Source organism: Ranitomeya variabilis, chromosome 4 (genome assembly GCF_051348905.1).
Source record: "Ranitomeya variabilis isolate aRanVar5 chromosome 4, aRanVar5.hap1, whole genome shotgun sequence".
Lineage (NCBI taxonomy): Eukaryota > Metazoa > Chordata > Amphibia > Anura > Dendrobatidae > Ranitomeya > Ranitomeya variabilis.
In genome coordinates, this window is record NC_135235.1 from 547770303 (window position 1) to 547914481 (window position 144179).

At 44.5% G+C, this 144179-nt stretch overlaps 1 long non-coding RNA gene across 1 annotated transcript; it reads left to right on the forward strand.

Annotated features, from left to right (window-relative positions):
- Positions 1-36191: 36191 nt before the first annotated feature.
- On the forward strand, positions 36192-113836 carry LOC143765682 (uncharacterized). Its single transcript, XR_013213447.1, has 3 exons — positions 36192-36320; positions 82818-82881; positions 113813-113836. It is a non-coding gene; the product is annotated as an uncharacterized LOC143765682 (long non-coding RNA).
- The last annotated feature ends 30343 nt before the right edge of the window (positions 113837-144179 follow it).

Here is a 144179-nt window from a genome sequence, read left to right on the forward strand (position 1 = left end):
ATTAATGGCCACAGAAATAGAGCAAAAAATGGCTTTTTAAAACATAGTCTCTCAAGACATCTGCTACTTAAACATAATAAAATTTTTAACATAAAAGTAACTCCAATGGAGCAGATACCCTCTGGGGTTGCAAACAGGAATTCTCTTTTAAACAGGAAAGAAACGTTTTGGATATATCGTTTGGGAACATTATTTCCAAATGGATTGAATGATATTATAGAGAGAGTGTAAAGGTTGCTTTTTTTTTTTTCCCCTTTTGGGTTTTTATTTTATTTTATTTTATTTTTTTTCTTCTTCCTCTTTCTTGCATCAATGTTAACAAGGCTGTATCAATTAGTGGGTGTTTTCCTGAACTTGGTCCACACCCCAAATCAAGTTTCTGAGGCTGGGATAAAGGGTTTGATACTATATATAAGTGTAATTGAATTTTATACTAGTAGGATTTGTACTGTGTTTTTATGATACCTGAAGAAGGATATATACTGTATCCGAAACGCGTTGTATCTCTTATATTTTAAGTTATGAAATAAAAAAATATGAAATATCATCTTTGAATGTGAGTCCTGGGAAGCGCTGCCATTCATGGGCTGGATGTGCTTTTCTTGAATTATTAAGTATTTTGTGTGACATATCTCTGTGATTTAATTGCATAAAAATTCAAAGTTGGAAAATTGCGAAATTTTCAAGATTTTCGCCAAATTTACGTTTTTTTCACAAATAAACGCAGGTAATATCAAAGAAATTTTACCACTATCATGAAGTACAATATGTCACGAGAAAACAATGTCAGAATCACCAGGATCCGTTGAAGCGTTCCAGAGTTATAACCTCATAAAGGGACAGTGGTCAGAATTGTAAAAATTGGCCTGGTCATTACTGTGTAAACCACCCTTGGGGGTAAAGGGGTTAAGGTCAAAATAGGCTGGGTCTTGAAGGGGTTAAAGGTGCAGTTAGTAGAAAGGAGAATATCCACTCCTCCACTATGTTGGTTGTCGGGTCGAAGAGTGTGGATGAAGTGGAGGCAGTGGTATAAAATTATGTGACCCACCTACGGTGTCAATATGATCACTGCAGTCCTAGATGAATTCATTGAAATAGGGTTTCTTATGGGAGTTCTGCTTTTCTGGCACCTCAAGGTCTCTGCCATTGTGACATGGCACCTTAAACCAGTCCAGTAAAATGTGAACTCCAATATGGCGCTTCTTTCCTTCTGAGCTTTGCACTGTGCCTCAAAAGTAGTTTTTGACCACATATGGAGTATCAACGTACTCAGGAGAAATTGCACAACAAATTGTGGAGTCCGGAGTCCATTTTCTCATGCTTTCCTTCTGAAAATAAAAAAATGGAGCATTTTTTTGTGAGGAAACGTGATTTTTTTCCATTTTCACTGCTCTACGTTTTAAACTTTTGTGGAGCACCTGGTGGTTCAAGGTGCCCACCATACATCTAGATACATTCCTTGAGGGGTCTAGCTTCCAAAATGGTGTCACTTGTGAGGGTTTTCCACTGTTTAAGAACATCAGGGGCTCTCAAAATGAGACATAACACTGGCAGACCATTCCATCAATGTCTGCGTTCTAAATAGTTACTACTTCTTTTTTGAGCCCTGCCTTGAGCCTAAACAGTATTTTTCCAGCAAATTTTGCATTCAAAAAGTCAAATGGCGCTCCTTCCATTCCATGCCCTGCTGTGCACCCAAACAGTAATTTTCCCCCATATGTTGGGTATCAGCGTATTCGGGAGAAATTGCCCAACAAATTGTATGATACAATATCCTTATGAAAATGCAAAATGTGGGGGTAAAAAACATTTTTGTGGTGAAAAATGCAATTCTTTTATTTTCACGGCTCAAAGTTATAATCTTCTGTGAAGCACCTGGGGGTTCAAGGTGCTCACCACACATCTAGATAAGTTTCCTGAGGGGTCTAGTTTCCAATATGGTGTCACCTGTGGGTGGTTTCCACTGTTTAGGCACATCACGGTCTCTCCAAACACAACAAGTGCTGCCGTATGCCCAAACAGTGGGCACATATACCCCCCATATGGGCTATCAGCATGCTCAGGAGAAAGTGCACAAATTTTGCTGACTATTTTTTCCTGTTACCCTTGCAAAATTAAAAAATTGGGGTCTAAAGTAACATTTTTGTGACAAAAAGTTAAATGTTAATTTTATTCAGTCGCCATGACAGCAGTAACGAGAGAGGGGATCTGCCCTTCAGGGACAGGAAACCTACAGACATAAAAGGGCGGTACCTCTCTCCTGCATCAGTTGGTTTCCTGTCCCTGACAGGGGACCCTGCAGGCATACCTTAAGAAAAGTGAAGATAGAAGACTGTGCCCAGACCTGGCAAACCGGTTCAGGAGGCGGGAGCTCCCCTTCCTCGGTGTTGATCGGAGTCCTGGAAGGGCCACACCACAGAGGGCTGTGGGGGTAGGCAACAGCAGGAAGAAGCAGCCTTCAGAGGGAGTGCTGACTTTGGGTGTCCCATCGCCGCAGGTACAGGTGCGTATAACATGGGAGGCCCTGTTCTCCGGGACTATGCGACGGGGCTAGCGTTCCGGCTGGAACCGGGTGTGTTTCGTGGGTGTAGTGGTGCGGTCGGCATTCCGGGCACGGCGGGGCGCGACGTGAATGACGCACAGGAAGGGACAGGCCTTGGTGAGCGTCTGCTGGCGCGGATCGATGATGCGTGGCACATGCGCAGTTGGGGCCGCAGCGGTAAATATGGCGGCGCCCTGTAGAGTACCACGGGGGAACGCGGGCGCTTGGCGGGCCCTTGGGGCAGACGGAGCTAATGGGTAGATAAAGAGAGTGACACACCAGGCGGGAGATAGTACCGAAGGGGGTGCAGTCTCGTTGGGGAGGGGCCTCCCATATACTACGTACCAGGCAGTTCACTCGGATTGGCCTGCTGACTCCATCCGGAGGAGGTACCTGAGGGGGACCCGGCTATTTAAGAGATCCTTATGGGCTACTACATGCTTCTTATCCATATTGGAAAATGGAGTCTCAGGAGCAAAGAGCACTGCAGCATTCTCCAGAGCAGCAGTGTCAGCCCTTGGAGGAGCCCCAAGTATCGACTATCCAGCGACAGTCCAGTGGCAGTAGTCACCCTAAAAGAGAAAGGACCGGTCAGAAACTTAAGCCTGATAGATCCTCAAGCCGTAAAGATAACGCACCGGCTGTGAAGGACCCCCCGCAATCTACGGTACCACTCAGTTACTATCTAGGGGTAAGTGATCTCCGAGAAAGTTCAATTGGTGATGTCTGTCTCCACTTATGTTCCCTCTCTCCTTGTTTATCAGGGAAAGAAACGGTCCACTAAAACTAAACATAGAGAATGTGCTGAATGTGGAGTTCCTTTACTGGACAACCACATAAAGAAGCTATGCGGACCTTGTATTCAGCGTTTGATAGCGGAGGAGACACCAGACTTTACCAGCCTGAGACAGATGGTCAGGCAGGAGGTCAGAGGTTCGGTCAAATCCCTTTCTCATGATAGAGAGATTAGAGGAAGAGAGTCCAGATGCCCGATTTCAATTGAAGACAGTGACTCAGGGGAGCTAAAATCAGATTCTCCTCATTCTTCATCATCTTCTTCAGAGACAGTCCGGTGATTCATGTTTTTCTTTTGACCGGATAGACCGGCTAGTCAAGGCGGTAAATAATACTATGGGAATTGAAGAAACCCTGTCCGAGAAATCTATGCAGGATGTCATGTTTAAAGGACTAGACCGGAAATCTCGTAGATGTTTTCCTGTGGTTGACAAAGTGAACTCCCTTATTTTACAAGAGTGGAAGAAACCTGAGAGGAAAGGTTCTCTTCCGCCGTCATTTAAAAGAAAATATCCTTTGAGGAGGCGGCATCTTCAGCATGGGATAAAGCCCCAAAACTCAATGCTGCCATAGCCAAAGCGTCCAAAAAATCCTCTCTACCATTTGAGGACTTGGGGACTTTAAAGGACCCGCTGGACAGGAGAGCCGATGTGTTCCTTAAAGGAGCTTGGGAAACATCAGCAGGAGCTCTCGGGCCATCAATTGCAGCTACCTGTACAGCACGTTCTATGATGGTATGGCTAGACAGCATAGAGGATCAATTTAAAAACAAGACTCCGAGAAATTAGATTTTATCCTCTCTTCCTATGATTCAAGGAGCAGCAGCTTACCTTTCGGATGCATCTGCAGATTCTGTGAAGCTGGCAGCCAGATCAGCGGCCCTTTCTAATGCTGCCCGTAGAGCCATTTGGCTAAAATGTTGGCCAGGGGACATGCAGGCCAGATCAAAGCTGTGCAATATTCTGTGTGAGAGGGCGCATTTGTTCGGGTCAGTTCTAGATGAACTATTGGAGAAAGCAGGAGATAGGGAAACGTTTTTTACTTACTTAGGAAGACCCTCCTATAGACGGGGTACTAAAAAGCAGGAAGGTTTCCACGACAAATATTTATGTTAGAGTCTGGAAAAAATTCTTGACTGTTTCAGGATCAGAGATTGGTCAAAAAGTCAGTATTAGGCCTCTTTCACACGTCCAGATAATTCTGGTACCGGAGAAATCGGTACCGGAGTTATCCGTGTCCGTGTGCTCTAGTGGCACATCAGTATGGCACACGTGCGGCATCCGTGTGCCGCCTGAGGACCACACGGACCATGCAGGAGAGACAGCGCTACACTAAGCGCTGTCCCCCCGCATGTGATGCTGAAGGCAGAATTCATCTCTTCTCCCCCAGCGTTCGTTGGAGAGAAGAGATGAAAGATCTTTTTTTTTTTTTTTTTTTTGGTGAAAAATAAAGTTTGCATGTGCCCATGGTACCGCTCATTACAGTCAGTGTATTCCCTGACTGTAATGAGCGGTATCACGTGACCGCTCACACAGGAGAAGCTGCCAGCGCGGAGAGGACAGAGGAGACATCGCGGGAGCTAGGTGAGTATTTCTTCGGCAAGGGGCCAGGCGGCGCACTGGGGGGGAAGGCGGGGGGCACATGCAAACTTTATTTTTCACCCAAAAAAAAAGAAAAAAAAAAGATCTTTCATCTCTTCTCTCCAACGAACGCTGGGGGAGAAGAGATGAATTTTGCCTTCAGCACCACATGCGGGGGGGACAGCGCTTAGTGTAGCGCTGTCTCTCCTGCGGGCGGTACGTGCACACGGAGGAGAGTGCACACTGTTCTCCGTGTGCACGTGTGCAGGACGTATTGCAGTACGTGCTGCGGGAGAAAAACGGACATGTCTCCGTGTTTTGCACACGGACACACGGTCCGTGAAAACACGGAGACATGTGCATAGACCCATTAATTTGAATGGGTCTACGTGTGTCAGTGTCTCCGGTACGTGAGAAAACTGTCACTACACGTACCGGAGACACTGATGTGTGAAAGAGGCCTTACTAAGATTCTGGAGTTCCTGCAGAGAGGTCTAGAAATGGGTCTAGCTACAAGCACCCTTAGAGTCCATGTGTCAGCTTTATACAATTGTGATTTAGCTAGCAATCACTAGATTACTAGATTCATCAAAGCAGTGGCTAGGTCGAGACCCATTGCTAACAAAAAACTAGCCCCATGGGATTTAAACTTGGTACTTACAGCTTTAACTGAAGCCCCCTTTGAACCTATTGAATCTGCTCCTATAAAAGTCCTGTCCTTTAACCCCTTAAGCCCCAAGGGTGGTTTGCACGTTAATGACCGGGCCAATTTTTACAATTCTGACCACTGTCTCTTTATGAGGTTATAACTCTGGAACGCTTCAACGGATCTTGGCGATTCTGACATTGTTTTCTCGTGACATATTGTACTTCATGATAGTGGTAAAATTTCTTCGATATAACTTGTGTTTATTTGTGAAAAAAGGGAAATTTGGCGGAAATTTGGCAATTTTCCAACTTTTAATTTTTATGCCCTTAAATCAGATATGTCACACAAAATACTTAATAAGTAACATTTCCCACATGTCTATTTTACATCAGCACAATTTTGGAACCAATTTTTTTTTGTTAGGGAGTTATAAGGGTTAAAATTTGACCAGCAATTTCTCATTTTTACAACACCAATATTTTTTAGGGACCATATCACATTTGAAGTCATTTTGAGGGGTCTATATGATAGAAACTAACCAAGTGTGACACCATTCTAAAAACTGCACCCCTCAAGGTGCTCAAAACCACATTCAAGAAGTTTATTAACCCTTCAGGTGTTTTACAGGAATTTTTGGAATGTTTAAAAAAAAAAATGAATATTTAACTTTTTTTCACAAAAAATTTACTTCAGCTCCATTTTGTTTTATTTTACCATAGATAACAGGAGAAAATGGACCCCAAAAGTTCCTCATATGTGGGGGTAAACCACTGTTTGGGTGCATGGCAGAGCTCGGAACGGAAGGAGCGCCGTTTGACTTTTCAATGCAAAATTGACTGGAATTGAGATGGGACGCCATGTTGCGTTTGGAGAGCCCCTGATGTGCCTAAACATTGAAACCCCCCACAATTGACACCATTTTGGAAAGTAAACCCCCCTAAGGAACTTTTCTAGATGTTTGGTGAGCACTTTGACCCACCAAGTGTTTCACAGAAGTTTATAATGCAGAGCCGTCAAAATAAAAAATCATATTTTTTCACAAATATGATGTTTTCGCCCCCCATTTTTTATTTTCCCAATGGTAAGAGAAGAAATTGGACCCTAAAAGTTGTTGTGCCATTTGTCCTGAGAACACTGATACCCCATATGTGGGGGTAAATCATTGTTTGGGCGCATGGCAGAGCTCGGAAGGGAAGGAGCGCCATTTGACTTTTCAATGCAAAATTGACTGGAATTGAGATGGGACGCCATGTTGCGTTTGGAGAGCCCCTGATGTGCCTAAACATTGAAACCCCCCACAAGTGACACCATATTAGAAAGTAGACCCCCTAAGGAACTTTTCTAGATGTGTAGTGAGCACTTTGACCCACCAAGTGCTTCACAGAAGTTTATAATGCAGAGCCATCAAAATAAAAAATCATATTTTTTCACAAATATGATCTTTTCACCCCCAATTTTTTATTTTCCCAAGGGTAAGAGAAGAAATTGGACCCCAAAAGTTGTGCCATTTGTCCTGAGTACGCCGATACCCCATATGTGGGGGTAAACCACTGTTTGGGCACATGGTAGAGCTCGGAAGGGAAGGAGCGCCATTTGACTTTTCAATGCAAAATTGACATGTCATGTATGGAGAGCCCCTGATGTGCCTAAACATTGAAACCCCCACAAGTGACACCATTTTTGAAAGTGGACCCCCTAAGGAACGTATCTATGTGTTTTGACAGCTTTGAACCCCCAAGTGTTTCACTACAGTTTATAACACAGAGCCGTGAAAATAAAAATTCTTTTTATTTTTCACAAAAATTATTTTTTTAGCCCCCTGTTTTGTATTTTTCCAAGGGTAACAGGACAAATTGGACCCCAAAAGTTGTTGTCCAATTTGTCCTGAGTACGCTGATACCCCATATGTGGGGGGGAACCACCGTTTGGGCGCATGGCAGAGCTCGGAAGGGAAGGAGTGCCATTTGGAATGCAGACTTAGATGGATTGGTCTGCACGCGTCACGTTGCATTTGCAGAGCCCCTGATGCACCTAAACAGTAGAAATCCCCCACAAGTGACCCCATATTTGAAACTAGACTCCCCAAGGAACTTATCTAGATGTGCTGTGAGAACTTTGAACCCCCAAGTGTTTCACTACAGTTTATAACGCAGTTGTCAAAATAAAAATTAATTTGTTTCCCACAAAAATGTTTTTCTAGCCCCCCAAATTTTTATTTTCCCAAGGGTAATGAGAAATTGGACCCCAAAAGTTGTTGTCCAATTTTTCCTGAATATGCTGATACCCCATATGTTGAGGTAAACCCCTGTTTTGGCGCATGGGAGAGAAGGGAAGGAGCACTGTTTTACTTTTTCAGCGCAGAATTGGCTGGAATGGAGATCGGACACCATGTCGCGTTTGGAGAGCCCTGATGTGCCTAAACAGTGGAAACCCCCAATTCTAACTGAAACCCTATCCCAAACACACCCCTAACCCTAATCCCAACCATAACCCTAACTACACCCCTAACCCTGACACACCCCTAACCCTAATCCCAACTGTAAATGTAATCCAAACCCTAACCCTAACTTTAGCCCCAACCCTAACCCTAACTTTAGCCCCAACCCTAACTAGCCCTAACCTTAACTTTAGACCCCACCCTAACTGTAGCCCCAGCCCTAACTGTAGCCCTAACCCTAACTGTAGCCCTAACTTTAGCCTCACCCCTAACCCCAACGCTAGCCCCAACCCTAGCCACAGCCCTAACCCTAGCCCTAATGGCAAAATGGAAATAAATACATTTTTTTGAATTTTTTTATTTTTCCCTAACTAAGGAGGTGATGAAGGGGGGGGTTGATTTACTTTTATAGCGGGTTTTTTCATGGATTTTTATGATTGGCAGCCGTCACACACTAAAAGACGCTTTTTTTATTGCAAAAAAATATTTTTTGCGTTGAGACCTATAATTTTTCCATATTTTGGTCCACAGAGTCATGTGAGGTCTTGTTTTTTGCGGGACGAGTTGATGTTTTTATTGGTACCATTTTTGGGCATGTGACATTTTTTGATCGCTTTTTATTCCGATTTTTGTGAGGCAGAATGACCAAAAACCAGCTATTCATTAATTTCTTTTGGGGGGGAAGGCGTTTATACCGTTCCACGTTTGGTAAAATGGATAAAGCCGTTTTATTCTCCGGGTCAGTACGATTACAGTGATACCTGATTTACATAATTTTTTTATGTTTTGGCACTTTTATACGATAAAAACTATTTTATAGAAAAAATAATTATTTTTGCATCGCTTTATTCTGAGGACTATAACTTTTTTATTTTATTGCTGATGATGCTGTATTGTAGCTCGTTTTTTGCGCGACAAGATGACGTCTTCAGCGGTACCATGGTTATTTCTATCCGTCTTTTTGATTGCGTGTTATTCCACTTTTTGTTCGGCGGTATGATAATAAAGCGTTTTTTTTTTGGGGGGGGGGGTTTACGGTATTTACTAAAGGGGTTAACTAGTGGGACAGTTTTATAGGTCGGGTCGTTACGGACGCGGCGATACTAAATATGTGTACTTTTATTGATTTTTTTAATAATTTAGATAAAGAAATGTATTTATGATAACAATATATTTTTTTCTTTATTTAGGATTTTTTTTTTTTTTTACACATTTAAAAAATTTTTTTTTTACTTTGTCCCAGGGGGGACATCACTGTATGGTGACAGATCGCTGATCTGACACTTTGCAGAGCACTGTGTCAGATCAGCGATCTGACGTGCCCTGCTCCTGGCTTACCAGCACCTGGTAAGCCATCTCCTGCAGAATCCGGAAGTAGCCCCGCGGCCATTTTGGATCCGGGGCCTGCAGGGAGGAGACACTCGGTACAAGGTGAGCACATCGCCTTGTACCGATCGTCTCAGGGAAGCACGCAGGGAGCCCCCTCCCTGCGCAATGCTTCCCTGTACCGCCGGATCACTGCGATCATGTTTGATCGCAGTGTGCCGGGGGTTAATGTGCCACGGACCGCTCCTGGCACATAGTGCCGGATGTCAGCTGTGATAGTCAGCTGACACCCGGTTGCGATCGGCCGTGCTCCCCCCGTAAGTGCGGCCGATCGCATATGTCGTACTATCCCGTCACTGGGAATTAAGTCCCAGGTCACCTTGACGGGATAGTACGTCATATGGGATTAAGGGGTTCAAACAGCTCTTTTGGTCGCTCTCACATCGGCATGGAGAGTTAGTGATCTACATGCCCTCTCTAGACAACCTCCATACATTCAGTTTAGAGACGATAGGGTAGTATTAAGAACTGATCCTCTTTACCTTCCAAAGGTAGCGTCAAAGTTCCACAGACTACAGGAGATAAATCTCCCCACTTTTTGTCCTAATCCCACAAATCAAAAAGAACTTTAAACTTTCTTTGTTAGATGTAAAAAGATGTCTGCTCAGGTATATTTCATTAACAGACCCTTGGAAAAAAGATAGTTCTTAATTCATCATATCCTTTCAGGGAGTCAGGAAAGGGTTTAGGGTGTCCAAAAACAACTTAGGTAGATGGATTAGAGAAGGGATATCTTTGGCTTATTCAGCAGGTGGCCTAGAAATTCCGGAAGGTATAAGAGCTCATTCCACTCGAGCCATGGCGACATCCTGGGCGGAAAGGTCGGAGGTCTCGATTGAGGACATATGTAAGGCGGCCACATGGTCATCTCCATCTTCTTTCTTTAAGCATTATAGACTAGATCTGGGTGGCTCCTCCGATCTCACGTTTGGTAAAAGGGTGCTGGAAGCAGTAGTCCCTCCCTAAGAAGAAAAGTCCCTCTTTCCTCTGTAATTCTCTCATTGGTGCTGTCATGACGACTGAATAAATACTCAAGCTACTTACCGGTAGCGGTGTTTTTCAGGAGCCCATGACAGCACCCTTATATTCCCTTCCTTTATGCTGGTATGGCTTATCACCACTTGTTTATATAAAATTTTAAGTTTAGTCACATGGTGGAATGTATAAATTATTTATGTGCTACTAACCAAGGAGGTCCTCTCATGCTCTGTAATCCAACTGATGCGGGAGAGAGGTACTACCCTTTTATGTCTGTAGGTTTCCTGTCCCTGAAAGGCGGATTCCCCCTCTCGTTGGTGCTGTCATGGGCTCCTGAAAACACCCCTACCGGTAAGTAGCTTGAGTATTTTTTCTTCCACATTCCAAAATTTTCTGTGAAGCCCCTGAAGGGTTAATAAACTTCTTGAATGTGAATTTGAGCACCTTGAGGGGTGCAGTTTTTAGAACGATGTCACTTTTGGGATTTTCTGGCATATAGCCCCCTAAAAAGCCACATCAAAGGTAATTTGGTACCTAAAAAAAATAGTTTTGTAATTTAGTAAACACACATGATTATTTACTGGATCTGAACTTGGAAACACACTAAAAAGGTATGGACTCCCCACACATCTGTATCAATAAAGTTTTGTCAAATCCAAATGCCTAAAAGTATAAAAAACAAAACAGCTTTGTTTAAAACTTGATATACTAACAAAAGATATTAAAAAAACGCAGCGCCAAAACCACGATAAAAACATGTTTTTTTACCTGTGGATTTTCAGTATATAATGCAATTCTATGTGGAAAAACTACACAAAAAGCTAAATAGAAATGTTGCGGATTTAAACTCACAGCGCAAGTCAGTTTATGTTGAGTAAAAAAGAACAAATCACAGCATGCATGGGATTTCTATAAATCTCATCCACATTGCTGGAACTATAGGATGATGCGATTTTGGTGCAGTGAAAGTACGCGGGGTCAACAAATCACCAAAAACTCTTTGTGGTAACTTAATTTAAGTTAAGTTTTAAGTTAAAAATGGAGTAAACCCAGAGCAACACAATGTCACTTGATACTTGATTAAACTATACAATGAGACATTAAAACGCATTACCTTTTTCTTGTAGAGAAACACCAAACAAGCATCTTTAAATAATTCTTCTTTTACTGTTACAAAGAGAAGATATTAATATTGAGAGATGAGACACTGTTTATAAAAATGCGGGGCAAACACAATCTGAAGTCTTAGAGACAAAAGTGGAAATCTAAATAACTGATTTATACAATAGAAAGGTGAAAAAGGAAAGCATCATATTTCCACGAGGGGGCGCTCCTGCCATATGAAAATCAAATAAAAAATACCCATTTGTAAAGTGAACAAGCTATATAGATACAATCTATGTTCCAAGACCTTTTTAAATCAGGGCTACCATCCAAGAATAATTGAAAATGAGATTGCAAGAGCCATTAGAATATCAAGGAATCATCTCCTATATTACAAAACTAAAGAAGAAAACAATCCACTCTCTATAGTAGGCACCTACAATCCAAATCTGGAGGTACTAAGCGGAGCTCCTCGGATACTACAACCTTTATTACAACAAGATGCCCAATTTCAATCTATAGTTTCAGAATCTCCACTTCAGTGTTTTAGGCAGCCTCCAAATCTAAAGGTACCTTCACACTAAACGATATCGCTAGCGATCCGTGACGTTGCAGCGTCCTGGCTAGCGATATCGTTTAGTTTGACACGCAGCAGCGATCAGGATCCTGCTGTGATATCGCTGGTCGTTGAACAAAGTTCAGAACTTTATTAGGTCGTCAGACCGGCGTGTATCGTCGTGTTTGACACCAAAAGCAACGATACCAGCGATGTTTTACACTGGTAACCAGGGTAAACATCGGGTTACTAAGCGCAGGGCCGCGCTTAGTAACCCGATGTTTACCCTGGTTACCAGTGTAAAATGTAGAAAAAACAAACAGTACATACTCACCTTCGCGTCCCCCGCCGTCCGCTTCCCACACTGACTGAGCGCCGTAAAGTGAAAGTGAAAGTACAGCACAGCGGTGACGTCACCGCTCTGCTGTTAGGGCCGGCGCTCAGTCAGTGCAGGAAGCGGACGCCGGGGGACGCGAATGTAAGTATGTACTGTTTTTTTTTTTTTACATTTTACGCTGGTAAACATCGGGTTAATAAGCGCGGCCCTGCGCTTAGCAACCCGATGTTTACCCTGGTTACCCGGGGGCCTCGGCATCGTTGGTCGCTGGAGAGCGGTCTGTGTGACAGCTCTCCAGCGATCAAACAGCGACGCTGCAGCGATCGGCATCATTGTCGCTATCGCTGCAGTGTCGCTTAATGTGAAGGTACCTTAAGGAGCATCATTGTCAGAAGCTCCCTGTCCTCTCCAACAGCAACATTTCCCTGCAACCAGAAAAAAATGTAAAACCTGTCCATTTATAATGACCGCGGACAAGATAAAGATCCCCAACTCACATCCGGACTACAAGATCCCAGGTACTTTCAGCTGCATCACATCTAATGTGGTGTACGTAATTATAAGCACTGTGAGGCAGTGACTAGTGTCATTTGTGAGTGTCGCTATGTGTCCCCCAGGATGCGCTCAGAAGCGTATTAGATCTGCTGGAGTGCCTTGTGGTCACAGCAGGATGTCTGTGGGTCACAAGGCAGAATAAAAGTACTGTATTGTTAGTACCGAACCGTAAGACGCACTTTTTTCCCAGAAAATGGGGGCACTCTTATGGTGCGAACACAGGCTTACCGGGGGGTTGCGGCAGCGGAATCGGCGGCAGAGGGGTGGCGATGCAGCGGTGGCCGGTGCGGAGTGCACCTGAGCAGGGTCCTTTCCTCAGGATGCAGGCAAGAGAAATGTGTCCACGCCACGGCCCGGTGTCCATGCTGCTGTCCGGTGTCGCACGCCACTATCCACACCGCAGCCCGGTGTCCATGGCAAGCGCATCACCGGTTTCTCTGCGGCCATCTTCCTGAAGCTGTGGGCTGCTGGATTCAGGAAAATGGCCACCGAGATCTCAATCTGCGCATGCGCGACATCCGGCGGCCATTCTCCTGAAACCTCCAGCGGCCCACAGCTTCAGGAAGACAGCAGGGAAACCGGTGATGCGCTCGCCGTGGACACCAAACAACAGCGTGGACACATTTCTGCTGCCGTCATCCTGAGGAAGAGACCCTGCTCCGGTGCTCTGCCTCACTGCCGACACTGGACCCGCTGCATCGCACCTCGGGACTGCAGCATTGCTCCACTTACACCGCTGGCTTCCTGAGGAAGGCACCATGCGTCCTGTGACCCCGCTGTACCACCACAGGCCCTCAGGTAAGATACCTTGAATTCGGACAGTAAGACGGACCCCCATCTCATAAAAATCTTTTTTCTGCTATTTTCCACCCCAAAATTTGGGATGCGTCTTATGGTCCAGTGCATCTTATAGTCCGAAAAATACGGTAAGTATGAACCTGGTCTATGTGACCAAGGAATTGTTCAGGAAACCCAGTATGGGCTTTTATTGTTGAAACGGACTGCAGGAAGGTAGTGGGGCCGGTCCGTTTCCTCCGGGCCAGAGTTTGCAAGTGGCCCACAGCAACAGATTCCAGTTGAAAGGAATAATAATACTTTCACACTTCGTATCTATGAACTGTTCCAATATTTAGTGCCACAACCGTTTTTCCCCTTCCCACATTGATAGCTCTGCTTCACATCACTTGTCTTATTTACTGAATTACTCCTGTGTAAAGGCTGTTTATAAATATGTGATTCTTCAGATTTTGTATTAGTCTATGCCTGATGATGAGACCTGAGTAATCTCAAAAGCTTGCTATTTATTACCATCTTTTCAGTTCGCCATTAAAAGGTATCAACCACCGAAGACTCTAAAATTGTAATATTTTTCTAACTACTAGCTAACATGGTACAAAGATAGATTTTTCCTGCAAGTGAACTAATAATTATTTGAAACCAAGCTGGCATCCCTCCTGTGAATCATGCAATATGCTGAAAAAAGAGCATGGATCGCACCTCCAAAAATCATACATTGATCTAATGCCGCTAGGCAAAAATATATATAACTGAACATGAGGTTTTTAAGTTTAACATTCTGATCAGTCAAGCAAATAAGGCAGCACACTGCAGCGCTGAAACATGCAAACATGAAACACGAAAATTAAACTGCATTACTGCATTAGAAATATGAAAAATGAGAGCGTTTAGCGCATAAAAATGGCCAATTTTATGTGTACCTGGTAGCCACTTTACGGCATCTCTCTTATACCAGGTCCTACGCTTTCCTCGCTGAGAATAAACATCTCCATCTGAATGGGTGCCTATGAAAACCTCTTCTTAGACTAACATTCTCTCTCTGGAGGGGTAATGGACCTGTTGCAATTAAAACACCTGTGGCTAGGAGGCGGAGTGCTCGGTCAGAAGGCTTCTTTCAAATGTAACATTCTGATCAGACTGCATGAAGCCTACTGCCACGTCACGGCGAACCTATCAGGGGGTCCTAACTTTTATTGCATTAAACAAGCGATGTCGGGCGCAAACCACCGCTGCAGCAACAATGCACTAGCAGGGTGGGTGTCCTGGTGCCTTACTGCGCCCATGTAGCAACACTGAGTCCCCATGACCCCAGACTCTCCAGCTCCACAAGCACAAAACCACAGCAACAATCGTCACAACACCAAGAGAAAGGAGCCATGAGACTCCCCTTCCTCAAGCTCTCAGCATCCTGTGCATCATCCCTCCTGTATATCAGGGTGCTTTCACATTGCATTTTGGCACCCATTCAGTGGCATTGTCGAGACTTACATCAGAATCCCCCAAAATGGAATTCAGATCTATGCACTGACAGGGTCATAGACTATAATGGTGCAGACAAAGTAAAAATGTGCTCTGATGTGCATCATTTTGGGGCTTATATACCTACTGGAGGCGAACACCCAGTTGCAGTCTACTACGGCAGTAAATATAAAATCATAAGATCAAATAGAAATATGAGTCACTTATGAATAAAGGACCTCATATAGCTACCAATTCACTGCAACCTCGGCTGTTATCCAGGCATCATGACTCCAAGAATCTGCTTTGGACTACATTCTAATATAGTGGTCCCTAATCTTTCTGACCTTGAGAGACACATTCAGCTCTGCAAGAGGGTTGCAAGCCACATCCAGCTCCTGCTCCCCTCATAGTAGAGGCAACCAAAGCCCCCATTACGGGTATAATGATAACCAAAGCTTTTCCACACAAATCACTTCAAATCAGTATACCAAGATCCAGGGGTTCCCACCCCACCACATTCAGCAGTCACATACATCTTCAAGCACCTCCTCTGACCTGTAGTATCATCCTGTCTCCAGCGTACTATACTTAAATAATCTCTAAACCCCCAAAACCAGTAGATGTGTACCCAAATCTGCTCTTCGATGCAGGGCTACTCACAAAGTTCACCATTTTGAGATGTGCTCTTCATACCAGTTTACTAAATCTGTAACTAATGCACCAAGCTAGCAGACAGTCGTGAGCCATAATTCATGAGACCGCAAGCCACATGTGGCTCCCGAGCTACAGGTTGGGGACCCCTGCTCTAATACCTCCCGATTAACCTATATCAAGGATGGGGTCACAGTGAATTGGAAGTTATATGGGGTCCTTTATTTATAAGTGACATATTTCTGTTTGGTTGTACAATTTTGGATTTATTGGATGCTGGACATATCGGGATTTTTTCCCAAGCTGAAACAGGTACCTTTTATAATCTAAGCACTATTAGCACTTTATCTGGGATGTATATATTATTTGCACTGGAACTATATTATGTTGTATCTCCTTGTGGCCCTTTGTGTGTGCACGTTTATGCACGTGTGGTTCTTGTTCCGCATCTACATTTAATTACGTATGACCTATTCTTTGATAGTCACTCCATATTTATGGATATTGTGTTTTTTCTCTCCCAAATTCATTCAGATTAGGGGTGACTTTGTGAGTACAGGTCTCCCTAGGGTTCTTGAGAGTTAGATGACGGTGAGCGTGGTTGCCAAATCTTGCGTGCTTTATTTAGGGTGCCAACCTCTGAAGTCAGGTAGGGCATTTCGGGAAAGTATCAGTTTCTCCTTTGCTCTGTAACATGACTTACTCAGTCATGTAGTTTGTTTAGTTTAGTAGTTATTATTTATTATTATTATTATTTATTTATATAGCACCATTGATTCCATGGTGCTGTACATGAGAAGGGGTTACATACAAATTACAGATATCACTTACAGTAAACAAACTAACAATTACAGACTGATACAGAGGGGCGAGGACCCTGCCCTTGCGGGCTTACATTCTACAGGATTATGGGGAAGGAGACAGTAGGTAGGGGGTTGCAGGAGCCCCGGTGTTGGTGAGGCAGTAGCTTCGGTGGTGATGAGGAGGCAGCGGGGTCAGTGCAGGCTGTAGGCTTTCCTGAAGAGATGAGTTTTCAGTTTCCGTCTGAAGGATCCGACTGTGGTTGATAGTCGGACGTGTTGGGGCAGAGAGTTCCAGAGAATGGGGGATATTCTGGAGAAGTCTTGGAGGCGATTGGATGAGGAGCGAATAAGTGTGGAGGGGAGAAGGAGGTCTTGGGAGGACTGGAGATTACGTGAGGGAAGATATCGGGAGATTAGTTCAGAGATATATGGAGGAGACAGGTTATGGATGGCTTTGTAGGTCAGTATTAGTAATTTGAACTGGATACGCTGAGGGAATGGTAGCCAGTGAAGAGCTTTGCAGAGGGGGGAAGCAGAGGAGTAGCGAGGAGAGAGATGGATTAGTCGGGCAGCAGAGTTAAGGATGGACTGGAGAGGGGCAAGGGTGTTAGGGAGGCCACAGAAAAGGATGTTGCAGTAGTCAAGGCGGGAGATGATGAGGGCATGCTCAAGCATTTTAGTAGATTGAGGGTTGAGGAAAGGACGGATTCTGGAGATATTTTTGAGCTGGAGGCGACAGGAGGTGGAAAGAGCTTGGATGTGCGGTTTGAAGGACAGGGCAGAGTCGAAGGTTACTCCGAGGCAGCGGACTTCGGGTACGGGGGAAAGCATGATGTCATTGATTGCGATAGATAGGTCAGGTAGGGAAGATTTGTGGGATGGAGGAAAGATGATGAGTAGGGTTGAGCGAAACGGGTCGTTCATTTTCATAAGTCGCCGACTTTTGGCAAAGTCGGCGTCTCATGAAACCCGACCCGATCCCTGTGCGAGGAGGAGGAGGAGGAGGAGGATTTCATTGGGTTTTAAGACAGTCGGGTTTCACAAAACCTGACTCGACCCTAAAAAACTAAAGGTCGCTCAACCCTAATGATGAGTTCAGATTTGTCCACATTGAGTTTGAGGAAGCGAGAGGAGAAGAAGGAGGATATGGCTGATAATCACTCTGGGATTCTGGACAGCAGAGCGGTGACATCTGGGCCAGAGAGGTAGATCTGAGTGTCATCAGCATACAGGTGGTACTGGAATAGTTGATAACCAAATCCACTTAGGCCAACATTATTCCTATATTCCAGGAAGTAGTGTGATATTTTGTTTTAATTGTGATAAATAAAAGTTATCTTTTATTAGGGGCAACTATTTGTATAATTAGATTCTGGTTATATTTCTCACCTCATTTTTATACATTTGTTAATCTATCCATCCCTCCCAGTCAGTTCATACCCATTATCAAGAAAACTAAGGAAAAGCACACAAACATCTAAAGGCTGGAGAAGGGTTTCAGTTCAAGCAAAAACTGTGATTTTTCAGACCTGACCACCTTCTTCTATGACTTGATGGATCAGTTCTGATGATTATGTGTCCATTGTTTGTACTCTTCTGTGGACTGAGCTCAGCAAGGCACCGTGACCAGTCTGTGACTCTGTGACTACATCCCCACTTACCCAGCAAGCTCTAAAGTCTATAATAAGTCTATAATAACCAGCATTATACCTTTTCAGCAATTGCTGATACACTATCCAACCTGGCAGTCTAAGCTTTACTCCTTACATGTATCAATGAGACTTGGGCAGCTGTACAGGTCTGATCATCGGATCATTGGTTGTCCTTCAGTTGTCACCCCATTTACTTGTACTGTGCTGCAATGTAGCAGCAACTAGTAGCAAACTTTGATGGTGCAATAAATGTTGCGGTCTTGGTCACTGTTTAGCACTTTCTCCTGTTACCCTAGTGAAAATAAAAATATTGGAACTAAAAACTTAAAGTACATTTTTGTGGATAAAATGTGATTTTGTATTTTCACAGCTCAAACTTCTGAGAAGCACCTTGGGGTTCAAAGTGCTCACCACACATCTAGTTACATTCCTTAAGGGGTCTAGTTTTCAAAATAGGGTCACTTGTGGGGGATTTTCACTGTTGAGGCACATCATGGGCTCTCCAAACGCAACATGGCGTCTGCTCTCAATTCCAGCCATTTTTGTGTTCAAAAAGTCAAGTCCTTCCCTTCTGAGCCCTGTCATGCGCCCAAACAGTAGAGTTCCCCCACATATTTTATTGGCATACTCAGGAGAAATTGTACAACAAATTTGATGGTCCACTTTCTCCCGTTACCCTTTTGAAAATAACAAATTTGGAGCTAAAATAAAATTTTGGTGAAAAAAAAGTTAAATGTTAATTTTTTCATTCCACATTGCTGTAGTTCCTGTGGAGAACCTAAAGGGTTAATACATTTCTTGAATGTGGTTTTGAGTACTTTGATGGTTGTAGTTTTTAGAATGGTGTCACTTTTGAGTAATTTCTGTCATATAGGCCTCCCAAAGTCACTTCAAATGTAATATGGTCCCTAAAGAAATGGTTTTTGTAAATTTTGTTGGAAAAATAAGAAATCGCTGGTCAACTTTTAACCCTTCTAACTTCCTAACAAAAACAAATATGTTTAAAAAATTATGCAGATGTAAAGTAGACATGTGGGAAATGTTATTTCTTAACTATTTTGCATAACATAACTCTTTAATTTAAGGGCATAAAAATAAAAGTTTGAAAAATTCAAAAGTTTTACGTCAAATTTCCAATATTTTCACAGATAAAAGCAAGTCACATAGAAGAAATTTTACCACTACCCTGAAGTACAGTATGTCATGAAAAAATAATCTCAGAATCAGTGGGATCAGTGGAAGCATTCCAGAATAAATTACATGGGGCCCATTCTGTATGGAGCATGATATGGGACCCATTATTCTGTATGGAGCATGATATGGGACCCATTATTGTGTATGGAGCGCAACAACAATTAGACATGCCTGTAAAATACTGGGAGAGTATAGTCTGGTCAGATGAGGCCAAAATTTAACTCTTTGGATGCCATAATAAACACCATGTTTGGAGACCAAAAGGCACTGCATATCACCTCGAAAACAACGTACCAACAGTGAAGTTTGGAGGTGGGAACATCATGGTGAGGCTGTTTTTCTGCCTATGGCACTGGCAAACTTCATATAATTGAAGGATGATTGGACAAATGTACCAAGACATTCTTGATAAAAATCTGCTGTCATCTATCAGGATGATGAAGAAGAAACGATGCTGGACATTTCAGCAAGACAATGATACCAAACACACATCCAAGGAAACTCTCAATTGGTTTCAGAGAAAGAAAATAAAGCTACTAGAATGGCATTGCCAATCACCTGACATGAATCCAATACAAACTTTATGGAAGGAACTAAAGCTCAGATTTCACAGCTCTGTTGTTGGGTGTCCCGGGACCACGGGCTCCTTCTTTGTCCCTACCGCTAGGGGTGCCCTAGCTCGCCCTGTTCCCTGGATTACTTCTGCCTTAGTTCCTGAACCCGACCTCAGTCTGTACCCTTCCCCCACCCAGGGAAGAGGTGAGTAGTAGTGTACCGTAATACACCAACCAGATTTACAAGGTAATACAAACAGGGATAAAGGAAAATACCAATCATACAACTATAATCACACAAACAACAGAGGTAAACACTGCAGACTGGAGGATGGTGTAAAACCAAAGTAGGAGAAGAAGGGGGAGTAGAACACACCCAAAACCTAGCAACAATCTCAGATAAATCCACCAAACGTCTACTCAAACAAAAATCATAAACCACTATCTCCTAACCATGCAGCTAACTCTGCCAATGAGTGCTTGCCAGGGCTCCAAATATATAGGAGTGGGGAGTGGCCAACAGTGAGAAGCTGAGAGCTTAATGCAGGAAAGCTTCCAAGAGCTCTCAACTAAGGCTGGTTTCAGACTTGCGTCAGCAGAGCTGCGGATGAAAGCCTTCTGCCCACTGCCGCACCTCTTCCTTCAGCTCTGCCTATGTCTGTATGCGTCCTGCGTACCCTATCTTTAACATTGGGTACGCAGGCCATGCAGATGTATGGGGATGCCTCCTCGTGCGTCATTTTGATGCTGCAATGAGCTGCGTTGAACGCAACATGTTACATTTTGTTGCGGTCGGCGCAGCGTCAAAACGATGCATGCGGAGGCATCCGCATACATCCGCATGGCCTGCGTACCCAATGTTAAAGATAGGATACGCAGGACGCATGCAGATGTAGGCGGAGCTGAAGGAAGAGGTGCGACAGTGGGCAGGGCTTAACGGAGGAAGAAGGCTGCCATCTCCAGCTCTGCCAATAGCTAGTGTGAAACTAGCCTAACCAGATTAACCCCTGCACTACTAAAAGAAACCTGAACCATTAAATATGAAGGTGAAGTGCCTTTAAACAGTGCAGGAGTAGGAGAAATCAGACGCTGTGCTCTTCTGGCTCCTCTCTGTCACGCTAAACCTGTGACATTAGAGTTCACAGAAGGAACCCATGGGACTTTTAGGATTTGAAGAGTTTGAGTGGAAGAACAGGCCAAAATGACACCTAAGCAATCCATGCAACTATTTTATCCATACAACAGGCATCATGAAGCTGTCATCACCAACAAAGGCTTGTATATGAAGTATTAAATAAGTCTCAGTAAGCATGTTCAATACTTTTTCCCTGTGTCATTTCTCGGTATTCCACCTAACATAATTTATGGACATCTATGGTTTGATTTCTTTGCCTATTTGGATTGGATGGGTTGTTACCGACATCCGGTGAAAATTTAATGTCAATAGCAATAGCACTAGGTGAGTATTTTATATTCACCTGTCCACGTTCCACCCGCCGGGCGCCGTTCTGTCTTCCCGTCCTCTGGCTCTGACTGTTCAGGTCAGAGGGCGCGATGACGTACTAGTGTGCGCGCCGCCCTCTGCCTGATCAGTCAGTGCGGAGAGACGCCGGGACGGGACGCTGAGGAGCTGCAAGCAAGAGAGGTGAGTATGTGTGTTTTTTTATTTTTTTTATTGCAGCAGCAGCAATGGCACAGATTTATATGGCACATCTATGGGGCAACGGTGCAGAGCATATAAGGCACAGAATTATATGGCACATCTATGGGGCAACGGTGCAGAGCATATAAAGCACAGAATTATATGGCACATCTATGGGGCAACGGTGCAGAGCATATATGGCACAGAATTATATGGCACATCTATGGGGCAACAATGAACAGTGCAGAGCATATATGGCACTGCTTTATAAGGAGCATTTATGGGGCCATAATGAATAGTGCAGAGCATATAAGGCACAGCTTTATAAGGAGCATCTATGGGGCAACAATGAACAGTGCAGAGCATATATAGCACTGCTTTATAAGGAGCATTTATGGGGCCATAATGAACGGTGCAGAGCATTCTATGTGGCACAGCTTTATAAGGAGCATCTATGGGGCAATAATGAACAGTGCAGAGCATATATGGCACAGTTTTATAAGGAGCATCTATGGGGCAATAATGAACAGTGCAGAGCATATATGGCACAGTTTTATAAGGAGCATCTATGGGGCAATAATGAACGGTGCAGAGCATTCTATATGGCACAGCTATATATGGAGCATCTATGGGGCAATAATCAACGGTATGGAGCATTATATATGGCACAGCTTTATATGGAACCTCCTTTGGGGCAATAATGAACGGTATGGAGCATCTATTTTTATTTTTGAAATTCACCGGTAGCTGCTGTATTTTCCACCCTAGGCTTATACTCGAGTCAATAAGTTTTCCCAGTTTTTTGTGGCAAAATTAGGGGGGTCGGCTTATACTCGAGTATATACGGTAACTGTTCGAATCACCCCCTATTTCCAATTAAAATAAATAATAATAAAAATCACAAAGAATGTGGTATTTCCATGACTGAAAAACTCTGATCTATCAAAGCATAAAATTTATTAACCTGTAGTACAATGAGAAAAAATTCTTAGTATACTGAAAAAAAATTCTAAACGTCAGAACTGTGGATTTTCATCTACCACAACACCACAAAAAATGCAATGAAAGGCAATCAAAACATTGTATCTGTAGGCAAACTGGAATCAATAAAAACAGGCGCATAATATTAGCCCTCACTCAGCCCCATCGACCAAAAATTTTAAGGGTATGTGCACACGTTCAGGTTTTTTCGCATTTTTTTCGCAATAAAAACGCTATAAAAACTCATTAAAAACACATACATTATGCATCCTATCATTTAGAATGCATTCTGCATGTTTTGTGCACATGGTTCGTTTTTTTCCGTGAAAAAAACGCATTGCGGTAAAAAAAAGCAGCATGTTCATTATTTTTGTGGATTTTCCGAGTTTTCCCGCAATTCTATGCATTTGGAAAAAAAACGCACAAAAACGCATGAAAAAACGCGAAAAAAACGCATGCGGATTTCTGGCAGAAATGTCCGGGTTTTATCAGGAAAATTTCTGCTAGAAATCCTGACGTGTGCACATAGCCTAAATGTTAGAGGTCTCGGAAAGTTGCAAAACACTTTTTTTGATACATTTTTTTAATGAAATTATACTGACCTAGAGAATAATGTCGTAAGGTACAGTATAAAGAACGCTGTACAAACAAAACTCAAAAAACAATGACAAAATTGCCCTTTTTCTCTTTTTCCCATTTTCTACTGTATCACATGATAAAAAGAAAGTGTACTTTAAAATTACAAATCATCCTGCAAAAAACGCCTTCATACTGATATGCAGATGGAAAAGTACAAAAAGTTAAGGCTTTTGGTAGTAGAGAAGAAAAAAACAAAACTGCAAAAATGGAAAATCACCCAGTCAGAAGGCGTTATTGCTTGAAATCATTGTCTTCTTCTGTTATTCATGGTTACCTCCAAGGAAACACATGCAGTCATCACTTCTTTGCATCAAAAGGGCTTTACAGGCAAGAATATCACTGCTTGTAAAATTGCCCCTAAATCAACCATCTATCTTAAAGTCAAGAACATGAAATAGAGATGTTCAGTAAGGCCGGGGTCACACTTGCGAACACAATGCGAGAAACTCACGCGAGTCTCTCGCATCAATTCTTGGCACTGCCACCGACACGCGGGACCGGAGCGTTCAGCTGCATAGAAATACATGCAGCCGCAAACTCCGGTCCCGAGTGTCGGCAATTGATGCGAGAGACTCGCATTGCACTTGCAAGTGTGACACTGCCCTTACTGTGAGGATGGCTTTAGGGCACCCAAGAAAGTCGAGCAAAGTGAGAAGACCATCTGCTAAAGAGGATACTTCTACGGTAAAGCTTCAACACCAGTGCAGAACATGCTCATGAATGACAACAGACAAGTGTCAGTGCATCTTCATGCACAGTGAGACGCATGCTTTTAGAGACTGACCTGGTGTCAAGAAGGGCAGCAGGAAGAATGATTGTCCAGAGAAGAAAATGTGAGCACTGCCATGAGTCCTGTGCCATGCCAACTGTAAAGCATTGTGAGACTACTCATCTGAGGGCCTCCTTTCGATCCAAGGGAGTGGGCTCACTACAGTTAGTGGTCTAACTATCTTCCAAGAGAAGTGTCTACTAATGTTCCAGGAGCAATTTGGTGATGAACAATGCTTTTCCCAGCATGATGGAGCACAATGTCACAAGACAAAAGTCATAACTAAGGGGCTCCGGAAATAAAACATTGAAATTTTGGGTCTATGTGTGGTTAATCCTCAAAAAGTAAGTGGACAAACAAAAACACAGAAATTGTGATAAACTCAAAGCACTGGTTAGGGAAAAATGGGTTGTCATCATGAATTCAGCTGCCAGGGCAAAGGGCAGAAGTCTTTATATAAGGGACAACAATGAAAATAGTGAGTCTTTGCATAAATGTGATGTAATCGTCAGTAAAAGTATGAAATGCTTTTAATTGTACTTCAGTAACTATAGAAATCTCTGGCTAAAAAAATCTAAAAACAATGAAGCAATAAACTTTGAAAATAAAAAACTGCTCAAAACTTTTGGCCATGACTGTACAGTAAATTAACCCCTTTCCGACCTTAGACATATCCATACGTACAAAAAAAAAATGGTCTTTCAAATTTTGTTGGAAAGGGCCGCGCTTAGTAACTCGATGTTTACCGTGGTTACCAGCGTAAAAGTAAAAAAAAAAAAAAACGTACATACTCACATTTCGGTGTCCTTCAGGTCCCTTGCCGTCTGCTTCCCGCTCTGACTGTCTGCCGGCCGGAAAGTGAGAGCACAGCACAGCAGTGACGTCACCGCTGCTCTCTGCTCTCACTGTACGGCGGCACTCAGTCAGAGCGCGAAGCAGACGGCAAGGGACCTGAAGGACACCAAAATGTGAGTATGTACGTTTTTTTTTTTTACTTTTACGCTGGTAACCATGGTAAACATCGGGTTACTAAGCGCGGCCCTGCGCTTAGTAACCCGATGTTTACCCTGGTTACCCGGGACCTTGGCATCGTTGGTCGCTGGAGAGCGGTCTGTGTGACAGCTCCCCAGCGACCACACAATGACTTTCCAACGATCACGGCCAGGTCGTATCGCTGGTCGTGATCGTTGGTAAATCGTTATGTGAGACGGTACCCTTAGGGTTGGAATTAGGGCTAGGGTTGGAAATAGGGTTAAGATTAGGCTTGTGGTTAGGGTTAAGGATAGGGTTAGGGTTGTGTTGGGGTTACAGTTGTGGGTAGGGTTGGGATTAGGGTTAGGATTAGGGTTGGATTTAGGGTTACGGGTGTGTTGGGGTTAGGGTTGTGGTTAGGGGTGTGTTGGGGTTAGGGTTGTGATTAGGGTTATGGCTACAGTTGGGATTAGGGTTAGGGGTGTGTTGGGGTTAGTGTTGAAGTTAGAATTGAGGGGTTTCCACTGTTTAGGCACATCAGGGGTCTCCAAACACAACATGGCGCCACCAATGATTCCAGCCAATCTTGCGTTCAAAAAGTCAAATGGTGCGCCCTCCCTTCCAAGCCCCGACGTGCGCCCAAACAGTGGTTTACCCCCACATATGGGATACCAGTGTACTCAGGACAAACTGGGCAACAACTATTGGGGTCCAATTTCTCCTGTTACCCTTGCAAAAATAAAAAAATACTTGCTAAAACATAATTTTGAGGAAAGAACAATTATTTTTTATTTTCACGGCTCTACGTTATAAAACTTATGTGAAACACTTGGGGGTTGAAAGTGTTCACCACACATCTAGATAAGATCCTTTTGGGGTCTAGTTTCCAAAATGGGGTCACTTGTGGGGTGTTTCTACTGTTTAGGCACATCAGGGGCTCTGCAAATGCAACGTGACGCCCGCAGACCATTCCATCAAAGTCTGCATTTCAAATGTCACTACTTCCCTTCCGAGCCCTGACGTGCGCCCAAACAGTGGTTTACCCCCACATATGGGGTACCAGCGTACTCACAACAAACTGGGCAACAAATATTGGGGTCCAATTTCTCCTGTTACCCTTGTGAAAATAAACAATTGCTTGCTAAAACATCTTTTTTGAGGAAAGAAAAATGATTTTTTATTTTCACGGCTCTGCGTTGTAAACTTCTGTGAAGCACTTGGGGGTTGAACGTGCTCACCACACATCTAGATAAGTTCCTTGGGGGGTCTAGTTTCCAAAATGGGGTCACTTGTGGGGGGTTTCTACTGTTTAGGCACATCAGGGGCTCTGCAAACATAACATGATTCCCGCAGACCATTCCATCAAAGTCTGCATTCCAAATCGTCACTACTTCCCTTCCGAGCCCCGCCATGTGCCCAAACAGTGGTTTACCCCCACATATGGGGTATCAGCGTACTCAGGAGAAACTGGACAACAACTTTTGGGGTCAAATTTTTCCTGTTACCCTTGGGAAAATTAAAAAATTCTGGGCTAAAAAAATATGTTTGAGGAAAGAAAACACATTTTTTATTTTCACGTCTCTGCGTTATAAACTTCTGTGAAGCACTTGGGGGTTCAAAGTGCTCACCACACATCTAGAAAAGTTCCCTTGGGGGTCTAGTTTCCAAAGTGGGGTCAATTGTGGGGAGTTCCTACTGTTTAGGCACATCAGGGGCTCTGCAAACGCAACGTGACGCCCGCAGAGCATTCCATTAAAGTCTGCATTTCAAAACGTCACTACTTCCCTTCCGCTCCCCGACGTGTGCCAAAACAGTGGTTTACCCCCACATATGGGGTATCAGCGTACTCAGGAGAAACTGCACAACAACTTTTGGGGTCCAATTTCTCCTGTTACCCTTGGGAAAATAAAAAATTGTGGGTTAAAAAATCATTTTTGAGGAAAGAAAAATAATTTTATATTTTCATGGCTCTGCGTTATAAACTTCTGTGAAGCACTTGAGGGTTCAAAGTGCTCACCACACATCTAGATTAGTTCCTTGGGAGGTCTAGTTTCCAAAATGGGGTCACTTGTGGGGGAGCTCCAATGTTTAGGCACACAGGGGCTCTCCAAACGCGACATGGTGTCCGCTAATGATTGGAGCTAATTTTCCATTCAAAAAGCCAAATGGCGTGCCTTCCCTTCCGAGCCCTGCCGTGCGCCCAAACAGTGGTTTACCCCCACATATGGGGTATCATCGTACTCAGGACAAACTGGACAACAACATTTGGGGTCCAATTTCTCCTATTATCCTTGGGAAAATAAAAAACTCCGGGCTAAAAATCATTTTTGAGGAAAGAAAAATATTTTTTTATTTTCATGGCTCTGCGTTATAAACTTCTGTGAAGCACCTGGGGGTTTTAAGTGCTCACTATACATCTAGATTAGTTCCTTGGGGGGTCTAGTTTCCAAAATGGGGTCACTTGTAGGGGAGCTCTAATGTTTAGGCACACAGGGGCTCTCCGAACGCAACATGGTGTCCACTAACGATTGGAGCTTATTTTCCATTGAAAAAGTCAAATGGCGCACCTTCCCTTCCAAGCCTTGCCGTGCACCCAAACAGTGGTATACCCCCACATATGAGGTATCGGCGTACTCAAGAGAAATTGCCCAACAAATTTTAGGATCCATTTTATCCTGTTGCCCATGTGAAAATGAAAAAATTGAGGCTAAAAAAATTTTTTTGTGAAAAAAAAGTACTTTTTCATTTTTTACGGATCAATTTGTGAAGCACCTGAGAGTTTAAAGTGCTCACTATGCATCTAGATAAGTTCCTTGGGGGGTCTAGTTTCCAAAATGGGGTCACATGTGGGGGAGCTTCAATGTTTAGGCACACAGGGTCTCTCCAAACGCGACATGGTGTCCGCTAACGATGGAGATAATTTTTCATTCAAAAAGTCAAATGGCGCGCCTTCCCTTCCGAGCCTTGCCGTGCACCCAAACAGTGGTTTACCCCCACATATGAGGTATCGGCGTACTCAGGAGAAATTGCCCAACAAATTTTAGGATCCATTTTATCCTGTTGCCCATGTGAAAATGAAAAAATTGAGGCAAAAAAATTTTTTTGTGAAAAAAAAGTACTTTTTCATTTTTACGGATCAATTTGTGAAGCACCTGGGGGATTAAAGTGCTCACTATGCATCTAGATAAGTTCCTTGGGGCGTCTAGTTTCCAAAATGGGGTCACTTGTGGGGGAGCTCCAATGTTTAGGCACACGGGGGCTCTCCAAACGCGACATGGTGTCCGCTAAAGATTGGAGCCAATTTTTCATTGAAAAAGTCAAATGGCGCTCCTTCGCTTCCGAGCCCTGCCGTGCCCACAAACAGTGGTTTACCCCCACATATGAGGTATCAACGTACTCAGGACAAATTGGACAACAACTTTTGTGGTCCAGTTTCTCCTTTTACCCTTGGGAAAATAAAAAAATTGTTGCTAAAAGATCATTTTTGTGACTAAAAAGTTAAATGTTCAATTTTTCCTTCCATGTTGCTTCTGCTGTTGTGAAACACCTGAAGGGTTAATAAACTTCTTGAATGTGGTTTTGAGCACCTTGAGGGGTGCAGTTTTTAGAATGGTGTCACTTTTGGGTATTTTCAGCCATATAGAACCCTCAAACTGACTTCAAATGTGAGGTGGTCCCTAAAAAAAATGGTTTTGTAAATTTTGTTGTAAAAATGAGAAATCACTGGTCAAATTTTAACCCTTATAACTTCCTAGCAAAAAAAAAATTTCTTTCCAAAATTGTGCTGATGTAAAGTAGACATGTGGGAAATGTTATTTATTAACTATTTTGTGTCACATAACTCTCTGGTTTAACAGAATAAAAATTCAAAATGTGAAAATTGCGAAATTTTCAAAATTTTCGCCAAATTTCCGTTTTTTTCACGAATAAACTCAGAAATTATCGACCTAAATTTACCACTAACATGAAGCCCAATATGTCACGAAAAAACAATCTCAGAACCGCAAGGATCCGTTGAAGCGTTCCTGAGTTATTACCTCATAAAGGGACACTGGTCAGAATTGCAAAAAATGGCAAGGTCATTAAGGCCAAAATAGGCTGGGTCATGAAGGGGTTAAGGGCATATGAATTCAAAGTTTTAAAATTGCTAAATTTTCACCAAATTTCCTTTTTTTCACAAATAAATGCAACTCGTATCGAAGAAATGTTACCACTATCATGAAGTACAATACTTCACGAAAAGACAATCTCAGAATCAGTGGGATCCGTTGAAGCATTCCAGTGTTATTACCTGATAAAGTGACACTGGTCAAAATTGTAAAATTGGCCTGGTCATTAACATGCAAATCACCTTGGGGGTTAAAGAAATTAACCCCTTCAAGCCCTTCTTTTTCGTTTTGGCGTTTCTGTTTTTCGCTCCCCTTCTTCCCAGAGCCATAACTTTTTTATTTTTTGTCAATATGGCCATGTGAGGGCTTGTTTTTTGCGGGACGAGTTGTACTTTTGAACAACACCATTAGTTTTACCATTTTGTGTACTGGAAAACGGGAAAAAAATTAGAAGTGCGTAGAAGAAGTAGTTTTACCATGTTCATGAAATACTAAAACTAACCTGCCATTATGATTCTCCAGGTCATTACGATTTTGTCGATATCAAACATGTATAGGATATTTTTAATTTAAGTGTTTAAAAAAAAACAACAACGTTTTCTTAACAAAAAAAGCGTCATTTTCCAAGACCAGTAGTGTCTCCATTTTTTGATGATCTGAGGCTAGATGAGGCTTATTTTTATGTGCCTAGCTGATGTTTTTATTGATACCATTTTGGCGCAGATACGATCTTTTGATTGCCCGTTAATGCATTTTAATGCAATGTTGCATCGACCAAAAAAACGTAATTCTGGCGTTTTCACTTTTCTTTCCGCTACACCATTTACTGATCGGATTAATCCTTTTTATAGCTTGATAGACCGGGTGATTCTGAAAGCGGCGATACCAAATATGCGTATTGTCTTTTTAAAAAAAAAAAACTTAATTGTTTTATTTTGATTGGGGTGAATGGAGGGGTGACTTGAACTTTAATATTTTTTTAATATTTTTAAGCATTTTTTTTTCCTTTTCACTTGCTTCAATAGTCTCCATGGTAGACTAGAAGCTGCGATCATCTGATTGTCTCTGCCGTACACAGGCGATGATCAGCTTGCCTGTGTGTAGCAGAAATGCTCACTTGCTATAAGCGCCGACCGCTGGGCAGCGCTCATAGCAATCCGGCAATGACAACCCATCAGCGACCAGTGGTCATGTGACAAGGGCGCCGATAGGCAGGATTAGTGACATGCTTACGGCGCGATCACATTAAATACTGCTGTCAGAGATTGACAGCTGCATTTAACAGGTTAACAGCCATGGGTGGATCGCGATTCCACCTGCGACTGTTAGATGCACATGTCAGCTGTACAAAACAGCTGATATGTGCTGGGAAAGATGTGGGCTCAGCGCCAGAGCCCACATCAAAGGGAGAGACATGACATGCGCAGTACATATACAGCGCATGTCGTGAAGGGGTTAAAGAGGTTGTCACACGAACAAAGTTAATTATTAGATCTTAGAATAATAATAAGTTCCACAATTGGATGTTTTAAAAATGTTTTTCCTGTGCTGAGATAATTTTATAAATATGTCCCTGGCGTGTACTGTGTAATGGCTGTGTCTGACAGTGCAGGAGCATGGTCTGATCATTCCACATCTACTGACCAGGTGAGGAAGCCAAAAAATATACAGACAGGACAACATGGTATCACAGTAACAGCTGATTCTTCCTGTGAGGTAAAACATTTCCCTGCCTGCTTTTAAGCAATGTTTTACCTCAAAGAAACAATCGGCTGTGATCCCCTGCTGTCCTGTCTTTATACTGTTTTGCGCCCAGGAGCTGTGGTATGATCAGACCACGGCTCTGTACAGTCAGACACAGCCATTACACAATACATAACAGGGGCACATTTATAAGATTATCTAAGATTATTTAACACATCCAATTGTGGAACTTATTATTACTCCAAGATCTATTGATCAAAATGAACCTTGTTAGTGGGAAAACCCTTTTGAATAGTATGCAGACGCATACAGTGACCAAACTGGCCTCTATCTAGTGAATGAGGGCTTATGGCACCATTAAAGTATAAACCAGGAGCTTTTCCCTATGTACACCTTTGGCTAGATGCAGAAATGTATCAGACATGCTGCGAACATATAAAGGCTTGTGTAACATATGAGCAATTATCATATGTATAACTGTCTAATTAGCTTGAGAAAGGTCCACATCCTGGACTGAAACGTTGCACATGGGCCAATACACCACTTTTATTTTTTTCTATTGGAGTGCTGCCTTCATTTTTTTGGATAATAACTGTCTAGTTAGCAATGCCTAACCAACAACTGGTTGTCACATCATCAGGGAGACCCCTTTCATAGTCTATAAACTTAATTTTGAGCAATAAAATGCAGGATATCTCCTCCAGAGTGAGAGACAATCTTTATAGTCAATCTTCATTCTGGCCACAGTACCCCTCTATTAACTCAGAATTCCCTAATAACATATATTAAATCGGACTGAAGTGACCAGGCTCAGAGAAGTTCCATTCCGGTCCAAATCATTGTCCCAAATAAGGATTATTAGGGGATTTTTTTAATTCTGCACTTTTAAGCAAAATCTTTTTAAGCTTAGAAACACATGAGATATAAGATTGCTCTTTTGACGTCTAGTTTAATAACTAATCCAGTAACACCAATGTATCCTATAGAAATACTTCAAAGTGTTTCTTATTTTTCTCGAATACTACTTGCTGATAAAGGCTTTTTTTTACAATGAGGGCACCTTAGCTAATCCCCCTCATCCCCTCTATTCTGCCCCCCTGACAGATGTCTAGGGGATCTAAGCAGGGAGGAACAATCACATGCCTTTCAAGTCTAAGTGTCCCCATCTCTTGCTGACAGAGGCCGTGGCAGAGTCGAAATGATTCCCTGCGCTGGCAGCTGAGATCAGCATGCTGTGCCCGGCTCTGGTAAAAGAGCCTCATTAACTTGCAATTACCGATTCACTATACGTAATAGGGGGCCCAGTACTCCCCCTGCCAAGCAATTCTAAAAAATAAAAACCAGGTCGCATGCCCTCATCTTTCAGAAAAAAAAACCCTTCCCCCTTTTTCTACCCTGGAGGATTTGGGATTAACCTCTTAGCAACTTGAGAATAATATAATTATTGTTGCACGAGTTTTCGTGGGGACATTTGAAGGGGAACAGAGATGGGAAAAGTTATAGAGGGAAGTTTTATGGACTTAGGACACATTTTTAATTTATAGTTACTTTATATAAGGAGATCATAATTCAAATTTTATAGAATTGGGCGTCTGCTACCTATGAAGTGGGCAAATTATTGCCTTAACACCTTGTATTAATTAGTACTTTTTATGCATATTTTATTATGTAGGGCTAGAGGATAACATGTGTTCACCATCATATAACATCAAGTCATGCCTGTAGCTAAAGCATTCATTTTCCTCTTCCCATTTACTATATAGGATTGTAGCCTGCAACTCAACACAGTAAAAGTGTATTTAGATTTGCTCCATAGATCTAATGTACACATAACCATACACTGTTTCTTACATTTCGGCCAAGATACAGTTATTCTGTCTGTTCCGTCCTTGTCACATTAATTTTATTATCATTATTGCATCCAGACAGATTATCGTGCACCAGATTAAGTTGTAGTGTGTAGTGACGAGCGAATATACTCGTTACTCGAGATTTCCTGAGCACGCTCCAAGTATTTTTTAGTACTCGGATATTTAGTTTTCATCGCCGCAGCTGAATGATTTACATCTGTTAGCCAGCATAAGTACATGTGGGGGTTCCCTGGTTGCTAGGGAATCCCCACATGTAATCAAGCTGTCTAAGAGATGTAAATCAAACAGCTGAAGTGAGGAAAACTAAATCTCCGAGCACTAAAAAATACTCGGACACCCGAGCGTGCTCGGGAAATCTCGAGTAACGAGTATTTTCGCTTATCACTAGTAGTGTGCCATCACAGGGGCTTTGCACTTTGATTCACCATGAAAAAACAACTTGCAAAAAAAGTCCAGAGAATCCCAAAATGAAGTGCTTTATTTAGAACACTTGTACTCTACTTGCATGTCATCAACATACCTTCCAACCACCATGGACACATTTCGACAGACACAAATTTGGAGACCTGTCTGTGGAAGTCAGGGACATGTACCAACTTGACTCGCATTGGTGTAGTCAGGATACAGTTGAATACAAGAGTGGAGCAGGGAACCATCAGATTATGGTATCACCTCTACTCTGGAACCCTCTACCACAACACATCAGACTCTCGCCTACCATCGAAATCTTCAAAAAGAACCTGAAGACCCACCTCTTCCGACAAGCCTACAGCCTGCAGTAACCACCGATCGACCAAACCGCTGCATGACCAGCTCTATCCTCACCTACTGTATTCTCACCCATCCCTTGTAGATTGTGAGCCTCCGCGGGCAGGGTCCTCTCTCCTCCTGTACCATTTATGACTTGTATTGTTTAAGATTATTGTACTTGTTTTTATTATGTATACCCCTCCTCACATGTAAAGCGCCATGGAATAAATGGCGCTATAACAATAAATAATAATAATAATTATTACTCCACCATTCTGTCTGGATAGAAACTGAAGGACCTGCCAGGACACGTGACTGGGATCTAAGACGAACTCTGCAGAGATGCATGAAATGTTTCTGTGGGGGAATCAAACTAAATGAGGAACTCTGGGGGCAATATACTGTGTGGCAGGGATTGTGGGAGACATCATACTGTGTGTGTGTGTGACACTGTGGGGGATATCATGCTTTGTGTAGGGTACTGTGGTGGCATCATGCTGTGTGTGGGGGTTAGCATACTGAGGGTGGGTGAATGTGGGGGCATCAAGCTGAGGGGGGTTGTACTGTGGGAGACATAACGTGTGTGGGGAATTCTTGAGGCATCATTATGTGGTGGGGTGTGGGGAAATCATACTTTGTGTGTGAGTAGCTGTGGGGTATAATACTGTGTGTTTGGAGCTGTGAGGACATCATACTATGTGGAAGGCTGAGGGGACATCATACTGTGTGCGGAAGTCCCTGGGGCCTCATGTTGTGTGGGGGAATGTGAAAGGTGCCACACTATATGTTGAGGTCTCTGTGGGGGCATGGCTTTGCAGAGATCTGGTGGGGATATGAAACCGTGTGGAGGGCTGTGGCAAGATCATACTGGGTTATGTGGGGGCATCATGCTGTGGAGGATTGTAGCATGGGAAATATACTGTGTGTGGGGAACACTGGAGGTATACTGTATGAGTAGCTGTGGGGGCATAGTATTGTGCATGGGGACATACTATATGAGGAAGACAATATGGGCCTAATACTGTGTGGGGGAATGTTATGTGAGAGGTACCATATTGTGTGTGTGTTGGCAGGTGGATACTATGAGGGGGAATCATACTTTGGGGAGAGTTGGGAGATACTGGGACCATCATATTGGGTGGGGGACATTATAATGTGTGGGGCATCATAAAGTGTGTGGGGGAATGTACTATGGGGACATAGTATACCAAGTGTGGAGAAATCTACCGTGGGAGCATCATACTGTGTGTGGGCAATCTACTTTTAGGGCGTGGTGAAATGTATTATGGGGACATCACACAGTGTGTGTGGGAATCAACTGTGGGGGCATCATAATATGTGTGAGGAACTGTACTGTGGGCGCATCATACTGTGTTTGGGGGCACTATGTGGAAATACTAGCTGGCTTCAACAGAAGCAATATTTCTGTGTGGGCACATATAAAGGACGAGGCGAGGTTAGTAAACTGTTTTAGTGCATGTGTCCTTTTTTGTTATCTTTCAAAGTCTGAAGATATGGTTCACAATACTGCAGATTCTAAAAAGGAAACTAGTTCAGATGTAAAATAAAAAAGCTGGAGAATCTTTTCAGCTTCAACTGACGTCTGTGGGGACAACATGATCATCTAGTCTACAAAGAAATGGTAGTTTTAAAGGGAACCTGTCAGGTCTCTGAAGCTTTAGAAACTGTCCCAGTACCATTTAGAATGTGAATCTAGCTTCTCTGATACCCTAGCTGGTATAACTGAAAAAGTAAACTTTTAATGTCGTCCTCAGTATATGAAAATATAACTAATGGGGAGAGGAAGGAGAGACACGCAGCAGGAACTAAACGTGAGCAAGCCCTACGTGGGATTATGTGTATGCTAGTATCCTGACATTAAGGCTATGTGCACACGTTGCAGAATGGAAGCAGAATTTTCCTCATCAAAACCGGATTCCCTTGCGAGGAAATCCGCTTGCGTTTTTCTACCATTTTTTTTCCGCATATTTGTCGCGTTTTTCTTGCGTTTTTTTCCATGCGTCCCAATACAATTATATAGTGGCAAAATCACCGCGATTCTGCAAAATTAATGAACATGCGTTTTTTCCGTAATGTGTTTCCGCTGTGGAAAAAAAGCAGCATGGGCGCAACAATGCATAATTCCATTAAAAATAATGTGATGCGTTTTGTAAGCGTTTCCACAGCGGGAAAACGCGGGAAAAAAACGCTTACAAAATGCAACATGGGCACATTGCCTTATGCTATACGCCACCTCTCAGCTTCATCTGCCCCTGAATTTATATGGTTCTGTGACCACTTGCTGCCTATTTTCTTGATCATTTGGTGTGGTGTCCTCTGTAAACACTGCTGCCACACACCTGCTTCTCAGCCACAGCTGAATGTACAGACCCCTCAGATCCCCTACTCTGATTACCCGGCCATCCTAACACTATCAAATCTGTAATGACTGGTTGTGTGGGTTATTTCTTGTATTTCTCTGTATTTGTTTATGAGCTTTCTTTTTGTAAAAGTCTTTTCTTATTTTCCACAGGCAAAGCGAAGAATGGTTTTCTCTCAGTTAGTTTGCTCTTTTCATCCCCATTTTTAATCACATCCCTCCTCTTCTCATTCCCCAGACTTTAATCCATCTCTCTCAGTGGGAAGAATTAGCACAGCCATTCTCTGAACTTCCTTAGCATGCTGAACTGCGCAGTGTTCAATGGCTGAGCTTGGCAGGGGTCTTGTCCGACATGCAGACCAACCCTTCTCCCCTGCCGAGAAGGTCAAGGTGCATTGAGAAGCAGAACTCGCCCTCTTGGAGGAATACACCACTTCACATTGCATAGAAGTCCTTCTGTTTCTTCATAAGGTCATTATGCATCCTTTTATGGCTCTGGAGACTATTTCTTTGTGATAAATATAAAAGTGTATTGTATATTACAGGTGGAGGTAGGCACAGGGATGATACAAATGTTTTCAATCAGTTATTATTCCTTTATGGATCATTGAGGAAGCATGGGTCCTTATAGTCAAATATTCCTATACAGAAAATGTAAAATAATTGTATAAAATCTTATCAGAACTAAAAGCAGAGTCCACCGAAATCAAATCACTTGTCTACTAAACTAGTTTCACGTTTGTAGCCAAATTTATACATATTGTCACTAAACTCTACGCTAATATTACAGTGTATTTGTCATGGGGCCTAAATGGGTTCCCAGAGATGCTGACCCTGAACCTTTGGAAATGTGGTGGGGACAGAGTACACAAAATAGGGAAATACCATATAAACAAAGGAAAAGGAAGAGCGGTTAGCGCTCACCTGGAGGGGTTGTGTGAGGACACAACGCCTAAAAGAGTCTTCAAATCTGCTTCAGCAGCAGCAACGTGGCTGGAGGAGAATCTTCTTCCAGATACCAATTAACAAAAATTGGGGATATCACGATAGGTGGGCTGCACTTGCAGGAATGAGGAGGTCTTGGTAGTAGAAATAAGTTTTTTTATTAACACCAACATGTTTGAGTGACTTTCTCGAGGTAAAGAAACAAAATGTCAACTGAACTTTTTGGAAACTGTAAAGGACCTTAGTGTTTAGTCATGTTACAATCGGGTCACTTCATCTGCTGTGATTTCAGAAAATTGTTACAAACAAATCATGTTATGTAAAACATCATGGGGATCATACAAATTCAATTGTTAAACTGAAAACTAAGTTGGCAAACTAGCAAAAAAAAGGTAAACTAGCATCTAGCTGTCGTGTTGTGTTACTTTCCACAAAGACGAACTGCAAAGCAAAAACTGCATAGACTGTGGTTTTACCACGTATTACTGAATTTTTGCTGTATTAATGGGCAACAACTGTGGTTGCATTGAATATGTGGCAGTTTGCAGCAAAACCGCATGCACTTTTGTCACATGGTTCTTAAACCTCTGGCAAGGACCTGTGCACAAACACAACCTCTGAATATGTCCTAAATATGCAGACCCCGATGATCAAGTGAGAATGAAGGTCAAATTACAGCATATGGTGACGTTTGTTTCACCAGGAACGATCGTTAGGGTAAATATGAGTTTGTCATTGATCAGTCTTGTTTTACTGTGTCATGTCCAAATACAGAGGCTGCACTTGTCTGAGAAGAAGAACCGTTTGCCATCAATCCAGAGTAAATTGAAATTATAGCTCTTGATCGGGGTGTGACATTTTAGCATGTGATTTGTTAACCGCAGTAGCGTGGCTTTTATAGTAAGGACCAAGATTTGCTCTGCATATTATGAGGCTGAGCTCATTTATTCACAATATGCAGGATCACTGGAAGTATTTATCATCACCCTTACACCGCCAGACTATCACACATTTTCCATTATTTAGTTATTTCCTTCTTTTAGTAGGTTTATAACTATCACATAGGCAATGTAATAAAGCCACCTAAGGACCACAAGAATTACCTCCCCAGGAATAATTAAATAAAACTGTCACGGGGTTACAGCGACAGTGTGGAGGCAGAAGACCGCAGCGTCTGATTGCTCATACTCCGGCGCTGAGAAGAAGCACTTCTCCTTAATTTTAAATGTGTTTATTTCTTCTGGCAGAACAGGGGTTTATTGTCCTTGTTGGAAATCCCTGTGTTCAAAGCTGAGCTTGGTTAGCCACTTCATTCCCCTTTATATTCTGGGCTCTGCTACAAATCCTCATCAGAGCTAGCGTTTGCTGTATGGCTAACGTGGGAGAGGAGCACATATGAGAAGGAGAGTTGTAGGAGTTATTAGTGACTGTTGCTTGGTTTGTATGCATGGTAATTCCTTATCCTACTCTGTTTTTGTTTACTCCCTTACCTTCAAACCCCCATATAATCCTCTGTTACATGTGAGTGAATACTTTGTATGCCTGGAGTCTTCTGTTAACCCTTGTTTGTTGCCTTTTATGTCGGGTTGGTGTACTATGGTGCACAGAAGATCCCCCTCTTCCCTGGGTGGGGAAAGAGAACAGATGGAGGGCCAACTCAGGAGGTAAGGCAAGGGTGGAGGCACCGGCATCTTCACCATCTGAAGTATCCCGGGGATCAGGGCGAGCTAGGGCAACCCCTAGTGTTAGGGACAGGGAAGGAGCCCCTGGCACTGGGTCACCCGACAGCTGTGTCATGACAAAAACGATAATTATTAAAATCATTATTTTCAAATGACAGTAAAATTCATTTAGTGCTATATTAAAGCGGACATCTCTTTATACAAAAAAAGGTAAAGGTGGCTGCATGGATCCCATAGACATGAGTACTGCCCTGGGGGACTTTGTATGACTATGTTTAGCTGTCTGTCTGCAGCTTTCCCCAGTAACAGTGGCGTAACTAGAGTCTGATATATACGTCCCTTATCCTGGCATATATATATATGCCCTCCATCCTGGTATATATGCCCTTATCCTGGTATATATGTCCCTCATCCTGATATATATGTCCCTTATCCTGGGCCCCATTCTGATATATATGTAGAATCATAGAATGGTAGAGTTGGAAGGGACCTCCTGGGTCATCTGGTCCAACCCCCTGTTCAAAGCAGGATTCACTAAATCATCCCAGACAGATGTCTGTCCAGCCTCTGTTTGAAGACTTCCATGGAAGGAGAACTCACCGCCTCTCCTGGCAGCCTGCTCCACTCATTGATCACCCTAACTGTCAAGCCCCGGAAAAGATGGCGACGAAACGTACGTCGGGGTGAGAGGATGCCGAGCGAGCACACAGCACCTTTCATATAGGTAATTATTACATTTTGAATGGATTCATGGGACTAGTGACCAAATTATTGTGGGCAAGGTGGACATTACTATTAGCCTTATTATTAGCCTTATGTTAAGATCGGCTCATATGACGGTAGGAGATCTGTTGCATATATCGTTGCATTGCTTTATAACAGGGAGTCATTCTAAATGAGCCATTACTTAATGAATATCAACACTATTTGATTTCTTTTTGTTTAAATATATCTAGTGCCGGCTTCCATTAAATAGTGATAGGGAGAGTATATGCTGTTTTGATAGTACTTTGTATTTTGGCATTTATTATATAACGGTTGGGAACTTACAAGGTGCATTATATAGGCACAGTAATATATATCTTTTGAGCACTATTACTGTTAGTGTAGAATTTCCCGTGTATTAATAACGTCAGTGGTTCATTGGTGTATTTACTTGTTCAGTGTCCTTTTGATAGTATTATTGCTTTTTAATTGTTTTTTAATGTATTATTGAATAAAAGCTACATTTTATTTTAATATGGGATCTCTTCTTATTACCATAAATATAATGTAAAATGGAAGTTGGGTGATATTGTATGCAGAAGTGCCTTCTGTATTATTTTGGACATTTTGGTTGATATCTGATATTTATGTAGAATCATAGAATGGTGGAGTTGGAAGGGACCTCCTGGGTCATCTGGTCCAACCCCCTGTTCAAAGCAGGATTCACTAAATCATCCCAGACAGATGTCTGTCCAGCCTCTGTTTGAAGACTTCCATGGAAGGAGAACTCACCACTAGGGTTGAGCGACTTTTATTTTTATAGGATCGGGTCGGGTTTCGTGAAACCCGACTTTCTCAAAAGTCGGGTCGAGCGAAATCGGCCGATCCTATAAAAAAGTCGGGGTCGGGGTCGGCCGAAACACGAAACCCAATGCAGTGCAATGGGATACTATGGTTCCCAGGGTCTGAAGAAGAGGAAACTCTCCTTCAGGCCCTGGGATCCATATTAATGTGTAAAATAAAGAATTAAAATAAAAAATATTGATATACTCACCCGTCCGGAGGCCCCTGGACATCACCGCTGGTAACCGGCAGCCTTCTTTGCTTAAAATGAGCGCGTTCAGGGCCTTCCATGACGTCACGGCTTCTGATTGGTCGCGTGCCGCTCATGTGACCGCCACGCGACCAATCACAAGCCGTGACGTAATTCTCAGGTCCTAAATTCCTCATTCTAGGAATTTAGGACCTGAGAATTACGTCACGGCTTGTGATTGGTCGCGTGGCGGTCACATGGGCGGCCGCGACCAATCACAAGCCGTGACATCATCTAAGGCCCTGAACGCGCTCATTCTTAGGAAGGAAGGCTGCCGGAAAGAAGCCGAGGGTGAGTATATTCCTATTAGGTATATACTCACCCTCGGACGCGCCCTGCTTCTTTCCGGCAGCCTTCCTTCTTAAGAATGAGCGCGTGAAGGGCCTTAGATGACGTCACGGCTTGTGATTGGTCGCGGCCGCCCATGTGACCGCTCACGCGACCAATCACAAGCCGTGACGTAATTCTCAGGTCCTAAATTCCTAGAATGAGGAATTTAGGACCTGAGAATTATGTCACGGCTTGTGATTGGTCGCGTGGCGGTCACATGAGCGGCACGCGACCAATCAGAAGCCGTGACGTCATGGAAGGCCGTAAACGTGCTCATTTTAAGCAAAGAAGGCTGCCGGTTACCAGCGGCGATGTCCAGGGGCCTCCGGAGAGGTGAGTATATCAATATTTTTTATTTTAATTATTTATTTTACACTTAAATGTGGATTCCGATACCGATTTCTGATATCGCAAACATATCGGAACTCGGTATCGGAATTCCGATACCAGATTCAGAAGATCGCCGACCTCATGGCCGAACCCACACAGGGGTCGGGTTTCATGAAACCCGACTTTGCCAAAAGTCGGCGACTTCTGAAAATGGCCGACCCGTTTCGCTCAACCCTACTCACCACCTTTCGTGGCAGCCTGCTCCACTCATTAATTACCCGGTCAAAAACGTTTTTTCTAATATCTAATCTGTATCTCCTCCCATTCAGTTTCATCCCATTGCTTCTAGTCTTTCCATGTGCAAATGAGAATAAAGATGATGCTTCTACAATGTGACAGCCCTTGAGATATTTGTAGACAGCTATTAAGTCTCCTCTCAGTCTTCTTTTTTGCAAGCTAAACATTCCCAAATCCTGGAAACGTTCCTCATATGACATGGTTTGCAGACCGGTCACCATTCTGGTCGCTCTTCTCTGAACTTGCTCCAGTTTGTTGATGTCTTTTTTAAAATGTGGTGCCCAAAACTGGACACAGTATTCCAGGTGAGGTCTGACCAAAGAGGAGTAGAGGGCAATAATGACTTTGTGTGATCTAGACTTTATGCTTCTGTTAATATATCCCAGAATTGCATTTGCCTTTTTTGCTGCTGCATCATACTCATTCTGGTATATATGTTCCTTATCCTTGGCCCCATCCTGATATATATCCCTCATCCTGATATACCGTATTTTTCGGATTATAAGACACACTTTTTTCCCCAAATTTGGGGGAAAATGGGGGTGCGTCTTATAATGCGGATATACCTTACCGGCCGCGGTGGAGCAGGGTCCTAGGGTCGCTGCTGGAGGAGGCAAGAGTGGAGCATTGCTGCAGGCCGCAGGCTGAGATGAGGGGGTGTTCAGATGTGAGGTGCACCGCTGCGGGTGTATGGTGCTGCGGGGGCTCTGCCGATCTCTGCCGAGATCTTGGTGCTGAGATCTCCATCTGCGCATGAGCGGCCCCCGACAGCCATTTTCCCGGGGTCCACCGCATAGTAAACCATGTAAGTGGCTCTGGGCCATAATATTGTATGGGTTGCTGTGGGGATCATCATAGTATATATCAGACCTGGGCAAAGTCCAGCCTGCGGGCCACAACCAGCGCTCTCGCTGTCTCAGTCCGGCCCGTTGACCGAGACAGTCGTGGGGCTGGAAACCAGAGGTCCACGGGCTGCACAGTGCCTGCACGCTTGCTGTCTCCATCTGCACTGCGCTGCCAACTCCATTGGTGGAGGAGGTGCCTCGGCCACTTCCTCCACCAATCAGTGTGTGAAACAGCTAGCGCAATGACGTCATTTCATCGTGTCAGCTGTGTACTTTGGAGTCAGCGCACCGGAGGCAGGGAGACAAGCAGAGCACTGGGGAACGGGAAGGAGGTATGTGCTGTTCTCTTTTTTTTTCATGTGTATGGGATGTTTGGGTGGGCATGGGGAGGCTATGTGGAGTGTCATGGTGCTGCACATGGGGGGGTGACATGGTGCTGCACATGGGGGGTGACATGGTGCTGCACATGGGGGGTGACATGGTGTTACACATGGGGAGGTGACATGGTGCTGCACATGGGGGGTGACATGGTGCTGCACATGGGGGTGACATGGTGCTGCACATGGGGGGTTGACATGGTGCTGCACATGGGGGTTGACATGGTGCTGCACATGGGAGGTCACATGGTGCTGCACATGGGGGTTGACATGGTAGTGCACATGGGGGTGACATGGTGCTGCACATGGAGGGTGACATGGTGCTGCACATGGAGGGGTGACATGGTGCTGCACATGGGGGTGACATGCTGCACATGGTGCTGCATATGGGAGTGACATGCTGCACATGGGTAGGCTATGGGGGCGACATGCAGTGTATATAGGGAGGCTCTGTGGAGCTAATGCAGTGTATATATGGAGGCTGTGTGGGGCTCATGCAGTGTATATATGGAGGCTGTGTGGGGCTCATGCAGTATATATAGGGAGGCTGTGTGGGGCTCAAGCAGTATATGGGGAGGCTGTGTGGGGCTCATGCAGTGTGTATAGGGAGGCTGTGTTGGGCTCATGCTGTATGTGGGGAGGCTGTGTGAGGCTCATGAAGTGTATACAGGGAGGTTCTGTGGGGTTCATGCAGTGTGTATAGGGAGGCTGTGTGGGGCTCATGCAGTGTATATAGGGAAGCTGTGTGGGGCTCATGCAGTGTGTATAGGGAGGCTGTGTGGGGCTCATGCAGTGTGTATAGGGAGGCTGTGTGGAGCTCATGTCATATATGGGGAGGCTGTGTGGAGCTCAAGCAGTGTATACAGGGAGGCTGTGTGCGGCTCATGCAGTGTATATAGGGAGGCTGTGTGGGGCTCATGCAGTGTATATAGGGAGACTGTGGGGCTCATGCAGTGTATATAGGGAGGCTGTGTGGGGCTCATGCAGTATATTGGGAGGCTGTGTGGGGCTCATGCAGTGTGTATAGGAAGGCTGTGTGAGGCTCATGCAGTGTATACAGGGAGGTTGTGTGGGGTTCATGCAGTGTGTATAGGGAGGCTGTGTGGGGTTCATGCAGTGTGTATAGGGAGGCTGTGTGGGGCTTATGCAGTGTATATAGGGAAGCTGTGTGGGGTTCATGCAGTGTGTATAGGGAGGCTGTGTGGGGTTCATGCAGTGTATATAGGGAGGCTGTGTGGGGCTCATGCAGTGTATATAGGGAAGCTGTGTGGGGCTCATGCAGTGTATATAGGGAAGCTGTGTGGGGCTCATGCAGTGTGTATAGGGAGGCTGTGTGGGGCTCATGCAGTGTATATAGGGAAGCTGTGTGGGGCTCATGCAGTGTATATAGGGAAGCTGTGTGGGGCTCATGCAGTGTGTATAGGGAGGCTGTGTGGAGCTCATGTCATATATGGGGAGGCTGTGTGGGGCTCAAGCAGTGTATACAGGGAGGCTGTGTGCGGCTCATGCAGTGTATATAGGGAGGCTGTGTGGGGCTCATGCAGTGTATATAGGGAGACTGTGGGGCTCATGTAGTGTATGTAGGGAGGCTGTGTGGGGCTCATGCAGTATATTGGGAGGCTGTGTGGGGCTCATGCAGTGTGTATAGGAAGGCTGTGTGGGGCTCATGCCATATATGGGGAGGCTGTGTGGGGCTCATGCCGCATATGGGGGAGGCTGTGTGGGGCTCATGCAGCATATAAGTTATGTTAGGGCCTCATACGATATATAGAAGGGGCTGTACTCGAGTTCAAACGATATATAGGGGGATGTCGGCATACTTAATTCTGCTAAATATTAAGTGATACAATTAATATTAATAAAATTATCAATAATATAATTATAATATATCGATATTAATATTGAGCAAAAATAATTTTGGCCTGTTAGTTTAGCCCTCCACTACAGTCACGGTCTCTCTTGTGGCCCCTCGGGAAAATTAATCGCCCAACCCTGTATATATGATGACTGTTTTGGACATAATACTATTTATGGCTTTGTGGACATCATACTTTATATGGGGGCTGTGGTGGTGACCATACTATATATTGGGGGGATGTTGTGGATATCATACTGTATGAGAGGCTGTGGAGACCATCATACTGTGCAGGGGGGCAGTGTGAAGAGTGGTTACAATTTGAAGAGGGCAGCGTAGTGGGCAATATTATTATTATTTATTTATATAGCACCATTGATTCCATGGTGCTGTACATGAGAAGGGGTTACATACAAATTACAGATGTCAATTACAGTAAGCAAACTAACAATGACAGACTGATACAGAGGAGAGAGGACCCTGCCCTTGCGGGCTTACATTCTACAGTAGGTTGAGGGTTGCAGCAGCTCCGGTGTTGGTGAGGCAGTAGCTCCGGTAGTGATGAGAAGGCAGCGGGGTCAGTGCAGGCTGTAGGCTTTCCTGAAGAGGTGGGTTTTCAGGTTCCGTCTGAAGGATCCGAATTTGATCGATAGTCGGACGTGTTGGGGCAAAGAATTCCAGAAGATGGGGGATTTTTGGGAGAAGTCTTGGAGGCGGTTGGGTGAGGAGGGAATAAGTGTGGAGGAGAGAAGGAGGTCTTGGGAGGACCGGAGATTGCGTGAGGGAAGATATCGGGAGATTAGTTCAGAGATATATGGAGAAGACAGGTTGTGGATGACTTTGTAGGTCAGTATTAGTAATTTGAACTGGATACGCTGAGGGAATGGGAGCTAGTGAAGAGATTTGCAGAGGGGGGAAGCGGCGTAGTAGCGAGGAGAGAGATTAATTAGTTAGGCAGCAGAGTTAAGGATGGACTGGAGAGGTGCAAGGGTGTAAGCAGGGAGGCCGCAGAAAAGGATGTTGTAGTCGAGGCGGGAGATGATGAGGGCATGCACAAGCATTTTAGTAGATTGACGGTTGAGGAAAGGACGGATTCTGGAGATATTTTTGAGCTGGAGGCGACAGGAGGTGGAAAGAGATTGGATTTGCAGTTTGAAGGACAGGGCAGAGTCAAGGGTTACTCCGAGGCAGCGGACTTCTGGTACGGGAGAGACCATGATGTCGTTAACTGCGATAGACAGGTCAGGTAAGGAAGATCTATGAGATGGAGGAAAGATGATGAGTTCAGATTTATCCACATTGAGTTTGAGGAAGCGAGAGGAGAAGCAGGAGGCTGGCTGGTAGATACTCCGGGATTCTGGACAGCAGAGAGGTGACATCTGGGTCAGAGAGGTAAATCTGAGTGTCATCAGCATAAAGGTGGTACTGGAATCCATGGGACTTTATGAGCTGTCCCAGGCCAAGTGTATAGATTGAGAAAAGTAAAGGTCCTAGAACAGAGCCTTGGGGGACTCCAACAGAGAGAGAGTGGGATGAGGAGGTAATGTGGGAGTGGGCGACAATGAATGTGCGGTTGTTAAGGTATGAGGAGATCCAGGATAGGGCGAGGTCTTTAATGTCAAAGGAGGAGAGGATCTGTAGTAGGAGGCAGAGTGCATAGTGTGAAAAGGGGAACAGAATGAATATAGAGTGGGGACAGCATGAAATGGAGGCACAATATGCAGAGGGGTTTGCATGGCGGGGGACAGTGTGGAGATATAGAAAGGGTATTGGAAAATTAGGCCATGGTATAGGCCGTGGTTGATAAAGGCGGATAGTGTGACACTTACAGTGCCTTGCGAAAGTATTCAGCTCCCTGGAACTTTTCAACCTTTTCCCACATATCATGCTTCAAACATAATTTCACAATTGTAAAGTTGAACGAAATTTATTGGTTATTTAAAATTTTTTGGGAAATTCAAAAACTGAAAAGTGGGGCGTGCAATATTATTCGGCCCCTTTACTTTCAGTGCAGCAAACTCAGTTCAGAAGTTTTGTGGATCTCTGAATGATCTAATGTTGTCCTAAATGCCTAATGATGCTAAATATAATCCACCTGTGTGTAATCAAGTCTCCGTATAAATGCACCTGCTCTGTGATAGTCTCAGGGTTTTGTTTGAAGCACAGAGAGCATCATGAAGACCAAGGAACACAACAGGCAGGTCCGTGATACTGTTGTGGAGAAGTTTAAAGCCGGATTTGGATAAAAAATTGATTTCCAAAACATTTTTTACATCCCAAGGAGCACTGTGCAAGCGATCATATTGAAATGGAAGGAGTATCATACCACTGCAAATCTACCAAGACCGGGCTGTCCCTCTAAACTTTTATCTCACACAAGAAGACTGATCAGAGATGCAGCCAAGAGGCCCATGATCACTCTGGATGACCTGCAGAGATCTACAGCTGATGTGGGACAGTCTGTCCATAGTACAACAATCAGTCGACACTTCCTTTATGGAAGAGTGGCAAGAAGAAAGCCATTTCTCAAAGATATCCATAAAAAGTGTAGTTTGCAACAAGCCACCTGGGAGACGCACCAAACATGTGGAAGAAGGTGCTCTGGTCAGATGAAACCAAAATCGAACTTTTTGGCAACAATGCCAAACAATATGTTTAGCGTAAAGGCAACATAGCTCATCACCCTGAACACACCATCCCCACTGTCAAACATAGTGGTGGCAGCATCATGGTTTCAGCAGGGACAGGGAAGATGGTTAAAATTGATGGGAAGATGGATGGAGCCAAATACAGGACCATTCTTGAAGAAAACCTGTTGGAGTCTGCAAAAGACCTGAGACTGGGATGGAGATTTGTCTACCAACAAGACAATGATCCCAAACCTAAAGCAAAACCTACAATGGAATGGTTTACAAATAAACATATCCAGGTGTTAGAATGGCCAAGTCAAAGGCCAGACCTCAATCCAATCGAGAATCTGTGGAAAGAGCTGAAAACTGCTGTTCACACACGTTCTCCATCAAACCTCACCTCACTGAGCTCGAGCTGTTTGCCAAGGAAGAATGGACAAGAATTTCAGTCTCTCGGTGTACAAAACTGATAGAGACATACCCCAAGCGACTTTCAGCTGTAATCACAGCAAAAGGTTGCGCAACAAGGTATTAAGTTAAAGAGGCCGAATAATATTGCACGCCCCAATTTTCAGTTTTTGATTTTCCACAAAAATTTAAAATAACCAATAAATTTAGTTAAACTTCACAATTGTGTTCCACTTGTTGTTGATTCTTCACCAAAAATTTACATTTGGTATCTCTATGTTTGAAGCATGATATGTGGGAAAAGGTTGAAAAGTTCCAGGGAGCCAAGTACTTTGCCCCAAAAGATGCTCCATATTAAAATATGCCCCATATAATGCTGTACATACATGGCCCCATAAGATGCTCCATACAGATATTTGCCCCATATAATGCTGTACTTGGCCCCATACAGTTATTTGCCCCATATAATGCTGTACTTGGCCCCATACAGATATTTGCCCCATATAATGCTGCACATGGCCCCATACAGATATTTGCCCCATATAATGCTGCACGTGGCCCCATACAGATATTTGCCCCATATAATGCTGCACATGGCCCCATAGAGATATTTGCCTCATATAATGCTGCACATGGCCCCAATAGATGCTCCATACAGACATTTGCCCCATATGCTGTTGCTGCGATTAAAAAATATGGACCCGGCTCCACTCCCATAGGGGTGGAGCCGCATATTCATTACTGTAATGAGCGGTACCATGTGACCGCTCAATAGAGGAAGAAGCTGCTGATGCCGGAGAACCAGGGATCACGCCAGGAGCAGGTGAGTATAACGCAGTGCGCGATATTCACCTGTTTCCCGTTCCAGCGACGGCCGATGCAGCGTCCTCCGCGTCCTCTGCAATGACGCTCAGGTCAGAGGGCACGGTGACGCGATTAGTGTGTCCGCCACCCTCTGCCTGAACGTCAGTGCAGAGGACGGGGAAGACAGCGGCGGCCGTCGGTGGAATGCAGACCGGTGAATATAGCAAGTGCCGGGGTCCTGAGGTGAATATGTCATTTTTTAATTTTTTTTTTTTTTTAATCGCAGCAACAGCAAATGGGGCAAATGTCTGTATGGAGCATCTATTGGGGCCATGTGCAGCGTTATATGAGGCAAATATCTGTATGGGGCCATGTGCAGCATTATATGGGGCAAATATCTATATGGGGCCATGTGCAGCATTATATGGGCAAATATCTGTATGGGGCCATGTGCAGCATTATATGGGGCAAATATCTGTATGGGGCCAAGTACAGCATTATATGGGGCAAATATCTGTATGGGGCCAAGTATAGCATTATATGGGGAAAATATCTGTATGGAGCATCTTATGGGGCCATGTATGTACAGCATTATATGGGGCATATTTTAATATGGAACATCTTTTGGGGCCCATCATAAACTGTAAGGAGCATTATATGGGGCTCCTGATTCAATATGGATATTCAAAAACACTTAACCTACTGATGTCTCAATTAATTTTACTTTTATTGGTATCTATTTTTATTTTTTGAAATTTACCAGTAGCTGCTGCATTTTCCACCCTAGGCTTATACTCGAGTCATTAAGTTTTCCCAGTTTTTTTGTGGCAAAATTAGGGGTCTCGGCTTATACTCGGGTTGGCTTATACTCGAGTATATACAGTAATCCGAACCAGTTTTGTACAAGCTGTATTTGTTGCATGACAGACGCAAAAAAAATCAGACATATCCATTTATTTATAATAAGGGTCTGATTATTTTCCATTAGGGTATTTGCCAAATGCTGGACACCTTAAATGAAACCAAAAGGCCCCAATTATAGTTTTGCTTTATTAGTTTCCATAACTATCCTTGGGTTCTACATTAAACATATAGGACGTCAGGGATGAATATCGCTATTTTTTCCCCTGTATTGCGTAAATGGTCAGCAAAAAATTATTGATTCTGTATCTAACTTTGAAATTACACTCCCTGTTAAGTCATACCCCTAAAGTACACCACTTTTTTACTTTTGATAACATTTTTTTGTGAAAAAGGTAACAATTCTAGTAGAAGTGGTCATCAGAGTTTGCTACTTTACCCATCGGAGGGGAAGAGCGGATGTGCATTAAGGAGTCCTGTTACCCTACTCTCCGAGCCATTCCGTGAGGGGGGCCATTGGCTTCATCTGCCTAGGGCACCAAAATACTTTGTCCTGTCCCTGGCTGACAGTGGATTGCAGCGCATGGACCTGACGGGTTTGTGCACCGCAATATTCTTCTGCTCAATCTGTGTACAAGGATGCACATCCAGTTGAAGTATTTGCTGGCGTCAGCGACCTCTGCGACCGTGGTAGTTACGCCCCTGCCCAGTAACATCTGCTGACGTCACATGGTTTCAGTAATTCCAGTTGCTGTACCTTTGACCCGAATAACTTAGTTTTGAGAAGATGAAACCTAGTTGGGACAACCCCTTTAATTAACATTAACCTGATAAATTTGAAAGTGTGAGTCACAGAATAAGAAACAAATACTTTGAAATGTAATTCTTACATTAAATTCTAGTAGACAGATAATTGAAAATCCATTACCTGGAATAGCCCTATGTTATTACAGATTCATAATGAGCTTTTTTTTCCTAGACTCATTCTGACATGGATTTTCAAAGTAACTTCACCAGCCTCATCAGGACTAGGAGATCTTTAATATGATATATATAGTCTGTATTGTGAAATCTGGTGACACATCTGCTTTACGTTTTAATTAGTGCAAGCATGTTCTTCATGGGAGAAATATGGGCCTGTCACACACTGCTAAAATTCTTTTCTTTTTCAGAAAACTTGCGATATTTTATTTTTAACCCTTTTTTTCAAATGGACGTACACACTGAGGTTTGTAAGTGTGCTAGCCGCTCTACACATGATAGCTACCAGAGCTATAACGCAGCTCCTATGGCTGCTATTTAAAAGGCGGTGTAAATTTATTTATTTTACTCACTTATACACTTATATAGCACTATTAATTCCACGGCGCTTTACAGACATTATAATCACTGTCCCCATTGGGGCTCACAATCTAAGTTCCCTATCAGTATGTCTGAAGTGTGAGAGGAAACCGGAGAAACTCACATAAACACGGGAAGAACATACAATCTCCCCGAGAACCTGGGACCCCAGAGCTGCAAAGCAACAGTGCTAACCAATGATGCTGACAGCAACATTTAAATGCAACAATGTGATCAAAGGGTGTGGATGGTTTACTATGGCAGCCTGGGACTTGCTGAAAGCCCCCATTACTGGTACCTTGGTACTCGGGCCATGGGCTGGGCTTCAAAGGAGATCATCAACTACACTATATACTGTTGTGTTGCAGTAATATAACAAGCAATCAAAAGATTACCAGTTCAAGTCCCCTACAAGGATAAAAAAAAAAGTTAAAAAAAATATACGGTATATAAAATTTTGACCCCGTCTATCCCCGTTTAAAAATAAAGACAAAAAATATATAGAAAAAGACATATCTAGTAGTGTGTGTGCCGTGAAAGTCCAATCTATCAAAATATAAAAGTAATTCACACGTACAACATATTTAGTTAAGAATAAAATTTGAAAAAAAGCCAGAATTGTAGTTTTCTGGTCATTGCTCTTAAAAAATGCAATTAAGAAAGATTACATAATCATATATATCCCAAAATGGTATCAATAAAAAATGTTAGCTCACCATGCAAAAAAGAAGCTTTAAATCAACTTAGCTGAAGAATAAAAAAGGTAATAAATTTCAGAAAATGTCAACAAAAAACTATTTTTTATTTCAAAGTTCTGCATTTTTTAAGCATCTACAGCTAGGTTCCCACAATGATCTTTTGGTGAGTTTTTGATGATGCGTATTTTTTTCCAAAAATATGCAGTGTAAAAACTCACCAAAAACTCATTGTGGGAAAATATCCTTAAACTATAAAAAAAAAAAAAAACTGCACGTTTGGTATCACGTGATAATACTGACCTGAAGAACCATATCGCCATGTAACTTTACCATATAATGAGAGGACTTTCATTGTTTTTTCCATCAATTCATCAGAACTGTCTTTTTTTCACATTTTTAAGCAAATTACGGTACATGGTAAAATCAATGATATCATTGAAAACTACAACTCACTGGTAAAAAAAAACAACAATCCTTCATATGGCTATATTGATGGAAATATAAAAAAAAGTTGGAGTTCTTGGAAGATGAGGAGGAACAAATAAAAGCCCAATAACTAAAAAAATAATCACTTGGTCCTTAAGGGGATAAAGATTAAAACTATGACTCCGATTTATCAAAAGTGGTCTTGATGAGGGGACGTGTTGTAGTGAGAGGTTCCTAATTCATTAAAAGACACACACCTCTTAATGAATCAGGAGCGTCTGAGGAGTGGCATACGCCGATCCGCAAATCTTACTCTAGTCCCTGAATGGAGTAAGATTTCTAGCGAAGACAACGCCGCATCATTTCATGATTAGACAAGTTGTGGCATCATACTTCTACCATGCCCCTGTCTTGCCCCAGTTCCACAAAAATTGTGCACAAATTTTGGGATTTTTTAAAGCAATTTACACTCAATTTAAGAATTCTGGCACAATGGCTTTGATGAATCGGGCCTATATTTGCAATGGTTCATTCGGGCCCAGCATCAGCCTCTCCTCCTCTGTAAATATACTCACAGGCATCATTGGTTATTTTCCTGTCTGTACTGACCAGGAGTGCACTAGTGAAGAACTTTAATGTATAATTGTAATTAAAATGTCAGCTTTTATGTGTTATATTACTTGTAAAGCCATGTTAACGTACTTCAGCACAGCATTAGCAGCATCACCAGAAGAGGAAAATAGAGAGCGATAAATACTTAGAATGGGCAGGTGCAGACGATCGTTTTTCCCTCCATCCAAGAAAAACAACCCAATTACGCTAATCTGACCAGATCACTGGTATTGGTCCAGTTTTTTACACAGATCCATAGATATGAATGGACGACTGACATCCGATTCTTGGTGGCAAATCGTGCATTCTGATAATTTTTTCTTTTGGACCACTTGGTCTGAGGAAAAAAATCGGACATGTTCACAGAGCCATAGATTAACCTGGGTACGAGTACTATCTGTCAATACCACAAATAGCTCTTGTCCAATTAAAACGATCGCCTGCTTGAGCCCAAACTGTCAGCAATTTGTAGCCTCCTTCACAGAAAGTGCATATTTCTCAGTGCCTAATTCACACCAACTAATACAAAGCAGAGCTTCACTTCCATCCCAGCGTGTTACAAGAAAAAGACATTGTGATTCAAAGTCTTGATAGATGTGTGGCAATGTAGTGCAATGTCCTAAAGACAGCATGAGAGAGACTATCGCCCTGACATTTGGATGACTGCCTGTAAGCCTGGAAACAGCTGCATGCCTCCACTTGATAAATGCGGCTAGGGATGATCAGAGCATCCCCTTCTCCCTATGGGGGTCAAAAGAGGTCAAAATACATCAGTGACTATAACCTTTGCTTTTAACTGTGTCACAGCTATACGAGACAGGGACAGCATGAATTTAATAACACACAGCAGGGGCCAATTCATCATCAGCAGTGCAAGGGACAGACATGTGATGGGACAGCCTAACCCTATCCAGCCAAGGGACAACCAAAAGTTAATTACTTTCCCAGAATGTCTCCCTATCTGTTTCCGACATAATTACAAGACAAATAAATGTTTTCTGAAAGTAGTGTCTGTTTTTATCATTACGGCCACTGTCATTTAAGCAGCTGATTTGGCTTTGTTACATCCTTTCAATTTGTTTTCAGGGTGTCCATCCAAACCCCAGTCTGTGAAGATCAACCTACCCCTAGATTTGCCAACAATATCATAAGTATAATCTATATATATATATATATAATATATATATAAATAAAAATGTAAATGTCCGTTTGTTCAAAATCTTAAATCTCTGAAAGTTCTTCACGGATTGCTTGAAATTTTGACACAACGTCAAACCCTGAAGGGGTTGAATTGAATTTTCATAGATTTCGACTTTTTGACTATTTTCATTTCGATTTAATTATTTCGTGTGACATTGCGGTGAAATTGAGCTGTAGAATTGCGACATAGTGTTCATTTCGTGAATATACTGTAGTTTATTTTTTCATTTTCTTTTTTCATTTTTTTTTATAACTTTCTTCTTTTTCTGTGCAATCGATCTGCTTTAGTTCATACAAATAATGCCTCGCACAAGAGCAAACTTAGGTTGTCGTATTCACAGAGCAGAAGCAGTGCGACAAGTAATTGCAAAGCAACCTGAGAAAGAACAGGCATCAGCGAAAGAGCGAAACAGACAAAGAATGGCTCAAATACGTACCGAGGAAGCAGCAGAGCAACGTGCAGCCAGACTTTAGCATGCATGGTTGCAAGCACGGTGATCGTGTTATACAGATCTGCTTAATTTTCAACAGAATGAATGTGACAGGCTAAGAAAGGCTGAAAGACGACAGCGAGAAACAGAAGATAAGGGTCAATCATGACTCCATGCTCAGCAATCACGCAATTCCAATCGCCTTGCATTCCGGTACAACCCAGCTGATGATTATAGTTGGAGCCGGCATATTCTCATCGGCACTATGACTGAAGTGTGTCCTTATTGCAAGGCTCTGAAACTTAATGAAGAAACGAAAGAAATGTGTTGCGCCACCGGAAAAATTAAACTGCCTCAAGTTGGAGAACCGCCAGAGCCAGAATCACGATTGGCTGAGTGAACTAACTATTCTTGCGGCCAATAACAAAGACGTCTACGAACTTTAGGCTAGTTTCACACATCAGGTTTTTGCCGTCAGGCACAATCCGGTGAGTTTTAAAAAAAAAGGATAAATTTTTGTTTTCCACTGGATCCGTTTTTTTCTCAGAGTTGTATTAACGCTGGATTGCGCCTGATGGCCACATGTTTCATCCGTTTTTTTGCCGGATCCGTCTAAAATTAATTTTCCAGCTGCAGGAGAAAACGTTCATATGAACGTTTTTCCTGTCCTGCGAAAAAACGGCTAGCAACGGTTCCAGCGATAAACGGATGAAACCGACATGTGAAATGATGAATCCGGCTTACGAATCCGGTTTTCCATGCACTCTCCACACAATCATGCACAATTTCCATTCTGGGGTCTCTCTCTCGGGTTCATTAATTAAAAAAAAAAATGGACCCAGCAAAAAAAACGGATCAGTTGCATCAGTTTTTCACAATTTGCAACGGATCCGTTGTTTTTTTTTACAAATTTGCCGAATCCTGCCTGATGGCAAAAAACTGATGTGTGAAAGTAGCCTAACAATATTATTCAGTCTAACATTCAGAGCGAGGCAGTCACATACAAGTCCATCGACACTGTTGTGGAAGCGGATGAAGCAGTTAATTATCCAACAGAATTGTTGAATTCTCTCAATCTGCCAGGGATGCCACCGCTCGTACTGGAACTGGAATCGAAAATCGGAGTGCCAATTATCATGTTGCGAAATATCAACCAGCCAAAGCTTTGCAATGGCACACGTATTGAAGTAAAAAAAATGAATGAGCAGCGTTTTAGAAGCAACAATCTTGACAGGACCTTACAAAGGTGAAGATGTCCTTATTCATCGCATTCCTATGATTCCAACGGATATGCCATTTCAATTCAAGAGATTGCAATTCCCAATTCGATTGGCGTTTACAATCACCATCAACAAAGCTCACAGATTGCTTCTTCTTTCTTACATGGACAATTATACGTTGCGTGTTCTAGAGTCGGCAAACCAGACTATATATCTACAAAGACAATGGAACAACAAAAACAACAAACAATATTGTATACCCACAAGCAGAGGCGTAGCTAGGGTTTCAACTTAGGGGGGGCGAAACATCTGAGTGGGCCCCTAACCAGCTAACCCTGATTACAGCTACGGTTGCGCACTCTAGTTGTGAATATAGGGGAACCTCAGAATATGACCCTACTGTTATTGAAAATAAATCTATATACAAAAACGAACATTGACTTTACCGCCATATTGTGATCATATGCAACTTTGATGGTCACAATACTCTGAGTGCCCCTATAACAATAATGCTTAAGTGCCCACTTTACATTTAATAATGTCCCCTAAGTTCCCCCACGTACTGCTCCATTATACACAGTATGGTGAGCTTAAAGCTTCCCTATACACAGTCTAAGCCCCCACAGCTCCCTTATACACAGTATGATGATTCTATAACTCCCCTATACACCGTATGATGTTCCCACTGCTCCCCTATAGATAATATGAGCCCAATGCTCCCCTATACACAGTATAATGCTGACAGAGCTCCATTATAGAAAGTATAATGCTCCCCTATATACAGTGTAATGGGCCAACAGCTCCCATATGCACAATATGCCTTCACAGTTTCCTATACACAGTATGATGGGCCGGCAGCTCCCGTCAAACAGTATGATGTCCCCCACAGTTCCCCTGTACACAGTATGATGGGCTCACAGCTTCCTTATACACAGTATGATGGGCCCCCAGCTCCCGTATACACAGTATGATGGGCCCACAGCTCCTTTATACACAGTATGATGGGCCCGCAGCTTCCTTATACACAGTATGATGAGCACGCAGCTTCCGTATACACAGTATGATGGGCTTGTAGCTCCCTTATACACAGTATGATGGGCCCGCAGCTCCCGTATACACAGTATGATGGACTCACAGCTTCCTTATACACAGTATGTTGGACTCACAGCTCCCTGTTATGATTTGGATGCCCCGGTCATTTACTCATCCTCTGGCGTATTCACTATTTTGTGGCACTGCTGCAGGGGACAGGGATTATCAGCACCGCTCCAGCAATGAGATAAAAACTAATGCTGGAGTGGTGCTGTAAATGTGATGCAGCTCTTGGTTACTGTATGCGGCTCCTTATACTAATACTCATAAAAGACCCAGGTGGTACGTATCAAAAGCCCCCGACTCCCCCATCTCCAGCCTCCCCAGACAGCAAATATTACATGTGATGGAGCGCATATAATATCATAACAAAACATTATAATATTCAGCCCCCAGTGACCTGTCTCCCCTCCCCCACTTCAGCCCCAATGCCCCCATCATCTCACATCCACCCCCTCAGTGCCCTGTCCCACCTCACCACCTTCTGCCCCCACAATACCCCCATCGTCTCATATTTACCCCCCAGTGTCCTGTCTCCTCCCCCACAATACCACCATGGTCTCACATTCACCCCCCAGTACCCTGTCCCCCTTCACCCACTTTCAGCGCCCACATCACCCCCCAGTACCCTGTCCCCCCTCACCCACTTTCAGCGCCCACAATACCCCAACGGTCTCACAGTGACATACCTGAATTTAATAACCCTAATAAGTTCCATCCCCGCTTACTGATAAAGTTTGCACTGCAGGCAGGACCAGGAAGTGTCTAGGTGAAATGCAAGGTGGGCACTAGGACCCAGCATGCCTGAGCCAATCCCAGCGTGCACAGAGTGAAGAAAACTGCAGCCGGGGAAAAGCTTCATCATCAGGTCAGACGGGCGAAACCATTCACTGCAGGAGGGAGACTCTGCAGCCGCTACTGTGCTAGCAGCGTGCAGCTTGTCAGATCTCAGATGGGAGCAGACATTACACTGCTCTGCTCCTATGCTGTGTTCTGCCTCGTCACAGAAGTGGCCCTGCCCTGGCTCCCAGTGGGCCCCTTCATGTGACAGGGCCCGGGGCGATGGCTCCCTCTGCCCCCCCAGTAGCTACGCTACTGCCCACAAGCATTGTAAAGTTAACCCCTTCATGACCCAGCCTATTTTGGCCTTAATGACCTGTCCGTTTTTTGCAATTCTGACCAGTGTCCCTTTATGAGGTAATAACTCAGGAACGCTTCAACGGATCCTAGCGGTTCTGAGATTGTTTTTCGTGACATATTGGGCTTCACGTTAGTGGTAAATTTAGGTCGATAATTTTTGAGTTTATTTGTGAAAAAAATGGAAATTTGGCAAAAAAAATTTAAATTTCGCAATTTTCAAATTTTGAATTTTTATTCTGTTAAATGAGAATTATGTGACACAAAATAGTTAATAAATAACATTACCCACATGTCTACTTTACATCAGCACAATTTTGGAAACAAAATTTTTTTTTGCTAGGAAGTTATAAGGGTTAAAATTTGACCAGCGATTTCTCATTTTCACAACAAAATTTACAAAACCATTTTTTTTAGGGACCACCTCACATTTGAAGTCAGGTTGAGGGGTCTATATAGCTGAAAATACCCAAAAGTGACACCATTCTAAAAACTGCACCCCTCAAGGTGCTCAAAACTACATTCAAGAAGTTTATTAACCATACAGGTGCTTCACAGCAGCAGAAGCAACATGGAAGGAAACAATGAACATTTAACTTTTTAGTCACAAAAATGATCTTTTAGCAACAATTTTTTTATTTTCCCAAGGGTAAGAGGAGAAATTGGACCCCAACAGTTGTTGCCCAGTTTGTCCTGAGTATGCTGGTACCCCATATGTGGGGGTAAACCACTGTTTGGGCGCACGTCGGGGCTCGGAAGCAAGGGAGCACCATTTGACTTTTTGAACGCAAGATTGGCTGGAATCAATGGTGGCGCCATGTTGCATTTGGAGACCCCTGATGTGCCTAACCCTAATCCCAACTCTAGCCAAAACCCTAATAACAACCCTAACCCCAACACACCCCTAACCACAACCTTAACCCCAACACACCCCTAACCCTAATCCCAACCCTAACCCAACCCTAACCACAACCCTAACCCCAACACAGCCCTAACCCTAATCCCAACCCTAACCCAACCCTAACCACAACCCTAACCCCAACACACCCCTAACCAAAACCCTAACCACAAGTCTAATCTTAACCCTATTTCCAACCCTAGCCCAAATTCCAACCCTAACTCTAATTCCAACCCTAACCCTAAGGCTATGTGCCCACGTGGCGGATTCATTGAGATTTTTCCGCATCATTTTTGAAAAATCCGCAGGGAAAAGGCACTGCGTTTTACCTGCGGATTTACCGCGGATTTCCAGTGTTTTTTGTGCGGATTTCACCTGCGGATTCCTATTGAGGAACAGGTGTAAAACGCTGCGGAATCCGCACAAAGAATTGACATGCTGCGGAAAATACAACACAGTGTTTCCGCCCAGTACTTTTCCACACCATGGGCACAGCAGATTTGGTTTTCCATAGGTTTACATGGTACTGTAAACCTGATGGAAAACTGCTACGAATCCGCAGTGGCCAATCCGCTGTGGATCCGCAGCCAAATCCGCACCATGTGCAAATAGCCTAATTCTAAGGGTATGTGCACACGCTGCGGAAAACGCTGCGGATCCGCAGCGTTTCCGCAACTGCAGGTCCGCAGCAGTTTCCCATGAGTTTACAGTTCAATGTAAACCTATGGGAAACAAAAAACGCTGTGCACATGCTGTGGAAAAAACTGCGCAGAAATGCAGCGGTTTACATTCCACAGCATGTCACTTCTTTCTGCGGATTCCGCAGCGGTTTTACAGCTGCTCCTATAGAAAACCGCAGTTGTAAAACCGCAGTGAAATCCGCAGAAAAACCGCGGTAAATCCGCAATAAATCTGCAGCGGTTTTGCACTGCGGAAAAATCCGCAGAGGACCAGAATACGTGTGCACATAGCCTTACCCTAACCTTAATTTTAACCCTAACCCTAGCCCTAACCCTAATTCTAATCCTAACCCTAGTGGAAAAATAAAAGCAAATATATTTTCTTTATTTTATTATTGTCCCTACCTATGGGGGTGATAAAGGGGGGTTCATTTACTATTTTTTTTATTTTGATCACTGTGATAGGTTTTATCACAGTGATCAAAATGTACATGGAACGAATCTGCCGGCCATTTTGGAAGATGGCGGTGCCCATGGAACAGACGGACGGACACCAGGAGGATCGGTAAGTATGAGGGGGGATCGGAGCACAGGGTGGGATCGGAGCACAGGGGGGAGTGGACAAGAGGATGGGGGAGCGGACCACAGAACGGAGGACTGGGGAGATCGGTGGCGGTGGGCAGATTAGGTTTTCCAGCCATCGCCGATGATATTGCAGCATCGGCCATGGCTGGATTGTAATATTTCACCACTTTTCATAGGTGAAATATTACAAATTGCTCTGATTGGCTGTTGCACTTTTAATAGCCAATCAGAGCTATCGTAGCCACGTGGGGGCAAAGCCACCCCCCCTGGGCTGAAGTACCACTCCTCCTGTCCCTGCTGATCGGGTGAAATTGGAGTTAACCCTTTCACCCGATCTGCAGGGACGCGATCCCTCCATGACGCCACATAGGCGTCACAGGTCGGATTGGCACCGACTTTCATGACGCCTACGTGGCGTCACAGGTCGGGAAGGGGTTAAACATATTAGAAATGTGCATTTTCTCTCTTTTTTTCCATTTAACCAGACTGAGCCACAGCAACAAGTGGCCAGCTAGTAAATAAATAAGCCTACAGCCATGTTCACATGTTGCAGAAAATTTCCACTGCCAATTTGATCACAAATCAACATATAGAATTTGTGTGTTACTTGCTGATTTCACTATACTAAATTACAAAGCAATGAAAAGAGTGAAATCCACAATGAAAATCCAAACAAGAATGAGCATCCTGCAGATTTCAATTCTGCATCAAGCTATAATTTTGATTAGATTTTATTTCTGCATCATGTGAATGGGCTTTTGAAAGCCCCATTTGCTTGCATTGTATTTGCACAAATCCTGAACATATGAAATGTGCTTAATAGGTCTTTACTTACACAAAGTAAAGAGAAAAAGTAAGTAACTAAGGCCAGATTCACATTAGCGCTTGGAGGCTTTGCGGAGGGCTGCGTACGTCCTCTACTAAGTTCCGCCTACTTCCGCATACTTCTGTATGCGTCCTGTGTACCTATCTTTAAGATTGGGTGCTCAGGACATGCGGATGTATGCGGATGCGTCGTTTTGATGCGCCCGCCGTCCACACAAAATGCAACTAATGTGAACTTAGCCTAAGTGAACTATATGATTTTTTGTATCAGGACATAAAAAAACAATATCTGGTCTTTAGAAGGTGTTAAAATTAGGTAAATACAACTTCAGATGAACAGATGAAACTACGCTAACATGAAGAAACAGTGTGTGAAAAATGAAGTACACCCTTGCTGTTTCCATAGGAATTAAAGAGAACCGGTCACCAGAAAAAAAAACTATTAACCTGCAGATATGGGGTTATTCTGCAGGTTAATAGCGTTATTAACCTCCCCGTTGCTGGCACTCAACTTCCCGTCACGGGGGCAATGCTGGAAAGGCCCAGTCACTGCTCTGAATATACAGAGCAGCGGCGGTAAGTGCACCCCGGCACTGACTGACACTGGCTCTGCATTGGGGCTGGCTGTCAGTCAGGGCAGGGGCACAGTTACAGCCGCCGCTCTACATTGAACCAGCGCTGGCGGCGCCCCTGTAACTGAAACCCAAACGCTACCGGGAGAATAAAGTCCGGCATTTTGTTAAGTTTGGGCTCTGAGCAGGATAATAACGCTATTAACATGGAGATTAACCCCATATCTGCAGGTTAATAGCGTTTTTTCTGGTAATAGGTTCTCTTTAAGATGGCACATAGCATGCTGGTGCTGTTAATAAAGTGCCCTTGATTAATTTATGAACTAATGCAATCACCTCTATAAAAGCAGAAGTTTTGGCTGTTTGCTGGTATGGAGTATTCAGGCGTATGTTAACATGATAGAACGGAGGAGAGACATCAGCAACTGTTACTGTCTATCAATCTTATGGCTTATAAGGCCATTTCCAAACAATTTGGAGTCCATCATTCAATAACTAGAAAGATTAATCACACTTGGGAAACAAGGTTAAACTGTACAATGCTCAGATAAATTTCTTCCTCATGGGCTTTCCACCATTCTTTCTAATAAATAAAGAAATATATATGTAGAGAGAGAGAGACACAGACAGACAGACAAACAGCATGAAAATAAGCAAGTCTGCAATTGACTTTGCTTTGTCTATCAGCTATCAGTCTTGTGCTATGAGACCTTTTATCTTATATAGTGCACAGCTTGTTGCTATGGAGATCAACAACCAAAGCATAGCAGATATGCATAGTAGTTACATTCCCGACTGAAGAGTTAACTCATGAGATCCCAGCCACCTATTCATTTCTGTAGAGCAGTTACCTGCTCACCTCCCTGTCAATTCCTTACAAGTTATCAGTCCTGCAGATTCACAATCCCCTTGTTTCCGCTATGTGCAGCTTCCAGAGCAGTTTTCCTAATTATGTTACAGTATCAGAAACTCAGCAGTAGCACAAAACTACTGAACCAGAACTGTCACTCAAGGAGGCGTGCCAGCCCCCACTGAGAAAAAAAGGAAGTAAAGGGCTGTACAGCAGTGTGCTGCTAAACACACAAGTTGAGAGTAACCATTTAAATGTTCATGTTATTTAGAAAAAGACTGAACAAATATGGTTTAATTGGAACAGTTGAAAATAGCCACCTGGCTAAAGTTTGCAAAGCTGCATCTGAAAAAAAAAACAAAACTGTTGCAACATTGTACTTTGGACAGATAAGACAAAAGTGGAGATATTTGGTCATAATGCCCTGCATTACATTTGGAAAAAACAAACTCAGCATATCAGCATAGAAACCTCATACCAACCATAAAACATAGCATTGGAGGGGTGATAATTTTAACTTATTTTGCCATCAGAGGACTTGTGCACCTTGCAGTCATTGAGCCGGCCATGAACTTCTTTGTATACCAATGTATTCTGGAGTAAAAAAATATGGCCAGCTATCCAAAATCTAAAGGGAAACCCGAAACTGGATCATGCAACAGGACAATAATTCAAAGCACCAGCAAATTAAAGTAAATATTAAAGTAATGTCATGGTCTAGTCAAAGTCCAAATCTCAGTTAAACTGCAATGCTTATCAGAACTGTGCATAAACAAATGCCCACAAACCCCAATGATCTTAAAGGGGGTGGTCTGAAATATATGTGTATTTAATGTTATAATCTAATCTCTTTTTTAACAGACTTTTAATTAAAAGGCCCTATCATTTCCTCAATATCTAACTGCTTTATTTTTTTTTTGTACCTTTTTCCTGTTGGATGACGCTTCGTTTTATAAACCCCAAATGCATGCTTGGATACTAAAACGAGCCGTCATCAGGGAGCAGATGCTGGGGTCACTGCCGCATCCCCTGCCCCCACCCTGAAACGATCAATGTTATGAAGAATGGCCTTAAAGCAACGCTAGTAAGGATGGCCAAAATTCCTCCAGATCTATGAGAGACTGACACAGTCATCCAGAAAATTATGATATAAAGTCATTGCTGCCAATGGAGGTTCTTCAAGCTACTGCTTCATATGGTGTACTTATTTTTTTCAAACAATGCTTAATTTTGGCCTAGCTTGTGTTAAATAAATAATAACGGTGTAGCTTGTCATATTCTGTCGTTCATCAGAAGTTGTATTTAACTAATTTGATATCTTTCTAAGGACTTTTTTTTAACTATGTCCTGATAAGTAAAACAATAGAATTCAAAGAGGGTGTCCTTAGTTTTTCTCATGACTCTACATTCACCAACACTAATTCTCATTTAAAGGTTTATTACTGTAGAAATCTATGATCAGACAATAGTCCACTACTCAGACAACCCATTCTCAATCCGTATGTTTGACCCCAGTAAAATAATAACATCTATACTCATCTCTCATTCTGGTGCTGATCCATCGGCCATGTCCCTGGCTAGCTTAGGGATCATGTGACATTGTTACATCACATGATCCGTGCAGCCAATCAGCAGCCGCTTCACTCTTCTCACCTTTGGACGTATCACACACATCTGAAAGATGTGATAGAGCAATATCTCTCACTTCCTCTGGATGCAAGCGATTTGTCCAAAAGGAAAGGAGAGTGAAGTGGCAGCTGATTGGCTGCAGGGATCATGTGACGTAACAATGTCACACGATCCCCGAGAGAGCCAGGGACATCACCACTGGAATGGCGCTGGCATAGGAGGTGAGCATAGGTGTTATTATTTTACTGGGGGCAAACATACGGATTGAGAATGGGTTGTCTGAGTAGTGGACTACCACTTTAAGTCAGGCTAAGCGGCATTACCAGACACAGTCCATCAACAGGAGTGGCGCTATTTCTAAAAAAATAAATAAATAAGACAACCCATGTAACATGATAGAGAGGAGGTATATCCCTAAAGACTTTTAGTCTGGACAGACATAGGGACAGTAAAAACAACTTTACAGGATAATGATCTACCATCCAACTTTCCATATAAGCTTCCCAGAGTGTCATGTGCTTGGGAGATATTAGTCTTAATTCCAATCGAATCTGAATTGTTAGGATATACGTAGTTTGTCTTTTGATTATTGATGACCAATGTAGATTCCGCGCTCTACCCACAGTGATGCCCCTTTAGAGACCAGTGTGTTTCCAGTCCTGAAGCTGATGGCATGGCCTTGCATCGGGTCCTTGTAAAGGTCTGTAAATAAGATCCTATGTTTGTATTTCAGATGCTTGTAATTCCAAACTCAGCAGGCTGAGCCTCCCCTGAGAGAGGAGGTAAATGTAGACAGAGGGGGAGGAAGGAAAACACAGAAAAAGAGGCTGATAAACAGGAGGGAAAGGATTGCAAGACAGAAAAGGGATCCTAGGCCTTATTCAATATGAGGAGTAAAGTTTTGGCAGTTTCCTCATTCCTGTCAATGCAACCGGAAAAAAAGAGACAAATCGTTCTTTCTTTTCACATAATAAGTCTCTGTGTGAGAAGAAGAGAGCAAAGACAGAGTGACAGGTGACATTAGAATCAGTCTGTGTGATTGCAAGTAGAGGGCATAATATCTATAAAGCACATTCACTGTCTTCAGTCGCATACTTCTACTGCTCACAAATGTCTTGGAAGAATGTACTGAACCTACGGCTTAGTGCCTACATATGTGGCCACAACCCAAAATCATTTCATAGATCCAACTATAATTTGAGGGTAGGGAAATAATCGTTTGATTAGAAAGTGGACAAAGATCACATTTGGTCACTAATCACTGCAGAGTCTATGTGTAACGTGCGAGCACAAGACTTTTTGCAAGCATCTCTAATGTCAAACAAAAATATTGAGTCGTAAAAGTGATTCACCATTTTATGAAAAGCATTAAATGGAATTTGTCAGCAGTTTTTGCTATTTATTCTGAGAACAGCATAATGTAGGGCATGAGATCCTGATTCCAGGTATGTACAGTGGGAACAGAAAGTATTCAGACCCCTTTAAATTTTTCAGTCTGTGTTTCATTGCAGCCATTTGGTAAATTCAAAAAAGTTCATTTTTTTTCTCATTAATATACACTCTGCACCCCATCTTGACTGAGTAAAAAAAAACTGAAATGTAGAAATTTTTGCAAATTTATTAAAAAAGAAAAACTGAAATATCACATAGTCATAAGTATTCAGACCCTTTGCTCAGTATTGAGTAGAAGCACCCTTTTGAGCTAGTACAGCCTTGAGTCTTCTTGGGAATGCTGCAACAAGTTTTTCACACCTGGATTTGGGGATTCCTCCTTCTTCTTCCTTGCAGATCCTCTACAGTTCCGCCAGGTTGGATGGTGAACGTTGGTGGACAGCCATTTTCAGGTCTCTCCAGAGATGTTCAATTGGGTTTAGGTCAGCGCTCTGGCTGGGCCAGTCAAGAATGGTCACAGAGTTGTTCTGAAGCCACTCCTATGTTATTTTAGCTGAGAGCTTAGGAAGGTGAACCTTTGACCAAGTCTGAGGTCCAGAGCACTCTGGAAGAGGTTTTCATCAAGGATTTCTTTGTACTTGGCCGCATTCAGGTTTTCTTAAATGACAACCAGTCGTCCTGTCCCTGCAGCTGAAAAACACCCCCATAGCATGATGCTGCCACCACCATGTTTCACTGTTGGGATTGTATTGGGCAGGTGATGAGCAGTGCCTGGTTTTCTCCACACATACCGCTTAGAATTATCACCAAAAAGGTCTATCTCTGTCTCATCAGACCAGACAATCTTATTTCTCATAGTCTGGGAGTCCTTCATGTGTTTTTAGCAAACTCTATGCGGGCATTCATATGTCTTGCACTGAGGAGAGGCTTCCGTCGGGCGACTCTGCCATAAAGGCACGACTGGTGGAGGGCTGCAGTGATAGTTGACTTTGTAGAACTTTCTCCCATCTCCCTACTGCATCTCTGGAGCTCAGCCACAGTGATCTTGGGGTTCTTCTTTACCTCTCTCACCAAGGCTCTTCTTCCACGATTGCTCAGTTTGGCTGGATGGTCAGGTCTAGGAAGACTTCTGGTGGTCCCAAACGTCTTCCTTTTAAGGATTATGGAGGCCACTGTGCTCTTAGGAACCTTGAGTACTACAGAAATTATTTTATAACCTTGGCCAGATCTGTGCCTTGCCACAATTCTGTCTCTGAGCTCCTTGGCCAGTTCCTTTGACCTCATGATTCTCATTTGGTCTGACATGCACTGTGAGCTGTGAGGTCTTCTATAGACAGGTGTGTGCCTTTCCAAATCAAGTCCTATCAGTTTAATTAAACACAGCTGGACTCCAATGAAGAAGTAGAACCATCTCAAGGAGGCTCACAAGGAAATGGACAGCATGTGACTTAAATATGAGTGTCTGAGCAAAGGGTCTGAACACTTATGACCATGTGATATTTCAGTTTTTCTTTTTTTAATAAATTTGCAAAAATTTCTACATTTCTGGGGGGTTTTTCAGTCAAGATGAGATGCAGAGTGTACATTAATGAGAAAACTTTTTTTTAATTTACCAAAGGACTGCAGTGAAACAAAGAGTGAAAAATTTAAGGGGGTCTGAATACTTTCCGTACCCACTGTATCACTTAGTGCTGCTAGTGCCGCTAGTGCTTTTCCGGCACCTGCGCACTGCAGTACTATACTGTGCCCTCAACAGGGCAGAGAAGTACTCCTGCGCAGGAGTGCCGATGCCAGGGAACGATGAAGAAGCAGGAGGGCGTCGTCGCAAGAATGTGGGAGGTGCCGGACCCAGACCTGCAACACCCATCAGACCGGACCGCCCCCCCCCGGGTGAGTATAATATAACTTATTTTTCTTCACTCGCAGGTCGGACCGTGGGTTTATCTACAGCATTATAGAATGCTGTACATAAGCCCTAAATGGCGGTGGCCTCATCTTATAGCCGCAAAATTTGCTGACAGGTTCCCTTTTAAGTTATGAGCACTGATGCTCTATATTAAACACGTCAATCTTGTGACAGTTACCTTTTAATCTGAGTAGTAAACCTTAAACAAACGTTGTACATTACTTCTACCACTAGAGTCTATAGTATCCATTAAAGACAGTCCTTCATCTCTTAGTAAGCACTGGTTTCTCCCATAAAATCATTCTAAACAATGTCACACCAATAACTCGCATGCTTTCTTAGCGCCGTCCTACACTCTGCGTTCACCGCTCTGCTCCACCCAGTGTCAGAACCATCACACTGAACTATTTCTTGCAGCACTCCAGCACTGCTGTATTCATCTGTTGCTGGAGAGTCTTCATCTGGTTATAGGGAGGCGCTGCAGGAATTTAACCTGCTGTGTCCTGCAGAGTTTTGCTTCTCTGGCCAGCAGGGGATATATTAGGAATCTCTTCCCTCCACACCTTGCCTGAACTTAGGTTCTGTTGCAGTCAGATTCCTGTCTAGGTCCGTTATTGCTTTAACTGTCCTGTTACAGACCCGGCTTCTTTTCCCGGTTTGTCTGATTTCTCCGCTCCTGACTCCGGCTTCGTATTTGGAACCCATACTGCCTGCCACAACCACTGTCTGACCATGTTTTTGTCTTTGTCCTCTGTGGCTCACATTTCTGCTATGACCTGCAGGTCAGTTCCTGTAGTACTGTAGGTTCAGACACTGCCCTGGAGTGGCACCTGGTGACTAGCCTAACAGCGCAAGCCTATTGTCACCATCAGGGGCTCTAGTGATGGCCAGGTAGTCACTTAGTCACGCCCCTCCTGGGTAAGCCTGGCTAGTGGTGCACAGTTGGTTCCATAACCACCGCCGTCACATACAATAGTAATATTATATGGAAAGAAAAAGGTTATCCAGTGCACATTGGCCTCCTCACTGCTGTCAGTAAGGCTAGTCATACAGATTAGAGAGCTGTCAGCTGAACTTTCAATAGGTGACAGCTATATCCCTGACAACCCCCCCATACACATGCATGTTCAGCTCAACAGTGAGTGCATGAGTTCTCTGCAGCAATAAGAAAATAAAGTAGTGGGTTTGACTGATATGCACATAATATGCAGTGGGGGTAATAAGTATTTGATCCCATGCTGATTTTGTAAGTTTGTCCACTGACAAAGACATGAACAGTCTATAATTTTAAAGGTAGGTTAATTTTAAAATTGAGAGATAGAATATCAAAACTAAAATCCAGAAAATCACATTGTATAAATTATATAAATGTATTTGCATTTTGCAGTGAGAAATAAGTATTTGATCCCCTACCAACCATTAAGAGTACTGGCTCCTACAGATTCATTACCTGCATTAAAGACAGCTGTCTTACATAGTCACCTTTATAGGCTAAGTGTAAACAGGCTACTAAGCATTTTGCTGGTTGGCGGTCGTTTAACGCTGTGCTCGAATCATGCAGTGTAATTGGACCTTAACCCCTTAATCCCATATGACGTACTATCCCGTCGAGGTGGGGTGGGCCTTAATTCCCACCGACGGGATAGTACGTCATAGTGATTGGCCGCGCTCACGGGGGGAGCGCGGCCGATCGCGGCCGGGTGTCAGCTGCCTATCGCGGCTGACATCCGGCACTATGTGCCAGGAGCGGTCACGGACTGCCCCCGGCACATTAACCCCCGGCACACTGCGATCAAACATGATTGCAGTGTTCTGGCGGTATAGGGAAGCATCGCGCAGGGAGGGGGCTCCCTGCGTGCTTCCCTTAGACGATCGGTACAAGGCGATGTACTCACCTTGTACCGAGCGTCTCCTCCCTGCAGTCCCCGGATCCAAAATGGCCGAGGGGCTGCATCCGGGTCCTGCAGGGACTACTTCTGGGTGCCGTGCAGGCGCTGGTAAGCCTGCACGGCCGTATGTCAGATCGCCGATCTGACAGAGTGCTGTGCAAACTGTCAGATCAGCGATCTGTGATGTCCCCCCCGGGACAAAGTAAAAAAGTAAAAAAAAAAAAATTCCACATGTGTAAAAAAAAAAATAATAATTCCTAAATAAAAAAGAAAAAAAAAATTATTATTCCCATAAATACATTTCTTTATCTAAAAAAACCCCCAAAAAACAATAAAAGTACACATATTTAGTATCGCCGCGTCCGTAACGACCCAACCTATAAAACTGTCCCACTAGATAACCCCTTCAGTGAACACCGTAAGAAAAAAAAAAACGAGCCAAAAAACAACGCTTTATTATCATACCGCCGAACAAAAAGTGGAATAACACGCGATCAAAAAGACGGATAAAAATAACCATGGAACCGCTGAAAACATCTTGTCCCGCAAAAAACGAGCCACCATATAGCATCATAACCAAAAAAATAAAAAAGTTATAGTCCTCAGAATAAAGCGATGCCAAAATAATTTTTTTTTCTATAAAATAGCTTTTATCGTATAAAAGCGCCAAAACATAAAAAAATGATATAAATGAGATATCGCTGTAATCGTACTGACCCGACGAATAAAACTGCTTTATCAATTTTACCAAACGTGGAACGGTATAAACGCCTCCCCCAAAAGAAATTCATGAATAGCTAGTTTTTGGTCATTCTGCCTCACAAAAATCGGAATAAAAAGTGATAAAAAACTGTCACGTGTCCGAAAATGTTACCAATAAAAACGTCAACTCGTCCCGCAAAAAACAAGACCTCACGTGACTCTGTGGACCAAAATATGGAAAAATTATAGGTCTCAAAATGTGGAGAAGCAAAAACTTTTTTGCTATAAAAAGCGTCTTTTAGTGTGTGACAGCTGCCAATCATAAAAATCCGATATAAAAAACGCTATAAAAGTAAATCAAACCCCCCTTCATCACCCCCTTAGTTAGGGAAAAATAATAAAATTTAAAAAATGTATTTATTTCCATTTTCCCATTAGGGCTAGGGTTAGGGTTAGGGCTAGGGTTAGGGCTAGGGTTAGGGCTAGGGTTAGGGTTGGGGCTAGGGTTGGAGCTTAAGTTAGGGTTGGGTCTAAAGTTAGGGATAGGGTTGGGGCTAAAGTTAGGGTTAGGGTTGGGGCTAAAGTTAGGGTTTGGATTACATTTAGATTAGGGGTGGGATTAGAATTAGGGGTGTGTCAGGGTTAGAGGTGTGGTTAGGGTTACAGTTGGGATTAGGGTTAGGGGTGTGTTTGGATTAGGGTTTCAGGTAGAATTGGGGAGTTTCCACTGTTCAGGCACATCAGGGGCTCTCCAAACGCGACATGGCGTCCGATCTCAATTCCAGCCAATTCTGCATTGAAAAAGTAAAACAGTGCTCCTTCACTTCCGAGCTCTCCCATGCGCCCAAACAGGGGTTTACCCCAACATATGGGGTATCAGCGTACTCGGGACAAATTGGGCAACAACTTTTGGGGTCCAAGTTCTCTTGTTATCCTTGGGAAAATAAAAATTTGGGGGGCTAAAAATCATTTTTTGTGGGAAAAAAAAGGATTTTTTATTTTCACGGCTCTGCGTTATAAACTGTAGTGAAACACTTGGGGGTTCAAAGTTCTCACAACATATCTAGATAAGTTCCTTGGGAGGTCTAATTTCCAATATAAGGTCACTTGTGGGGGGTTTGTACTGTTTGGGTACATCAGGGGCTCTGCAAATGCAACGTGACGCCTGCAGACCAATCCATCTAAGTCTGCATTCCAAATGGCGCTCCTTCCCTTCCGAGCTCTGCCATGCGCCCAAACAGTGGTTCCCCCCCACATATGGGGTATCAGCGTACTCAGGACAAATTGGACAACAACTTTTGGGGTCCAATTTATCCTGTTACCCTTGTGAAAATACAAAACTGGGGGCTAAAAAAATCATTTTTGTGAAAAAAAAAATAATTTTTATTTTCACGGCTCTGCGTTATAAACTGTAGTGAAACACTTGGGGGTTCAAAGTTCTCACAACATATCTAGATAAGTTCCTTGGGAGGTCTAGTTTCCAATATGGGGTCACTTGTGGGGGGGGGTTGTACTGTTTGGGTACATCAGGGGCTCTCCAAACACAACATGGCGTCCCATCTCAATTCCAGTCAATTTTGCATTGAAAAGTCAAATGGCGCTCCTTTCCTTCCGAGCTCTGCCATGCACCCAAACAGTGGTTTACCCCTACATATGGGGTATCAGCGTACTCAGGACAAATTGTACAACAACTTTTGGGGTCCATTTTCTCCTGTTACCCTTGGTAAAATAAAACAAATTGGAGCTGAAGTAAATTTTGTGTGAAAAAAAGTTAAATGTTCATTTTTATTTAAACATTCCAAAAATTCCTGTGAAACACCTGAAGGGTTAATAATCTTCTTGAATGTGGTTTTGAGCAGCTTGAGGGGTGCAGTTTTTTAGAATGGTGTCACCCTTGGGTATTTTCTATCATATAGACCCCTCAAAATGACTTCAAATGAGATGTGGTCCCTAAAAAAAAATGGTGTTGTAAAAATGAGACATTTCTGGTCAACTTTTAACCCTTATAACTCCCTAACAAAAAAAAATTTTGGCTCCAAAATTGTGCTGATGTAAAGTAGACATGTGGGAAATGTTACTTATTAAGTATTTCTCTGTGATTTAAGGTCATAAAAATTCAAAGTTGAAAAATTGCGAAATTTTCAAAATTTTCGCCAAATTTCCGTTTTTTTCACAAATAAACGCAAGTTATATCGAATAAATTTTACCACTAACATGAAGCACAATATCTCACGAGAAAACATTGTCAGAATCGCCAAGATCCGTTAAAGCGTTCCAGAGTTATAACCTCATAAAGAGACAGTGGTCAGAATTGTAAAAATTGGCCCGGTCATTAATGTGCAAACCACCCTCGGGGCTTAAGGGGTTAAAGTTGGCAATACACATTAGATAACTGTTGGCTGAATGATCACCCAGCCAAGAGCTATCTGTACCAACTCGGCAATTAACAACAATAGTGTTACTGGTTTCTCTATACTGAGAGTGGAGTAAGTCTGTGTCAGAATCATAAGGCAGCGGCTTATCTTACCGCACAACAAAGGATAGGGCAATTACGGGAGACCATCTTACTCAAGATATGGTGAATTGATCGTGCCAACATCAATAGGGGCCTTTCCCGCCCACATACTGTATGTTATCAGTATAAGTGTACTGTCCATAAATATCGTCTGTAATAGCTGTACCTCTTTAGACAGGTGTTGGTTAGGGTTGAGCGAAACGGGTCGGCCATTTTCAGAAGTCGCCGACTTTTGGCAAAGTCGGGTTTCATGAAACCCGACCCGACCCCTGTGTGGGGTCGGCCATGAGGTCGGCGATCTTCTGAATCTGGTACCGGAATTCCGATACCGAGTTCCGATATGTTTGGGATATCGGGAATCGGTATCGGAATCCATATTTAAGTGTTAAATAAAGAATCAAAATAAAAAATATTGATATACTCACCCTCGGACGCGCCCTGGTACTAACCGGCAGGCTTCCTTCCTAAGAATGAGCGCATGAATGACCTGCGGTGACGTCGCGGCTTGTGATTGGTCGCGAGAGGTCACATGGACAAGCCGCGACGTCATCTAAGGTCCTTCACGCGCTCATTCTTAGGAAGGAAGGCTGCCGGAAAGAAGCAGGGTGCGTCCGAGGGTGAGTATATACCTAATAGGAATATTAATATTGATCCCAGGGCCTGAAGGAGAGTTTCCTCTCCTTCAGACCCTGGGAACCATAGTATCCCATTGCACTGCATTGGGTTTCGTGTTTCGGCTGACCCCGACCCCGACTTTTTTATAGGATCGGCCGATTTCACTCGACCCGACTTTTGAGAAAGTCGGGTTTCGTGAAACCCGACCCGATCCTATAAAAATAAAAGTCGCTCAACCCTAGTGGTGGTATCATAATTTTACAGAAATTATCATTTACCATGGCCAACAGGCGACAACCGCTGGCTGAAAAGGTGGTTGCTCGTTAAATTTTACAATTGTTGATTCTAAAGAGACAAGTTGAGCCTCACTCTCCATCCATCATCCAGGCTCTAAACGAGGTCGTTCTTGAAGAATGGAAAAAGACAGATGTTGCAATATTATTATTATTATTATACCGCCATTTATTCCATGGCGCTTGACATGTGAAAATGAGTATACATTGAAAAAAACAAGTACAGTAATCTTGAACAAAAGAAGTTGCAGCGCCCCAGGGTCCTGGTCTTTGCAGTAATGTCATTTTCCTCTAGAGGGGAGTAATGTTATGTTTGGAGGCAATGAAAGACAACTGAATCCAGGTATCACAAACATACAACACATTTCGCACTCCAGGCCACCAGGGGGAGCTATGCTCCTATTTATTAGGGCACTTCTCACACTTAGGTAAAAACTGGTTGCCTGGATAGGAAGTTAGACAGCTGCTGCCTGAGCTTCGCTCAGGTAGTTAGTCCCTGACAGGGGTGGGATCCTGTCAGAGGCCGAGACAGAAGGACACGGAGCTGCGCCTGCCCTGAGTGCGGCAGCTTCTAGACAGAGACATTGAAGGAGAATTGTATTGTAGAGAGGGTGAAGAAGTCGTAGCAAAGGAGTGGATATCAGAGGAGTTCTGCCCTGCACAGGCTGCCTCCTTCTGAGGCGCAAGATCCCGGTAGCCGGACACCGAGGGAGCAACAGTCCTTTATGCCTTACTCCAGAGACCGGCAGAACAGCTAATTTCAAGTTACCTGCCCGCCCTATACCCAGGAGGCAAGGTGGCACCCACGAGAGGCTGGGGCATGATAGAGTCCCTGTAAAAAGCCTCAAGACACCGGTCATACGGGTTTGTCGTATCCATCCGGGGGACAGAGAGAGAGACATTACATCTGTAACATCTTCAACAGTTGTGAGGACCTTATGAGAAGCTTAGCAGTAAGGTACTACAACACACGGCGCTAGAGGAAGGCTACTGATTTCTACCTGGATAAGGGGACTCTGGATTTGGCTCCAAACCGGCCGGACTCTGCCTGCCCTGTGGTCTGTGCTCTGGACTGTGGATGCTGAAGCCTTCAGTAAAAAGGTAAAGAGACTGCAACCTTGTGTCCTCGTTCTTCACTGCGCCTCTCACCATCCACCATCTACACACTGGGAAGCCCTGGGGACACACTTCACCTGTTGGAAGGTATACCATCTAGCTGCCATAACATCACCCCAGCAGACCCCTTAAAGCAGCGTCGGTCACCCTGACCGAATACCACATGTGGCGTCACGAACATTTCCCCTTTAAAGACCTTTCCCCTTAATACGGACCTCCCGAGGGCCACGGCCCGGGACAGCCACCGTGACAACCCCCTTGAGAACCGAAGGACCCGGTACCGAGTACCCCGCTGCCCTTGAGGGGGATCCAAAGTCACCTACCAGTACAGGAGGAGAGAGGACCCTGCCCCTGAGGGCTCACAATATGTCGTCATCTTCTATGAATAGAAGACTTGTTGCTATCCATAAAAATCATGAAGGTCATACATTTTGATGTCTGGTGTATTCCTTATTGCATCAAATAATTTGATTAATACTAAAAATTTTGTAATGAAAGTTATACTATTTTTTATTAAATTTACCATGCTTTGCGCCATCGTATTTCACGGAATTTTACATATCATAATCACTGTCCCCTTTGGGGCTCACAATCTAAATTTCCTATCCTTATCTTTCTTTCATGTTATAGGTAAAAAAAATGTTCTATGACACTCAGTCTTGACAAAACTTTGGAAGATGATCTTGTTTTCAGTGAGATATTGAGTAACATTTTACTTTTCAAAAGAGGTGCACTGATTTATGGTACTTATATTACACAGGAAAATTAGTTGACATTAGTTTGATGAAAAAAAAGTGTAAAATACACACAAACAATATGTGTTTGCAGACCTCAATATAGAGAAGACAGAGCAGGTCCCAGACCTGAATGTTCAGACACCTACTACAGGATATTTGCTCAATTTGTTTATTTTTTATTTTGTCTGTTAAATGTCCATAGTGTGAACATGCACCTACACATTGCACTTATACCAACATATGTTCTGTGTAATTTCTTTGTTTCTGCTTTAGTTTTTTTGTACTTTGTAGAAACAGGGGTGAGGCTTCACCATTTTGGGCTGGGCATTTTGTCTATATAACTTTCCACAGGTAGGTGTCTGAACAGTTGGATATTGGTCCTGCTCTTCCCCATCTATATTAGTTCTGCTGACACATATGAAGGTGTTCTAGAAGAGTTAGGGTTCATCACTATTGGGAACACATTGTTGTGGTGGGATGGCTTTTTTTGATCAAAATAGTGTCAACTAAGTACCCTATGTTAGTTAAGTGTACTATTAATATTTATTTATTTATTTACTTACTACAGGGTATGTGCTATTTTTTTTTTTTTAATCTTAGTTTTTATATATTACACACAGAGTCGGACTGGGATGCCAAGGGCCCACCAGTAACATCAACTCCAGGGCCCCACTTTTCAGCAAATATGACTTTATCCTCATTCACAAATTTCTATAGCAATAAAATGGGTTGATTGTTGAATAAGATGTTTCTTTTGTCTGTACATAGTAAATCAAGTGTATTGTGCCAAATACTGCTCATATAAGAGGGTGGTGACCAGTCCTGCAAAAGGGACCTGTGTGCAGGTTGTGAGATGGAGTAGCGGACAGGAGGCAGAGCAAGGGTTAAAGGTAATTTTACTAAAACAGGGGTATACTCCACACAGGGCGGGGGAAAGTAGAGGCAGGGTTATGCAGGTGATAAGAGCACAGCAGGTGTGCTGAGGGAGGTAATGAGGGCAAAAGGTATAACAACTGTTCATTAAGGTTAAACTTATCAGTCTGACGGCTTCCTGACTGCAGAGTCTTAAGGTACCTTCACACGAAGCGACGCTGCAGCGATAGCGACAACGATGCCGATCACTGCAGCGTCGCTGTTTGATCGCTGGAGAGCTGTCACACAGACAGCTCTCCAGCGACCAACGATGCCGAGGTCCCCGGGTAACCAGGGTAAACATCGGGTTGCTAAGCGCAGGGCCGCGCTTAGTAACCCGATGTTTACCCTGGTTACCAGCGTAAAAGTAAAAAAAACAAACAGCACATACTTACATGCGTCCCCCAGCGTCTGCTTCCTGACACTGACTGAGCTCCGGCCCTAACAGCACAGCGGTGACGTCACCGCTCTGCTTTCACTTTCACTTTAGGGCCGGCGCTCAGTAAGTGTCAGGAAGCAGACGCTGGGGGACGCGCAGGTGAGTATGTACTGTTTGTTTTTTTTACTTTTACGCTGGTAGCCAGGGTAAACATCGGGTTACTAAGCGCGGCCCTGCGCTTGGTAACCCGATGTTTACCCTGGTTACCAGTGTAAAACATCGCTGGTATCGTTGCTTTTGCTTTCAAACACAACGATACACAGCGATCGGACGACCAAATAAAGTTCTGGACTTTATTCAGCGACCAGCGACATCACAGCAGGATTCTGATCGCTGCTGCGTGTCAAACGAAACGATATCGCTAGCCAGGACGCTGCAACGTCACGGATCGCTAGCGATGTCGTTTCGTGTGAAGGTACCTTTAGGTTCTAACAATGGTGGTGCAGACGCGGTCAGCACGTGATGAATCCAGTGTCGTCCTGCATTAAAGATCCGGTTCCTGGCAGTGACGATGAGTCCTTGATGTCTTACACTGGGTCCTGGGTCCAGGATTTGGGTTGCAGAGTGAAGAGCAATCTCGACACTGCTGGGACTTGACAAGGCTTGGCAGAAGTAGGCGGGTGAGAGACGGAACAGTTCTCGGTAAGTCACCCGGTGTATCTTAGGCAGCATGCGCGCATTATTTACTGACCTGTTGCGTTGGGTACCTTGAGCAGTGGGAGTAAGCGGGCAAAATACAGTTCTCTGGTCACAGTCTTTCTAAGTGGCAGCAGGGACGATATAGCGCGGACCTGTGCTGTCACGGTGCTCAGAGGACGGAGCACCAAACTTCCCCTGCTGCACAATGCGTGCTCCCACCAAGTCTGATCTCCTTTTCGCACGCTTTGCTCTTTTTATCCTCGCTACGCCCCCCTGCTGTCAAGTGCAAAGGGCGGTTCAGGTCTCTAAATTTTCCCCCAGACAACAAAGGTGACAGTCCCGACAGTTCTGGAACCGGCGCAAGAAAGGTACTCACGGTCCGGTCCCTCTTCTTACAGGTCCACCAGAGGATTCTCCTGTGGGCCAGTCTCAGCCTTATTACACAAACAGGGTAAAGAGCAGTGTGTATGTATATGTGTATATATTATAATGGATGTACTGCATAGTTCAAGTATATCAAGAGTTATAGAGTAGGTGTCTGTACATATAGAGTATGTGTGTGTATATACAGTGCCTAAAAGTAGTATTCAACCCCCTGCAGATTTTGCAGGTTTAATAAGATACAAATAAGTTAGAGCCTTCAAACTTCAAACAAGAGCAGGATTTATTCACAGATGCATAAATCTTACAAACCAAAAAGTTTTGTTGCTCAGTTAAATTTTTATAAATTTTAAACATAAAAGTGTGGGTCAATAATTATTCAACCCCTAGGTTTAATATTTTGTGGAATAACCTTTGTTTGCAATTACAGCTAATAATCGTCTTTTATAAGACCTGATCAGGCCGGCACAGGTCTCTGGAGTTATCTTGGCCCACTCCTCCATGCAGATCTTCTCCAAGTTATCTAGGTTCTTTGGGTGTCTCATGTGGACTTTAATCTTGAGCTCCTTCCACAAGTTTTCAATTGGGTTAAGGTCAGGAGACTGACTAGGCCACTGCAACACCTTGATTTTTTGCCTCTTGAACCAGGCCTTGGTTTTCTTGGCTGTGTGCTTTGGGTCGTTGTCTTGTTGGAAGATGAAATGACGACCCATCTTAAGATCCTTGATGGAGGAGCGGAGGTTCTTGGCCAAAATCGCCAGGCCCCTTAGCTGAGAAACAGCCCCACAGCATGATGCTGCCACCACCATGCTTGACTGTAGGTGGTGGCAGCAGTATGCAGTGCCATCCAGTCTCCAAACGTCACGTGTGTGGTTGGCACCAAAGATCTCAATCTTGGTCTCATCAGACCAGAGAACCTTGAACCAGTCAGTCTCAGAGTCCTCCAAGTGATCATGAGCAAACTGTAGACGAGCCTTGACATGACGCTTTGAAAGTAAAGGTACCTTACGGGCTCGTCTGGAACGGAGACCATTGCGGTGGAGTACGTTACTTATGGTATTGACTGAAACCAATGTCCCCACTGCCATGAGATCTTCCCGGAGCTCCTTCCTTGTTGTCCTTGGGTTAGCCTTGACTCTTCGGACAAGCCTGGCCTCGGCACGGGAGGAAACTTTCAAAGGCTGTCAAGGCCGTGGAAGGCTAACAGTAGTTCCATAAGCCTTCCACTTCCGGATGATGCTCCCAACAGTGGAGACAGGTAGGCCCAACTCCTTGGAAAGGGTTTTGTACCCCTTGCCAGCCTTGTGACCCTCCACGATCTTGTCTCTGATGGCCTTGGAATGCTCCTTTGTCTTCCCCATGTTGACCATGTATGAGTGCTGTTCACAAGTTTGGGGAGGGTCTTAAATAGTCAGAAAAGGCTGGAAAAAGAGATAATTAATCCAAACATGTGAAGCTCATTGTTCTTTGTGCCTGAACTACTTCTTAATACTTTAGGGGAACCAAACAGAATTCTGGTGGGTTGAGGGGTTGAATAATAAATGACCCTCTGAAAAGACTTTTCACAATTTAAAAAAAAAAATAAACAAAGAAATAACATTCTTTTTTGCTGCAGTGCATTTCACACTTCCAGGCTGATCTACAGTCCAAATGTCACAATGCCAAGTTAATTCCAAATGTGTAAACCTGCTAAATCTGCAGGGGGTTGAATACTACTTGTAGGCACTGTATATATATATATATATATATATATATATATATATATATATATATATATATATATATATATATATATATACAGTGACAGGGTCACTGGCACTTTATGTGAGGGGACATATTTGTCAGGGAGATTGCTTTCCTCCGTTATCTAGAAGCCCATAAGTTTCTTTTCAGCATGCTATGTACTGAAGGAGTTAAGCAGACATGTTATGGGTGGGTTTTTAGGTGAGTAGGTAAGAGATGGGCGGGACACCTACTCACCATATGTCCACCTCAAGGGTGTGGCTGGGGAAATAAAAGTCCAGACAGGTTTTTTTTCTCTGTCTGTGTTGTAATATGCAGAGGAAGCCTCCAGGCTGACGCTCCTGTGAGAGCTGCCATATATGTTGTCCCAGAAGTACTGGGCAGGACTTTGTATGAACTGTTTACTTTCTTTTGAGCCAGGAAGGTCTTTTTCTGTTACCATTTTGGGTTTATGATGCAATAAACCACCCAGAAACCTTAACCCCACGTGTGCCTGTGTCTACCATGAGGAGTAGCTGAGCTGACCTTCCACAATATATATATATATATATATATATATATATATATATATATATATATATATATATAGTTAGGTCCATATATATTAGGTCTGAGACAACATTTTTCTAATTTTGTTTATAGACATTACCACAATGAATTTTAAACAAAACAATTCAGATGCAGTTGAAGTTCAGACTTTCAGCTTTCATTTGAGGGTATCCACATTAAAATTGGATGAAGGGTTTAGGAGTTTCAGCTCCTTAACATGTGCCACCCTGTTTTTAAAGGGACCAAAAGTAATTGGACAATTGACTCCAAGGCTATTTCATTGACAGGTGTGGGCAATCCCTTCATTATGTCATTCTCAATTAAGCAAATAAAAGGCCTGGAGTTGATTTGAGGTGTGGTGCTTACATTTTGGAAGGTTTTGCTCTCTATGCAGGTGAAACAAGCCATCCTTAAGCTGCGAAAACAGAAAAAAACCATCCAAGAAATTGCTACAATATTAGGAGTGGCAAAATCTACAGTTTGGTACATCCTGAGAAAGAAAGCACTGGTGAACTCATCAATGTAAAAAGATCTGGGCGCCCACGGAAGACAACAGTGGTGGATGATCGCAGAATAATCTCCATGGTGAAGAGAAACCCCTTCACAACAGCCAACCAAGTGAACAACACTCTCCAGGAGGTAGGCGTATCAATACCCAAATCTACCATAAAGAGAAGACTGCATGAAAGTAAATACAGAGGGTTCACTGCATGGTGCAAGCCACTCATAAGCATCAAGAATAAAAAGGCTAGACTGGACTTTGCTAAAAAACATCTAAAAAAGCCAGCACAGTTCTGGAATAACATTCTTTGGACAGATGAAACCAAGATCAACCTCTACCAGAATGATGGAAAGAGAAAAGTATGGTGAAGGCGTGGTACAGCTCATGATCCAAAGCATACCACATCATCTGTAAAACATGGCGGAGGCAGTGTGATGGCTTGGGCATGCATGGCTGCCAGTGGCACTGGGTCACTAGTGTTTATTGATGATGTGACACAGGACAGAAGCAGCCGAATGAATTCTGAGGTATTCAGAGCCGCCATACTGTGTGCTCAGATCCAGCCAAATGCAGCCAAACTGATTGGTCGTCGTTTCATACTACAGATGGACAATGACCCAAAACATAAAGCCAAAGCAACCCAGGAGTTTATTAAAGCAAAGAAGTGGAATATTCTTGAATGGCCAAGTCAGTCACCTGATCTCAACTCAATTGTGCAGCATTTCACTTGTTAAAGACTAAACTTCAGACAGAAAGGCCCACAAACAAACAGAAACTGAAAACCACCCAGTGAAGGTCTGGCAGAGCATCAAAAAGGAGGAAACACAGCGTCTGGTGATGTCCATGAGTTCAAGACTTCAGGCAGTCATTGCCAACAAAGGGTTTTCAACCAAGTACTAAAAATGAACATTTCATTTAAAATTATTGCATCTGTCCAATTACTTTTGGTCCCTTTAAAAACAGGGTGGCACATGTTAAGGAGCTGAAACTCCTAAACCCTTCATCCAATTTTAATGTGGATACCCTCAAATGAAAGCTGAAAGTCTGAACTTCAACTGCATCTGAATTGTTTTGCTTAAAATTCATTGTGGCAATGTCTATAACCAAAATTAGAAAAATGTTGTCTCTGTCCAAATATATATGGACCTAACTGTATTTATATACACATTGTGCTGTATACATGCACATAAAAGGGAGAGCTCTGCAGGGAGAAGTGTACAGGGAGGCGGGAGAGCTGTGTCTGCAGCTGTATGCACAGAAGCAGTGGGTGAGCTCTGCTGAATAGAGCATGAAAGTCACATGATTGTTCTGTCATGTCAAATTCCAAAGCCAGGCAGAAATTGATGGGATATCACAGGAAATCCGATGGTTCTCAGACAGAGATCATGTGACCTAGAGAACAGTTCAGGTTACAGAGGGATTTGGGAAAGCAAAATATTTACAAAAGAGCTTATCCATGGCAGTTCACATGAAAATGACTTATAAATTAGTGGTCAACCCCTTCAAATAAGGACTAAAAGAAAGAATAATGCACTAACCATACTGGGCCAATCGCTTTGGAGGGTAGATGGCAACGTAGATACTTTGATAGAGACATGAAAACCTGTGTGCCCTGATATAGGAAGTGTTAGCTGCTCTGTCCTAAAACTGTCATATTAAAATGTTAACAGCAAAAATAGAAAGTTTTTTTATGTAGCAGGGCTGATCATCCTGGCATCTTTAATAACAAAATAGGCCACTCACATTTCCAAAGCTTGAGGATGTATACCTGCTCTACCGGCTTTGTACATCAGGATGAAAGAAACACAAGTATAAAGTATAAAGTAATGGCAAATAGAAAACGGTCCGGACTGGTAACTGTAAAAGAAGCATTATGTAAATGTAAAGACTGAACGTGGTGCAGTATGGGAAGAACCCCGCCAGCAGTCAGGCTTAGTGCCCCATGGGAGCATGCATACTTAGCTGACAGGTGAATGTCTCTAACCCCCTACCTTCTGGAGCAGTAAATCAGGCTGCAGGCCTGCATCCCGGCCCCAAAACTCACTTTGATTTCTGGAGCTAATGCACACCTTCCCCCCCTCTCCTTCCACCCAACCCTATGGTTTCAATTACCTCCTGAAGTCACGGGGCCTCACTGCAGAAAGCGCCCTCATTCTTACCTCAGCCTCAGAGACAAGCTAGGGTTACAGGAAGGAGGGAGAGGAGACAGAGGGGGCAGGGAGGTAGAGCACAGGCAAAGCATGAAAAAACAGAAATGGAAAACAAAAACTTGTTGGGGGGTGGTATAAGTTGAACAAAAAAGTGCATAAAGTCGCATTTACAGTCGGCAGTGCCATGTTCTTCAATCATCGCGCTTTTCTAAGGCATATCATATCACTTCTCTTATGTGCAGCTGTTCTGTATGAAGAAGGAATGGCTGGCAAGATGTCTGTCACCGACAAACAGCCAGGCTGAGGACTATCAGCGAGTATCTTGCTGTTCAGCGTTGCAACCCAGCCAAGCTGTATTTAGCAGACGTCATGGAAGCTGATGTTGGCCACACACAGGCACATCCGCTTGTTTCATCTGTTTACAAATTACCAAATATTTGGCCACCCATGTGATGAGCCAAACTGCTCCAGACTTATCATTTGATGGCTTGGCCCCATGCCTACTTTAAAGGCTTTTCTGGCAAAACACTTTCTGATTGAACAGTGGCTGACTGCCTGTGTATTTCAATCAAAATTCAATCAGTAAAACAGTCGTGTTTAGGCTAAGCGCCCAAATCTCAATGTGTGGGGGGAAACAGCTCCTGGCCTATAAATGAACAATTTCCTAGGCCCCCATTCACCAAACATTTGCCAAGAGTGTCCCTTTGGCCGACGTGGGTCAGCAAACCATTTATTCCCACAATGTAGTAAATCTCAGCAACCTGTTAGTTCCTATAAAGAACATATACAGCATCATGTAGTAAACTAACCTATTGTTGCCACTGTCAGACTATACCTCATGAACGTCTACAGCCCGACAACAGTAGTAAGCACTGTGTGCATTTAGCTTTATAAGCAGCACAATGATGACTAAATAATCAGGAAATTACATCTTTGTACCATGCTAGCCAGTAGATAGAAAAATAGTCAAAATGAAGTGTCCTCAGTGAAAGATAACTTTTAAAGATGCACTCCTCCCATCAAAGTTTGTATCCCCTTAATTTATTGCAGTCATCATATTATATAGCACTGAGTACTTACAATTGCTCATTTTGCCTTTCTACCCAGCTAATTCTTCTCTTTTCCACTAGGTATGTGACATCACCTGATTAATACCTGACTGGCTGAATCATTCTAAGCCCTATGCAGAATCAGGTGGGTCTCTTTTCCCTGCATGAATCATCATCAGAACTACAATTCTACATCACTGCAAAGTCCAAAATGGATTTAGCATCCATCTCTCAATCTGAGGAACCTATGCAAATTGAGGGTACTCAGTCCTGTCTCCAAAAAAGAGTCCCGAACAATAGATACTGCAACATTTAATCCAGAGAAGGGAAATTGCGCAAATTTTTTTTAACAATACTTTTTATTAAGTTTTAACACCTACAATTTTACAATAAAATTATATACACTAAATTTACAAACTCTCAGATTTAGTTTCCTTCCTTTATTCCATTTTCAAAATGAAAGGATCACAAACAGAGTAATTGAAAAAAAAAAAAAAAAAAAAATGAACAATATACTCTATAATTCCCCAACTACCCTCCCTCTACCCAGATATGCAGGACATACTATTCATATTTCCAGTGTTCACTTTTATCCTCTTGACCAAAGTAACCCCTCGGATGTTGCACTTCCTTATTTAATCTCTATACAATGTTCTGTTAGTCTGTATCTCTCCCCTCTTTCCCCCCCACATTCGGATCAATTATTTTGCACTTTCCCAATGTTTTACCCAAGTCTTCCAGTAAATACCAACTGGCCTGGTCAAATGGCTTCATGATTTTATGTAGTTTCTCCTTTGTATAATAAATGAGTAAAAGGCCTTTCCATTTTATCATAGGTGCAAATTTTTAATGAAACCCAATTGCAAAACTGATTTTTAGCCATAAATATATGTATTTAGCAAATTAGAAATACTCGAAGAGGTGTCCGTCGAGATTTATGAATATTGACACCAACCAAAAATTTTGGGAGACTAGATTATTAGTTCAATAACATTTGAAATGCTCAGTAAAATTTCTTGGAACATAACACTTTTTAAACAGGAGTATTAGTGTGGGTTAATTTTTGTTAGATCCAGTGAAATTGCTAAAAGTACAATCCCATTTTCCAGAATGGAGATAGGAGCAGTATTATTAGACAGGAAGAGTGTCAGCTCTCACATTCTTGGTATCAGGTCTGAATTTAATCATAGAAAACAACCTAAAGACAAATATGGACCACCCAGCTTGTCTAGGGTTTAGCCATTTAGCAGCAGACTCATTTTTTTGTGGTCAGTGATTATTGGGATCTTATCTTTCACACTTTACAATAAAATTACCAATTCACAAATACCAACTTTCATAATTTGTTTCTGGAGGTCAAAATGTATATTAAAAGTAAACACACGGAGGAAGACTGATGAGGGCCGAGGTTCCCTCTATAAAAGTACAGCATTAGCAATGGTTTCTGAAGCCTCAACCCCGACTTTAAAGGGATGTTCCAGATCTAGCTGAGAAAAAAATGCTTAGGAAATAAAGCTCTCTGACTTGGGCTTTCAATGGACAACAGAAGCACTCTTTATGGCAAGATCAGTCAAGGGCCTAGCAATTGTGGAACCATTTTTAAATAACTTTAAATTTACGATTATAATTGACAAAACCAAGAAAGCGCTGCAGGGCCTTCAATTACCTTATTATTGTAACCCAAACTTTATAGGAGAGGTTATATGGAGTAATAGGAGGAGATATAGGGAGGTTATATGCAGTAATAGGAGGAGATATAGGGAGGTTATATGGAGTAATAGGAGGAGATATAGGGGTTATATGGACTAATAGGAGATATAGGGAAGTTATATGGAGTAATAGGAGGAGATATAGGGAGGTTATATGGAGTAATAGGAGGAGATATAGGGAGGTTATATGGAGTAATAGGAAGAGATATAGGGGAGGTTATATGGAGTAATAGGAGGAGATATAGGGAGGTTATATGGAGTAATAGGATGAGATATAGGGAGGTTATATGGAGTAATAGGAGGAGATATAGGGAGGTTATATGGAGTAATAGGATGAGATATAGGGAGGTTATATGGAGTAATAGGAGGAGATATAGGGAGGTTATATGGAATAATAGGAGGAGATATAGGGAGTTATATGGAGTAATAGGAGGAGATATAGGGAGGTTATATGGAGTAATAGGATGAGATATAGGGGGTTATATGGAGTAATAGGAGGAGATATAGGGGTTATATGGAGCAATAGGAGGATATATAGGGAGGTTATATGGAGTAATAGGAGGAGATATAGGGAGGTTCTATGGAGTAATAGGAGGAGATATAGGGAGTTATATGGAGTAATAGGATGAGATATAGGGAGGTTATATGGAGTAATAGGAGGAGATATAGGGAGGTTATATGGAGTAATAGGAGGAGATATAGGGAGGTTATATGGAATAATAGGAGGAGATATAGGGAGTTATATGGAGTAATAGGAGGAGATATAGGGAGGTTATATGGAGTAATAGGAGGAGCTATAGGAAGGTTATATGGAGTAATAGGAGGAGATATAGGGAAGTTATATGGAGTAATAGGAGGAGATATAGGAGGGTTATATGGAATAATAGGAGGAGATATAGGGAGTTATATGGAGTAATAGGAGGAGATATAGGGAGGTTATATGGAGTAATAGGAGGAGATATAGGGAGGTTATATGGAATAATAGGAGGAGATATAGGGAGTTATATGGAGTAATAGGAGGAGATATAGGGAGGTTATATGGAGTAATAGGAGGAGATATAGGGAGGTTATATGGAGTAATAGGAGGAGATATAGGGAGGTTATATGGAGTAATAGGAGGAGATATAGGGAGGTTATATGGAGTAATAGGAGGAGATATAGGGAGGTTATATGGAGTAATAGGAGGAGATATAGGAAGGTTATATGGAGTAATAGGAGGAGATATGGGGAGGTTATATGGAGTAATAGGAGGAGATATAGGGAGGTTATATGGGGTAATAGGAGGAGATATAGGGAGGTTATATGGAGTAATAGGAGGAGATATAGGGAGGTTATATGGAGTAATAGGAGGAGATATGGGGGGGTTATATGGAGTAATAGGAGGAGATATAGGAAGGTTATATGGGGTAATAGGAGAGGATATAGGGAGGTTATATGGAGTAATAGGAGGAGATATAGGGAGGTTATATGGAGTAATAGGAGGAGATATAGGGAGGTTATATGGGGTAATAGGAGGAGATATAGGGAGGTTATATGGAGTAATAGGAGGAGATATAGGGAGGTTATATGGAGTAATAGGAGGAGATATAGGGAGGTTATATGGAGTAATAGTAGGAGATATAGGGGGGTTATATGGAGTAATAGGAGGAGATATAGGGAGGTTATATGGAGTAATAGGAGGAGATATAGGGAGGTTATATGGAGTAATAGTAGGAGATATAGGGGGGTTATATGGAATAATAGGAGGAGATATAGGGAGGTTATATGGAGTAATAGGAGGAGATATAGGGAGGTTATATGGAGTAATAGTAGGAGATATAGGGGAGGTTATATGGAGTAATAGGAGGAGATATAGGAAGGTTATATGGAGTAATAGGAGGAGATATAGGAGGTTATATGGAGTAATAGGAGGAGATATGGGGGGGTTATATGGAGTAATAGGAGGAGATATAGGAAGGTTATATGGAGTAATAGGAGGAGATATAGGGAGGTTATATGGAGTAATAGGAGGAGATATAGGGAGGTTATATGGAGTAATAGGAGGGGATATAGGGAGGTTATATGGAGTAATAGGAGGAGATATAGGGAGGTTATATGGAGTAATAGGAGGAGATATGGGGGGGTTATATGGAGTAATAGGAGGAGATATGGGGAGGTTATATGGAGTAATAGGAGGAGATATAGGGGGTTATATGGAGTAATAGGAGGAGATATAGGGAGGTTATATGGAGTAATAGGAGGAGATATGGGGAGGTTATATGGAGTAATAGAAGGAGATATAGGGGGTTATATGGAGTAATAGGAGGAGATATGGGGAGGTTATATGGAGTAATAGGAGGAGATATAGGGAGGTTATATGGAGTAATAGGAGGAGATATGGGGAGGTTATATGGAGTAATAGGAGGAGATATAGGGGGTTATATGGAGTAATAGGAGGAGATATAGGGAGGTTATATGGAGTAATAGGAGGAGATATGGGGAGGTTATATGGAGTAATAGAAGGAGATATAGGGGGTTATATGGAGTAATAGGAGGAGATATGGGGAGGTTATATGGAGTAATAGGAGGAGATATAGGGAGATTATATGGAGTAATAGGAGGAGATATAGGGAGGTTATATGGAGTAATGGAGTAATAGGAGGAGATATAGGAGGGTTATATGGAGTAATAGGAGGAGATATGGGGAGGTTATATGGAGTAATAGGAGGAGATATAGGGAGGTTATATGGAGTAATAGGAGGAGATATAGAGAGGTTATATGGAGTAATAGGAGGAGATATAGGGATGTTATATGGAGTAATAGGAGGAGATATGGGGAGGTTATATGGAGTAATAGGAGGAGATATAGGGAGGTTATATGGAGTAATAGGAGGAGATATAGAGAGGTTATATGGAGTAATAGGAGGAGATATAGGGAGGTTATATGGAGTAATAGGAGGAGATATAGGGAGGTTATATGGAGTAATGGAGTAATAGGAGGAGATATAGGGGGGTTATATGGAGTAATAGGAGGAGATATAGGGAGGTTATATGGAGTAATAGGGGGAGATATAGAGAGGTTATATGGAGTAATAGAAGGAGATATAGAGAGGTTATATGGAGTAATAGAAGGAGATATAGGGAGGTTATATGGAGTAATAGGAGGAGATATAGGGAGGTTATATGGAGTAATGGAGTAATAGGAGGAGATATAGGGGGGTTATATGGACTAATAGGGGGAGATATAGAGAGGTTATATGGAGTAATAGGAGGAGATATAGGGAGGTTATATGGAGTAATAGGGGGAGATATAGAGAGGTTATATGGAGTAATAGGAGGAGATATGGGGAGGTTATATGGAGTAATAGGAGGAGATATGGGGAGTTATATGGAGTAATAGGAGGAGATATAGGGAGGTTATATGGAGTAATAGGAGGAGATATAGGGGGTTATATGGAGTAATAGGAGGAGATATAGGGAGGTTATATGGAGTAATAGGAGGAGATATAGGGGGGTTATATGGGGTAATAGGAGGAGATATAGGGAGGTTATATGGAGTAATAGGAGGAGATATAGGGAGGTTATATGGGGTAATAGGAGGAGATATAGGGAGGTTATATGGAGTAATAGGAGGAGATATAGGGGGGGTTATATGGGGTAATAGGAGGAGATATAGGGGAGATTATATGGAGTAATAGGAGGAGATATAGGGAGGTTATATGGAGTAATAGGAGGAGATATAGGGAGGTTATATGGAGTAATAGGAGGAGATATAGGGAGGTTATATGGAGTAATAGGAGGAGATATGGGGAGGTTATATGGAGTAATAGGAGGAGATATGGGGAGGTTATATGGAGTAATAGGAGGAGATATAGGGGGTTATATGGAGTAATAGGAGGAGATATAGGGAGGTTATATGGAGTAATAGGAGGAGATATAAGGAGGTTATATGGAGTAATAGGAGGAGATATGGGCAGGTTATATGGAGTAATAGGAGGAGATATAGGGAGGTTCTATGGAGTAATAGGAGGAGATATAGGGAGGTTATATGGAGTAATAGAAGGAGATATAGAGAGGTTATATGGAGTAATAGAAGGAGATATAGGGAGGTTATATGGAGTAATAGGAGGAGATATAGGGAGGTAATATGGAGTAATGGAGTAATAGGAGGAGATATAGGGGGGTTATATGGAGTAATAGGGGGAGATATAGAGAGGTTATATGGAGTAATAGAAGGAGATATAGGGGAGGTTATATGGAGTAATAGGAGGAGATATAGGGAGGTTATATGGAGTAATAGGAGGAGATATAGAGAGGTTATATGGAGTAATAGGAGGAGATATAGGGAGGTTATATGGAGTAATAGGAGGAGATATAGGGAGGTTATATGGAGTAATGCAGTAATAGGAGGAGATATAGGGGGGTTATATGGAGTAATAGGAGGAGATATAGGGAGGTTATATGGAGTAATAGGGGGAGATATAGAGAGGTTATATGGAGTAATAGGAGGAGATATGGGGAGGTTATATGGAGTAATAGGAGGAGATATGGGGAGTTATATGGAGTAATAGGAGGAGATATAGGGGGTTATATGGAGTAATAGGAGGAGATATAGGGAGGTTATATGGAGTAATAGGAGGAGATATAAGGAGGTTATATGGAGTAATAGGAGGAGATATGGGGAGGTTATATGGAGTAATAGGAGGAGATATAGGGGGTTATATGGAGTAATAGGAGGAGATATAGGGAGGTTATATGGAGTAATAGGAGGAGATATAGAGGAGGTTATATGGGGTAATAGGAGAGGATATAGGGAGGTTATATGGAGTAATAGGAGGAGATATAGGGAGGTTATATGGAGTAATAGGAGGAGATATAGGGGGGTTATATGGGGTAATAGGAGGAGATATAGGGAGGTTATATGGAGTAATAGGAGGAGATATAGGGAGGTTATATGGGGTAATAGGAGGAGATATAGGGGGGGTTATATGGGGTAATAGGAGGAGATATAGGGGAGATTATATGGAGTAATAGGAGGAGATATAGGGAGGTTATATGGAGTAATAGGAGGAGATATAGGGAGGTTATATGGAGTAATAGGAGGAGATATGGGGAGGTTATATGGAGTAATAGGAGGAGATATGGGGAGGTTATATGGAGTAATAGGAGGAGATATAGGGGGTTATATGGAGTAATAGGAGGAGATATAGGGAGGTTATATGGAGTAATAGGAGGAGATATAAGGAGGTTATATGGAGTAATAGGAGGAGATATGGGGAGGTTATATGGAGTAATAGGAGGAGATATAGGGAGGTTCTATGGAGTAATAGGAGGAGATATAGGGAGGTTATATGGAGTAATAGGAGGAGATATAGGGAGTTATATGGAGTAATAGGAGGAGATATAGGGAGGTTATATGGAGTAATAGGAGGAGATATAGGGAGTTATATGGAGTAATAGGAGGAGATATAGGGAGGTTATATGGAGTAATAGGAGTCTGTTTGTCTGTCTGTTAATAGGTGTCTGTCTGCTGTATTCTGCCACCTATGATCCTGCAACCTCCCCTTTAATGGTACAAACCTCTCTGCTGTCTGCTGTATTCTGCCACCTATGATCCTGCAACCTCCCCTTTAATGGTACAAACCTCTCTGCTGTCTGCTGTATTCTGCCACCTATGATCCTGCAACCTCCCCTTTAATGGTACAAACCTCTCTGCTGTCTGCTGTATTCTGCCACCTATGATCCTGCAACCTCCCCTTTAATGATCCTCCTTACCTGACCTATCTATCGCAATCAATGACATCACGCTTTCCCCCGTACCGGAAGTCCGCTGCCTCGGAGTAACCTTCGACTCTGCCCTGTCCTTCAAACCGCACATCCAAGCTCTTTCCACCTCCTGTCGCCTCCAGCTCAAAAATATCTCCAGAATCCGTCCTTTCCTCAACCTTCAATCTACTAAAATGCTTGTTCATGCCCTCATCTCCCGCCTTGACTACTGCAACATCCTTTTCTGCGGCCTCCCTGCTAACATCCTTGCACCTCTCCAGTCCTTCCTTAACTCTGCTGCCCGACTAATCCATCTCTCTCCTCGCTACTCCCCCGCTTCCCCCCTCTGCAAATCTCTTCACTGGCTCCCATTCCCTCAGCGTATCCAGTTCAAATTACTAATACTAACTGTAAGGTTTCTCTTACTGAGAGTGTTGGGGGACACTCACTTGGCCGCGATATTCAAGCACACGGGCACGGGTTTATAAAACAAAGCAGCCCATGCGGTTTATTAAGCCTCATAAACCAGGTTACGCACAGTTCATAACATGAAACACAACAGGCACCAACTGGTGATATTTACTTGCAGCTTCTAACACTTCAGTGTACGGCTTTGCCTCACGGACACTAACACGCTGGTCCTCCCTTAACCAGTTCCCAAGGGAGACCACATAGTTCATAGAACTTCACAAGCACTACCGGCCTGTACGATACCTGACGGGAGCTCCGGCTCCACCTGCTGACTCCTCGCCAGTCCACACCTCCGGGTAAGCTGCCTTACAGGGATCACCAACTTGCCTGGCCGGCACGCACTAGTCAGTCCAGACCTCACCGAAGGACTCCAGCTTCCCCAGACTCCGTTATCACTCTTCTGGGTAAGCTGCCTAACAGGGATCCCCAACTTGCCTGTCCGGCATACAGTAGTCAGTCCAGACCTCACCGAAGGACTCCAGCTTCCCCAGTTCCACTGTGCACTGCTCCGGGATCCGGTCCTCCTACTAGGACCTCCCACGCCAGCAGGTGCTTTCCAGGAAGCCTCCTCTCAGGCTTCCAACACAGGAACACACCGAGCCCTCAGGAACTCCCTCAGGGGTTTTGCACTTGGACCCTTCAGGTCCAAACACTGGAACCACACAAGAACATGTGACCCACACTCTGGTCACGTTATGTACCTGTAACCACACCCACAGTAATGGATCACATGGGCTGGTCACGTGATCCTGACATCACTGCAGGTCAATTCTCACGGCCTCAATACAACTCCGTGCACATCCCGGGGAGACCATGCAGCGCCCCCTACCTGTTACAGGGGTTACTGCATCACATATATCACATATCCTCCCCCTCTGTTCACACCTGTAGGGTTGAACACCTGTCATACACGTGGGATCACGGGATATGTCATGCACGTTGCCTTGCCCTACCTGTCGAGAGAACCGTCTCAGTCGGTTTTGAGCATCACACAGACCCATCCAGTTGTTGAGTTTACCCCGCCCCCAGCGGTCAACATGTAGGCCTTGAGGTTTGGCCCTTACGTTACAGTCTGTCCGTGACACCAAACCTTTAGTCAAGTTTGTCTTTTTACTCGACCTTCCTCTCCAGGGTCGCCACCCACGGTTGGTACGGACATTAGTCCCACTTACAGTCGAGACTAGCAACTGATCAGAGTCTGACCCTCCATCACTACGTCTACTACTGTACATGTCCTTTTTGTTTCCTTTTCGTTGGGAAGAAGGCGGCTGCCACCTTGTGTTCTGCAGCTGTTTATTGACCTGCCGTCTGTACAGTCTCAGCTGCTCTATTTCTCTCACGTAGGCCACGCGATACTTCAGGAGCATCCGGATATTCGCTAGACTCTCCTTGGACCCGACAACCAGGAATGACACCATTCCATCTTCACCCACCTGGGCCTTGTCTTCAGCCGGAATCCTCAGTCTCTTCACACCGGACACATCCACCATCTCCTGCATCGCTTTTCCAAATCGGCCAGTGAGCTTCGCTACCAGAGCTCTGGGCACTTGGACTGTGTCCTCCATCAAACCCAGACGACTTTGAGCTTTCCTGGCTTGCTCCAAACAACGAGTGGCCTCACCATTCCCCAACAGGACTCTCTGTTTCGTGCAGAGGCACCGTAGGTGCATGTCCCTCAGGACAGCCACCCTCTTCACTGTGACTTCCTTAGTAGACAGTACCACCAACTGTTTCGTCTCCAGTGCCCACTACACGCTTCCACTGCCTTTTTAAAGGCCTCATGCACACCCTCGCGGGTACATGCATCTTGCGCCTCTACGGGTACATCTATCACGCACTTGAAGAGCGGAGTCTCACTTCCTTCAAGAACAGATGGCTCCTGCCTTGCCATGGACCTTTCCATCAAGACACCTGTCACAACCGGGTGACCATCTTGTTCTGCTTTTAGCGCCAACTCCTCTTCAGCTTTACTCTCATTACCACTCTGGTACTGGCACGAGAAGTCTGCGACCACCACCTCTTTTCCTTGTAGAGGGCCTTTTAGTGCTTCTCTAAGCACTACAATGTCTTCCTTTAGGGTCTGATACACACTTTGCCACCTGAACAGGTGGCCTCTGAGCTCCGAGACTTCCTTCTCCAGCTCATCCACTCTGCGCTCAGCCGCTTGTCTTAGGACCCTTTCTCGTTCGACATGGTTGTTCACCGTCTCTATAACCAATTCCATCTCGCTTCTCCCATCCTCCGGACTGGTGAAACATCCATCACTTGAGGAGGTATTCACTTCCGGCACCATCTCCTTGGTGGCCTCTGTTTTGCCACCGATCGTCACCACAGGTCCTGGACCCCGTCCTCCACCCGTCAGCACAGGTCCTGGACCCCGTCCTCCACCTGTCACCATAGGTCCTGGACCCCGTCCTCCACCCGTCAGCACAGGTCCTGGACCCCGTCCTCCACCTGTCACCATAGGTCCTGGACCCCGTCCTCCACCTGTCACCATAGGTCCTGGACCCCGTCCTCCACCCGTCACCACAGGTCCTGGACCCCGTCCTCCACCCATTACCACAGGTCCTGGACCCCGTCCTCCACCCGTTACCACAGGTCCTGGACCCCGTCCTCCACCCGTTACCACAGGTCCTGGACCCCGTCCTCCACCTGTCACCAGGGCATATGCGTCTGTTACTGGCCATGACTTGTCACAGTCACCCCCTGAATCTGTGTCACACCCCACAGTCTGATGACCCTGCAAGTCACTCTCTGTCTGGGTGTCAGCTCCACGTGTTTTATCCAGCAGACCACTATCAGTCGTATTGTGGCACACTTTAGGTGACGTCAGATCAGTTAGTTGGACAGTCGCACCTTTCCCTCTGGTCAGGCCTGCCTTCTCCACATTACTAACTGACATCCACATGATATCCACAAACACTTCAGCCTTTTCCCACAGTGCTACCAAATCTTGTCCTATTACCATAGGATACGGCAAGATCGGGTCTACAACCACCTCATGGTATGTGGAAACCTCCGCTGCGACAATGTAGATAGTGGCTACCTGGAGATATTCAGTGTCGCCAGGTGACACAGAATCTCCCAGACGGGTTCTCAGCACAGACGCTTCTCTCCCCGGGTCTATCAACCCTTGCACACACTTTCCATCCAGCCAAAAAGGACACAGTCGTGACACCTCACTGATTGCCGCCCCTTTTTTGGCTCCGCCCCCTTTCTGGGCAAGTGCTCCGCTTTTTGATACCACCCCGGTTCGAGATTCAGCCCCCCTTCAGGATTCCACCCCTTTTTGGGCCATTACCCCTATTCGGGTTACCGCCCTTTTTGGGTCTCCGCCCCCTTTTGGGCAACCATCCCCGTTTGGGCCACCGCTCACTATTAGGGATACTCCCCTCCCTGGGATACACCCCGTGGACTCCCCCACGGCACTCAGGCCCCAGTTCACACAGTACACCCCAATGTCTCTGGGCTTGTACTGACCCTTTAAGAGTCTGCACAAAAAGAGAATTTTTTTTTTTTTTCTCTCTATGTCACTTTCACCAGCTCCTGCTGGTACCGCCACAGCTCCCGCTGCAGTCACACACAACCGGCACCTCCATGTGCTGCCAACCACAAGTCACAGTAGCTCCGCCTGCTGTGGAACCTCTCGCTGCAACCACGGCTACTCTCCACACGGCTCTGCACGGGTCCACCGCTGCCGCTTGTCACCTTCGTGACCCCGCCGAGTCACAGCAGACGCTTGTCACTTTCGTAACCCCACCGAGTTACCGCTAGACGCTTGTCACCTTCGTGGCTCTGCCACAGCAATTAACTCCACGTGTGCTAGCGGGATTGTTGCCAAAATTCTCCACCAATTGTAAGGTTTCTCTTACTGAGAGTGTTGGGGGACACTCACTTGGCCGCGATATTCAAGCACACGGGCACGGGTTTATAAAACAAAGCAGTCCATGCGGTTTATTAAGCCTCATAAACCAGGTTACGCACAGTTCATAACATGAAACACAACAGGCACCAACTGGTGATATTTACTTGCAGCTTCTAACACTTCAGTGTACGGCTTTGCCTCACGGACACTAACACGCTGGTCCTCCCTTAACCAGTTCCCAAGGGAGACCACATAGTTCATAGAACACAAGCACTACCGGCCTGTACGATACCTGACGGGAGCTCCGGCTCCACCTGCTGACTCCTCGCCAGTCCACACCTCCGGGTAAGCTGCCTTACAGGGATCACCAACTTGCCTGGCCGGCACGCACTAGTCAGTCCAGACCTCACCGAAGGACTCCAGCTTCCCCAGACTCCGTTATCACTCTTCTGGGTAAGCTGCCTAACAGGGATCCCCAACTTGCCTGTCCGGCATACAGTAGTCAGTCCAGACCTCACCGAAGGACTCCAGCTTCCCCAGTTCCACTGTGCACTGCTCCGGGATCCGGTCCTCCTACTAGGACCTCCCACGCCAGCAGGTGCTTTCCAGGAAGCCTCCTCTCAGGCTTCCAACACAGGAACACACCGAGCCCTCAGGAACTCCCTCAGGGGTTTTGCACTTGGACCCTTCAGGTCCAAACACTGGAACCACACAAGAACATGTGACCCACACTCTGGTCACGTTATGTACCTGTAACCACACCCACAGTAATGGATCACATGGGCTGGTCACGTGATCCTGACATCACTGCAGGTCAATTCTCACGGCCTCAATACAACTCCGTGCACATCCCGGGGAGACCATGCAGCGCCCCCTACCTGTTACAGGGGTTACTGCATCACTTATATCACATAACCTACAAAGCCATCCAAAACCTGTCTCCTCCATATATCTCTGAACTAATCTCCCGATATCTTCCCTCACGTAATCTCCGGTCCTCCCAAGACCTCCTTCTCTCCTCCACACTTATTCGCTCCTCATCCAATCGCCTCCAAGACTTCTCCCGAATATCCCCCATCCTCTGGAACTCTCTGCCCCAACACGTCCGACTATCAACCACAGTCGGATCCTTCAGATGGAACCTGAAAACTCATCTTTTCAGGAAAGCCTAACAGCTTGCACTGACCCCGCTGCCTCCTCACCACTACTGAAGCTACCGCCCCACCAACATCGGAGCTCCTGCAACCCCCTACCTACTGTCTCCTTCCCCATAATCCTGTAGAATGTAAGCCTGTAAGGGCAGGGTCCTCGCCCCTCTGTATCAGTCTGTCATTGTAAGTCTGTCTACTGTGATATCTGTAACTTGTATGTAACCCCTTCTCATGTACAGCACCATGGAATCAATGGTGCTTTATAAATAAATAATAATAATAATAATAATAATATGGAGTAATAGGAGGAGATATAGGGGAGGTTATATAGAGTAATAGGAGGAGATATAGGAGAGGTTATATGGAGTAATAGGAGGAGATATAGGGGGTTATATGGAGTAATTGGAGGAGATATAGGAAGGTTATATGGAGTAATAGGAGGAGATATAGGGAGGTTATATGGAGTAATAGGAGGAGATATAGGGAGGTTATATGGAGTAATAGGAGGAGTTATAGGAAGGTTATATGGAGTAATAGAAGGAAATATAGGGGAGGATATATGGGGTATCAGGAGTGTTATATTATGCATTCAGATGACAGTTACAGTGTAATATGAAAAGTTAAAGATCATGCATTAAAAGTTAATGCACTGCAGATATAGCTGAACTGTAGACAAAAAGTACAGGGGACTTGATTTTCATGTGATAACACTTTGTAGTGCAGTACAACAGGTCTATAAAGCATTAAAGGGGTTGTCCGGGACTAATTAATTTATTTTTATACCATGGCCCTAAGAACTAACAAGCAGGTAATTACTAACAACCTTGTTCTGCTGAGCACAGATGTGTCCAATACTGCCGGCAATTCTGTGGCTGTTAAGTTTCGCTGACATCACTTTGACAGAGCAGCTGCTTTTCTTCCACTCTACTCTGTTGATGGGGTGTGATTGCTGATGTCATGCTGATTGACAGCCAACTCCCAGCTGCCTAACAATGGGGAGCCAGCTGTCAATCAGCATGATGCCGGCAGTCACACCCAGTTGACACAGCAGCCCAGAAGACGAAGAGCTTCTCTGTTGACATGAAGCAGCAGAATCGGAGGTAGAAGTGGTCCAAGACTGTTCTGAGCCGGCGCTGGGTAGAACAGACAGGTAGTTTTTAGACCCTTAGTAAAAAAATAAATTAGTTCCAGAAAACCCCTTTAAACAAAGGAAACAATGTAGAATTAATATGCGTACAGCAGAAATAAAAGGCAGAGATTTATCTCATAAGCGATCTCTTCTCTCCCTATCAGCCCCTCAGGCACCAGTTCCTCAACATCCTAAAAAGGAGGAGGAGGATATGAGGAAATCTTTCTACACTGCCTAAGGGTCTGCAAATCAGAAACAGGACGCTAGCAGCCTATATATAAACACCAGCCACGTCTCACCCCATACATCACCCCTAGCAGCCTGGAGGATAGAAAAAGGTGACAGACTACTTAAAAAAGTCCAGACAAACACTGTAAACCTAAAACCGCACTGTTTGTTTGAAAATCTATTTGTTTTAATGTTTGTCTTAAACTGCGGTAAATATAAAATATGCATTTAGAAGCCACCCTGCATCTAGCAGATAAATCTGTCATACTAGCCCTGGTAAACATGGAATAGCTGGCTATAAACCTAAATAAACACTAAAGACAAAATGCTAAATACAATAGAAGAAATATTCCAGTCATTTATTTGCCAATCTCTGCTTTTCTTCTAATCATATTATGTTCATATTGCAATGGAAACTTGGACGTTATATGTATATATATGTAAATCTTTAGGTGTCCCAGGAGCCCGGCCCGGCCTTGTCTCTCTCATTAGCCTGTACTGTAGTTGGTTGGACCTGCAGAGTATGGCTGACATTTATTCAGCAAATCTTGGAGGATTAAAAAGGATAGGCCTGTTGAATTTCAGCATGCCCAATCCTCTGTTCTCAAGGGTGATAAGCCACCAAGGTGTCCCTTCTTGGGATCAGAGGGGTCCTAACCGTCAGACTCCTAGTGATTGTTAATTTCTTCCCTATTCATAACTACAAAACTTGGCACAATCCCTTTAAGTGGAGGTCAGGAGCTTGTTCTGTTGAAGATATTGAAGGTGTATGACTACATTCACTCCTATGGGAACTGGCAATATTCTGTTCTTACGCTTTCATTTTTTCCCTCCCCTCTTCCAAGAGCTATATCTTTTTTCTTTTTTTGTCGACACGGCTGCATGAGGGCCCTGTTTTGCTGTGTGGTGATATCAAGAGGCCCCGAAGAAGACAAATGCAGTACATTTTGCTGCAAATATATCTGACAAAAAGGAAGAACAGAAACTGTCCAATGACTAGACCAACAAATAGTCTTTTTCAAGGACATCTGCATTGAGAAGAGCCAGGAATAAGGGAGGTAATGCCTGACATACGGCTCCTTTATGCCCGACGTACGGCTCTCTACCAGTGCACTGCTTCCCTTATACCCGGCATATGGCTCTCTACCAGCACACTACGTCCCCTGTACCCGGCATACAGCTCTCTACCAGCATACTACCTCACTTATGCTCGGCACACAGCTCTCTACCAGCACACTACCTCTCCTAGGCCCAGCATACAGCTCTTTACCAGCACACTACCTCTCTTCTGCTCAGCATACAGCTCTCTACCAGCACACTACCTCTCCTAGGCCCAGCATACAGCTCTTTACCAGCACACTACCTCCCTTCTGCTCAGCATACAGCTCTCTACCAGCGCACTACCTCTCCTAGGCCCAGCATACAGCTCTCTACCAGCACACTACCTCCCTTATGCTCAGCATACAGCTCTCTACCAGAACACTACCTCCCTTATGCCTGGCATACAGCTCTCTACCAGAACACTACCTCCCTTATGCCCGGCATATGGCTCTCTTCCAGAACACTACCTCCCTTATGCTCAGCATACAGCTCTCTTCCAGAACACTACCTCCCTTATGCTCAGCATACAGCTCTCTTCCAGAACACTACCTCCCTTATGCCTGGCATACAGCTCTCTACCAGAACACTACCTCCCTTATGCCCGGCATATGGCTCTCTTCCAGAACACTACCTTCCTTATGCCTGGCATATGGCTCTCTTCCAGAACACTACCTTCCTTATGCCCGGCATATGGCTCTCTTCCAGAACACTACCTCCCTTATGCCCAGCATATGGCTCTCTACCAGATCACTACCTCCCTTATGGCCGGCATACGGCTCTCTACCAGCACACTACCTCCCTTATACCCGGCACACAGCACTCTACCAGCACACTACCTCCCTTATGGCTGGCATACGGCTCTCTACCGGCACACTACCTCCCCTATACCCGGCACACAGCACTCTACCAGCACACTACCTCCCTTATGCTCGGCATACAGCACTCTACCAGCACACTACCTCCCTTATGGCTGGCATACGGCTCTCTACCGGCACACTACCTCCCCTATACCCGGCACACAGCACTCTACCAGCACACTACCTCCCTTATGCTCGGCATACAGCTCTCTACCAGCACAATATCTCCCTTATGTCCGGCATACTGCTCTCTACCAGCACAATAGCTCCCTTATGATCGGCATACAGCTCTCTACCAGAACACTACCTCCCTTATGACCGGCATACGGCTCTCTACCAGCACACTACCTACCCTTTACCCCGCATACAGCACTTTACCAGCACACTACCTCCCTTGTACCCGGCACACAGCACTCTACCAGCACACTACCTCCCTTATGCTCAGCATACAGCACACTACCAGCACATTACCTCCCTTATGCTCGGCATACAGCTCTCTACCAGAACACTACCTCTCTTATGGCCATCATACGGCTCTCTACCAACACACTACCTCCCCTATACCTGGCATACAGCACTCTACCAGCACACTACCTCCCTTATGGTCGGCATACAGCTCTGTACCAACACAATACCTCCCTTATGCCTAACATACGGCTCTCTACCAGCACACTAGCTCCCCTATACCCGACATACAGCACTCTTCCAGCACATTACCTCCCTTATGCTCGGCATACAGCTCACTACCAGCACACTACCTCCCTTATGCTCGGTATACAGCTCTCTACCAGCACACTACCTTCCTTATACCCGGCATATGGCTCTCTACCAGCACACTACCTCTCTTATGCCTGACATACAGTTCTCTACCAGCACATTACCTCCATTATGCCCGGCACATGGCTCTCTAGCAGCGCACTACCTCCCTTATGCCCAGTACACAGCTCTCTACTAGCACATTACCTCACTTTTGCCCAACATACGACTCTATACCAGCTTACTGCCTCCCTTATGGCCTGCATATGGCTCTCTATCAGTGCACGGCCTCCCTTATAACCGGCATACAGCTCTCTACCAGGGTACTACCTCCTGTATGCTTGACATACCACTATCTACCAGCGCACTACCTTCATTATGCCCAGTAGACAGCTCTCTACTAGCACAGTACGTCACTTATACCCGGCATACGGCTCTCCACCAGCGTACTGCCTCCCTTTTATCCAGCATACGGCTCTATACCAGTGCACTGCCTCCTTTATGCCCAGCATACAGCTCTCTACCAGCACACTACCTCCCTTATACCCAGCATATGGCTCTTTACCAGCGCATTACCTCCCTTATGTCCAGTATACAGCTTTCTACTAACACAATACCTCCGTTATTCTCAACATACGGCTCTCTACCAGCATACCGCCTCCTTTATGCCCGACATACGGCTCTCTACCAGTGCACTGCTTCCCTTAAACCCAGCATACGGCTCTCTACCAGTGCACTGCCTCTCTTATGCCCGACATGCAGCTCTCTACCAACGCACTACTTTGCTTATACCCGGCATATGGCGCTCTACCAGATCACTACGTCCCCTATGCCCAGCAAGTGGCTCTTTAAGAGAGCACTACCTCCCTTATGCCCGGCATAGGCAATCTACCTGCTCATTACCTCTATTATGCCCAGTATATGTGGTGCACTGAGGGTCCAGTCGCCACAGAGGTACTGCATCTCAGCCAGAGGTGTAGTACCCCAACTCTTTGGTAAGGAGGGGACGCTGTACAGAACCCTAACACTTGCACCCATCACTAGACCTCTCCAGGCCAGGGAGGGATTAGGTAGAAGGTGTGGGTGGAGAAAGTTGAGAAAACCATTGTAACTGCATGTTACCGTTAGTGAGAAGGACACCCCTGTGTGGGATCTCACAACCTGTTGCACTTAAAGGGAAATGTTAGTTAAAGTAAATGTTATGTTTTGCACTTTTGGTATGTTTGGCACTATTAAATATTTTAACTGTAATGTTAAAGAAAATGGTACCTCCCAAAAAGGGAAGAAAAGTTCATGTTTTACCGGTTTACCTGTTGAAATGCGTTGCACAAAATTTTGTATGTGTTCACCTGTTTTTGCTTTGTTCCAGCCTGGGGACGTGCTGTGTTTAATGGGGGGCGGGGAAGGTATGTGGCACCCTGAGGGTCCACTCGCCACAGAGGTACTGCATCTCAGCCAAGGGTGTGGTGCCCTAACTCTCTGGTAAGGAGGGGACGCTGTACAACACTTGCACCCATCACTAGACCTCGCCAGGCCAGGGAGGGATTAGGTAGAAGGTGTGGGTGGAGAAAGGGGAGGAGAGAGTAAGTAAGTTGATGACTTGATGAGGAGAAGTGGAGCAGAGCAGACGTGTGGGTCTGAAGCTCCTGACAGTCTGAACAGAGAGAGAACAGAAAGGAGCTCCCAGAGGGAACAAAGGGTTCCTAGGGGCACGGAAAGTGTGGAAACCACCCATGGGGCCCGCATCCACGCTGACCATCGCCAGGTGGAGGGACCAGGTCACAGTAGGGGAACCATGTAAGAAATAACCTGACCTTCATCAGTTGCATACAGTGATTGCTGGTGGCGTGAATGCTTGTGTCACACAAGCTGTGGACTCCGCGTCAGGCAGCGCCACAGCAGGGCTGCGCCCATGTCATATTATATCGAACAGTGCCTTTCCATTTAGGGCTACCTATACCACAAACTACTGTTAGTGACAACATTTACGCAACCAGCAATCACTGTATGCAACTGATGAAGGTCAGACATTTATGACCGAAACGTTTTGCTATTGCTGTCACTGTATTCCCGCTTGGAACTATTAAAAAGCATCTTTATGCAAGTTGAGTGCCAGGTTATTTCTTATATGTATCACTATGGTTTTGGAACCTACCTGGGCACCATCCATTTGAGCAGTGCACACGGCTTTTGTTTATACAGTAGGGGAACCGGCCCCTGATCTAGTGGAGGAAATACAAGTCCCAGCTAGGAACCCGAAGGCTGTCGTGACTGCAAATGCAACAGCCACATGCACATCTATTTCGCTGAAAAGTAGACACAGAGGGTCAAGGGGACCGTGAAGACGTCGCCCAACAGGACCCGTGACTACCGGCTTGGGACACTGGGTGTGAAACGCAGGGCAGGAGAGGTGAGAGCCAGCGCAGTAAGACGGCCAGGAAAAGCACATACTTAGGGGGTTCTGAACAAGTGCCCCAATCTACTGGAGAATTTGCTGGACCACTGACATGGAGGACACAGCACCTCGGCTGGGGAATAACATCCGAACTGTGAGTAAAAGGTGAAAACTGCACCCTGCTGCGTCCTCTCAATCCTTTCCTGCATCACTCACCCTGCCCCACTACCCTCCATCAATAACTTTACCATACACTTCTTTAACTGCCCTGGGAACTAAGCTCTACCTGTGGAGAGCTGTAATAACTCTGCCGCATCACCATCAGCCTAGCGGTCCTTTTCAGCAGTGTCAGCCATCCCTGGCCGAGTACCACAGGTGGCGTTACGAACAATATCCCCTATCCTATATAAACTTTATTCCCAAACATCAGTGCATCACTTTTATTGCGCGCCCAGGACCACAGACCGCGTCACTGCTGCCGTGAGCACCCCTTTAAGAACCGTCCGACCCGGTTCCGAGTACCCCACAGCCCTAGCGGGTGTCGTGTATACAGCTCTCTACTAGCACAATACCTCACTTATGCCAGGCATACGGCTCTCAACCAGCATACTACCTCCCATATGCCAGGCATACGGCTCTCTACTAGTGTACTATCTCCCTTATGCTTGGCATACAGCTCTCTACCAGGGCACTACATTATGTATGGCTCTTCTCAATACTAATGTCCTTGAAAAAGACCATTTGTTGTTAGTATCGTTGGATAGTTTCTATTCTTCCTTTTTTGATGGATCAAAATAAATAGATATTTGTTAGTTAATAGAAATCCTAAGAACAGATTGGAGCACACTGCTAGCTTCTGATCTGGCCAGCTTCAGTACAACTCTCTGCTTTTAGCATCAGAAAGAGCACAATTTAGGTCAGCACCACAAACGGTCACTCAAGCAGGAGTGCCCCGCTCACCAGCCAGCAGGAAGGTAGGAGACATAGGAGCAGTGTCATCCTGCAGAAATATATGAGACGACCAGTCTAAGGGATAATGTACATAGCAAAATCCTGTAATATAGATCAGTAGCTACTCTATCCGCAGTGGTATGGTGCCTTTTTGTGAAAAACCGTATTCTCCCTAAAGGGAATGCTGCTAGAAAAGAATACCTCTGTAATACGGCATGTGTTGCAACATGCAACAATTCATTTCCTCATGGTATCATATTAATCGGATAGGAAAAAAAATACACCAAAACTGTACTATATTGATCTGGCCTTTGTCTGAGCCTATAATATGTAATTGTATGTTTAATTTGTGATACAAATTTCATGTCTGTTGTACATATTATTAAAGGACAAAGTGATATCACTTCTTCACATTTTGTACTTTAACCACTTCCTGATATGGGATATATTGGTATTTGCTGAAGTATTCCCAAATATGGATTCATCAGTACATCTAGGTGATTGTGCGAGCACAGGGGCTTGTGCCCAGCATGACCACAGTTGGAGCTCAGCCTAACTGACAGCCGAGCTCCTGCAGCAACAGCCAGGGCCGGTGCCAACGTTTAATAGCAACCGGCGCTAGTAGAAGGTTGTGAAAGGGGGTGTCGTTCTTTCTTACCAAATCACCCCCAACACGCGATCGTGGAGGGCCAATGGTTGTTATGGCAACTGGATCTTGGGTATGCTAGGTTGGGTGGCATATTAGGATATGCGTATTTCTGCATCTCTTGGCAGGAAAAAATGCAGACGTGTTTTACATGTTTTTATTGCAGATTTTCCCTCACTCATTAGTGTGGGTAAAATGTGCAGCAAAAAAGCTGAAAAAATTGACATGCTTCAGACTTAAATCTGCTGCAAATCTGGAAGGAAAAAGTAAGCAAGATGTGCAAAAGATTTCTAGAATCTTATTCACTTTGCTGGGACTAGGAAATCCTTCAGGTTTTGCTACAAAACTTTGCAGAAAAAAAACAATAAAACAAAAACTGAGATAAAAACACAATGTGTGCATAGACGCTTAGGCCCTGCCATAAGCAGCTTCTAATAAGCCTACTATCAGTGTAACATCGACAGGTCTGCAATACATTAGTATACTCCACAGAGGAACTAAGTAAACAATTAAAATAGTTAAAGGGAACTTGTCAGGTGAAAAAAAGCTATTAACCTACAGATATTGGGTTAATCTGCAGGTAAATATGGGCTCTGAACCATCACAGCTCAGAGCCCCGCTGCCGGGAGATTAACTTTATTCCCTCTGATTGCATTCAGTCACCACTCTGTGCATAGAGAGTACGACTGTAACCGCACCTTCTTTAGGAATAAACATAAAAATACACAAAACTAAGAGCGCAAAATTCCTTAAAAAATGTTCAGGTAAAAAAATACACATTTTTTATGTAAACAAAAAAGTAAACAGATTTGGTATCGTCGTATTATTTAACCGCCAGAATGAATGCTCTTCCCTCAAAAAACACGACAAAAGTGCTGTTTGTTCATCATTCTGATGCACAAAAAAGTGAAATTAAATGCGACCAAAAGGTTAAAAAAAATAATGAAAAATTATTTGTGAATTGCAATTTTTTTGCTCTTTATGCTTCTCAAAAACTTTAAAAACATACTGTGTATCCAAAAATGGTACGAATAAAGACTTCAACTCCTCTCACACAAAAAAAGCCCTCACATGACTCTTTTAGCAAAAAAATAGAAAAGTTACATACAGTATCTTAGTTTGATTTTAGTGTGTAAAAGTAGAAAAACACAATCAGAAGCTGTCTTATCAATTATAAAACACAGTGAACGGCATAAATAAATAGAAGCAATTATTGAACTGCTGTTGATTTGTTAATTCTGCCTCCTAAAAGTGGCTCATTCATAATTCAGTTTTTTTATGGACAAGAAAAATGATCCTGGCTTCATCAGTGATTTAGTTTAGTTTCATCAGAGTTTAATAATCTGATTTTGTTCCGAGTTTTATCATTGGTTCTGGATGACAAAAAAAGTTTCTTTATCTTCTATTTAGGAATCAGCGAAAAACGGGTGCTGTCAAATGTTAACTATCCATAGCCCTGCAGTACCGATTTTGAATTGACACATGGATCAATATCAGACATGTCTCCAAGATTTTGAGAAAACATGTAAACAGCCACATAGACTATAAGGGTATGTTCACACGATCCTTTTTTCACTGCGGATTTTTCAGGTCCTTTTTTGGAAAAATCCGCAGTGAAATCCGCGGTGCTTTTCCCTGCGGGTTTTGATCCTTTTTCTACTGCGGATTCCACTGCGGGTTTCCAACTGCAGTTTCCTATTGGTGCTGCTGGAAACCCGCAGCGGAATCCGCAGAAATAATTGACATGGTACTTCTTTTTTCTGCAGGCAAATCCGCAGCGGATTTGCCTGGGGAAAAAAGGATCGTTGGCACAGCCGGTTTTGTTTTCCATTGGGTTACATTGTACTGTAACCTACATGGAAAAAAGCTGCGGATCCGCAGTGCAAATCCGCTGCGGATCCGCAGCAAAACCCGCAGCGTGTGAACATACCCTAACAGGTACGAGTTCTATCCGTGAAAAACATTGATAGAACTCATATGTGAAAAACTACCCAAGTCCAAATGTCCCCTCCCTGCTGAGTCTTACAGTGTACCTAAACTGCAGTTGGCGTCCACATGTTTGGCATTGCTCTAGCAAGGAAACCCCCTAAACAAACTTATGGAGTGCATGTCTAAAGAAGTGAAAGTTGGGCACAATGTATTTGGCATTACCTTGGAACATTTGCAACACCAACTGCGTACTTATTTCTAAAAAAAAAAGACCCCTGGAGTAAAAATCGTCATTTTACCTGTAGATGTATTCACCAAGAGGAGTACCGTATTTTGCGGACTATAAGATGAGTCCAGGGAGTAAAATAGAAAATTTTTTTTAATTAGATGGTGGTGTGTCTTATTGTCCGATTTTACAGTAGCTTACCAGGGAGGTTGAGCAGGGTCACAGGAGGCAGGGTCGCTGCTGCTGGAATCTGGCAGCGGTGGCAGAAATGGGGCGATGCTGCGGGCCCTGGGCTAGGAGGAGAGGGAGTTTGGCGTTGCAAGGCTGTGATGGCCTTCAGGCTTTCACAAAATGTCAGCGGAGTTCCCGCACTTTCCATTGTTTTCACTGCGGTGGATTTCAGGAAAATGGCTGCCGGAAGCCAAGACCTCAATCTGCGCATGCGCTGCATCTGGCGACTATTTTCCCAAAGTCCACTGCAGTGAAAACAATGGGACAATTTTGTGAAAGCCTGGGACCCACCGCAGCCTCGCACCGCCTGACACCTTCTCCTCCCAGCCCAGGTTCCGTAGCATCGCTACACACCTGCCGCCTCCACTTGCCGGAGAAATCTGCTAATGTGACAGGACACCCACATACCATTACAAAATGTAATTATTCATTTTAATTCCTTTCACTTTGCGTTCATTCCTGTAAAGCACCTGAATGGTTATCAAACCTTCTGAATGTGGCTTTGAATACCTGAAGGGGTGATGTTTTTAAAATGGGGTCTTTCTGACATATAGGTCCCTAAAAGACACTTCAAAAGTGAAGTGGTCCTTAAAAAAAAACAGGTTATATAAATTTCAGTGCAAAAAAATGAAAAATTACTGAAAAAGCTTCACATTTGTAACACCCTAATAAAAAAAGCCATTTAAAGATGATGCAGATATAGACATATGGTAAATATTATTTATTCACTATTTTGTGTGTCATGTCTGTTTTTAAAGGGGTTGCCCACCACTAGACAACCCCACTTTAATCATTAAGAACCCAATTGAAATAAAATGCAGATGCAGCGCCATTCCAGCGATGTTGATGCTGCTGTTCCCAGTGAGTGATGTAACACTGTTGTGTCACATGTTGGCTGCAGTCAATCAGCAGTTGGTCATCAGCTGCAGCTTTACTGTTCCATCAGAGCGGACGTCCGCCTTGAATGAGTATTGATTACCTGCAGCCAACACGTGACACAGCAATGTCACCGTCACTCTACGGGAACAGCGGCATCAACATCGTAGGAGCGATGCTGCCTTTAAGGGCATAAAAATTAATAGATCAAAAATTGCAAGTGCTTCTACATGTTCATCAAATTTCGATATTTTTTTTATATAAATAAACGCAAATCATGCGTTTGTTCCTAAATTAAGCACAAACAAAGTCACTAAAAAAGAATTTCAGAATCACTTGGAGCAGAAGCACAAAGAGAAGAGACAGGTATTAAATTTAAATGCAGACTTGGCAGGAGGGTGAAAAGTGTCTTCGGGGGAAGGGGTTAATCTAAAGCATATACCGTAAGTATGTCAAAGAAGTCCCATATACATTTCTATATGCGCTAGCAAATGTATATACAGTATATATATATGAACATGCACACACTAATAATGCACTGATATAGATACCAGACACCCATATGGTAAAATATTTATAGAGCTAATGAGGGCAGATAAGGTCACTGATAAATGACACAGTTTGAGGGGGTAGTGGTGTACTTCTTTACAGCAGTACTATTAGCCAATGTTTTATGTATTAATATTGTTGTTGCTATGTTGCTGTTAGAATAGCTACAGTAAAATTATTAAGGAAAGGTTCAGTTGTAACAAGTTATCACCTATCCTATCCACAAAATAGGTGATGACTTTCAGATCGGTGGGGATCCAACTCCTGGGACCCCAACTGATAGCCAGAAAAGGACACTTTTATGCCTGTTGGAGCAGCATTATGAATGCTTATGTGCAGCTCCATTTGTTCCTTAAGGAATGGCCGGAGAAAGCCGTATACAGCGTCACGGAAGTTCCATAGAGAATAAATGGTGTAGTGGTCGAGCTTAGGCTCCGCTGCTTTTTTCTAATGAGGATAAAAGTGCCCCATTCAGATGATCGTTGATGATCCCAGAGGTTGGATCCCCCCCACCAATCTAAAAGTTGTCACCTAGTGGTCATAAATTGTTCCACCTATACAAACCATTTAAAGGGGTTGTCCACTACCTGAATAACCCCTTTTTTAAATGAATTAGTTCCTCTTGTAAGAAAAAAAAGCAGATATCTACCTCCCGCAACAGCGCTAATTCCATCAATGTCTGGCGCTGTGTCTGCCTGGGTTGGCATGCATGTGAGCCATGCAGCCAAGCTGTAGCTGCTATTGGGCTGCTGCACTCTTACTTCCAAATGTTGGACAGGTGAAAAAAGTGAGAGCACAGCAGCGGCTGATTGGCTGCAGGGCTCATGTGCCTTAACAAAGCCATGCAAACCCAGGTGCCGACATTGGTGGAACACGGCGGTTGTGAGAGGTGAGCATCTGTTATTTTTATTTTTACTACTTAATTTAAAATTTATGGTTTGTCCAGATATAAGTTTGGAGAATTTCTTGATACATACTTTTGGGAACTCACACTGCATAAGCAGCATCTATCAACCATAGGCTCATATGTTTAATAAACAACAAAAACGATACTTACGGTACACCATAACCACTTTTGTATTTTGCTTCATTACACAATACCCTACACTTTTCCCTACCTAGATAATACCTAAATATGTTTTTATTACTGTACTTTCTGTGACGTTTCGTTTGAAAGGAGTCTCAAATGTGATGTCACCGGAGGCTAGGGCTGCACTCACTCCTCGTAGCATCCATCGCATCTCCTATTACGGGATGCTATCAGGGAGCATTTCTGCAGTTACTGGTTTTCTGCATTGCTACCCCCCTGAAGATGTTCTGGATCCTGGGTAATGGACACTGTGGTAGATGTGACTGTAGCACCAGCTCTCTGTATCTTTCTCTGCCGATGTAGCTTCTGTGAAAGTGGGTGTAGATAGAAGCTTTGATTGACATCAGGCCCACCCGACAGCTTCTAGCACCACACTCAAATGAATCGTCATCAGAGAACAGCACTGGGGTCACTCAATGCTTCTATCACTGCCTCCTGCTGATTTGTGCTAGAAAGATTGAGTGATACCAGCACTGCTCAATGGTGACGATTCATTTGAAGCTGCTAGAAACTGTGGGGCAGCGCTGTTATCACACACACACTGCTTCTATCCCCATCCCATTTCGAAGTCTTTCACAGTTAGAAGCTATTGCAGCAGAGGATAGAGAGCCAGCGCTGCACTCACCTCTCCCACAGCATCCATCGTCCAGTATCCAGGACATCTTCAAAGGGGGCAGCAATGCAAGAAGCTATTAATAATCAAAATTGAACAAGAAAAAAAACATACTAAGAAAATTAAAAAAAAATAAACAACTTTGTTAGAGTCCCCAAACACTTATTTATACAAACCTATCAATGACTCAAAGAATTAGAATATATATATAAAAAAAAAAAAAATCTGAAACACAAATATTTAAAAGTTTAATAAGGACATCTAATTGTAACACAAATATAAGAAGAAAAAAAAACCTATTTAAAACACCCCATAAAGCCAAAAGAAAAAGGTAGTTTGGTCATTGGTAAATTAAACTATGGCAAGACAATATAAAATAACAAATATAATAAATTAATCAAAAACAAAAGGGTACAGTGCCTGCAAAAACATTAAATCAAATAATAATCAGAGGATCAAGGACATAATTCTGAAAATATATAACACTAGATGGTGGCCCGATTCTAACGCATCGGGTATTCTAGAATATGCATGTCCACGTAGTATATTGCGCCCAGTCACGTAGTATATTGCCCAGCCACGTAGTATATTGCCCAGTCACGTAGTATATTGCCCAGCCACGTAGTATATTGCCCAGCCACGTAGTATATTGCCCAGCCACGTAGTATATTGCCCAGCCATGTAGTATATTGCCCAGTCACGTAGTATATTGCCCAGTCACGTAGTATATTGCCCAGCCACGTAGTATATTGCCCAGCCACGTAGTATATTGCACAGCGACAGAGTATACATCACAGAGTCACGTAGTATACAGACTAAAAATAAACATATACTCACCTTCCAAAGACCTGTTGAAGTCCTGGCCCTGTGTGCGGTGCACGCGGCAGCTTCCGGTCCCAGGGTTGGTATGAGCGCAGAACCTGTGATGACGTCACGGTCACATGACCGTGACGTCATGGCAGGTCCTTCTCGCATACCATCCTTGGCACCGGAACCTGCCGCTTGCATGGAGCGGTCACCGGAGCGTCGCGAGGAGCGGGAAAGTGAGTATATAATGATTTTTTATTTTTTTATTATTTTTAAGATTAGATTTTTTTACTATTGATGCTGCATAGGCAAAAATTTGGTCACACAGGGTTAATAGCAGCGTTAATGGAGTGCGTTACACTGCATTTGGTTTTCCATAGATTTACATGGTAATGTACACCGCATGGAACACTGCTGTGGATCCGCAGACAAATCCGCAAAGTGTGCACATACTCTTAAAGTGTAACTGTGCAGGACCACCCATACCCACCAGCACATGCCAGTGCAGCGCCCCAGAGTCCTGGTCGTTGCAGTACTGTGGCTCCGCCGCTAAGGGGGGCTATGGTACGTCTGATGGCACTGAAGGAGTTCATCTGACCAGGTATCACATACACCAATACATTTCACAGTCTGGCCTCCAGGGGGAGCTAAGGGTACTATTCATTAGGCCACTCCTCACAGTCTGGTAAAACTGGGGGTTAGGCAGGAAGTTAGGGAGAACGCTGACTGGGTTGGAACCAGGCAACACCTTGTGGCAGAGGGTGTTGTAGGGGAAGATTCGGTAGGGTCCCTGTCAGGGGTGGGATCCTGACAGAGGCCTGGCAATCAGAAAGAAAGCTACGGGACCGCGCCTGCACTTCATAGCGGCGGTGCCCTAAGAAAGGACAAGAAGCGAGATTTATTGTGCTGAGTGAGAAACGAGATCAACGCAACAGGGAGAAATACCAGTAGGAGTCATGCTGTTAGACCGAGGCAACATCCTACTGAGGCGTAAATAACCGGTGGCCGGAACGCCGAGGAAGTACAGAGCTCTAAGCATTACTTCAAACCAACGGCAGGGCAGAGAGCTATAGGCTGGCTGCCCCACCTACATCACCTACGCAGACATAGGGGGCAACTTTTGGAGAGGGGCGACTCTAGGGTCCCGGAAGAGCTCCGAGCCTTCCCGTCATACGGGTGCGTCCTACCATAAGATCTGGGGGACGGGGAGAAGAAGAACATCAGAATCGAGTTGTGAGGGAACACGAGAAACAGACACAACAGTTGTGGGGACTATCCCCTAAGCACAGCAGGGGAGGACCACAACACATAAGCGCTAGAAGGAAGGCACAGATTTCCACCGCGAAGGGAACTCTGGAGGTGCCATCGGACCGGCCGGACTTGCGCAGCCCGGCTAACTGTATTCCGGACTGAGGACCCAGAAGCCTTCAGTAAAGAGGTAAAGAGACTGCAACCTTGTGTCCTCGTTATTAACTGCGACCGGCACTACACCGCACCACTACCATCATCTACACCCTATTATTTGGGCGCCCCTCAGCAGGGTCACGGACCGGGTCTAGCCACCATGACAACCCCAGAGCAGAGACTCAGAGGCCCGGTACCGGGTACCCCTCGGCCCTGCGGCAGTGGGGGCACTGCAAACTTGGCGTCACGAACAGGATCTACTTAAGCCTGAAGAATCAGGTCATGTGTGCCTTGGAATTGCGATTTATTGTGTTTGGACTGTGACTTATTGCAAAGACTGTGTATCGCCACTTGCAGCCAGAAGTTCCCGCCAAAACCGCCGCCATTACAGCGCTAAGGAGAGCGCAGGAGAAGAAGAAGGGCGTGGAGTGGGCGTAGACAAGCTGGAGAGCGCGAAAGACAATGACCGCCCAGTCTAAATATTTCTGCCCCTTGAGGACGTGTCCGTCAGCAGCCGAGATCTGCCTACTGATCCTCAATGGGGGGCGGAGACAACGAAAGCGAAACCGCCCACGAAGGAGAGAGCGGGAAAAGGACGAGGAAGAAGAAGTCAGCGACATGGGAGACGCCATGGCCAGCCGCCCAGAGCCGGAGCGTGGGGTCGGAGCAGAGGACTCCCCCAGCTACCCAGAGAGATGCCGCGGCCAGGCATCACCTGTTGGCTCTGACTTCCTGCAGGCCGGAGTGGACAAGCTCAGCGACCAACTCCTGCGGACGCAGCTGAGCACTGAGGCCGGGTGGAAGAAGACCATCATCGGGAGCCTCGCCAGACGTCTGTCGGCAGCCTCGTCTGGTCCGGAGCAAGAAGGAAGTTACAGCGCTCCAAAGCCAGAAAGCAAGGCCCTGCCGGAAAGCGAGATGCTGCAAGCGGAGATGACAACGCCGCAGCGCAAGGCCCTGCAACTAGCGTTCCAGATCCCAGCAGAGACGGAGCAGATCGGCACCGGAGGGACCGCATCTAAAGCAGGTATGAAGGACGACCCTGCCCTGACGACCGACACCACTCCAGTGACTGCTAGTGCCACAACTGCTGACTCCATTCCAGTGACTGATCTTGCAGCAGCCGCTACCTCTGCTGCAGCAAATGCCCATACTCAAGTTGCGCAGACCTCCATCGCTGCGCATGATTTAACCATACATGAAAGACGGATTAACGGCGTTTGTCCAGCACTGGGTGTAACCCTGGACGTCACTTTCCCCAGGCCAAGAAGGGTTAAGTGCCAGGTGCAGCCCTGGAAGCCGTCCAACTAAACCTCGGAAACCTGAACATGTACATAGGTAATTGTTTTCACTGTTTTGCTGCTAAAACCCGTCCAGGGTTAACTCTTAAAGGGATCCCTTTGTTGACCCGGGATCCCTATTGCCTTTTGTTTGTTTTCTATTTTGCTCCATTATCAAAGAACTGCCGAATCATGGACGGTGAATGATTCAAAAACTGATCTTGTAAATAGTTTGCACCTTCTTAAAGGTGCTCTCTACTGGTTTTGTAAGCGAAAGGACTCTTTGCGAAGATACGGTTCTTGGAACTTGCACTGGAGTCCTTGCTGCATACGGACTTGCGGCTTGAGAAGTTGTACTACCTCGTAGAGACTTGGTCCCCTCTTAAAGGGGATGTTCATATCTTGCACTTATGTACAGTGTTGCCTTAAGATGGTTGAATGACAATAATGTCTTGAAAAGAAAGTATTGATGATGTTGATATGTGAAAGTTAAATGTAACTAACTAGTTGATTGTAAGAAATGTTCAATAATGTTAATAGAAGAATGAGGACAGGAAGTGAACCCGTAGGGGTTAGTAGTGAGTCCTCCTAGGAGCCATATAGAGATGGCTCAGTGATCTTAAACTGAAAGAAAAATGATATGTTCTATACTGTGTATAGTGGTGGAAGGACAGTAGGCTCGGGCGGAAAGGAGCGGTCTTGTAACAGAAAGGAGAGGCAGTAGGTCTGGAGCAGTTAGGACAGGCGGTCCTGCAGACTTAAAGTAGGAGAACGCATAAAAGTTAATTAGCCTTATATGTGATATAAGAAGGTCTTTAGTGGATTTAGCGAGTACGTCCTTAAAGGCAATGTTAAATTATTGTTCAAAGATTTTGCACTTACTAGAATACCCGGTTGGGTATGAAAAGTTATTTATAGTAAAGTTATTTAAAAGTGTTTAACCATGTTTGTAACGTTCAAGTGTCCTCACCTCCCATGAAGGGAAGCTCTGTTACAAAGTTGACTTGTACTTGCATTTTCAAAATTGTATGTCTTTTTGCTGACATGTATTGTTGTTTTCTTCCCAGTCCAGGAGTACTGGATTTAACCGGAGGGGAGTGCAGCGCCCCAGAGTCCTGGTCGTTGCAGTACTGTGGCTCCGCCGCTAAGGGGGGCTATGGTACGTCTGATGGCACTGAAGGAGTTCATCTGACCAGGTATCACATACACCAATATATTTCACAGTCTGGCCTCCAGGGGGAGCTAAGGGTACTATTCATTAGGCCACTCCTCACAGTCTGGTAAAACTGGGGGTTAGGCAGGAAGTTAGGGAGAACGCTGACTGGGTTGGAACCAGGCAACACCTTGTGGCAGAGGGTGTTGTAGGGGAAGATTCGGTAGGGTCCCTGTCAGGGGTGGGATCCTGACAGAGGCCTGGCAATCAGAAAGAAAGCTACGGGACCGCGCCTGCACTTCATAGCGGCGGTGCCCTAAGAAAGGACAAGAAGCGAGATTTATTGTGCTGAGTGAGAAACGAGATCAACGCAACAGGGAGAAATACCAGTAGGAGTCATGCTGTTAGACCGAGGCAACATCCTACTGAGGCGTAAATAACCGGTGGCCGGAACGCCGAGGAAGTACAGAGCTCTAAGCATTACTTCAAACCAACGGCAGGGCAGAGAGCTATAGGCTGGCTGCCTCACCTACATCACCTACGCAGACATAGGGGGCAACTTTTGGAGAGGGGCGACTCTAGGGTCCCGGAAGAGCTCCGAGCCTTCCCGTCATACGGGTGCATCCTACCATAAGATCTGGGGGACGGGGAGAAGAAGAACATCAGAATCGAGTCGTGAGGGAACACGATAAACAGACACAACAGTTGTGGGGACTATCCCGTAAGCACAGCAGGGGAGTGTTATGATCCTAGTGGCAAGGATCGCAAGTAGGACTAGCTAAGTAACTAAACCGACTACAAACTCTGGGGAAGTGGTAACTGAATTGACCGCAACCTGATCCTATCCGCAAACAACTATAGGCAGCTGTGGAACGTTACCTGAAAATCCTAGACGTCTTTTCACGGCCTGAGAAACCGACTATTCCTAGAGGGAACAAAAGTCCTCACTTGCCTCAGTGAAATGACCCCAAAGATATAGAATAGCCCCCCACAAATATTAACGGTGAGTTAAGGGGAAAGCACAAACGCAGAGATGAAATTAGATTTAGCAAATGAGGCCCGCTAACACTAGAAAGCAGAAAATAGAAAGGGAACTGTGCGGTCAATTAAAAACCCTATTCAAAATATCCACGCAGAGATCGCTCGAGCCCCCGCACCAACTAACGGTGCGGGGGAAGCAACTCTGTACCCCAGAGCAAACCAGCAGAAGAAATCACATATTAGCAAGCTGGACTAAACTCATCATACACAGAAATCACATTGCAGACTGATGAGCAAAAAATAATTAAACAGAACTTAGCTTCTCCTGAAGAGACTGAAACCGAAGATAATCAGGAGTAATCAGAATAGCACTGAGCACATTGACAGCCGGCAACAAGTGGAAGTGAAACAGAGCTAAATAGGAAACTCCCAAGTGAATAACGAGGCAGCTGATCAGCCACAGACCCGCAGGATAACAAACAAAGCCACCAGGGGGAGCCCAAAACAAAAGTCACACAATACCACCTGTGACCACAAGAGGGAGCCTGAAAACAGAGTTCACAACAGTACCCCCCCCCTTGAGGAGGGGTCACCGAACCCTCATCAAAACCCCCAGGGCGATCAGGGTGAGCCACATGGAAGGCACGAACCAAATCGGCCGCATGAACATCAGAGGCGACAACCCAGGAATTATCCTCCTGACCATAGCCCTTCCATTTAACCAAATACTGAAGCCTCCGTCTAGAAATACGAGAATCCAAGATCTTCACCACGTATTCCAATTCTCCCTCAACCAGCACAGGGGCAGGAGGCTCAACCGGAGGACCCACAGGCACCACATACCTCCGCAACAACGACCGATGAAACACATTATGAATAGCAAACGATGCTGGGAGGTCCAAAGGAAATGACACAGGGTTAAGGACTTCCAAAATCTTATAAGGACCGATAAACCGAGGCTTGAACTTAGGAGAGGAGACCTTCATAGGAACAAAGCGAGAAGACAACCACACCAAGTCCCCAACGCGAAGTCGGGGACCCACACAGCAACGGCGGTTGGCAAAGCGCTGAGCCTTCTCTTGTGACAGCTTCAAATTGTCCACAACATGATTCCAAATCTGATGCAACCTATCCACCACAACATCCACTCCAGGACAGTCAGAAGGCTCCACCTGACCCGAGGAAAAACGAGGATGAAACCCCGAATTACAAAAAAAAGGAGAAACCAAAGTAGCAGAACTAGCCCGATTATTAAGGGCAAACTCGGCCAATGGCAAAAAAGTCACCCAGTCGTCCTGATCAGCAGAAACAAAACATCTCAAATAGGTTTCCAAGGTCTGATTAGTTCGTTCGGTTTGGCCATTCGTCTGAGGATGGAAGGCCGACGAAAAAGACAAATCAATGCCCATCTTAGCGCAAAAGGTCCGCCAAAATCTAGACACAAACTGGGATCCTCTGTCGGAAACAATATTTTCAGGGATCCCATGCAAACGAACCACATTTTGAAAAAACAGCGGAACCAACTCGGAGGAGGAAGGCAACTTAGGCAAGGGCACCAAATGGACCATCTTAGAAAAACGATCACACACCACCCAGATGACAGACATTCTCTGAGAGACAGGGAGATCCGAAATAAAATCTATGGAAATGTGCGTCCAAGGCCTCTTCGGGACAGGCAAAGGTAACAGCAAACCACTGGCATGAGAACAGCAAGGCTTAGCCCGAGCACAAATTCCACAAGACTGCACAAAGGAACGCACATCCCGCGACAAGGAAGGCCACCAAAAGGACCTGGCCACCAAATCTCTGGTACCAAATATTCCAGGATGGCCCGCCAACACCGAAGAATGAACCTCGGAAATAACTCTGCTGGTCCATCTATCCGGGACAAACAGTCTCTCCGGTGGACAACGGTCAGGTCTATCCGCCTGAAACTCCTGCAGCACTCGTCGCAAATCTGGGGAGATGGCAGACAAAATCACCCCTTCTCTGAGAATACCAGCTGGCTCTGAATCTCCAGGAGAGTCAGGCACAAAACTCCTAGAAAGAGCATCAGCCTTTACATTCTTCGACCCAGGCAGGTACAAGACCACGAAATCAAAACGAGAGAAAAACAACGACCAACGAGCCTGTCTAGGATTCAGCCGCTTGGCCGACTCGAGATAAATGAGATTCTTGTGATCAGTCAAGACCACCACACGATGCTTAGCTCCCTCGAGCCAATGTCGCCACTCCTCAAATGCCCACTTCATAGCCAACAACTCCCGATTACCGACATCATAATTCCGCTCGGCAGGCGAAAACTTTCTTGAAAAGAAAGCACATGGCTTCATCACAGAGCCATCGGCGCTTCTCTGCGACAAAACAGCCCCCGCTCCAATCTCGGAAGCATCAACCTCGACCTGAAAAGGAAGAGAGACATCTGGCTGACATAAGACCGGAGCCGAAGAAAACCGGCGCTTCAGCTCCCGAAAGGCCTCCACAGCCGCAGGAGACCAGTTAGTAACATCAGAACCTTTCTTGGTCAAATCCGTCAAAGGCTTAACAACACCAGAAAAATTAGCGATGAAGCGACGGTAAAAATTAGCAAAACCCAAGAACTTCTGAAGACTCTTAACAGATGTAGGCTGCGTCCAGTCATGAATAGCCTGAACCTTGACTGGGTCCATCTCAATAGTAGAAGGAGACAAAATGAAACCCAAAAAAGAAACCTTCTGGACTCCAAAAAGACATTTTGAGCCCTTCACAAATAAAGCATTGGCACGCAGGACCTGAAACACCATGCTGACCTGCTTAACATGGGACTCCCAATCATCAGAAAAAACAGAATATCATCCAGATACACAATCATAAATTTATCCAGATATTCACGGAAGATGTCGTGCATAAAAGACTGAAAGACAGAAGGAGCGTTAGAAAGTCCAAAAGGCATCACCAAGTACTCAAAATGGCCTTCGGGCGTATTAAATACAGTTTTCCATTCATCACCCTGCTTAATACGCACAAGGTTATACGCACCACGAAGATCTATCTTGGTGAACCAACTAGACCCCTTAATGCGAGCAAACAGATCAGATAACAATGGCAAAGGATACTGAAATTTGACCGTGATTTTATTTAGAAGGCGATAATCAATACAAGGTCTCAGAGAACCATCCTTCTTAGCCACAAAAAAGAACCCCGCACCAAGAGGGGAGGAGGAGGGGCGAATAAGTCCTTTCTCCAAAGACTCCTTTATATAACTCCGCATGGCAGCATGCTCCGGCACTGACAAATTGAAAAGTCGTCCCTTAGGAAACTTACTACCAGGAATCAAATTTATAGCACAATCACAATCCCTATGAGGAGGTAGAGAACTGAGTTTGGGCTCATCAAATACATCCTGGTAGTCTGACAAAAACGCAGGGACTTCAGAAGGAGTGGATGAAGCAATTGACACCACAGGAGCGTCGCCATGAATTCCCTGACAACCCCAACTTGACACAGACATTGCTTTCCAATCCAGGACTGGATTATGAGTCTGCAACCATGGCAGACCCAACACGACAACATCATGCAAATTATGCAGCACAAGAAAGCGAATCACCTCCTGATGAACAGGAGTCATGCACATGGTCACTTGTGTCCAGTACTGAGGTTTATTCGTAGCCAATGGCGTAGCATCAATTCCCCTTAGTGGAATAGGGAATTTTAAAGGCTCCATAACAAAACCACAGCGCCTGGCAAATGACAAGTCCATCAGACTCAGGGCAGCACCTGAATCTACAAAAGCCATAACTGGGTAAGATGACAAGGAACAAATCAGGGTAACAGACAAAATGAACTTAGGCTGTAAAGTACCAATGGTGACAGATTTATCAACCTTTTTTTTGCGCTTGGAGCATGCTGAGATAACATGAGCTGAGTCACCACAGTAAAAGCACAACCCATTTTGCCGTCTATAATTTTGCCGTTCACTTCTGGTCAGAATTCTATCACATTGCATAGACTCAGGTGTCTGTTCAGAAGACACCGCCAAATAGTGCGCAGGTTTGCGCTCCCGCAAACGCCGATCAATCTGAATGGCCAGAGTCATTGACTCATTCAGACCTGCAGGCGTAGGGAACCCCACCATGACATTCTTAATGGCCTCAGAAAGACCTTTTCTGAAATTTGCAGCCAGGGCACACTCATTCCACTGAGTAAGCACCGACAATTTCCGAAATTTCTGGCAGTACACCTCTGCTTCATCTTGCCCCTGAGAGAGGGCCAACAATGCTTTTTCAGCCTGGTTCTCAAGATTAGGTTCCTCATAGAGCAATCCAAGGGCCAGAAAAAACGCATCAACACTGAGCAATGCCGGATCCCCTGGCGCAAATGCGAAGGCCCAATCTTGAGGGTCACCACGCAAGAAAGAAATTATAATTTTAACTTGCTGAACGGAATCACCAGAGGAACGAGGTTTCAAAGAAAGAAACAATTTACAATTGTTCTTAAAATTCAGGAACCTAGATCTATCTCCAGAAAACAACTCCGGAATAGGTATTCTAGGCTCTGACATACGACTGTGAACAACAAAATCCTGAATACTTTGTACCCTTGCAGCAAGATGATCCACACTGGAGGCCAAACTCTGAATATCCATATCAGCAGCTGAGTTCAGAGCCACACCAAGATTAAGAGGAGGAGAGAAGCTAGACACACAGCAGCTAGACACACGGCAAAAAAAAAAAAAAAAAATTCTCAAGGCTTCTTTTCTCCTGCTTCTGCCATGCAATTAACACTTTACCGGCCGGCTGTACTGTTATGATCCTAGTGGCAAGGATCGCAAGTAGGACTAGCTAAGTAACTAAACCGACTACAAACTCTGGGGAAGTGGTAACTGAATTGACCGCAACCTGATCCTATCCGCAAACAACTATAGGCAGCCGTGGAACGTTACCTGAAAATCCTAGACGTCTCTTCATGGCCTGAGAAACTGACTATTCCTAGAGGGAACGAAAGTCCTCACTTGCCTCAGTGAAATGACCCCAAAGATATAGAATAGCCCCCCACAAATATTAACGGTGAGTTAAGGGGAAAGCACAAACGCAGAGATGAAATTAGATTTAGCAAATGAGGCCCGCTAACACTAGAAAGCAGAAAATAGAAAGGGAACTGTGCGGTCAATTAAAAACCCTATTCAAAATATCCACGCAGAGATCGCTCGAGCCCCCGCACCAACTAACGGTGCGGGGGAAGCAACTCTGTACCCCAGAGCAAACCAGCAGAAGAAATCACATATTAGCAAGCTGGACTAAACTCATCATACACAGAAATCACATTGCAGACTGATGAGCAAAAAATAATTAAACAGAACTTAGCTTCTCCTGAAGAGACTGAAACCGAAGATAATCAGGAGTAATCAGAATAGCACTGAGTACATTGACAGCCGGCAACAAGTGGAAGTGAAACAGAGCTAAATAGGAAACTCCCAAGTGAATAACGAGGCAGCTGATCAGCCACAGACCCGCAGGATAACAAACAAAGCCACCAGGGGGAGCCCACAGATTTCCACCTGCGAAGGGAACTCTGGAGGTGCCATCGGACCGGCCGGACTTGCGCAGCCCGGCTAACTGTATTCCGGACTGAGGACCCAGAAGCCTTCAGTAAAGAGGTAAAGAGACTGCAACCTTGTGTCCTCGTTATTAACTGTGACCGGCACTACACCGCACCACTACCATCATCTACACCCTATTATTTGGGCGCCCCTCAGCAGGGTCTAGCCACCGTGACAACCCCAGAGCAGAGACTCAGAGGCCCGGTACCGGGTACCCCTCGGCCCTGCGGCAGTGGGGGCGCTGCACCATCATAAGTGAACCAGTGAGTAGACCACCACGACAGTACCCAAGTACCCCAGGCATACATGCAATAATCGTTTCAGTGACAGGTGCTCCCATCTATTCATTAGATCTAATCCCCATCTTTCATATGAATTCTCCCCTGAAGAGTATTATACAAAGTGCTTTGAGAGGGACTGATGGTTAGTGCCCTAGTCAGGACAAGAGCTAATGGATTGAACAGGGATGAGGTATTAAAATAGGGCCCTTTAGAGGCTGTGGTCCTGCTCCTGAATACTGTTCCCGAGGGTTCCCCAATGTATCTCTCTCTCACTGAAGGGTTTTTGACAGACGATACCAATTTATTTCCAATATCCATGTATCTTCCCATCTCTGTATATAATATTGCTTTATTAGTTTGTAATCTAGCTTTAAATTACATAGAGAATTACAGTATGCAAAAGATGATGTTTAAATGCATTGCATACGTGTGACATACGGATGCTAGGAGAGAAATATCGCATTGTACTTGCATGACACTTCTACTTTTCTGGATCAACATCGGACACGACCCCTGAGAATCCTGTAAGCAACACCTACTTCGTAGAAGCCACAAATGCCAGAAGGGCTGGTGGCAGTCGTGGGCCGCTCGTCAGCGCCGACTCCCCCCGCCGCCGGCTCACCTCCCCGCCAGTGCCGCCGCATTCAACTATACCGGCGTCTATGACACCGGTACAGTTGAATGCAATGATGGAGGAGACAGCGTCTGCTGTCGCTCCCTCTCCCATCATTCCCCGCTCTGCCTGGCGCTGACACTGCGGGTGCACGATGACGTCATATCATCGCGCACCTGCTGTGTGTCGGGCGGGCAGACTACAGCTGCTGAGACCGGAGCCAGGAGCAGCCCGGGCACGAGGAGAGGTGAGGAGTGTTTTGTTTTTTTTAAATATATCAATGAGTGATAACTGGATTGTGGGGCTATTGGGGGGGGCTGTGTTACATTCTATGGGGGGGGGATTTATTACATTCTATGGGGGCTGTGCTGCATTACATTCCATTGGGGCTGTGCTGCATTACCTTCTATGGGGGCTGTGCTGCATTACAGTCTATTGGGGCTGTGCTGCACTACATTCTATGGGGGCTGTGCTGCATTACATTCTATGGGGGCTGTGCTGCATTACATTCTATGGGGGCTGTGCTGCATTACATTCTATGGGGGGCTGGCTGCATTACATTCTATGGGGAGCTGGCTGCATTACATTCTATGGGGGCTGTGCTGCATTACATTCTATGGGGGCTGTGCTGCATTACATTCTATGGGGCTGTGCTGTATTACATTCTATGGGGTCTGTGCTGCATTACATTCTATGGGAGCTGTTCTGCATTTCATTCTATGGGGGCTGGCTGCATTACATTCTATGGGGGTGGCTGTATTACATTCTATGGGGGGCTATATTACATTGTATAGGGGGCTGTATTACATTCTATGGGGGAGGGCTGTATTACATTCTATGGGGGAGCTGTATTACACTCTAGGGGGGCTACATTATATTCTATGTGACTGTATTATATTCTATGGGGAGGTGGGCTGTATTACATTCTATGGGGGGCTATATTACATTCTATGGGGTGCTGTATTATATTCTATGGAGGGGCTACATTATATTCTATGGAGGCTGCATTATGCTCTATGAGGGGGCTACCATATATTATATATGCAGGGGCTGCATTATACTATATGAGGGGGCTGCATTATATTCTCTGGGGGGGTTACATTATACTTGGGGCTACAATATATTCTGTGAGGTGGCTGCATTATACTCTAGGGTGGCATCATTATACTATATGTGGGCTGCATTACACTGTATCGAGGACTATGGGGAATGCATTATACTATAGGAAGAACTATGGGGTGCATTATACTATGGGAAGTGAATTGTACTACATGGATGACAATGGCGGGGCATTATACTATATGGAGCACTATGAGGAATGTATTACACTATTTGGAGGACTGAGGAGTGTATTATACTATATGGAGGACTGTGTCAGGACTTCCATCTGCATTTGCTGGACATGTAAGCTGTTTCTGCTCTGCAAAAACCTGAGACTATTAACCAGGCCTCCCTGGTTGAGCTAAGATATGATTTGAACTGCCTTATAAGCTTATCTATCTGTGTTTGGACTAAGACAAGGATTTATTCGTGTCAAGTATCCTCAAGAATAACTGTGCTTCATAGACTTTCTGCTTGATTGCATTTTCCTCTGAAGTTTCCTATAGACTGCTAAGCTGCGTTTAATATTTACACCAAGTGTTGTGAACTTGAGTTTTTTTCTTCACCTGTTTGAATCACCGTGTGATAATATAGACTTTACCACTTATAAAACTGTGTCCTGTAGTTGTCTTGTTCCACGCAAAGAGTCTCCTGAGTTATCCCCTATAATTATTACAGGATACTCTAGCCATAAAAAAAAGGAGACTGCTGGAACAATGACTGCAGAAAGCAGATTACAGCAGGTGTTTTCCATAATTAGATCGCTGCAGAAAGATGTGGAAGGTCTGCAAAAGAAGTTTAGAAGCTTTGAACACAATCAACAAGTGTTTGGACAAACCTTGCAGGACTTAAGCAACCGCATGGCAGCCCAGGAAAACAAACTTGCTGGCATAGAGTCCCAGTATGGACGGACTTTTCAGGACATAAGCACGCAAATAGCTGCACAAGTGACTTTACCCTCTGGGCAACCGCCACCAGCTAGCCCACCTAAGTTACCCCCATTCAGATTTAATGGTGATCGCGACAAATTTCTTGGCTTTGTGAATCAATGTATGCTATATTTTGATGTGCATGCTGACCATTTTCCTACTGATAGATCCAAAGTATTGTGTGTAATAATGCTACTGACCTCACGAGCGCTCGCCTGGGCGAATCCGATGATTGAGTCTCGTGACCCACGGCTAAATAGCTTGGATGATTTCTTGGCCGCTATGGCATTAATGTTTGATGACCCTAATCGCCGTGCAACCGCTGAATCTTCTTTGTTGTCTTTATGCCAGGCTAAACGTTCTGTTATTGAGTATGCCACTGAATTCAGGAGATTAGCGGTAGATACCAATTGGGACAGTTATGCACAATTCCCTTTTTTTAAAAGGGGTCTGTCTAGTATTATAAAAGATGAACTAGCTCGCTCTGAGTCACCACAAGAGCTAGAGACATTTATACAGCATTGTGTGCGCATAGACATTCGACTTACTGAGCGTAGGCAGGAGAAATTGCTGCATATAACCGTATTTCTAACTTTTCCCTTCCTTCAAAAGAGCCTGCAGGTAAAACCTCTCGGGAGGTGCCCATGCAAATTGATTCCGTTCAGAGGCGCGAGATCAAAGAGCGCCGGGAGTATCGCCTTCGTGAAAGTCTATGTTTCTACTGCGGCCAGTCTGACCACTTCTTGATCAATTGTCCTAAGTGTCCTAGACGGCCTAACAAGGTGCTAGCAGCAGTAGGGGAGTATGACAACTGTGATGATGAATCTGACATCTCTGAATGTAGCCTGCCTTTAAATGCTATATTCCATTAACTTTCTATTACTTCACCCCCCAAGGAGCTGAAGGAGAAGAACTCTCATTGTTCTCTCCCTATTAAGATCCTGTGTTCAGGAAAGTGGATTTCCAGTGCAGCTATGATTGACTCAGGTGCAGGTGGCAATTTCATGGATATCGCATTTGCCAAGGAACATGGTATTGAAATTCAGCAAAGAGCCTCTCCAATTACCATGGAAACAGTGGATGGGTCACCTTTAATCTCTGGGCCTGTGGATCAGGAGACCGTACCCCTTGAAATTTTGTTGGAGCCTAATCATCAGGAGCAACTTTCTTGCTAATTTCTTCTCCTCATTTTCCTGTGATTTTAGGCATTCCTTGGTTGCGTTCTCAGAACCCAATTATCAACTGGGAGACCAAGGAGATTATCTTTCCAACAAGGAGCAACTCAGCATTAACAGAAGCTGTCCCTGAGTCCACGGCTACGGAACCACATGTACAGGTATTTTCTTTACCTCCAGCATATAAAGAGTTCTCTGACATCTGTGACAAGAAGAATGCAGATCAGCTTCCTCCACACAGGCATTATGACTGTCCCATTGAGCTGCTTCCTGTGGCAGCTATTCCTTTTGGTAACGTATACCCTTTGGCGGCACCTGAGCTTCAAGCCTTAAAGGAGTATATTGATGAAAATCTGGCCAAAGGCTTCATACGTCCTTCTTCCTCACCAGCAGGGGCACCTATATTTTTTGTAAAAAAAGAAGGATGGGACCCTGAGACCCTGTGTTGACTATCGGGAACTCAATAAGGTAAATGTTGTGGATTCTGTTTGTGGGCTCCCTCTGGTGGTTACTGCTGGTACTGGGTGACTTTGGTGGGTTGCGGCCTTTGGTTTCCACCTGTCCATCAGAGGCTGGGTGTTTCCTATTTTACCTGGCCTTTCTGTCATTCCCTTGCCGGCTATCAATGTATTCAGATGTGCTCTGTTTGGTTCCTGCCTACCTGCTCCCAGATCTTTCAGGATAAGCTAAGTGCTGATTTTCAGTTGTTTGGTTTTTTGTCCAGCTTGCTTATTATGTCTCTATGCTAGCTGGTAGCTCTAGTGGACTGAGGTTCTCTGTTGTGAATTTGGATTATGGGCTCCCCCGGTGGCTACTGGTGGAATTGAACTGGTGTCTTCATCTTCTCTGTTCACCTGTTCCCATCAAGATGTGGGAGTCGCTATATAACCTTGCTGCTCTGTTAGTTGCTTGCCGGTCAACAATGTTATCAGAAGCCTCTCTGTGCTTGTTCCTGCTCCTAGACAACTACTAGATAAGTTGGACTCTTGTCCATGTTTGTTTTTGCATTTTGTTCCAGTTCACAGCTGTAGTTTCGTTACTGTGTCTGGAAAGCTCTTGTGAACGGGAATTGCCACTCTGGTGTTATGAGTTAATGCCAGAGTTATAAAGTAATTTCTGGATGGTGTTTTTTGATAGGGTTTTCAGCTGACCATGAAAGTGTCCTTTCTGTCTTCTGCTATGTAGTAAGTGGACCTCAAATTTGCTAAACCTATTTTCATACTACGTTTGTTATTTCATCTCAACTCACCGCCAATACATGTGGGGGACCTCTGTCTCCTTTCGGGGTATTTCTCTAGAGGTGAGCTAGGACTAATATTTTCCTCTGCTAGCTTTATTTAGTCCTCCGGCTGGGCTGGGCATCTAGAATCAACGTAGGCATGCTACCCGGCCACTGCTAGTTGTGCGTTAGGTTTAGTTCATGGTCAGCTCAGTTCCCATCTTCCAAGAGCTAGTTCCTATATATGCTTATGCTATGTTCTCTTGCCATTGAGATCATGACAGTTTGACCGGCCCGCAAAGTGTTAATTGTTTGGGCTGAAGCAGGAGAAAAAGAAGTGTTGAAGGGAAATTTTTTTTTTTTTTTCCCCTCAGAGTTTGGCTGCCTAGCCCTTAATTGCTGTCTAGCTGCTTCTTACCTCCTCTTAACCCTTGAATGGCTCTGTGTCCACCTGTTTGTAATGGATCTTCAGAGTGTAACTGCAGGTTTGAATAATCTCGCCACGAAGGTACAAAATTTGCAAGATTTTGTTTGTCATGCACCTGTATCTGAGCCGAGAATTCCTTTGCCGGAATTTTTCTCGGGGAATAGATCCGGGTTTCAGAATTTTCGAAATAATTGCAAATTATTTTTGTCTCTGAAATCTCGCTCTGCCGGAGACCCTGCACAGCAGGTCAGGATTGTGATTTCCTTGCTCCGGGGCGACCCTCAAGACTGGGCTTTTTCATTGACACCAGGGGATCCTGCGTTGCTCAATGTGGATGCGTTTTTTCTGGCCTTGGGGTTGCTTTATGACGAACCTCATTTGGAGCTTCAGGCAGAAAAAACTTTGATGTCCCTATCTCAGGGGCAAGATGAAGCGGAAATTTACTGCCAAAGATTCCGTAAATGGTCTGTGCTTACTCAGTGGAATGAGTGCGCCCTGGCGGCGACTTTCAGAGAGGGTCTCTCTGATGCCATTAAGGATGTTATGGTGGGGTTCCCTGTGCCTGCGGGTCTGAATGAGTCCATGACAATGGCTATTCAGATCGATAGGCGTTTGCGGGAGCGCAAACCAGTGCACCATCTGGCGGTGTCCACTGAGAAGTCGCCAGAGAGTATGCAGTGTGATAGAATTCTGTCCCGAAGCGAGCGGCAGAATTTTAGACGGAAAAATGGGTTGTGTTTCTATTGTGGTGATTCTACTCATGTTATATCAGCATGCTCTAAGCGCACTAAAAAGCTTGGTAAATCTGTTTCCATTTGCACCTTACCGTCTAAATTTATTCTATCTGTGACCCTGATTTGCTCTTTGTCATCTATTACCACGGACGCCTATGTCGACTCTGGCGCCGCTTTGAGTCTTATGGATTGGTCCTTTGCCAAACGCTGTGGGTATGATTTAGAGCCTTTGGAGACTTCTATTCCTCTGAAGGGGATCGATTCCACCCCATTGGCTAATAATAAACCACAATACTGGACACAAGTAACTATGCGTATTAATCCGGATCACCAGGAGATTATTCGCTTTCTGGTGCTGTATAATCTACATGATGATTTGGTGCTAGGATTGCCTTGGCTGCAATCTCACAACCCAGTCCTCGACTGGAGAGCTATGTCTGTGTTGAGCTGGGGATGTAAGGGGGCTCATGGGGATGTACCTGTGGTTTCCATTTCATCATCCATTCCCTCTGAAATTCCTGAGTTCCTGTCTGACTATCGTGACGTCTTTGAAGAAGCCAAGCTTGGTTCGTTACCTCCGCACCGAGAGTGCGATTGTGCCATAGATTTAATCCCGGGTAGTAAATACCCAAAGGGTCGTTTATTTAATCTGTCTGTGCCTGAACATGCTGCTATGCGAGAATATATAAAGGAGTCCTTGGAAAAGGGACATATTCGTCCATCGTCATCTCCCTTAGGAGCCGGTTTTTTCTTTGTGTCAAAAAAAGACGGCTCTTTGAGACCATGTATTGATTATCGGCTTTTGAATAAAATCACTGTTAAATATCAATACCCATTGCCGTTGCTGACTGATTTGTTTGCTCGCATAAAGGGGGCCAAGTGGTTCTCTAAGATTGACCTTCGTGGGGCGTATAATTTGGTGCGAATCAGGCAGGGGGATGAGTGGAAAACCGCATTTAATACGCCCGAGGGCCACTTTGAGTATTTAGTGATGCCTTTTGGTCTTTCTAATGCTCCGTCAGTTTTCCAGTCCTTTATGCATGATATTTTTCGCGATTATTTGGATAAATTTATGATTGTGTATCTGGATGATATTCTGATTTTTTCGGATGACTGGGACTCTCATGTCCAGCAAGTCAGGAGGGTTTTTCAGGTTTTGCGGTCTAATTCTTTGTGTGTGAAGGGTTCTAAGTGTGTTTTTGGGGTACAGAGGATTTCCTTTTTGGGATATATTTTTTCCCCCTCTTCCATTGAAATGGATCCTGTCAAGGTTCAAGCTATTTGTGATTGGACGCAGCCCTCTTCTCTTAAGAGTCTTCAGAAATTTTTGGGCTTTGCTAACTTTTATCGTCGATTTATTGCTGGTTTTTCGGATATTGCTAAGCCATTGACCGATTTGACTAAGAAGGGTGCTGATGTTGCTGATTGGTCCCCTGATGCTGTGGAGGCCTTTCGGGAGCTTAAGCGCCGTTTTTCCTCTGCCCCTGTGTTGCGTCAGCCTGATGTTGCTCTACCTTTTCAGGTTGAGGTCGACGCTTCTGAGATCGGAGCTGGGGCAGTGTTGTCGCAGAAAAGTTCTGACTGCTCCGTGATGAGGCCTTGTGCCTTCTTTTCCCGTAAATTTTCGCCCGCTGAGCGGAATTATGATGTTGGGAATCGGGAGCTTTTGGCCATGAAGTGGGCTTTTGAGGAGTGGCGCCATTGGCTCGAGGGGGCCAGACATCAGGTGGTGGTATTGACTGACCACAAAAATTTGATTTATCTTGAGACCGCCAGGCGCCTGAATCCTAGACAGGCGCGCTGGTCATTATTTTTCTCTCGGTTTAATTTTGTGGTGTCATACCTACCGGGTTCTAAGAATGTTAAGGCGGATGCCCTTTCTAGGAGTTTTGAGCCTGACTCGCCTGGTAACTCTGAGCCCACAGGTATCCTTAAGGATGGAGTGGTATTGTCAGCCGTTTCTCCAGACCTGCGGCGGGCCTTGCAGGAGTTTCAGGCGGAGAGACCTGATCGTTGCCCACCTGATAAACTGTTTGTTCCTGATGATTGGACCAGTAGAGTCATCTCTGAGGTTCATTCTTCTGCGTTGGCAGGTCATCCTGGCATTTTTGGTACCAGGGATTTGGTGGCAAGGTCCTTCTGGTGGCCTTCCCTGTCACGAGATGTGCGAGGCTTTGTGCAGTCTTGTGACGTTTGTGCTCGGGCCAAGCCTTGTTGTTCTCGGGCTAGTGGATTATTGTTGCCCTTGCCTATTCCTAAGAGGCCTTGGACGCACATCTCGATGGATTTTATTTCAGATCTGCCTGTATCTCAGAAGATGTCTGTCATCTGGGTGGTGTGTGACCGTTTTTCTAAGATGGTCCATTTGGTTCCTCTGCCCAAGTTACCTTCTTCTTCCGAGTTGGTTCCTCTGTTTTTTCAAAATGTTGTTCGTTTGCATGGTATTCCTGAGAATATCGTTTCTGACAGAGGGACCCAATTCGTGTCTAGATTTTGGCGGGCATTCTGTGCTAGGATGGGCATAGATTTATCTTTTTCGTCCGCTTTCCATCCTCAGACGAATGGCCAGACCGAGCGGATTAATCAGACCCTGGAGACATATCTGAGGTGTTTTGTATCTGCTGACCAGGATGATTGGGTTGCTTTTTTGCCATTGGCGGAGTTCGCTCTCAATAATCGGGCCAGCTCTGCCACTTTGGTGTCCCCGTTTTTCTGTAATTCGGGGTTTCATCCTCGATTTTCCTCTGGTCAGGTGGAATCTTCGGATTGTCCTGGAGTGGATGCTCTGGTGGAGAGATTGCATCAGATCTGGGGGCAGGTGGTGGACAATTTGAGGTTGTCCCAGGAGAAGACTCAGCTTTTTGCCAACCGCCACCGTCGTGTTGGTCCTCGGCTTTCTGTTGGGGATTTGGTGTGGTTGTCTTCTCGTTTTGTCCCTATGAGGGTCTCTTCTCCTAAGTTTAAGCCTCGGTTTATCGGCCCGTATAAGATATTGGAGATTCTTAACCCTGTTTCCTTCCGTTTGGACCTCCCTGCATCCTTTTCTATTCATAACGTTTTTCATCGGTCATTATTGCGCAGGTATGAGGTACCGGTTGTGCCTTCCGTTGAGCCTCCTGCTCCGGTGTTGGTTGAGGGTGAGTTGGAGTACGTTGTGGAGAAAATCTTGGACTCTCGTGTTTCCAGACGGAGACTCCAGTATCTGGTCAAGTGGAAGGGATACGGCCAGGAGGATAATTCTTGGGTGAATGCATCTGATGTTCATGCCTCCGATCTGGTTCGTGCCTTTCATAGGGCCCATCCTGATCGCCCTGGTGGTTCTGGTGAGGGTTCGGTGCCCCCTCCTTGAGGGGGGGGTACTGTTGTGAATTTGGATTCTGGGCTCCCCCGGTGGCTACTGGTGGAATTGAACTGGTGTCTTCATCTTCTCTGTTCACCTGTTCCCATCAAGATGTGGGAGTCGCTATATAACCTTGCTGCTCTGTTAGTTGCTTGCCGGTCAACAATGTTATCAGAAGCCTCTCTGTGCTTGTTCCTGCTCCTAGACAACTACTAGATAAGTTGGACTCTTGTCCATGTTTGTTTTTGCATTTTGTTCCAGTTCACAGCTGTAGTTTCGTTACTGTGTCTGGAAAGCTCTTGTGAACGGGAATTGCCACTCTGGTGTTATGAGTTAATGCCAGAGTTTTAAAGTAATTTCTGGATGGTGTTTTTTGATAGGGTTTTCAGCTGACCATGAAAGTGTCCTTTCTGTCTTCTGCTATGTAGTAAGTGGACCTCAAATTTGCTAAACCTATTTTCATACTACGTTTGTTATTTCATCTCAACTCACCGCCAATACATGTGGGGGGCCTCTGTCTCCTTTCGGGGTATTTCTCTAGAGGTGAGCTAGGACTAATATTTTCCTCTGCTAGCTTTATTTAGTCCTCCGGCTGGGCTGGGCATCTAGAATCAACGTAGGCATGCTACCCGGCCACTGCTAGTTGTGCGTTAGGTTTAGTTCATGGTCAGCTCAGTTCCCATCTTCCAAGAGCTAGTTCCTATATATGCTTATGCTATGTTCTCTTGCCATTGAGATCATGACAGTTCTCCCCATGTGCCATGAGTTGGCACATGGGTTCTTGTAATCTCAGGATGGTTTTTTGATTAGGGTTTTTTGCTGACCGCTCAGACCCCTTTTGTATCGTTCTGCTTTCTAGTTTACAGCGGGCCTCAATTTGCTGAACCTATATATATCATCTCTATGTGTGTGCCTTCCTCTCATTTCACCGTCAATACATGTGGGGGGCAACTATACCTTTTGGGGTTCATTCCTCTGGAGGCAAGTGAGGTCTTATTTTCTCTGCAGTACTAGTTAGCTCTTAGGCTGGTGCGTGGCGTCTAGAACCAACGTAGGCACGCTCCCTGGCTATCTCTAGTTGCGTTTGTCAGGCGTAGGGCAGCGGTCAGCCCAGGTTCCATCACCCTAGAGCTCGTCCGATATTTTGTATTACTTTGCTTGTCCCTTGCTATCCCTAGCCATTGGGATTCATGACAGTATAGCCGGCCCACAAAGTGTTAATTGTTTGGGCTGAAGCAGGAGAAAAAGAAGTGTTTAAGGGAATTTTTTTTTTTTTTTTTTTTTTTCCTTCAGAGTTTTGCTGCCTAGCCCTTAATTGCTGTCTAGCTGCTTCTTACCTCCTCTTAACCCTTGAATGGCTCTGATATTAGCTGTTTAACATGGATGTCCAGAGTTTGGCTTCCAGCCTGAGTAATCTTGCGGCAAAAGTTCAAAACATACAGGATTTTGTTGTTCACACTCCCATGTCTGAACCTAGAATTCCTATTCCAGAGTTCTTTTCTGGAGATAGATCTACCTTCCTGAATTTCAGGAACAATTGTAAATTGTTTCTTTCTTTAAAATCTCGCTCCTCTGGAGACCCTGCTCAACAGGTCAAGATTGTAATATCTTTCCTGCGGGGCGACCCTCAGAATTGGGCATTTGCATTGGCACCAGGGGATCCTGCATTGCTCAATGTGGATGCGTTTTTTCTGGCATTGGGATTGCTCTATGAGGAACCCAACCTGGAGATTCAGGCTGAAAAGGCTTTATTAGCCCTCTCTCAGGGGCATGATGAAGCGGAAATATATTGTCAAAAATTTCGGAAATGGTCGGTGCTTACTCAGTGGAATGAGTGCGCCCTGGCTGCTAACTTCAGAAATGGTCTTTCCGAGGCCATTAAGGATATTATGGTGGGGTTCCCTACGCCTACAGGTCTGAATGAGTCGATGGCTATGGCCATTCAGATTGATCGGCGTTTACGGGAGCGCAAACCCGTGCACCAGTTGGCGGTGTCTTCTGAACAGGCACCTGAGACTATGCAATGTGATAGAATTCAGTCCAGAAGTGAACGGCAAAATTATAGGCGGAAAAATGGATTGTGTTTTTATTGTGGTGATTCAGCTCATGTTATATCAGCATGCTCTAAACGCACAAAAAGGGTTGATAAATCTTTTGCCATTGGTACTCTGCAGCCTAAGTTCATTTTGTCTGTGACTCTGATTTTTTCACTGTCTTCCATTTCCGTCGATGCCTATGTGGATTCAGGCGCTGCCCTGAGTCTTATGGATTGGTCATTTGCTAAACGCTGCGGTTTTAGTCTGGAGCCTCTGGAAGTTCCTATCCCTCTGAAGGGAATTGACTCTACACCATTGGCTATGAATAAGCCGCAGTATTGGACACAAGTGACCATGCGCATGACTCCCGTTCATCAGGAGGTGATTCGCTTCCTTGTACTGTATAATTTACATGATGTACTAGTGCTTGGTCTGCCATGGTTACAAACTCATAATCCTGTCCTGGACTGGAAAACAATGTCTGTGTTAAGCTGGGGATGTCAGGGGGTTCATGATTATGCACCTCCGATTTCAATCGCTTCATCTACTCCTTCTGAGATCCCTGCGTTTTTGTCTGACTATAGGGATGTTTTTGAGGAGCCTAAGCTCAATTCGCTCCCTCCTCATAGAGATTGTGACTGTGCTATAGAATTGATTCCTGGCAGTAAGTTCCCTAAGGGTCGTTTATTTAATCTGTCACTGCCAGAGCATACTGCTATGCGGAATTATATTAAGGAGTCCTTGGAAAAGGGACATATTCGTCCATCTTCGTCCCCTCTGGGAGCAGGTTTTTTTTTTCATGGAAAAAAAAGATGGTTCCCTGAGGCCTTGTATAGATTATCGCCTTCTGAATAAGATTACAGTCAAATATCAGTATCCACTGCCATTATTGACTGATTTGTTTGCTCGCATTAAGGGGGCTAGGTGGTTCACTAAGATAGATCTTCGCGGTGCGTATAATCTGGTGCGGATAAAACAGGGTGACGAGTGGAAAACCGCATTTAATACGCCTGAGGGCCATTTTGAGTATTTGGTAATGCCTTTTGGACTCTCCAATGCTCCGTCAGTCTTTCAGTCCTTTATTGACAATATTTTCCGTGAATATCTGGATAAGTTTATGATTGTGTATTTGGATGATATTTTGGTGTTTTCTGATGACTGGGAGTCTCATGTTTTACAGGTCAGGAAGGTGTTTCAGGTTCTGCGGGCCAATTCTCTGTTTGTGAAGGGCACAAAGTGTCTCTTCGGAGTCCAGAAGATTTCTTTTTTGGGGTACATTTTTTCTCCTTCTACTATTGAGATGGATCCCGTCAAGGTTCAGGCGATTTGTGACTGGACACAACCTACATCTGTTAAGAGCCTTCAGAAGTTCTTGGGGTTTGCTAATTTTTATCGTCGGTTCATTGCTAATTTTTCCAGTATTGTTAAACCTTTGACTGATTTGACTAAAAAGGGTGCTGATGTTGCTGATTGGTCTCCTGCGGCCGTGGAGGCCTTTCAGGAACTTAAGCGCCGGTTTTCTTCTGCTCCTGTGTTGTGTCAACCAGATGTTTCACTTCCTTTTCAGGTTGAGGTTGATGCTTCCGAGATTGGAGCGGGGGCGGTTTTGTCACAGAGAAGTTCTAATGGCTCGGTGATGAAGCCATGTGCATTCTTCTCTAGAAAATTCTCGCCCGCCGAGCGCAATTATGATGTGGGTAATCGGGAGCTTTTGGCCATGAAGTGGGCATTTGAGGAGTGGCGTCATTGGCTTGAGGGTGCTAAACATCGTGTGGTGGTCTTGACTGATCACAAGAATCTCATTTACCTTGAGTCTGCCAGGCGTTTGAATCCTAGACAGGCTCGTTGGTCGTTGTTTTTTTCTCGTTTCAATTTCGTGGTTTCATACCTGCCAGGTTCAAAGAATGTGAAGGCAGATGCTCTTTCCAGGAGTTTTGTGCCTGACTCTCCTGGAGACTCTGGGCCTACTGGTATCCTTAGGGATGGGGTAATATTGTCCGCCGTATCCCCAGACTTGCGACGTGCATTGCAGGAGTTTCAGGTGGATAAACCGGATCGTTGTCCACCAGAAAGACTGTTTGTTCCGGATGATTGGACCAGTAGAGTCATCTCCGAGGTCCATTCTTCTGTGTTGGCTGGTCATCCTGGAATATTTGGTACTAGAGACTTGGTGGCCAGGTCTTTTTGGTGGCCTTCCTTGTCTAGGGATGTGCGTACCTTTGTGCAGTCTTGTGAAGTGTGTGCTCGAGCTAAGCCTTGCTGTTCTCGGGCCAGTGGGTTGTTGTTATCCTTGCCCATCCCGAAGAGGCCTTGGACGCACATTTCCATGGATTTTATTTCTGATCTCCCGGTTTCACAGAAAATGTCCGTTATCTGGGTGGTGTGTGACCGCTTTTCTAAGATGGTTCATTTGGTGCCCTTGCCTAAGTTGCCTTCCTCCTCTGAGTTGGTCCCTTTATTTTTTCAGAACGTGGTTCATTTGCATGGGATTCCGGAGAATATCGTTTCTGACAGGGGATCCCAGTTTGTGTCTAGATTTTGGCGGACGTTTTGTGCCAAGATGGGCATTGATTTGTCTTTCTCGTCTGCATTCCATCCTCAGACGAATGGCCAGATGGAGCGAACTAATCAGACCTTGGAAACTTATTTGAGGTGTTTTGTTTCTGCTGATCAAGATGACTGGGTTGCTTTTTTGCCGCTGGCCGAATTTGCTCTTAATAATCGGGCTAGTTCTGCCACGTTGGTCTCTCCTTTTTTTTGTAATTCGGGGTTTCATCCTCGTTTTTCCTCTGGTCAGGTGGAGTCTTCGGATTGTCCTGGAGTGGACGTGGTGGTGGACAGGCTACATCAGATTTGGAATCAGGTGGTGGACAATTTGAAGTTATCTCAGGAGAAGACTCAGCAGTTTGCTAATCGCCGTCGCCGCGTGGGTCCCCGACTTCTTGTTGGGGATTTGGTGTGGTTGTCTTCTCGTTTTGTCCCTATGAAGGTCTCTTCTCCTAAGTTCAAGCCTCGGTTCATCGGTCCTTATAGGATCTCGGAGATTCTTAACCCTGTATCTTTTCGTTTGGATCTCCCAGCATCGTTTGCTATTCATAATGTGTTCCATCGGTCGTTGTTGCGGAGGTATGAGGTGCCCGTTGTTCCTTCGGTTGAGCCTCCTGCTCCGGTGCTGGTGGAGGGAGAATTGGAGTATGTTGTTGAGAAGATCTTGGATTCTCGTGTTTCCAGACGCAAACTCCAGTATTTGGTTAAGTGGAAGGGTTATGGTCAGGAGGATAATTCCTGGGTGGTCGCCTCCGATGTTCATGCGACTGATTTGGTCCGCGCCTTCCATAGAGCTCACCCTGATCGCCCTGGGGGTTCTCGTGAGGGTTCGGTGACCCCTCCTCAAGGGGGGGGTACTGTTGTGGATTCTGTTTGTGGGCTCCCTCTGGTGGTTACTGCTGGTACTGGGTGACTTTGGTGGGTTGCGGCCTTTGGTTTCCACCTGTCCATCAGAGGCTGGGTGTTTCCTATTTTACCTGGCCTTTCTGTCATTCCCTTGCCGGCTATCAATGTATTCAGATGTGCTCTGTTTGGTTCCTGCCTACCTGCTCCCAGATCTTTCAGGATAAGCTAAGTGCTGATTTTCAGTTGTTTGGTTTTTTGTCCAGCTTGCTTATTATGTCTCTATGCTAGCTGGTAGCTCTAGTGGACTGAGGTTCTCCCCATGTGCCATGAGTTGGCACATGGGTTCTTGTAATCTCAGGATGGTTTTTTGATTAGGGTTTTTTGCTGACCGCTCAGACCCCTTTTGTATCGTTCTGCTTTCTAGTTTACAGCGGGCCTCAATTTGCTGAACCTATATATATCATCTCTATGTGTGTGCCTTCCTCTCATTTCACCGTCAATACATGTGGGGGGCAACTATACCTTTTGGGGTTCATTCCTCTGGAGGCAAGTGAGGTCTTATTTTCTCTGCAGTACTAGTTAGCTCTTAGGCTGGTGCGTGGCGTCTAGAACCAACGTAGGCACGCTCCCTGGCTATCTCTAGTTGCGTTTGTCAGGCGTAGGGCAGCGGTCAGCCCAGGTTCCATCACCCTAGAGCTCGTCCGATATTTTGTATTACTTTGCTTGTCCCTTGCTATCCCTAGCCATTGGGATTCATGACAGGTAAACGTACGAAACCGTTACCCTTTGCCTCTGATTCCTGAATTACTGGAAAGAGTCCGCGATGCTAAGGTGTTCTCTAAACTGGATCTTCGTGGGGCTTATAATTTGGTGCGTATTCGTCCAGGGGATGAGTGGAAGACAGCATTCCGATGCTGGTATGGACACTTGGAATATCTTGTGATGCCCTTCGGGCTTTGTAATGCCCCTGCAACGTTTCAATACCTTGCTAATGACATTTTCAGAGATTTGTTGGACCAGTCTGTGGTGATCTATTTGGACGATATTCTAATCTTTTCTGACTTTCTACAGGAACATGAAGAACATGTCAAAGCTGTTTTAAGACATCTGAAAGAGAACCATCTGTATATCAAGCCGGATAAATGCGAGTTCCATTGTTCTGAGATACAGTTCTTAGGTTATATCATCTCTCCCCAGGGGCTGAACATGCTGAACATGGAATCTGGTAAGATTCAGGCTATCCTTGACTGGCCGGTACCCAAGAACGTTAAGGAGGTCCAACGTTTTATTGGTTTTGCAAATTTCTACAGACGCTTCATTCTAAATTTTTCTGATATTTTCCGTCCCATTACTTCCTTGACAAAGAAGGAAAAGCCCTTTAAGTGGTCATTACAGGCTCAAGAAGCTTTTGATCGGCTTAAAGGTACCTTCACACGAAACGACGCTGCAGCGATAGCGACAACGATGCCGATCGCTGCAGCGTCGCTGTTTGATCGCTGGAGAGCTCCAGCGACCAACGATGCCGAGGTCCCCGGGTAACCAGGGTAAACATCGGGTTGCTAAGCGCAGGGCCGCGCTTAGTAACCCGATGTTTACCCTGGTTACCAGCGTAAAATGTAAAAAAAACAAACAGTACATACTCACCTGCACGTCCCCCGGCGTCCGCTTCCTGCACTGACTGACTGACTGAGCGCGGCCCTAACAGCAGAGCGGTGACGTCACCGCTGTGCTGTGCTTTCACTTTCACTTTGCGGCGCTCAGTCAGTGTGGGAAGCAGACGGCGAGGGATGCGAATGTAAGTATGTACTGTTTTTTTTTTTACATTTTACACTGGTAACCAGGGTAAAAATCGGGTTACTAAGCGCGGCCCTGCGCTTAGTAACCCGATGTTTACCCTGGTTACCAGTGTAAAATATCGCTGGTATCGTTGCTTTTGCTGTCAAACACAACGATACACGGCGATCGGACGACCAAATAAAGTTCTGAACTTTATTCAGCGACATCACAGCAGGATCCTGATCGCTGCTGCGTGTCAAACTAAACGATATCGCTATCCAGGACGCTGCAACGTCACGGATCGCTAGCGATATCGTTACAAAGTCGTTTCGTGTGAAGGTACCTTAAGATCTGTTTCACATCAGCACCGCTGTTGATACACCCAGATCCAACACTTTCACTCATTGTGGAGGTGGACGCTTCTGATAATGCTTTGGGGGCTATTCTCTCCCAAAGAACTGGAGAGAAGGGTCTGCTACAACCTTTTGCTTTCTTTTCCCATAGACTAACCTCAGCAGAGAAGAATTACGACGTGGGAGACAAGGAATTGCTGGCTATTATTGCGGCTTTCAAAGAATGGAGGCATCATCTGCAAGGAGCTGTACAACAGATCATAGTGCTAACTGACCATCGCAATTTAGAGTTCCATAGATCCGCTAGATGTCTTTCTCATCGTCAGGCTCGTTGGAACTTATTTTTAAATCAATTTAACTTTGTAATCTCGTACCGTCCAGGTTCTCATAATGGGAAGGCTGATGCTTTATCCCGAATCCATGCTGCGGATTCCGTACCTGGAGCCCCATCTAAGACCATGCTATCTGATGCCAATTTCATCGGAGTTATCCACGATCAGGACTTGTGGAAGGAGTGCAGGGAGGCCTATGACGTGATGTATTTCTGGCCCACCCACCTGTGGATATTAATCTTGTCTTTAAGGGTGGCATGTGGTTCAGAGATCGACGTATCTATGTCCCTGAGGTCGTCCGTCTGCAGTTCCTCAAGTTGGTACATGACTCCAAGTTGGCAGGTCACAGGGGGGTACAGAAGACACAAGAGTTCCTGAGCCGATTCTTCTGGTGGCCAACTTGCCTGAAGGATACCAAGGACTATGTTCTCTCTTGCGAGGTATGTGCCCATTACAAGACTCCTCATGTGGCACCTACGGGTCTTCTACAACCATTACCTGTTCCGTCCCGCCCTTGAGGGTCTATATCAATGGACTTTATTGTGGAGCTGCCTACATCGGGGGGTATGAATACAATCATGGTGGTAGTTGATCGCCTGACTAAAGCTGCTCATTTTGTTCCATGCACCGGCCTCCCCTCAGCTAAAGGATACAGTGAACTTGGTTATACAGAATGTCTTTCGGTTGCATGGGGTTCCGGATGAGATCATCTCTGAACGTGGAGTACAGTTCACTTCAAGATTCTGGAAGGGGTTTTGCTCTGCACTCAATATTAATGTCTGTCTCTCTTCCGCTTACCATCCCCAGACAAATGGTCAGACTGAGCGCACCAACCAGACGCTGGAACAATATCTAAGATGCTATGTCAGCCATCTCCAAGATGAATGGTTGGAGTTGTTGCCGTTAGCCGAATTTTCATATAATAATTCTCAGAGCGCCTCCACTAAATTTACACCTTTCTTTGCCAATCTGGGTTATCATCTGTGTATTTTACCTAGGTCTCCAATTAATTCTCCGGTTCCAGCAGTGGAGGAAAGGCTGACTGCGATGAGACAAAATCTGGAGATTCTGAAGGAATCCCTGACCCCAGCTCAAGAACGTTAAAAGAGATCGGCTGATAGATTCTGTAAACCTGCACCCATGTTCAAGGTAGGAGATTCCGTGTGGTTAGCAACTAAGAATCTGAAGTTAAACGTTCCATCACAAAAACTTGGACAGAAATGAATTGGCCCTTTCAAGATTAACGGTATTGTGAGCTCTGTGGCCTGCCGGCTGAAGCTGCCTAGGACTATGAAGGTACACCCAGTTTTTCATGTATCTTTACTACAGCCTGTATCTCCTAATACCTTCCAGGGACATGCTGTGCCACCTCCGCAGCCTGTGGTGATTGATGGGCAAGAACAATTTGTGGTGGAGGAAATTATTGATTCCAGGATTCGCAGGAATCGGTTCCAATATCTGATAAGATGGCAGGGATATCCCCCTGAGGAAGACACTTGGGAACCTGTGGAAAACATCAATGCCCAACAGAAGATTTCTCGTTTTCATCAGAGATTCCCTGAGAAACCAGGTCCAGGATCGTCCTGAGGGCGCTTCTAAGGAGGGAGAAATGTCAGGACTCTGAACATTTTTTATCTTTTGTGCATTACTGCCCTTCTCCAAGATGGCGTCTTTGGTCTCATGTGCACTGTGTATTCCTGCTATAAAACTCCTCCCCAGCCTTCAGTCTGTACTAGAGTAGTCTGCCTTGCATCCAGCTCCTGACCTCTGATTACTCCCTGGCTATATACCTGCTCCTGTGATCCTGTGTGGTGATCCTGCTACTCTGCTCTGAGTTCCTGCTGCATACACCAGTTTCCAGTAATCCTCCTTCACCTGCTGTTCGTGTTTACTTCCATCTGCATTTGCTGGGCATGTAAGCTGTTTCTGCTCTGCAAAAACCTGAGACTTAACCAGGCCTCCCTGGTTGAGCTAAGATATGATTTGAACTGCCTTATAAGCTTATCTATCTGTGTTTGGACTAAGACAAGGATTTATTCGTGTCAAGTATCCTCAAGAATAACTGTGCTTCATAGACTTTCTGCTTGATTGCATTTTCCTCTGAAGTTTCCTATAGACTGCTAAGCTGCATTTAATATTTACACCAAGTGTTGTGGACTTGAGTTTTTTCTTCACCTGTTTGAATCACCGTGTGATAATATAGACTTTACCACTTATAAAACTGTGTCCTGTGTTATGACCCCAATGGCGAGGGTCTCAGAGGAACGTGGAAGTCTGCAGAATACAAAAATCCAGCTCATAGGGCAGTGGTAACTGGGTTGACCATATATCTACTCCTAACGCCAACACTAGAAGTAGCCGGGGATCATTCCTACGTTGATTCTAGATGACACGCGCCAGCCGGAGAATCTAGCTACCCCTAGTAGAGGAAAACAAAGACCTTTCTTGCCTCCAGAGAAGGGGACCCCAAAGCTGGATAGAAGCCCCCCACAAATAATGACGGTGAGATAAGAGGAAATGACAAACACAGAAATGAACCAGGTTTAGCACAGAGAGGCCCGCTTACTGATAGCAGAATAAAGAAAGGTAACTTATATGGTCAACAAAAACCCTATCAAAATCCACACTGGAAATTCAAGAACCCCCGAACCGTCTAACGGTCCGGGGGGAGAACACCAGCCCCCTAGAGCTTCCAGCAAAGGTCAGGATATAGATTTGGAACAAGCTGGACAAAAATACAAAACCAAAACAAATAGCAAAAAGCAAAAGGCAGACTTAGCTGATATAACTGGAACCAGGATCAGTAGACAAGAGCACAGCAGACTAGCTCTGATAACTACGTAGCCAGGCATTGAACTGAAGGTCCAGGGAGCTTATATAGCAACACCCCTAACTAACGACCCAGGTGCGGATAAAAGGAATGACAGAAAAACCAGAGTCAAAAAACTAGTAACCACTAGAGGGAGCAAAAAGCAAATTCACAACAGTACCCCCCCCTTAGTGAGGGGTCACCGAACCCTCACCACGACCACCAGGGCGATCAGGATGAGCGGCATGAAAGGCACGAACTAAATCGGCCGCATGAACATCAGAGGCGACCACCCAGGAATTATCCTCCTGACCATAGCCCTTCCACTTGACCAGGTACTGAAGCCTCCGCCTGGAGAGGCGAGAATCCAAGATCTTCTCCACCACGTACTCCAACTCGCCCTCAACCAACACCGGAGCAGGAGGCTCAGCAGAAGGAACTACAGGCACAATGTACCGCCGCAACAAGGACCTATGAAATACATTGTGAATAGCAAACGACACAGGAAGATCCAGACGAAAAGATACAGGATTAAGGATTTCCAATATCTTGTAAGGCCCAATAAAACGAGGTTTAAATTTGGGAGAGGAGACCTTCATAGGAACAAAGCGGGAAGAAAGCCACACCAAATCCCCAACGCGTAGTCGGGGACCCACACCGCGGCGGCGGTTGGCAAAGCGCTGAGCCTTCTCCTGTGACAACTTCAAGTTGTCCACCACATGATTCCAGATCTGCTGCAACCTATCCACCACAGAATCCACCCCAGGACAGTCAGAAGGCTCCACATGACCCGAAGAAAAGCGAGGATGGAAACCAGAGTTGCAGAAAAAAGGCGAAACCAAGGTGGCGGAACTAGCCCGATTATTAAGGGCAAACTCAGCCAACGGCAAGAATGTCACCCAATCGTCCTGATCAGCAGAGACAAAACACCTCAAATAAGCCTCCAAAGTCTGATTGGTTCGCTCCGTCTGTCCATTAGTCTGAGGATGGAAAGCAGACGAAAACGACAAATCAATGCCCATCCTACTACAAAAGGATCGCCAGAACCTGGAAACGAACTGGGATCCTCTGTCTGACACAATATTCTCAGGGATGCCGTGCAAACGAACCACGTTCTGGAAAAACACAGGAACCAGATCGGAAGAGGAAGGCAGCTTAGGCAAAGGAACCAAATGGACCATCTTGGAGAAGCGATCACATATCACCCAGATAACGGACATGCCCTGAGATAGCGGAAGATCAGAAATGAAATCCATGGAGATATGTGTCCAAGGTCTCTTCGGGACAGGCAAGGGCAAGAGCAAACCGCTGGCACGAGAACAGCAAGGCTTAGCTCGAGCACAAGTCCCACAGGACTGCACAAATGACCGCACATCCCTTGACAAGGAAGGCCACCAAAAGGACCTGGCCACCAGATCTCTGGTGCCAAAAATTCCCGGGTGACCTGCCAACACCGAGGAATGAACCTCGGAAATGACTCTGCTGGTCCACTTATCCGGGACAAACAGTCTGTCAGGTGGACAAGACTCAGGCCTATCAGCCTGAAATCTCTGCAACACACGTCGCAGATCCGGAGAAATAGCTGACAAGATAACTCCATCTTTAAGAATACCAACAGGATCAGCGACTCCAGGAGCATCAGGCACAAAGCTCCTAGAAAGAGCATCGGCCTTCACATTCTTTGAACCTGGTAAATACGAGACAACAAAATCAAAGCGGGAGAAAAACAATGACCAGCGGGCCTGTCTCGGATTAAGGCATTTAGCAGACTCGAGATACATCAGATTTTTGTGATCAGTCAAGACCACCACACGATGCTTAGCACCCTCGAGCCAATGACGCCACTCCTCAAATGCCCATTTCATGGCCAACAACTCCCGATTGCCCACATCATAATTTCGCTCGGCAGGCGAAAATTTCCTAGAGAAAAAGGCACAAGGCTTCATAACAGAGCAACCAGGGCCTCTCTGCGACAAAACGGCCCCTGCCCCAATCTCCGAAGCATCCACCTCAACCTGAAAGGGAAGTGAGACGTCAGGCTGGCACAAAACAGGCGCCGAAGTAAACCGGCGTTTCAACTCCTGGAAAGCCTCCACGGCAGCAGGAGCCCAGTTAGCTACATCGGAGCCCTTCTTGGTCATATCCGTCAAAGGTTTCACAATGCTAGAAAAATTAGCGATAAAACGACGGTAGAAGTTAGCGAAGCCCAAGAACTTCTGAAGACTCTTAACTGACGAGGGCTGAGTCCAATCAAGAATAGCTCGGACCTTGACTGGGTCCATCTCCACAGCAGAAGGGGAAAAAATGAACCCCAAAAAGGGAACCTTCTGTACACCAAAGAGACACTTTGAGCCCTTGACAAACAAAGAATTTTCATGCAAAATTTTAAAGACCAACCTGACCTGCTCCACATGCGAATCCCAATCATCAGAAAAAACCAAAATATCATCCAGATAAACAATCAAAAATCTATCCAGATACTTCCGGAAAATGTCATGCATAAAGGACTGAAAAACTGAAGGCGCATTGGAGAGCCCAAAAGGCATCACCAAGTACTCAAAATGACCTTCGGGCGTATTGAATGCGGTTTTCCATTCATCACCTTGCTTAATGCGCACAAGGTTGTACGCACCACGAAGGTCTATCTTGGTGAACCACTTGGCACCCTTAATCCGGGCAAACAAGTCAGACAACAGCGGTAAAGGATACTGAAATTTGACAGTGATCTTATTTAAAAGCCGATAATCAATACAAGGTCTCAAAGATCCGTCCTTTTTTGCCACAAAAAAGAATCCCGCACCAAGAGGGGAAGAAGACGGACGAATATGTCCTTTTTCCAGAGACTCCTTGATATATGAACGCATAGCGGTATGTTCAGGTACCGACAGATTAAACAGTCTTCCCTTAGGAAATTTACTGCCTGGGATCAAATCTATAGCACAGTCACAGTCCCTATGAGGAGGCAGTGCACTGGACTCAGACTCACTGAAGACATCCTGATAATCAGACAAATACTCCGGAACTTCCGAAGGCGTAGAAGAAGCAATAGACACAGGCAGGGAATCCTCATGAATACCACGACAGCCCCAACTTGAGATTGACATAGCCTTCCAGTCCAGGACTGGATTATGGGTCTGTAACCATGGCAGCCCTAAAACGACCAAATCATGCATTTTATGTAAAACCAGGAAACGTATCACCTCG